General features: G+C 40.6%; 1 long non-coding RNA gene across 2 annotated transcripts; it reads left to right on the top strand.

Annotated features, from left to right (window-relative positions):
• The first annotated feature begins 8,094 nt into the window (after nucleotides 1–8,094).
• LOC108407302 (uncharacterized) lies at nucleotides 8,095–101,652 on the top strand. Of its 2 annotated transcripts, XR_005054189.2 has the most exons (5): nucleotides 8,095–8,300; nucleotides 11,359–11,479; nucleotides 26,558–26,765; nucleotides 96,801–96,861; nucleotides 99,913–101,652. It is a non-coding gene; the product is annotated as an uncharacterized lncRNA (long non-coding RNA). The 2 variants fall into 2 exon arrangements; XR_005054190.2 differs by lacking the exon at nucleotides 26,558–26,765 and having other exon boundaries at nucleotides 8,104–8,300.
• Nucleotides 101,653–118,405: the final 16,753 nt, after the last annotated feature.

The following is a 118,405-nucleotide window of genomic DNA, read 5'->3' as shown; positions in this document are numbered from 1 at the left end:
ATATTTGTGTTTCTCTGCCTGGCTTATTTCACTGAGCATAATACCCACTAGACCCATCCTTGTTGTTGCAAATGGCAAGATTTCCTTTGTTTTATGGCTGAATAACATTCCAGTGTGTATATGTACCACCTCTTCTTTACCCATTCGTCTATTGATGGACACATAGGCTGCTTCCATATCATGGCTGTTACAAATAGTGCACTGTTAAACTTAGGGGTGCATATGTCTTTTTTTTTATTAAGATGTTATTGATATACACTCTTATGAAGGTTTCACATGAAAAAAAATGTGGTTACTACATTTACCCATATTGTCAAGTCCCCACCCATACATACCCCAATGCAGGCACTGTCCATCAGTGTAGTAAGATGCCACAGATTCACTATTTGCCTTCTCTATGCTACACTGCCTTCCCCGTGACCCCTCACCCTATGTGTACTAAACATAATACCCCTCAATCCCCTTCTCCCTCCCTCCCTACCCGCCCTCTAAACCCCTCCCCTTTGGCAACCCCTAGTCCCTTCTTGGAGTCTGTGAGTCTGCTGGTGTTTGGTTCCTTCAGTTTTGCTTTGGTGTTAAACTCCACAAATAAGTGAAATATTTTGGTGTCTGTCTTTATACGCAAGGCTTATTTCACTGAGCATAATACCCTCTAGCTCCATGCATGTTGTTGCAAATGGTAGGATTCGTTTTCTTCTTATGGCTGAATAGTATTCCATTGTGGATATGTCCCATCTCTTCTTTATCCATTCATCTACTGAAGGACAATTAGGTTGCTTCCATATCCTGGCTATTGTAAACAGTGCTGCGAGAAACATAGGGGTGCATATGTCTTTTTCCATCTGAGAACGTGTATTCTTTGGGTATATTCCAAGAAGTAGGATTCCAGGGTCAGATGGTATTTCTATTTTTAGTTTTTTGAGGAACCTCCGCATTACTTTCCACAGTGCTTGAACTATTTCAAATTCCACCAACAGTGTAGGAGTGTTCCCCTTTCTCCACATCCTCAACAACATTTGTTGTTGTTTGTCTTTTGTATGTTGGCCATCCTAACTGATGTGAGGTGATATCTCATCGTGGTTTTAATTTGCATTTCCCTGATGATTACCGATGTGGAGCATCTTTTCATGTGCCTCTTGGCCATGCATATTTCTTCCTTGGAGAAGTCTCTGTCCTCCACCCATTTTTTAAATCGGATTATTTGTTTTTGGGATGTTGAGGTGTATGGGTTCGTTGTATATTTTAGATGTTAACCCATTATTGGATAACTCATTTATGAATATATTCTCCCATAATGTAGGATGCCTTTTTGTTCTACTGATGGTGTCCTATGATGTACAGAAGCTTTTTAGTTTGATGTAGTCCCACTTGTTCATTTTTGTGTTTGTTTCCCTTTCCCGAGGAGATGTGCTCAGGAAAAATTTGCTCATATTATATGCAAGAGATTTTTACCTATGATTTCTTCTAAGAGTTGTATGATTTTGTAACCTACATTCAGGTCTTTTATCCATTCTGAGTTTACTTTTGTGTATGGAGTTAGACAACAAACCAGTTTCACTCTCTTACACGTAGCTGTCCAGTTTTGCCAACAACAGTTGTTAAAGAGGCTGTCTTTTCCCCACTGTATATCCATGGCTCCTTTATCATATATTAATTGGCCATATATGTGTGGGTTTATATCTGGGCTCTATTCTGTCCCATTAATGTATGGTTGTGTTCTTGTGCCAGTTCCAATTTTTTTTGATTACCGTGGCTTTCTAGTGGAGCTTGAAGTCACGGAGCATAATCCCCCAGCTTTGTTCTTTCTCTGGATTGTTTTGGCTATTTGGGGTCTTTTGTGGTTCCATATCAATTTTATAACAATTAGTTCTAGTTTGCTGAAGAACGCTGTCGGTATTTTGACAGGGATTGCATTGAATCTGTAGATTGCTTCAGGCCAGATGGCCATTTTGACAATATTAATTCTTCCTATCCATGAGAACAGGATAGATTTCCATTTATTGTTGTCTTCTTTAACTGTTTGCTTTATCTTTGTTTTTGTGCAGTTTAGATATGATGTGCATAGATGTGGCTTTTTGGTTGTTGTTTTGGTTTTTTGTGTTTGTGTTTGTTTTTGTTTTGTTTTCATTTGGTATTTAGCCTGATTGGTGTTCTATGAACTTCTTGAATCTGTGGTTTGGTGTCTGTCAATAATCAGAGGCTTCTAGGCCATACATATTTCAAATATTTCATTTTCCTGTACTCTCTCTCTTTGGCTTCTGATACTCCAATTACACATAATGTACAGCTTTTTATATTGTACCCATGCTCTTAGATGTTCTGTTCTATTTGTTCTTTTTTCTCTTTGCATTTACACTTGAGAAGGATCCAATATCTCCTGATAAGCCAGTGATAGTTTTCTTAATTTCTGATACTTTTTTGTGTCTAGCATTTACTTTTGATTTTCTTAGCATTTCTAACACTTGACTTATTCTACCCATCTGCATCCATTTTTCAGATTGTCATTTTTTTACCACTACAACCATTAGCTTATTAATCACAGTTATTCTAAATTTCCTTTCAAATAATTCCAACATCTATGTCATATCTAAGTCTGGTTCTGATGCTTGTTTTATTTCTTCAGACTGTCTTTCCTTGTCTTTTGGCATCCCTTTTAATTTTGTGTTGAAAGCTAGACATGTTATATCAGGTAATAGAAACTGAGGTAAACAGGCATTTAGTGTATTTATGTTAATCTTGCTAGGAGTTTGGCTGTGTTTCATGTTTGGTGTAGCTACAGGTACCAGAAATTTCAAAGTGCTCTACTATCCTTGGGTTTTTTTCTCCTCTGGACTTTAATTTTCCCCAAGAGTTCTTCCTCAGAGAGACTCTGTCTTGCAGCTCTTTCAACTCTCATCCACTGTTACTATACTGGAGCCCTGTCAGTAAAGTGGTAAGTTACGGGATTGGGAGCATATTCTACAATATTTTGATTAAATCTCAGTCTTTTAGCAGCCCTGTGTGTCATGGCCTTTGCAAGAGTGTCTTCAGTGATATAGCTTCCCCTCCCTGCCTGAGATCTGTATTCCCTTCCCTGGCTGCATCATCACAGTCTGTTCCTGTGAAGCCCAGAACCTTGTTGACTATGTTTTTTCCCCCTTTCTGTGAGATAGGAATAGCAGAGGAGGCTGGAATGGAATTCCTTTCTCTTAACTGTGATAAGGCTCTGGAAAAGTCTTTTTTCCTCGTAGAATCATTATAGAGAAGGCTCAGAACATATTTCACGATGGTTACTCTTCTCTTTTCCTTGCCAGAGCCATGAGGGGATCTTTTTTGGATTTCACTAGGACAGCCTAGTAAGGTTCCTGGAGATAAAGCCCACAAAAGCATAGAGGCTCTCCTAAGACTGTGGCCCTCCAAGAATTTCCCCACTCACATGCGAATCCATGCCTAGCTTCCAGCTGTTCATCAAAGTTACTATTTACACGTTCATACCAATTTATGATTCCACCAACTTCTTGTCTGGTTAAACAGATCTTGGGTGTGTCTCTCTGGATATATATGCCTGCGTCCTCACATTTTGGGATAGCAATTTGCCCTGTGAGCTTAGTTCTCTGGTGCATCCAAGAGAAGTCATTAATTTTCAATTTGTGCAGCTTACTCTTGTTGGAAAGATGGGAGCAACAAAGTGAAAACATTTCTATGTATAGATTAGGCTACTTATATTCATGAAGCTCAAATAGAGAATATGTAACTTATTCTAGTTTATTCATAGAGTTAATATTCAAAGTTAAAATATTTTTAGGAAGAAAGTTTTATATGCAATGAGAACATACATGGCAAACCTGAAATAAAACTAAGCTTGCATTAAATTGGTGCCAGTATAATTCCATCTGTGTGAATTTGGTTCCCAGCAGATATTGACATTCTTCAGACTACGTGTGAAACATGCCCCACCAATACCCAGATGCACAAGAGTAAAACCGCCCAACTCAGGGAGCTGACATTCCGTTGCAGATAGACTAGTGAATAAAGAATATGACAAATATGGTATAAGGAAATAGGAGCATGATATGGGAAGCATGCAATGATCCTCAATTTGAAATTTCAATTTTAGCGTGAGTTTTCTATATATTCATTTAGATTTCTGTTCTAAGCACTTTGCAATGCACTTGGCAATGAGGTTTGTCCCCAGGAGACCATGTGACTTTGGAGGATACTAGGGACATATGTAATGAGGAGTTCTGCACATAAACTGCATTAGCATCAGTGTTAATCCCCATTTCCCTAATCAGCTTACTGAAAACCATCTCCAATACTGACATTTGTCTATGTTATCTTCTAAGAACTTTATGGTTCCATTTTCACAGGAATACACATATTTAATTCTGAAGAAAAGTATATAGATTGGAGACATCACAGGCTTAAATGGTAGAAAACAAAACCAAAACAGTATTATTGTACCCTTGGAGAACTAAATATAATATATTGTCTCAGAACGTAGAGCTTGGCACTCTACAAAGAATAACAGAGTCACCTGACTAGCACCAGGACATGTGTCACTCTGATTTCCATTGATTAAATCAGCAGGCTCCATGGTATCCAAGGCTTAAGGAAATCTCTGTACTGTGCTGTAAAATCGTTACTAGTTTTTTAAGCTTCTAAAGTTTGTACTCAGTTATGGCCTTTGCTTTTATATTGTCCTCCTGATCTGGACATAGACTGATATGTGAATCTCCTTTGCATCTTGATAATACATACGTACCACTTGCTGACAAAAAAGTGCTATAATTCTGAGCTATCTCTCAGGCCACTTAATGAAACTCATTTTTTCTATGCCTCTATTATTTTAATTTTCCTTTTCTCAGACCCTCACATCACAGACATTATGTGTCTCACAAACTCTATCAGGGGTACTGATTTTTCTTAATAAGCTAATAGTAGTGCCTCAGATTTTATACTCTCTAAAAGGCTAAGGAAAGGAAGACTAGGGCTTAAAAGAAAATACTGAAATGCTTCCGTAATTTAAAGCAGAGTCACATATCTTATTTTTATCCTTTAGGGAACTACCATTTCTTCTTTTTGCTAGACCAAAGAAATAGGACAGACAGGTGTGTGCCCAAGTACATGACTTAACAGAGTCCTTTTCAAGAGAATAGTGGTGGTGTTTTAGACTCAGTGTTTATGTTGTTAAACCCTCCTGATGAATAAGCAGTGTCCCTTCTCTGCCCTCTTTTCGTACATGAAGGCTGTGAAAAATTTTAAAGGACCAAAGGTTTTTATAATTCATGGCACACCGTGTTCCTCTCTGCGTGTGTCTGTAACCTTAAGTGGCCTTTAAAATGTCTCTTTACCGCTGGCCTCCCTGTTTTAAATGCTACAGCATGAAACCTGAATGGCTTCTATGGCAATCCCTTGGCCTTGCCTTGCAAACACTGGCCGGCCAGCCAATCTAGTTACAACAGACCTGATGCTGGCCTTTGTGATAGTCAGTAATCCAAGGTGTCACACCTGAACTCAGTCTCTCTATTGAGCACCACACTGGCTAGAGAAGGAGTCCAAAATGGTGGTATAGGAAGACCCTTCCATGAACACACTGTACCTACGCAAACATCTGGAGCAATCCCTCCTGTAGAAGATCTGAAGGTTGACTGAAAAGCTTCCGCACAACAGAGATTAGAGACACCACATAGGGAACAGCAGGAGAAACGGAGACACGGTAGTGATGCGAACCCCACTCCCAACATGGCGACTTGCAGTAGGAAGGGGTGTCCCTGAGGAGACTGTACACGGATTCACCCACCCTGGGACACAGAGAAAAATAACTGTGTTTTAAAGGCCAACTGGAATATAAGTAAAGGAAACCAAATGGTGGGTGGGGGAAGTGCTGGACTTGTCTCTAGGGTCTGAGGTGCTGGTGAGCGCCATTATGTACATTCCCTCTCCACCTTTAGTGTGATGGGGAGTAGGGTCCAGGCCCTCTAGCTAGATTGCTGCCTCAGTGAGCTCTAGGACACTAGCCTGCAACTCCAGGCCACCCCAACTGCACCCCAAGTTGGCTTCCCTGCCAGCACCTACCCAAGCTTCAAGCTCCAGCCATCCCACCAGGATGGAACCAGTGCAGAGCACACTGGGACACTTCTAGCCCATACCAGCTCCAGTCATAGTGCCAGTGTGCACCCTGCACAGAACACCCAAGCCCCCCCCCACCGAACCATGCCCAATTTGGTCAGCTTCTGCCATCCCACCGGGGTACCTCCTATGCAGAGTGCCCTGGGATCCCCCTAGCCTATGCCTGCTTTGGCTTCAGCTGTCCTGCCAGGGTACCCCCTATGCAGAGCACCCCCAGATCCTCCAGTTCATGCCTATTTTGGCACCAGCCATCTTGCCAGAGATCTCCCTGTATGGAACACCCCTGGACCATTAGCTTAAGCCCATCTTGGCTCTAGCTATCCTGCCAGTGTGCCCCAGGACCCTCTGGCCCATGCCTGCTTTGGCTCCAGCTATCCCACCAGGGCAGCACCAGCACAGAGCACCGTAGACCCCCTAAGGCTGTGCCTGCTACAGTTTCAGCCAGCCAGCCAGTCAAAGCTGCCAGGGACACACAGTCTACACAGGGGATGTTCCTATACAAGGTCACTGCTTGAAAAGTGGGAGAGGTAGCTATTTTGCCCAATTCATAGAAGCTAACACAGAACATCAACACAAAAAACAAAACAAATGTGAGACAGAGAAATATGCTTGCAATGAAAGAACAAGACAAAATTTCGGGAAAAGAGCTATAAGTAATCTACCTGATAAAGAGTTCAAAGCAATGCTTATAAGATGCTCACTTGACTTGAAAGAAGAGTGGATGAACTCAATGAGAACTTGAATATAGGGACAGGAAGTAAAAAAAGAACCAGTCAGAGCTGAAGAGTACAACAGCTGAAAGAAAAAATATACTAGAGGGAATCAACAGATTAGAAGATGCAGAGAATGAATCAGTTATCTGTAAGGCAGGTAGAGGAAAGGAACCATGCTAGACAGCAAATAGGAAAAAAAACATAGTAAGGAGGGTTAACGGATCTCTGTGACAACTGCAAGCATAATAACATTTACATCATACAGGTTCTACAAAAAGAAAGTCAGAGAAAGGGGCAGAAAAGTCATTTGAAGAAATAATAGCTAAAAATCTCTCTAGTCTGGGAAGGACACAGATATCTGGGTCCAGGAAGCACAGAGAGCCGCAAAGAAGATTAAGTCAAGGAGGTGCACACCAAGCCACATGACTAAAATGCCAAAGGTTAAAAATAAAGAGAATATTAAAAGCAGCAAGAGAAAGGCAGACAGTTACATACAAGGGAAATCTCATAAGGCTATTGGCTGATTTCTCAGCAGAAACTTTGCAGGCCAGAGGGAGTGGCATGATATATTCAAAGTTCTTAATGGAAAAGGTTATGACCAAGAATATTCTACTCTGCAAGGTTATCATTCAGAATTGAAGGAGGTAAGGAGTTTCTTAGACAAAAAAATTAAAGGAGTTCATCTCTAGTAAAGCAGCTTTATAATAAATGTGAAAGGGGCTTCTGTAAACAGGCCATAACTAGGAGTAAGAAAATTATGAAAGGTTCTCGGAGAGAGGGCACAGGCCAGCTTGCTCCGGTGTCTCTGGAGGAACACAGTAAGCCCGATCTGGGAGTGCGGAGCAAAAAGCTGGAGACTGGAACCAGTGTCTCGGCCTAGGTGAAGGGCGGTCATCGGGATGGTTTGCTTTGGCCACAAGAGAGCGAACTGGAAGGAGTACCGCCCCCCCACCCCGCCTCCCTGTGCTCCTCCTCCCCTCACCGCCTGCCCCCGTGCCTCCCCCCTCCCTTCTCCCCCCGCCCCTCCCTTCCCCCGGCCTCCCCCGCGCTCCCTTCTCCGCCGCCCCGCCCCCTCCACTCCTCGCCCCACCCCTCCCTTCCCCCTCCCCGCCTCCTCCACACCTCGCCACGCCCCTCCCTTCGCCCCCGCCCCGCATATCCCCGCCCCTCCCTTCTTCCCCGCCCCTCCCTTCTCCCCCGCCGTGCCCCCCGCCCCGCCTCCCCCCTCTCGCCCCGCGCCCGCCTCCACCGGCCCCTCCCTTCGCCCCCAGCCCCGCATACCCCTGCCCCTCCCTTCTGCCCCCGCCGCTCCCTTCTCCCCCACCCCGCCTCCCACCGCCCCTTCCTTCTCCCCCTTGTATCCCCGAGCCTCGGTGCCGAAGCTGGAACCGCCAACAAAGCTGCTCGCTGGAAATGTGGTTTGCGGAGTCGCAGCCATGGCGTCGCAAGGCATCGACATTAAATAGAACGTAGAAGGTGAGTGTGAGACGATATCTCAACATCTGGAACTTAATTGTTGGCACAGAGGATCATAGTGAAAAGGCAGGGTTCTCTCGTCTCCTGCGCTCCCCCCGCCATTAATATATGGGGAACTGTCGATGACGCTTACGGCAGAAGAAACGAGTATTTCTGTGGGAGGTGGAAGTATTTCAAATCCCCGTTTCTGATCCTCAGAGGATCTCTTATACGCCTTTTGGCTTAGCGGATCCTGGCTTCTGTTACCATCGCTGTATTGCGACTGCTCTAAGATCATTCCATAACCCTTCGCTAAACCCAGCGGCTTCTTTTTGACTCTCATCCTAATTTCCTTTGGCAAGTAATATTGTCAGCAATTTCCTCCCTAAAACTCTTTCCAAAGCACATATCCCGTTTTGTTTTTTTCTTCCTAGTGCCATCTTTTCTCAGCTTTCCTTCCGCCTCCCCTCTGCCTACCTGCCAGGGCTTGGTGTTTCTTGGTGTTCTGGCCTAGATTTCTTTCTGTTTTCACGTTTCTTGGGTATCTCAGCCAGTCCTACACTTGAAGCTACAACCTATATATCAACGACTGTCTGTATTGGAAACCCAGACTTCTTCCTTGAAATGTGAAATAGCTCTACTTAAATGACCCATTGTCGTCTCAAACCTAGAATGTCCAAAACAAAACTCATCTTCTCTCCATACGAAACCTCTTCTGCCTCCTGCATTCTCCTTCTTTCATTAATAATATCAACACCTTATTAAATCACCCAAGCTAGAAAACTTGGAGTCATTTTTGATGAATTTCTCTCTCCCTCAGCTCCTGAATGCAATCAGTCATCAAGTCTATTGATTATCCTGTCACTTAAATGCCACTTGATTCTGTGTCAGCCTTTTCATTCCTGCAGGCCCTGCTTAGTTGAGGCTCTCACCATCTCTTGCCCCGACTTAAAATAACCCCCTAACTGGAATTCCTGTCTCCAGTTTCTCTCTTCTCCCAGACATCGTCCATATTATTATCAAAAGTAGTTTTCTGAGAAACAGCTCTGGTCGTGCTGCCCCCCTACTTCTAAAAAAGTCACAGCTGCAATGTTTTGCACTTCCTAGAGAGGAAATTATAAAGTCCCTACCAGCGTTTCGTCATGGCACTGCTTTGGCTTGTATTAGCATTCATCCCTTTGAATTGCACTTACTGTTTTACCTGTCTGCTACCATGCTGGACCTATGAGTTCTCTAAAGGGCAAGAACCTTGTTTCAAACTGTATTTAAACTTAAATACAACTTAGTATTCACAGAATCTGACATAGTGCCTGGAACCTTCTGGAAAGTTAAAAATACATTTATTAAAGGAATGAATAAATGAACTCATTCTTATGTACAACGGGACAATCTCTGCGAACAAGTTGAAACCTCACCCAACTTTTCTCTTCCACTCAAGAGAGTATATTGGAATGCAAGTGAGTGGGAATAACTACTAATTGGCTCATTAAATAAATCATAGATTTTCCTTTCTAGAAATATTATTAAAAAGATACTACTTGCAGCATATCTCAAAATTGATATGTGCCACAGTGATGTGTCCTGGAACATAGTCTCATGGTTGAGAATGGCCCTAAGAAACCGAGGAAGTGCTCTTCCTCTCGGTTTTTCTGAAAAATGTAGATCCAGTGCTTTTTAGGTTTGGGAATTAAACCTTCATGTATACCTTTTGGAGGTTTTTTGTTCCCCCATGCTTTGGTGCTTTGTGCGTACACAAACCCTGAAGCCTCTGATGATGGATGCATTTTAAAAAATCAAATACATATATCACTGCCCTTTCTCGTAAATGCAACCCTCCAGGTCAGCACTAAAGTCCACTGCAAGATGTTTGCAGTATTTTATTTCTTGTAATGCTTGTTCTACGTGCAAACAGCTTTTTTGCACTTCCAGTGTTGTCATTGCAGGTCCCTCAGAACATTATGCAATTTTCCAAAGACATAATGAAAATAGCAAATTGTTTTTAAAGAGAACTTAGCGAAAGGGTTTATAAAGTTTTATATGTACCTAGACTCCAGTGGCCCTCCTAACTCTAAATCCTGTGATTTTATGATTAAATTCTTGCTTTAGGCTAAAGGGAAAGGATCATTTCTTGTTCTGAAAGGAGAAAGTAAGTGAAGTAGAAGTGACATAGGCAGTGCAAAGTCTTTGATTGTGTTCAGTTGCCCGTCTAGAAAGTGAGAATATGACAGCACAACTTCCAATAATTGCCCCTCTTGCACTATTCACAAATAATGTGAACTTTAGTATTTTGTATTCTTACTAAAGTACATTCATGCAGCGGATTTTGAGCCTTGAATACATATTGTTTGCAGGAAGTACCTTCTTTCTTGAAGAGAATTCTATTTTTCGTGTGCCCATCTATGTGTGTAAGAGAGGATTTGGCACATGCAAACTGTCTACGGATTTTTCTGAAGATTTTCCGAAGGCTGTTTTTTAAGGGAAAAAGTAAGAAGCTCAAGGATCTCCACTGAAGTAAACAACATGTAAAGATAATGCACAGAGTCCTTTTCTGAAGGGGGGGCGGGCAGCACACATTAAAGCAATTGTTTTTCCTCCCTGTTTGAAAACTAGAAGATGCCACTGAGTTCAATGGAGTTATTGTATAATAAACCACTCACTGTGCTCCAAAACTGGGAGCTCTTAGGTTAGGTGCAACTCTCCTCCAACAGGAACCGTGCGTGAGCAGGTGAGATTAGGAAGAGTTTTGCTGTGACCGGCCTGAAAAACACTGGGTACCAGACAAATGGTGGTCAGTTAAGTACCATCTAAGGGACCTTGTACCGGAGCTCCCACTGCATTCAGCCCACGAGGAAAGGTCAGGAAAGGTGGGAAAACTACACATCGCACCTGCCACTTGATTATTAGAACTCTACTAAAGGAAGCTTAGAATTTCCCCTGTAGCAGTCTAATAAGGGTATGGCATTTGTGTTACATGATTTTATTTGGTAGTGTGAAGTAACTTAATGGACTCATTATACTGAGAAGATTAAGGCAAATAACTTTGGTTTCGCTATCCTAAAGAATGTACTATTTTTCCTAGCATATTGTGGATACAGTGCAGGCTCTATATTATTGGCACCGGGCACTTACTGCAGCAAGGACAGCTACCCATGGTGGAGGCAGTACCTTGGCATCAGTGAGGCGTGCACGTGTGTATCCAGGTTGGTATTCACCTTCGACAGCTTTCATGAAGGAGCCAGAGAGCTCTTTTCAGTTCTACACATTTTGTAAATGCTCTGCCTTTGAAGAAGCTGATATCCTTAGCCCCTTCATGGCCTTGTATATTGGTGCTTGTGGCGACAATCTCATTTCGAGGACCGAGGGAACAAATTCTCACCAACCGGTGCATCTTTTGACCGTCCTAGACCTACATATGAAATTACTAGATTTCTCGGTACAGAAGAACTGATAAAATTGGAATGGCTTTCTCCCCTAGTTGTGTCCTGTAAAGGGTATGTTGCTTATTTAACACATTAACATTAGATACTGCCCGTGGGAAGAAAAGCAGAGGGAAAGTCGGAATCACGGACCTTCCTCCTCTATAGTGCCTTACTGCAGGGTCAGTATGAAGAGGCTGTGAGATGCAAGAGCCGTCTTTGAATGTCACGGCTCATGGGTTATAGTCTGCCAGTGCATCAGACTCCCTTGCCTTAGAAGTATTTCTTTGGTGCTTCCTGGTTCACAGGACAGAAAGAAGTAGGGATAGTTCATTTTATATATATATATATATATATATATATATATATATATATATATGTATATTTCTTTTTTTTCAATTTTCTTATTTTTCCATTTTTCTCCTACCTCTCTCTTCTTCTGCCCCTCTCAGTGTTCGGCTTTCCTCGTGCCCCCTCCACCTGTGTTCCCACGGAAATGGTTGGCTCCTAAATTTAAATGACTAGTGCTGGGTGGATAAGCAGGTAGATTCTGGGTCATGTGACCTCCACTCCAAGCAACAATAGTTTCAGTGCTTATCCATAGAGTCTTACAACATATCTGAGCTTCTCTGGCCTTCCCAAATCTGTCAGACTAGAAATGCCTGAAGACTGAGCTATCCTGTAAGATGTATGATTCTCCTCGTTTGTAGTCACAGGAACTGCATCTATCTTCTCGTAGATAAGTATTTTCGATTCCTCTGTAGTCTGAAACAAGATGGTACATTTTTTTTTTTTGGTATCATTAATCTACAGTTACATGAGGAACATTATGTTTACTAGACTCCCCCCTTCACCAAGTCCCCCCCACAAACCCCACTAGAGTCACTGTCCATCAGCGTAGTAAAATGCCAGAGTCACTACTTGTCTTCTCTGTGCTACACTGTGTTCACTGTGACCCCCCCGCACACCATGTGTGCCAATCATAATGCTCCTCAGTCCCCTTCTCCTTCCCTCCCCAGCCCCTTTAAAAATTGCTAGTCCCTTCTTGGAGTCTGTGAGTCTGTTGCTGTTTTGTTCTTTCAGTTTTGCTTCGTTGTTATACTCCACAAATGAGGAAACTCATTTGGTAATTGCCGTTCTCCGCCTGGCTTATCTCACTGAGCATAATATCCTCCAACTCCACCCATGTTGTTGCAAATGTACGATTTGTTTCTTTCTTATGGCTGAATAGTATTCCATTGTGTATGTGTACCACATCATCTTTATCCATTCATCCACTGATGGACACTTAGGTTGCTTCCATTTCTTGGCTATTGTAAATAGTGCTGCGATAAACATAGGGATGCATCTGTCTTTTTCAGACCGGGCTGCTGTATTCTTAGGGTAAATTCCTAGAAGCAGAATTCCTGGGTCAAATGGTATTTCTATTTTCAAGATGGTACATTTTTAAAAGAGACAGTGCAGTATAGAGAAAAGGGCATTGGCCTGGAAACCAGTGCTCACTCAGCTACTAACTATTCATGTGAGTTTGGTAACCTTGGATCAGTCACTTACTCTTTGTTGGACTCAGTTCCCTGATGTGAAAAGAAATATCTGCATCAGTCTGGGTAAATTTTAGATTGACATTCAATAAATGCTTTACAGTGTCAGCAATTGATCTTTCCTCTACACAGATTGAATCTGAACTAAAATTAGGTGCCTATCATACAGGATAAATAGAGTACGTATTGGACACAGCCACTGGGCATTCCAGCAGGAAATAGGGTGTGTGTGTGTGTGTGTGTGTGTGTGTGTGTGTGTGTGTGTATGCAAAAGTGCAGGTACAAGTGTGTTATAATGCCTTTAAAAATAATGTTGTTTTCATATTATATGAATAATACATGTTCTGTTTGGTTATTCACTAAATAGCCTGCTTATAAAAAAAACCTCATAAATAAACTGCTTCACAAACTGCCAAAATTTAGTGTTTTCAACAATGGTACTTTATTTTTTATCATCTTTTTGTGAATGACTTGACCTCACATGAATGGTCCTTCTGTTCTATATACTGGGGCTGTAGTCATCTCAGAGCTTGACTGTGTTGGGGAATCTACGATGGCTTCACTCATATGCCTTGGAGGGCCCAGCTGGAAGGCTGTGCTCAGCTACGACACTGGGCTCAGCTAGGATTCTCCTTGTAATCTGGGGTTTCTCTTCTGCCATATTCTCTCTCCACTTAGCGTCTCCATGAGGATAGCCAGACTTATTAAATGGTGGCTCAGGGCTCCCCAAATCACAAAAGTGGACACTTCTAGGCCTTCTTAAGTCTTAGGTTTTGTAACTCACGCATTGTCACTACTGCGTCATTCTTCAGTTCAAGAGAGTAACGGAGGAAGCCAAGATAGAAGCACAGGTATAGTTCATTGGGATCGACTTTGGAGATAAACTGCTTTATGCTAATTTTTTTTTTAATTGGAAAATACAGGAAATTACAAATAGGAAAGTAAGGTAAAAATTATCCAGAAATATCTTAAGCTTTACTATAAGAAAATAGTTACCAAATAACATGCTTCCTATAATGCCATTTTGGGTTAGAAAGGTGTGTGTGTATGTGCATATCAGGTAAAACAAACCTGCAAGGGAAAACAGCAAAGTATTTAAAATAGTTATTTTTGTTTTGTGGAATTACGGATGATCATTGTCTTATTTTTATTTGTCTCTATTTTCTAACATTTTAATAATGCACATGCATTACTTGTATAAAACATTGAATCAATTTAAGTCTCACCCCTCTTAGTGATAACAACTATTAATATTTGGTGAATTTCTTCCTACTCATTAAATATTCCTTGATACTGTGATTTTACTTGTTATATCATGTGTTAGATAGATGTATTATGATGTATCTAATCATTTCCCTACTGTTGCCCATTCAGGTTGTTTATGTATGTATGTGTATACTGTTATTTTAAACAATACGTGAACATTTTGGTACATATTTGACTGTGTCATTTATCGTTTTCTTAAGATAAAGTAATAGAAGTGAAGTTTCCAGGTGAAGAGGTATGAGTTTTCAAATCTTTCAGTAAATGTTGCCAAACTACTTTCTAGAAAGTTATAAAAATGTGTCCTACTTTTTTAGTCAGTGGTAGAAGGCCTAACGTGACTCAGGACCAATAGTTGTAGATTGAAAAAATTAGATGATAATAAAATATATATGTAAACATACATGTATATATGTTTTTTTATTTTTTAAAATTTTTTTAGGAGAACAAGGTACAGGCTTTTATTTCGAAATAAAGTGAGAGGAAAGACCTCCTGGCTCACGCCAGGAAGGGACAAGTGAGCCCCCATGTGTATATGTTTATATGCATATATGTGTGTGTGTGTGTGTGTGTACACACACATACATATATGTATATAGTAGCATTTCATTTTAAGCTAAAACTTATAAATACATGTGTGTTCATTTGCCAGCATTTTGCTGTATGGTGAAGGATTTTTCTTTGAATGTGGTGTCATTTACTCAATATTGCTTTTGTTTAGTGGTAAGATGATAAATGTTTAACAACGAACTTTGTGGAAAAAAATAGCCCTGATTATGGCGTTTGACGATTCCATGGCGTAAATACTCCCACTGCGGCCACTTTTAAGTTATGACTTGACACTGAATGTGGAATTGGGAAGACATGGAACAGCACCATTACACTGTATTTCCACTAGCGAGAGAATGAATATAAATAACCTTAAGAGTATCAATAATTGTAAAATGTAAAATATTTACAAACTGATGAGTCTTCAGGATTTAATAAGTTTGTTTTAAAATACAACTTAATTCTAAGTTTGTATCATTTAATTATTAACCCCGCAGTTGTTCAACAACAGCTCAACAAATTCCCAGAAACTTGATAATTGGCTCCCGTGAGCTAGTACAAGCTGGCTCCAGCACACTGCTCATTTTGTCTTTTTCTGAAACCACAGCATAATGCATCCTCTTTGAGTTCCAGTGTGGGTGTCTTTGAAGTAGAAGGCCGATTTAAAAACACTTGCTATGAAATTTGAGCATAGAGTCCTTCTCTCCAGCTGCTGTTCCCAACCAATACTTTATGGTTGTTTCATCCACAACCAAGTTGACATCTTTTTTTTGGAATTGTGTTTATTGAGTTACAACTTAATTTAATGGAAGTGAATCATTCCTTTTTTTCTTTGTGCTTATACTTTGCCATCACCATTTTATGTAATATATAAAGGAAAGCTGTCATCAGCAAGCTTATGAATAATCACAGCTGGTTCTTAGTAAACCTCTAACTCAATTGGGGGGAGCAGAACTGCCGTGGCATCCACGACCATGAAAGTCTCTTGGCTCTGTGCATTCACATGCCACGGACATGGGCATAAGGTGGGCAAGTACTGTATTTTGTATTCTGTTTCTTTCATCTGAAGGACAGTTTTTAGTAAAATACCTGATACTGAGCTGGATAATGCAGATCTCTACCATATTCTTTCCAGTGGGGATTTATTTTACTGATTCATCCATGCTGTTTCTTCCATGACCAAAAATCGGGGTTTGTGAGACGGCTAGGCAGAGTCATAGGGACGGTATTTCATAGCCAAGTAGTCCAGGAAACAGTCACATGTCTGACCCTGTGCTCTACGGGTCACTAACACTGAATTCTAGCAAAGTGAGCTAATGAGGCTGTTGACATTATGTTTTTCTTGACATTTGTTTGTTCTCCTGCTTTCCATTCCACTCAAGTAGTTATTAAGTCAAACAATGTGAGAGTCAGGGTGCTCCTTACAGGGCGGTGCCAGTGACCTACTTTGATGGAATTTCTCTCAACCTCTGTTCCAGGTCCATGCTTCTGTTATATCCATGTGTATACCTTGGGAGCTTAAAGTTGTAATGCTAGCAAAGAATTTCTTACAGAAGATTGGTAATTTGTGTTAACATATCTGAGGTGCCCCCTCAAATGCGTGGACGGAAAACTGAGGTTTAATAGTTAAGCCACTGGAGAAGACTCCAGTGCTATTTATCGGGACCCTTGCAATCGTATTAGGAAGGTAAACAAGATTGCACTAAGTGAAAATGTCAAGAGATATTTGTGAAACTTTTGAGATTTCCCCTAAGCCTCAAGGTAGCCAAATGACCAAAGGCAGTTTGAAAGTTTAGTGACTGGTTCCTTTGTTGTAAGTAATTGTTGCCAGAAATGCCATTTCCTTCCGGCTTTCTGGCTGGAGGCTTCTCCATAACCTTCTGTAGAAGAGGTTTTAAGAATTCTTGGGACTTGAAACATACTTTTTGTCTCTGTGTTATCCACTTCAGTGACCATTACTGTTTTTCTTTTCCTGCTAATTCTGTCAGGTCGGAGAACTAGTCAAAAAGAGCTTTTCATACGTCGAAGACATTTTAAGAAGTGTTGACTTTAATGATAAGTTTCAACTGTTTCATCTGTTGAAGCTATTAAAATTCATTTTTCTGTAGGATCCGTATTTCAGAATTCGCTCAGTAAGTTTCAACATTTTATCCTTCGACTTTTTTATACACAATTGCAAATTCCAGTCTTATCTTTATTCATGTCATTCTCCCAGCCAGGTAATTTTTTTCCTTATCAGTCATTCTTTTGATTTTGACAGGATCCTTTCAGTGTGAACCTGAAGTAAAAGTAAAGTTTTAGCACAGCTTACAGAGTTAATCTAACTATGCTGTTTAAAGTCAAGATGGGACATAAAAAATGATCAGGGCCCATGAGGTATCTGTGGTGGTAAATGCTTCCTGGTTATAGCCAGGAAGGCTCACAAAGATAGGTGCTCCTTAGGACTGAAAACCTGGGAAAGAGACACCAGTTTGAGATGGCCCAGTTGTGAGTCTCTTGAGACAAATTACATTATATTATTCAATCCTCGTGGCTTTGAGGGTGTCAGAGTCACACACCTACCAAGTCACATAGCTATTAAGAAGCAGTGCCAGGACTCAAACTTAATTCTTTTTTTATTTTTATTTTTATTGATTTTTTATTTTGGTATCATTAATCTACAATTACAGAGAGAACGGTATGTTTACTAGGTTCCCCCCTTCACCAAGTGCCCCCGACATACCCCTTCACAGTCACTGTCCATCTGCATAGTAAGATGCTGTAAAATCACTACTTGTCTTCTCTGTGTTGCGCAGCCCTCCCCGTGTCCCCCACGCACTATACATGCTAATCGTAATGCCCTCTTTCTTTTTCCCCACCCTTATCCCTCCCTTCCCACCCATCGTCCCCAGTCCCTTTCCCTTTGGTAACTCTTAGTCCATTCTTGGGTTCTGTGATTCTGTGCTGTTTTGTTCCTTCAGTTTTCCTTTGTTCTTATACTCCACATATGAGTGAAATCATTTGGTACTTGTCCTTCTCCGCTTGGCTTATTTCACTGAGCATAATACCCTCTAGCTCCATCCATGTTGTTGCGAATGGTAGGATCTGTTTTTTTCTTACGGCTGCGTAATATTCCATTGTGTATATGTACCACCTCTTCTTTATCCATTCATCTACTGATGGACATTTAGGTTGCTTCCATATCTTGGCTATTGTAAACAGTGCAGCGATAAACATAGGGGTGCATCTGTCTTTTTCAAACTGGAGTGCTGCATTCTTAGGGTCAATTCCTAGAAGTGGAATTCCTGGGTCAAATGCTATTTCTATTTTGAGCATTCTGAGGAACCTCCATACTGCTTTCCACAATGGTTGAACTAGTTTACATTCCCACCAGCAGTGTAGGAGGGTTCCCCTTTCTCCACAACCTCGCCAACATTTGTTGTTGTTTGTCTTTTCTATGATGGCTATCCTCACTGGTGTGAGGTGGTATCTCATTGTGGTTTTCATTTGCATTTCTCTGATGAGTAGCGATGTGGAGCATCTTTTCATGTGCCTGTTGGCCATCTGGATTTCTTCTTTAGAGAACTGTCTATTCAGCTCCTCTGCCCATTTTTTAATTGGATTATTTGCTTTTTGTTTGTTGAGGCGTGTGAGCTCTTTATATATTTTGGATGTCAATCCTTTATCGGATCTGTCATTTATGAATATGTTCTCCCATACTGTAGGATACCTTTTTGTTCTATTGATGGTGTCCTTTGCTGTACAGAAGCTTTTTAACTTGATATAGTCCCACTTGTTCATTTTTGCCTTTGTTTCCCTTGCCCAGGGAGATATGTTCATGAAGAAGTCACTCATGTTTATGTCCATGAGATTTTTGCCTATGTTTTTTTCTAAGAGTTTTAAAGGTTTCATGACTTACATTCAGGTCTTTGATCCATTTCGAGTTTACTTTTGTGTATGGGGTTAGACAGTGATCCAGTTTCATTCTCTTACATGTAGCTGTCCAGTTTTGCCAGCACCATCTGTTGAAGAGACTGTCCTTTCCCCATTGTATGTCCATGGCTCCTTTATCAAATATTAATTGGCCATATATGTTTGGGTTAATGTCTGGAGTCTCTATTCTGTTCCACTGGTCTGTGGCTCTGTTCTTGTGCCAGTACCAAATTGTCTTGATTACTGTGGCTTTGTAGTAGAGCTTGAAGTTGGGGAGCGAGATCCCCCCCACTTTATTCTTCCTTCTCCGGATTGCTTTGGCTATTCGGGGACTTTGATGGTTCCATATGTATTTTTGAACTATTTGTTCCAGTTCATTGAAGAATGCTGTTGGTAAGTTGATAGGGATTACATCGAATCTGTATATTGCTTTGGGCAGGATGGCCATTTTGACAATATTAATTCTTCCTAGCCAGGAGCATGGGATGAGTTTCCATTTGTTAGTGACCTCTTTAATTTCTCTTAAGAGTGTCTTGTAGTTTTCAGGGTATAGGTCTTTCACTTCCTTGGTTAGGTTTCCTAGGTATTTTATTCTTTTTGTTAGTATTGTGAATGGAATTGTTTTCTTGATTTCTCTTTCTATTAGTTCATTGTTGGTGTATAGGAAAGCTACAGATTCCTGTGTGTTAATTTTGTATCCTGCAACTTTGCTGAATTCCGATATCAGTTTTAGTAGTTTTGTAGTGGAGTCTTTAGGGTTTTTTATGTACAATATCATGTCATCTGCAAATAGTGACAGTTTGACTTCTTCTTTACCAATCTGGATTCCTTGTATTTCTTTGTTTTGTCTCATTGCCGTGGCTAGGACCTCCACTACCATGTTGAATAACAGTGGGGAGAGTGGGCATCCCTGTCTTGTTCCCGATTTCAGAGGAAAAGCTTTCAGCCTCTCGCTGTTCAGTATGATGTTAGCTGTGGGTTTATCATATATGGCCTTTATTATGTTGAGGTACTTGCCCTCTATGCCCATTTTGTTGAGAGTTTTTACCATGAATGGATGTTGAATTTTGTTGAATGCTCTTTCCGCATCTATGGAGATGATCATGTGGTTTTTGTCCTTCTTTTTGTTGATGTGGTGGATGATGTTGATGGATTTTCGAATGTTGTACCTTCCTTGCATCCCTGGGATGAATCCCACTTGGTCATGGTGTACGATCCTCTTGCTGTATTTTTGAATTTGGTTTGCTAATATTTTGCTGAGTATTTTTGCATCTACATTCATCTGGGATATTGGGCTGTAGTTTTCTTTTTTGGTGGGGTCTTTGCCTGGTTTTGGTATTAGGGTGATGTTGGCTTCCTAGAATGAGTTTGGGAGTATTCCCTCCTCTTCTATTTTTTGGAAAACTTTAAGGAGAATGGGTGTTATGTCTTCTCTGTATGCCTGATAAAATTCCAAGGTAAATCCATGTGACCCGGGGTTTTGTTCTCGGGTAGTTTTTTGATTACCACTTCAATTTCTCTGCTGGTAATAGGTTTGTTTAAATTTTGTGTTTCTTCCTTGGTCAATCTTAGAAGGTTGTATTTTTCTAGGAAGTTGTCCATTTCTTCTAGGTTTTCCAGCTTGTTGGCATATAGGTTATCATAGTATTCTCTAAATTTCTTTGTATTTCTGTGGGGTCTGTTGTGATTTTTCCTTCCTCGTTTCTAATTCTGTTGATGTGTGTTGACTCTCTTTTTCTCTTAATAAGTCTGGCTAGAGGCTTATCTGTTTTGTTTATTTTCTCAAAGAACCAGCTCTTGGTTTCATTGATTTTTTTTCTATTGTTTTATTCTTCTCAATTTTATTTATTTCTTCTCTGATTTTTATTATGTCCCTCCGTCTGCTGACCTTAGGCCTCATTTGTTCTTCTTTTTCTAATTTCGATAATTGCAATGTTAGACTAGTCATTTGGGATTGTTCTTCCTTCTTTAAATATGCCTGGATTGCTATATACTTTCCTCTTAGACTGCTTTTGCTGCCTCCCACGGAAGTTGGGGCTTTGTGTTATTGTTGTCATTTGTTTCCATATATTGCTGGATCTATTTTAATTTGGTCATTGATCCATTGGTTATTTAGGAGCATGTTGTTAAGCCTCCATGTGTTTGTGAGCCTTTTTGCTCTCTTTGTAGAATTTATTTCTAGTTTTATACCTTTGTGGTCTGAAAAGTTGGTTGGTAGGATTTCTATCTTTTGGAATTTACTGAGGTTCTGTTTGTGGCCTAGTGTGTAGTCTATTCTGGAGAATGTTCCATGTGGGCACTTGAGAAGAATGTGTATCCTGTTGCTTTTGGATGTAGAGTTCTATAGATGTCTATTAGGTCCATCTGTTCTAGCATGTTGTTCAGTACCTCTGTGTCTTTACTTATTTTCTGTCTGGTGGATCTGTCCTTTGGGGTGAGTGGTGTGTTAAAGTCTCCCAAAATGAATGCATTGCATTCTATTTCCTCCTTTAATTCTGTTAATATTTGTTTCACATATATTGGTGCTCCTGTATTGGGTGCATATATGTTTATAATGGTTATATCCTCTTGTTGGACTGAGCCCTTTATCATTATGTAATGTCTTTCTTTATCTCTTGTTACTTTCTTTATGTTGAGGTCTATTTTGTCTGATACTAGTATTGCAACACCTGGTTTTTTCTCTCTGTTGTTTGCATGAAATATCTTTCTCCAACACTTGACTTTTAATCTGCGCATGTCTTTGGGTTTGAGGTGAGTCCTTTGTAAGCAGCATATAGGTGGGTCTTGCTTTCTTATCCATTCTATTCCTCTGTGTCTTTTGATTGGTGCATTCAGTCCATTTACATTTGGGGTGATTATTGAAAGATACGTACTTATTGCCATTGCAGGCTTTTGATTTGTGGTTACCAAAGGTTCAAGGTTAGCTTGTTTACTACCTTACTGTCTGACCTCACTCACTTATTGAGCTGTTATAAACACAGTCTGATGATTATTTCTTTCCCTTCTTTTTCCTCCTCCTCCATTCTTCATACGTTGGGTGTTTTGTTCTGTGCTCTTTTTAGGAGTACTCCCATCTAGAGCAGTCCCTCTAAGGTACCCTGTAGAGGTGGTTGGTAGGAGGCAAATTCCCTCAACTTTTGCTTGTCTGGGAATTGTTTAATCCCTCCTTCATATTTAAATGATAATCATGCTGGATACAGTATCTTTGGTTCAAGGCCCTTCTGTTTCATTGCATTAAATGTATCATGCCATTCTCTTCTGGCCTGTAAGGTTTCTGTTGAGATGTCTGATGATAGCCTGATGGGTTTTCCTTTGTAGGTGACCTTTTTACTCTCTCCGGCTGCCTTTAATACTCTGTCCCTGTCCTTGATCTTTGCCATTTTAATTATTATGTGTCTTGCTGTTGACCTCTTTGGATCCTGTCTCTCGGGAGTTCTGTGTGCCTCCGTAGTCTGAGCAACTATTTCCTCCCCCAGTTTGGGGAAGTTCTCAGCAATTATTTCTTCAAAGACACTTTCTATCCCTTTTTCTTTCTCTTCTTCCTCTGGTACCCCTATAATGCAGATACTGATCCTTTTGGATTGGTCACACAGTTCTCTTAATATTGTTTCATTCCTGGAGATCCTTTTATCTCTCTCTGCATCAGCTTCTCTGCGTTCCTGTTCTCTGGTTTCTATTCCATCAGTGGCCTCTTGCATCTCATCCATTCTGCTTATAAATCCTTCCAGAGTTTGTTTCACTTCTGTAATCTCCCTCCGGACACCTGTGGTCGCCCTCCGGATGTGTGTGATCTCCCTCCGGACTTCATCCCTTAGCTCTTGCATATTTCTCTGCAGGTCTGTCTGCATGTTTATGATATTTATTTTGAATTCTTTTTCAGGGAGACTGGTTAGGTCTGCCTCTGCAGATCCTCTCTCAGGTGTAACTATCTTGGTCTGGGCCAGATTTTTTTGCCTTTTCATGGTGATAGCAGTGGCTGTAGGCAGGTTGCGGGTGTGTCAGCTGGGAGAAGAAAGTCCTTTCCTGCTTGCTGGATGCCTTGCCCTTCTCCACTGCCTGTGACGGCTACCTGCACTCCTGGAGTGTCCACCGGGTTAATCTCCTAAGCTGCTGTGGGTGGGGTGTCCGTCAGTGCAGCGCGGTGCCCTGCGGGGAGTGGCAGGCACGCCAGGTGCGCTGCTCCGTGCTAGCGGCAAACCTGCCGGGCAACTGTGTAGCAGCAGCGGCCTTTGGGTCTGGCCCAGGCAGCCGTGCATTGGGCTGGGATTCCGGTTGGCTCCTGGGTGCGCGCCTGCTCCCTCTGTCTCCGCTGCTGGTGCGCGCGGGGCTTTTCCACCCAGGCTTCTACCGGGCTCTGGCTTCACTGCCGCCAGTGCGCGCAAGGTGCGCCTGGGCTGTTCGGTCGCACCGCTGCGGGCTAGCCCTGCAGTGCACGGATCTGCTCTCGGTTCCTTCTAGCGCTTCCATCCCCGGCGCACGCTCCCACTCTCCTGCTACTGGGCCCGTGTGTCGGGGTCCGTGCCGGTTGGAGGAACGACTGGCAGGCTGCCTAGTCCTGTGAGGGGCTTCAGAGCTGCAGTGCCTCCGTTTAGGGCGCCTAAGATTCCCCTGTATTCCCAGCTGCCGGGACACCTTCGTCCAGTTATGGGGTCCGTATCTCTTTTAAGACTTGCAGAAAGCACTCGCTTTTCTTTTTTCTCAGGTGCCCCGGTTGCGGGCACCTGCCCACAGGTTTTGCTTTTCCATTTCTCTAATATCCAGCACCCTGTGCACCTTGTGTCTGCGTTCTGGGAGCGGAATTCTAGAGCTGGTTGTTTAGCACTCCTGGGCTTTCACTCCCTCCCCATTCTGACTCCTTTCTTCCCGCCGGGTTTTGGGGTGGGGGAGCGTTCGGGTCCCTCCTGGCCGCGGCTTGTATCTTACCCCCTTCGTGTGATGCTGAGTTCTCGCAGATGTACATGTATCCTGGCTGTTGTACTGCATCCACTGGTGTCTCTTTTAGGAATAGTTGTATTTATTGTGTTTTCATAAATATATATGTTTTGGGGAGGAGATTTCCTCTGAACTACTCACGCCGCCATCTTCGCATGATCCCTCAAACTTAATTCTTTCAGCTGTCAAATTCATCTTGCGTTCCAATTTACAGTTACTATTGCACTAGTATATAGTAAATGCTGCTTTGTACTGCTTTGATCTGATTGTTTGATTTTGTAAAAGAGGATTTCCAAGTTTTCTTGATAATGACTCAGGCATCCCATTTCAGGGCTAGGCAAGATTGGCACATAGGAATCATAGATCTGTTCTGCCCCATGCACTGAATCTATAGAGGGAAAGAAAAAAGGCACTTCCGGTATCCAGGAACAGGTCTCCCAACATGGTCTCAGGCATGCTACTTTAAGCTGGACTATCACTAACAACTAGGCCTTGTTCTAGAATGCCAACACCAGACAAGGTCACTCTGAGATTGGAATGGGAGGAGAAGATAATAAGCTCACTGTGCAACCCATGCAACACCAAAGGCCTCCCTCTCTCAGCTAAAATGAAAGATTGCTACTCAGTTAACCAAGTTTAGCTTTAACCTTATCTGGCTTGCCCTCCCTCTAGGTAGAATTCATTGAGACACCCAATCATAGAATTGCCTTGCTTCTGGTAGCTCTAATCTAGAGGAATGTCCTTAGACCCTTCTGGGCATCATCAGCTGTAGTTCCACGGCTGGGTCTCTTGAGAGAGGAGAGGCTCCCAGTGGGAAGGTGGGATTACAACACTGGACAGGTTGTCAGAAAACAACAGTTTCTCTATTCTTCTGCATTTTCTCACTTCTGTTTTTATTTTAATTTCCTTGTTTATTTATCAGGACTTTTTCCCCCCCTTTCCCTTTTGGTTTTTCATTAACGAAAGCCAGGCTCCTAAAAGAAAGGACAGGGGTCGAAATAGAAATCTGGAATGGGAGATTTATAGGTTTGTATACAAGAACCCATCATTGCAGTTGTGGTTGGCTTCATGCCAAGAAAGAAATGTATAATAAATCATAAGAGACTAAATGAATGCGAAAGCCTTTGGAAATAATCAGAAAAGATTAAGTTCTCAAAAACTGACAGTAGAAAGTAAGTAGTTACCTCTGAATGATGTTTATAGGGATTAAGAATATTTGGAAGGCATTAATTAGAAGGAAGTCTCTCTTGATTCAGCCTAAATTGCAACTCAGCATTTGGGATGTCATAGCAATTTGAATACATTCGTTCTTTGAAGTGATTTTTGATTATGCAGTCGTAGAAGGCTTTTAAACACTTGTTACCATACATTACATAGGCGCTTCTGTCCTCAGTTTCTTCAGAACAAAATTACATTTCATTTCTCATCTTTTTCATCATACTAAGACTAAAGTACATTTTGTCACATTGTGCATAATGTACAAGTCTATCAGATGATGCATTTGTTAAATAGTTGAACTTTGCCATCTCAACGGATTAGAGCAGTGGCTCCTCAGTTTTTAAGGATGAAGATTTCATGTACCTGTCAAAATAGTTCTGCCCCCTTCACCTTTGCCTCCAAGAAAATAGCTACCATATTCTCTTTTTCTGTTACAGTGTCATGCAGCTTCTTTTAATCCAGTATTATCTTAAGGAGTTTTTCTTTTGTTAATAACTGTAAAAACTTCTGCATATATTAAAAAATATTAGCACATATTGTTCACCACTTAGCAGAGTAGTGTACTTGTGGGTTGACAAACTCTTTGTAAGAACTGATTAGTATCTATGGTACTCAGATTGGGAACTACTGGTTTAGAGCTTGACAAGGCAAAATTTTCACCTCCTTGCTTTTGCTGATTTAATTTCCAGAGTAGTTTACTGGACTCTGCCTGCAAATCTGACTATGTAATTTTAGGTGGTCGGTTAACTAAAATGGCAGTAGTATGGAACAATATTATTGGCCACCCTCCTATTTTTGATGTTTGTTGTGGGAGGTAGGTATGGGAAGGCTGGCCCAGACGGTCACCAATCAATGGGAAATGATGAAGGTCAGGTACTGTGTGTTTTGAGCTGCAGCAGGGCATTTCTTCCCCAAGAGAAAAGGAGTTGAAAAGAGCAGGGTTGGAGAGCCAAGTAAAATGATGTGGATGGTCAGTTGGAGTTTAAACATTGACAAAAGCGCAAACAGATCCCAAGGTCGAGTCAATGGCAGGATTGCTGGGACAAATGTTCAAGAGTTGAGTTTGCAAAGGATTGGGGTAGAAGCAGGAGCAGGTATGATACTGCTTTTCATTCATCTGCTTTTTAAGTCGATCCGGATTTGGTTGTTTGTTTTTAATGATTGGCAAAAGCCTGATTGGCTTACTGTGAAATGTTTTCCATTTGCTTTCCCAAAGTATACTTCTCAACTCTGATTAGAAACTAGGTTAGTTTGTTTTCCTTTTTATAAGTGAAAGCCGTAACACTGGTTTGATCCTGTCAGAGGAAGCAGGATAATAGGCGTTTGGACTGGAAAATCCATCTCCTGATCCCCAATTCTCAAACCTACACTTTACACAATTTTTCTAATACAAATTAAATAGTTTATCTTTTCTTACACCCTCTCCTATGGGTTTTCTTTCCCACAGGAAAACAATCTGTTTTCTAGCTACATGCTGTTCAAACATCTGCATGTAGTGGTCGTGCGGATATGTGATGGTGGACTTCAGGGGATTCTTTGTAAATCTGCGATCACTACTCTGATCCTTCTTTTCTGGTGTGGAAGCTGAGACTGGTTCAGATGAGTTCACTGGGCTGGATCAGGAATGAGGACCATTTCTCTCCCACAACTGTGAGGTATTGTGCCAATAGATGAATATCAAACCATCTGAATGTCAAAGGGCAAACCTAGAGGAGTGTGAGTGTAAGTGGGACGTTAGAGCAAGAAGGCCTACGTTAAGTGATGTTAAATCGAATTCTACACTGCATTCCTATGATAATGTCAGGTGTGACTCTTCTGGATGGGGATAGGTTATGCCCTCTTTTCCAGACTTATTTGATCATTAACACAGAGCACAGTTCCACGGAAGATGATACGGAGAATGCTGCCATAACACAAATAAAATGTAAAACATAAGTTCCACTAGCAGGGCAGTCATGTTATTTTTTAATGTGGAGAAGTAGAATTGCTTTGAAATGAGCAGAGCAAAAATTATATAATTTAATTTGTTAATGTCTGTGAGGTGATATGGCACATCAATATAACATACTAAAACTGAGATGGTTGGATTTTGCACCGTTTCAGTAAATTTCAGATAATAGGGAACTGGTGTGGTGGCCACAGTTGAAACGGAGACACACTTTGGCCACCCTGGACATCATGACGTGGTCCCTATTCGTGTAAATAGAAACTCAAATCTAATTTCAAGCAAAGCCTTAGTAATAGTGGTGAGAGTCCAGTAAAATTCACTTCTTAGATTCAAATTAGTTCCTTCCTCGAAGTACAACAAAACATTATTTTAAATGCCCAAAGTGTTCTTTTTTGTACTCAAATATCTCTCAGTGATTGTGTTTTTCTAGCACAAAGACAAATGTGTTTACATTGAAACATACTGCTTGAAAGTCCTATTTACATCACTCACACCAGTAGGTCTGGACGCACTTTTCCCTATGAGAACGTACAAATGTCACAGTCTTCTTTACTTCTCTCTAGTCATCTTTCAAGGACAAAATTCCTCTTAATTAAGATTTTAACTTGTGAAGTGGAATGTTTCATGATCCGAATTAATGTCAGTCAGTATGCGTTAGTATGCTGAGACATCTGTTCAGAACAAAGGTCACCCTCCTGTCCAGTGAATTTACACTGCTAGGTATGTATGGCTTCTACTTTCTCTTTCTCATGAAATCATAGTTACCTGCAGGCAACCTTACCAGTGGAGAGTACCAGTTTGCGTCTTTCCGCATTGTTTTCTTTTTTTTAAAAAAAATTCTATTAAGGTATTACTGATGTACCCTCTTACGAAGGTTTCACATGAAAGAACAATGTGGTTACTACATTCACCCATATTATCAAGTCCCCACCCATACCCCGATACAGTCACTGTCCATCAGTGTAGTAAGGTGCCACAGATTCACTGTTTGCCTTCTCTGTGCTACACTGTTTTCCCGGTGACCCCCCACACCATGTGTACTAAACATAATATCCCTCAATCCCCATGTCCCTCCCTCCCGACCCGCCCTCCCACACCCCTCCCCTTTGGTAACCACTAGTCCCTTCTTGGAGTCTCTGAGTCCGCTGCTGTTTTGTTCCTTCAGTTTTGTTTCATTGTTATACTCCACAAATGAGGGAAATCATTTGGCACTTGTCTTTCTTCGCCTGGCTTATTTCACTGAGCTTAATATCCTCCAGCTCCATCCATGTTACTGCAAATGGTAAGATTTGTTTCTTTCTCATGGCTGAATGGTATTCCATTGTGTATGTGTACCACACCTTCTTTATCCATTCATCTGCTGATGGACACTTAGGTTGCTTCCATTTCTTGACTATTGTACACAGTGCTGCGATAAACATAGGGGTGCATATGTCTTTTTGAATCTGAGAAGTTGTATTCTTTGGGTAAATTCCAAGGAGTGGGATTACCTCTACTCAGATGGTATTTCCATTTTTAGTTTTTTGAGGATCCTCCCTATTGCTTTCCACAATGGTTGAACTAGCTTACATTCCCACCAGCAGTGTAGGAGGATTCCCCTTTCTCCGCATCCTGGCCAGCATTTGTTGTTCTTAGTCTTTTTGATGCTGGCCATCCTTAGTGGTGTGAGGTGATATCTCATTGTGGTTTTAATTTGCATTTCCCTGATGATTAGTGATGTGGAGCATCTTTTCCTGTGTCTGTTGGCCATCTGAATTTCTTCTTTGGAGAACTGTCTCTTCATATCCTCTGCCATTTTTTGATCGGGTTATTTGCTTTTTGGGTGTTGAGGTGTGTGAGTTCTTTATGTATTTTGGATGTTAACCCTTTGTTGGATATGTCATTTACAAATATAGTCTCCCATACTGTAGAATGCCTTTTTGTTCTGTTGATGGTATCCTTGGTGGTACAGGAACTTTTTATTTTTATTTTGATGTAGTCCATGAGTGCATTTTTGCCTTTGTTTCCCTTGCCCAGGGAGATATGTTCATGAAGAAGTCACTCATGTTTATGTCCATGAGATTTTTGCCTATGTTTTTTTCTTAGAGTTTTATGGTGTCATGACTTACATTCAGGTCTTTGATCCGTTTTGAGTTTTCTTTTGTGTATGGGGTTAAACAATAATCCAGTTTCATTCTCTTGCACGTAGCTGTCCAGTTTTGCCAACACCAGCTTTAGAAGAGGCTGTCATTTCCCCATTGTATGTCCATGGCTCCTTTATCATATATTAATTGACCATATATGCTTGGGTTTATATCAGGGCTCTCTAGTCTGTACCACTGGTCAATGGGTCTGTTCTTGTGCCAGTACCAAATTGTCTTGATTACTGTGGCTTTGTAGTAGAGCTTGAAGTTGGGGAGCAAAATCCCCCCAGCTTTATTCTTCCTTCTCAGGCAGGATTGCTTTGGCTCTTCAGGGTCTTTTGTGAGTCCATATGAATTTTAGAACGATTTTCTCTAGTTCGTTGAAGAATGCTGTTGGTATTTTGACAGGAATTGCATTGAATCTGTAGATTGCTTTAAGCAGGATGGCCATTTTGACAATATTAATTCTTCCTATCCATGAGCACGGGATGTTTCCACTTATTGGTATCTTCTTTAACTTCTCTCATGAGTGTCTTGGAGTTTTCAGAGTATAGGTCTTTCACTTCCTTGGTTCGGTTTATTCCTAGGTATTTTATTCTTTTTGATGCAACCGTGAATGGAATTGTTCTCCTGATTTCTCTTCCTGCTAGCTCATTGTTAGTGTATAGAAATAGCACAGATTTCTGCATATTAATTTTGTATCCTGCAAGTTTGCTGAATTCAGATATTAGATCTAGTAGTTTTGGAGTGGATTCCTTAGGGTTTTTTATGTACAATATCATGTCATCTGCAAACAGGGACAGTTTAACGTCTTTCTTGCCAATCTGGATGCCTTTTATTTCTTTGTATTGTCTGATTGCTGTGGCCAGGACCACCAGTACTATTTTGCATAAAACTGGGGAGAGTGGGCATCCTTGTCTTGTTCCCGATCTTAAAGGAAAAGCTTTCAGTTTCTCGCTGTTCAGTATGATGTTGGCTGTGGGTTTGTCACATATGGCCTTTATTATGTTGAGGTACTTGCCCTCTCTGCCCATTTTGTTGAGAGTTTTTATCACGAATGGATGTTGAATTTTGTCAAATGCTTTTTCAGCGTCTATGGAGATGATCATGTGGTTTTGTTCCTTCTTTTTTTTTATGTGGTGGATGATGTTGATGGATTTTCGAATGTTGTATAATCCTTGCGTCCCTGGAACAAATCGTATTTGATCATGATGGATGGTCTTTTTGATGTATTTTTGAATTTGGTTTGCTAATATTTTCTTGAGTATTTTTGCATCTATGTCCCATCAGGGATATTGGTCTGTAACTTTCATTTTTTATGGTGTCTTTGCCTGGTTTTTGTATTTGAGTGATGCTGGCCTCATAGAATGAGTTTGGAAGTGTTCCCTCTTCTTCTACTCTTTGGAAAACTTTAAGGAGGATGGATATTAGGTCTTACCTAAATGTTTGATAAAATTCAACAGTGAAGCCATCTCGACCAGGGGGGGTTTTGTTCTTAGGTAGTTTTTTGATTACCAGTTCAGTTTTGTCACTGGTAATTGGTATGTTCAGATTTACTGTTTTTTCCTGGGTCATCCTTGGATGGTTGTATTTTTCTAGAAAGTTGTCCATTTCTTCTAGGTTATCCAGTTTGTTAGCATATAGTTTTTCATAGTATTCTCTAATACTTCTTTGTATTTCTGTGGTGTCCATAGTGATTTTTCCTTTCTCATTTCTGATTCTGTTTGTGTGAGTAGACTCTTTTTCTTGCTAAGTCTGGCTAGGGCTTTATCTATTTTGTTTATTTTCTCAAAGAACCAGCTTTTGCTTTCATTGATTCTTTCTATTGTTTTATTCCTCTCAATTTTATTTATTTCTGCTCTATTCTTTATTACATCGCTCTTTCTACTGACTTTGGGCCTCATTTGTTCTTTTTCAAGTTTCGTTAATTGAGAGTTCAGACTGCTCATATGGGATCGTACTTCTTTTCTGAAGTAGGCCTACATTGCAATATACTTTCCTCTTAGCACGGCCTTCTCTGTGTCCCACAGATTTTGCGGTGTTGAATTATTTTTGTCATTTGTCTGCCTATATTATTGCTGGTTCTCTGTTTTTATTTGGTCATTGATCCATTGGTTATTTAGGAGCAGGTTGTGAAGCCTCCATGTGTTTGTGGGCTTTTTCGTTTTCTTTGGGTAATTTATTTTTAGTTTTATACCTTTGTGGTCTTGAGAAACGGGTTGGTACAGTTTCAGTGTTTTTGAATTTACTGAGGCTCTTTTTGTGGCCTAGTATATGATCTGTTCTTGAAAATGCTCCATGTGCACTTGAGAAGAATGTGTATTCTGCTGCTTCTGGGTGTAGAGTTCTGTAGATGTCTGTTAGGTCCAGCTGTTCTAATGTGTTGTACTGTGCCTCTGTGTCCTTAGGTATTTTCTGTCTGGTGGATCTGTCCTTCAGAGAGAGTGGCGTGTTGAAGTCTAGAATGAAAACATTGCATTCTATTTCCCCTTTTAATTCAGTTAGTATTTGTTTCACATGTGTAGGTGCTCCTGTGTTGGGAAGCATAGATATTTATAATGGTTATATCTTCTTGTTGGATTGATCCTTTTATTGCTATATAATGTCCTTCTTTGTCTCTTGTGACTTTCTTTGTTTTGAAGTCTATTTTGTCTGATATAAGCACTGCAACTCCTGCTTTTTTCTCCCTATTGTTTGCATGAAGTATCTTTTTCCATCCCTTCACTTTTAGTCTGTGTGTGTCTTTGGGTTTAAAGTGAGTCTCTTTTAGGTAGCATGTAGATGGGTCTTGTTTTTTTATTCATCTGCATTGTTTTCTTAGTTTTTTGCAGAATGGAAGAAGAGCTAGCAAGTACAAATAGCTCAGTATTAATGAACTTTCTTTGAACAGGTCCGTTATCTGGGGGTCTATGGCCAGCCTCACAAGAAGGTCGAAGATCTGCTGCAAACCCAGTTTGATTTGAGGTGTTGCTGATAAGGGGCTGTACCTATTCCTTCCAGTGCTCAGCACAGTACCAGCAGTTCGTCTGTTGTGCAGTTTATTCCTTTGGCTCTTGAAAATTTCAATCTCTCAAAAGATCTTTACTAAAATGGAAATACACCATGCAGGGGGTATGTGGTAAGGTTTCTTATCATCTAATAATTTAAATTATTTGGGCTTGACTCTCTTTGCAAGTAGGGTCCAGAGCAGGGATGCATCCCGGTATTGTGGGACCTTAATTTACACAGTTTAGAGGAGGGCTCTTTAAGAAAAAGAGTAAACATTTACCAATACAAATTAGGTAAAGGGTCTTGGAAGGGATTCAGGCACGTTGGGAGCCCTAAAGCTTCATTACTCTCATGGAACATCCACCTCTGCTCTAGAGTAGTGATTATGAAACTTCAGGGTACAGTAGAAGCATGTGAGTGGTTCCTTCTAAGTATAACTTCACGATTCACTTTCAGTAGATCTGAGTTGGAGCCCTGGAACCTTGTAGCCCAGGAGAGTCTAATGTATATACTATATGCCATACATTGAGAAACATTGTCCAGAAAAGTAGAACACAGAGTAGGCACTTGAGGGAAGGAGTAGGACCTCGCTGTCCAGGGAAGTGAGAAAGTAAGAAGAAACCCAAATGAAGCCCTACATAAGACGGTGGTAATTACAGCTGTCAGGCTCCAGAGTCACCTCCACCGTCACCATCACCACATATGTCCCCTTCATGTCTTGATCTCCTCTGAACTCTATATACAGATTCCCTTAGATAGCCACAGAAGTGAATGTAAGCCAGAAAACGTCTCAATTTAGTGAATTTACTTACTGCATTTATTTATTTATTTTGAGTATCTAGGAAAAGTAATGAGAAATGTAAGTTTTCCTCAATAAAAAGTGTTTTTATTATAGTAACGAGGACCTGTATGCTGTTATATGGTATATGCTTTCCTTGGAAGGTTTCAGGAAGGGTAGATGAAGGCTCTGACTTTACTCTCTGCAGTGAGACAGCACATGGGCAATGTGCCTGACTTGTGGCCCAAGATACTCTCCCATTCTTGGAAAACTGAATCAACTGGGCTCTTAGGAAAGTTTCCCTAACATTTGGGGATAGCAGGAGTTTTATAGTTCTTTGCCCTGGATTAAAACTACTAAAAGTAAGATGGATATATGGGTGGGCATATGTTAAAACAATGTAAGAAGATGTAAATTGTAGACTGTAGGTGGCTATATGGGCAATTAAAAAAAGTTGGAGCATGCCTTCTAAACAGTAAATACTTCATATGCATTATCTTATTTATGTGCTATAGGTATTAATAGTCTCATGTTACAGATGTGGAAATTAAACCTCAGAGAAACCTTCCTAAATCCAGATAGCTAGAACATAGTTGAACTATGATGGGAACTCAAGTTTGTCTTAACTCCCCAAGTTCACCATAGGTGAAAGTGCTTGCTCCTGTTGCCGTTTTTATACCCCCAGGACCTGAACTTCTCACAGTTGGAGAATGATAAGGATAAGCTGATCATTTGTTTGACTGGGTTTATAGTGAGAGCCACATATGATAAGAAACATTGTAGTGCCTGGACTCTTACTATCATATATTACTCTTTTTTTTTTTGTAGATAATTATTTTTTATTGAAGGGTAGTTGACACACAGTATTACATTAGTTTCAGGTGTACAACACAGTGATTCAGCATTTATATACATGATAATTCTAGCTACCAGCTCATATATTACTCTTATACACAAATCTGAGCTGCATGCTGCATGCCAAAGACTCATTATAATTAGCCAGGGTTCTCCAGAGAAACAACCAAAAGGGTGAGTGTGTGTGTGTGTGTGTGTGTGTGTGTGTGTGTGTGTGTGTGTGAAGATTTACTATAAGGTATTGGCTCACGTGCTTATGGAGGCTGGCAGGTCTAAATTCAACAGTGTGGGCTGGCAGGCTGTTGATCCATGAGAGCTGATGATGCAGAAAAAGTCCAAAAGCAATCTTCTGGAGAATTCCCTCTTGCTCAGGGAGGCTGGTCTTTTGTTCTGTTCAGGCCTTCAAGTGATTGGATAAGGCCCTCTCTGGTTATGGAGGACAATTTACTCAGAATTCACTGATTTAAATGTTAATGTCATCCAAAAGCACCCTCCACATTGGCATAAAATTAGACCAGCTGTGGGTGGGGCAGCAGGCCTCCCAAAGCATCCATTGGAGTCAGGTCCCTGGCATATAAAAGCTTTCTACAGTTGGCAGAGACCATCTGCTCCTGGTTCTGGACATTGAGAAACCACCCAGCAAAAGTAGGTCCCAAACTCCTGAGTGATTTTTTTGTCCCTGAGGTCACTATAGTAAGCACTGGCATGCTTCCCAGCAGTCACAGTGCTGAGGTACTCATACTTTTTCCTAACTCCTGTTTTTCTCCCTACCCAAGTATGATTTATCCTGCCTATCCATAGAATATCATTTTGTTTTCACATTTGTTGTGTCGTTTATCACACTGTATGCTCTAATGCAGGTGGTTGGTTCTAAGCATATTATCCTCCTTTCCCTCCCCCACCATCCCCATGAGCCACTGATTTATAAGCCACTTGAGAGCAGGTTTATGTGTTACTTTTCTCTTTGTCCCTCACTGTATCTAGCCATGGGCTATACTCATAGTCGGTGCTCAAAGGACATTGGTTAGAATTACTTGGAACATATTTGTGGGGCTCCAACACAATGCTGACCATTGCCTACTCGAAACAAATTGGAAAGGAAAGATAGGCTTAGCAGTGAACCACATCTGGCTTTTTCTATCTTGTTCCTGTAGCTCCCCCTAGTGGGAAGGTAGCAAAATCTCTTGGCTACAGGATTAGTTGTACCATCACAGCCAGAAACAGCAGAAACCATCAAAGGAAACACAAACCTTTTGCAGGAATGAGATATTTTTAATTTTTTTTTTTTTTTTTACTATTGTTAGCTTTATACCTGGGCCGTAAGGTTCTAGGAGGTCTATTCAGCGTCTGTGAGAAGCATCTTGGACTATTTGCAGGGGGAGATTTAATCAGAGAATATTGTTATAGACCATGGCATTCCTTACAGGCTGGGAGCCAGGCATAGTGGTAAGAAAAGAGCTATTTGGCTACTTCTTAGAACTTAAGTGGGATGAGCAACAAACATTTTTCCCCATGTGTCTGAGCTCCATCCTGCATTGCAGCCCAGCTGGGGAACAACGAAGTTGCGGCGGTACGCCTCTGGCCCTGCACGTCTCCCGCCTTTCCCCGCAGGCCTCGGCAGTACCTTCTGCTTTGGTCCTGACAGGTAGAGGTCAGTTTGTTGCAGTCTGCCTGACTGATTTATGCTGCTTAAAAACCCTTTAAGCTTATGCTTCTGGTAGTCTATACTTCAGATGAAAGACAGTATTTTTGATTTTTACATTTCTCTGTAGAAGTCATAGCCTCTTTTCTTTAATCCCAATGTTTTGAGTGGCTGTCTGGGTGTTCTGTATGCATGTTTAATGACGCCTACTCCTAGGATTTTGAATTTGTTCTTAACTGAGCTATATCTGTTCTTTTATGGAATTTTAGAAATATTAAAAATAATGTAATAAGCCTTTGGGATGCCTGCTTCGAAGAGGTTGATCGTAACAGTTCCTTTGTTTTTTAACCGACTGATGCACAGAACTGCACATTCCCCAAACCTACTATATATAGAGTAAAAATCTTCAAATGGAAAAATTTTTCTTCACTGTGAGGAAAATAATTTGACCACTGACCCATACCAGTGAATGTGATGCCCCTTAGCTTTCCTGAGGTTATGTATACCTGTTGTCTATCCAGCTTCATAAACTGTGGAATAGGCTTCCTGGAGGCAAAAATGGGAGAGTGAACTTTACAGCGTGAATTGGCCCGAGCTACAAATTTGATGTAGTGTTTGCTGGAATTGACAGCAAAAGGCAACATTAATCCACAGACTAGTGCAGTAGTGGTTTGATTTCATCCCTTTGCAACTACGTGACTTGGAATATATTTGTGTTTCCATCTTATTTCAGTGCCTTTGAGCAGACAACATGGCACCTTTTGAGACATGACGTAGGTTTGAAGCGATTACAATCTATACCTACCTGTGCAGTGTTGTTCATGAGAGAAGCAGTTCAAGGTTAGGATTTTAGTTTCAGTACCTGAAAGCAAAACACAGTATCATGTGGTAGGGACAAAGGCTTGCCATGTATGCTTGGCCCAGTTAACCAGGACTTTGGTGTTTGTTTCCTCTAGTTGTGTTCTAGTTGTCAGGGGCTCTTCTGTGCTCTTGGACAAGCTATGCGATTTAATTTTGTACTCCTAGATTAATGATGTGGGAGTTGACTGCACATTGCTAAATGTACCTGGGAGTTAAATATGTGTTCTCCTTTTCATTTAATCTAGTGATTTCACATTTGGTTGCCATGACATAATTAGAAATGGAATTTCTCTGGTTGGCGGTGAGCACAACCAACAGTTTAAAAATTTTGTTCCAGATTATTACACCCATGTATTTATTGGAGAAAAACAATACAAAAATGGAAGTGGTAACTTTTTTTTCACGAAAAACCCCACAATTGGCTAAATCTTTGATCCTGAAGCTTTTTTTGAGAACCATGGAGGAGTAAGGAGTACTTACTCTTTGCTCCTCTATGCACATATCATTGGTTCCAGTGCCCGTCTGTGATAAACACTTGACATTTTTCTTGTGTGTACACTTTTCAGCATGTTGACAACTGGTTTTAGGAAAGAATACATAGGAGCCTATGTACAGTTCTTAGTTTGTGTTAACGACTAAGCTATCACCACACCGTTATTTTGTCAAGTTGTGTTTGAGGGGCCCGCTGAGTTCTCTTGCATTAGACGGGGGTGGGGGCGGGTGCTTTCTGGCCTGATGTCAATTAGTACCTGTCAGAGAAGACAAGTCTGTTGGCCTGGATACTTACTCCATGTTTGGACGAGTGGTACGTTAGTCTTTGTCTAATTGACAGCTGTCTACAGCACATAGCCTATAGGTGACAGAGTAAATTGAAGACTGAAAAATGCTACCTGAAAACTAATAGCTAATACGAAGTGATAGTGTAGGGGAAACAATAAATTTTCCTTCTACCCTGCTACGTTCTTGGCTCAGAGCCCCTGTTATTATAGGGCAGATTAACCCGGAAAATGTGAACGAAGTTTAATAACATGTATGCCTCCCATGTATATGGGAGATGCCCAGGAAAACTGAGTAAGTCCCCCAGATGCCTCAAGTTACCACCTTAGATACCATCTCCAGCTAAAGACAAAAGATGCTGGGAATGGGGAGCCGGGTGTGGAAGGTTACCAGGAAAAGCACAGTAAACAAGGGTAGGGTTGTTACACAGATTGAAGCCAGTGCCTCCTCCACTGATAAGAGTTTCTAAAGATTGGTCCATCTTCCTCTTCCTGCAGCTGAGAGGGAAACACCTTTACAAGTGGAGATTTTCCGTGTAAACGTAAATGTCCCTCACAAGAGGGTAACTTCTACTTAGTTTTCAGAGCTTCTCCCGTGTCTGCTGCTGCTTAAAAATAATGGGCTCGGTATAATCCTTATGCCAAAAAGACACATTTTGGGATGGCCTATTCTGCTCCCCTTTAGCAGATAGAGTCATAGTGCTTGTCTTGTCTGTATGGCTGTTGGGGGGTGGGGTAGGAGGATGATTCCTTTTGATACAGACTTTAAGGGACGATGATTGCTCTGGGAGGAGTTTGGGCAGGTCTGGATCACGGTCGGTGTAGGGGAGCATCGGACTGCATGCTAATTAAATACCTCTGTTTATCTCAGCTAAGGTCCTTAAATTTTGGACGAGCAAGGAATTATCCTTAGAAATGTGTCTTAACTTGATTCCTCTTCCTGGATCTTCTGAAAAGAATTGCCTGGCTTTTTCCTCACTTCCAGATGTTTCCTCGTATGTCACTCTTACACTGAGTCTCTGGAGAGCATGCTGTTTCAGTTTTTAACTTGCCCCACCCCTGACACACACACACTTTTCATATTCCTTTCCCTGCTTTATTTTTGTCTTCTTAGCACTGACAAATCTAAAACTCTAGAGAATGAGAGATCTCTGATAGCAAACGAACTTACTATGTTTTTACAGATGCTAGCCAGATAAAGACTGAGTACTGGGACAGGAAGTTTCTACTTCAGCAGCAGCAAGGCCAGTTCACAGAAACAATCTGTCCACCAGGCTCAAGAAACAGGGCACAATTATAAGGAATCTCAAGGAAAGAAAGTTGTCTGAATTTACATTGGCTGCAAATAAGGAAGGTGGGCTAATGTGAAGTAGGGAAAGTCCAGGGACAGGTGTTTAGTCCGCAGAGGAGGCTCATAGATTGGTTGTTGATTCTGGTTAGACACTGTTCACTCACGAGGGAGATGTGGTGGTTCTGTGGACCTTCTGGATGATTGTTAAAATGACTTCATCCAGGAATGTGGAGTTCCTGGTTAGCTAGGGTACTAGGGTACGCGGCTGTTGACTGATGACCTTCTCTTGCCTCTCTCCCTCATTCATTCTCTGGCTATTATGTCACTTGCTTTAGGACATTTCAGTAGTTCCCTTTATTAGTATGTACCACTGCGTAGAATATAAGGTATTTTGTTTGTTTGTTTGTTTGTTTGTTTGTGTATTAGCTGTATCCCCAACTAGAATGTAAGTTGTGTGAGAGTAAGGACTTTGGTCTGTCCCGTTCGTTCATTGTTGTAGTCCTGGTACCTTGAATGGCACATTAACCATGTAAAAGTTGTTGAGTGGATAAATGGGCAAAACAGGAAGAAGGCACTAGGAAGGCACTGATGCCAGGGTCCAGAGGTTATTTTTGCTTTCAAAATTTGACCCAAATGCCTCAGTCATTACTTTTCATTAGGATAGAGGTGATTTAAGGAATATCATACCTCCTCTTGAATGGAAAGGACCACCCACAGTCAAAGAGAGCTGTCTACCTTTAGATGGAGGGGGCTTCGGTCAGTTGGGTTAGCAAAGAAGGAGAAAGGATGTAATAAATCATTAGGGATGCCAAAGAGCATGTTGGTTGGGGGTATTATGTAATATCCCAGTCACTGAGTTAGAAGTGGAGGCAGGAAAAAGGGTTAGCATGGCAATGAGGGAGGGGAGGAAGATGGAAGGGAAAGAGGTATAAAATACACAGTAAATCAATTTGGTCATAAAAACAAGGTTTTTCAAGTAAATTGATTTTCATATTTTTAACCATTCGTTCTGTTACTGGGAGATGTTAAAAGACTTACTTTAAATCTCAACACAGTTCAGGAACTCCTGTGCTTGCAATGAATTTTATTACTGGCCAGGGTGCTGTAAATGAAAATTAAGTTACGCTGGATTTTACCAATCAAACGATAAGTCGTTCCTAGCCAAGGATCTGTTTCTGTTTTATTTATTTTACTTTTTTGGAAATGACCGCAAGTACCACACTTAATAAACTAAGATGATAGATCCATACAGGAGAGCAGCGTATGCCACCCCAAATATGCCTTTTTGGCATAAGAATGATTTTGAGGTGATTATTTTGAGGAACAGCAGACTTAGGAGAATTCTGAAAACAGAATAACTTACCCTTCTGTAAGGGAACTTTACATTTATAAAGGAAATTTGTATTTGTAAAGGTGTCTCTTTTTCTGTACCAGGAAAAGGATGACCACAAATCTCTAGAAATCTCTAGAAACTCTGTCTATGGAGAAGACATCCCTTTAAATCTGCATAACAAACTTCCCTCGTGTTTGCTTACCTTACTTTTCCTTGTCACCTTCCCTTAACTTGCCTCCCCCCCACATCCTTTTTCCTCTGTTTTAGCAGGACACGGTATATAAATTAAAATTCTGAACCACTTCTTTGAGTTATTCACTGTCCCTGTTTTTGTCCAATGTACATCTGAGATACACAAGTTAATAAACTTGTGTTTGTTTTTCACTTGTAATTTGTCTTTTGTGACAAGGGCCCCAGCTCAGACGTGGAGCAGTAAAGGGAAGATTTTTTTTTTTTTTCTCTCCTACATCTACATGCTACAAAGATTTTCAAAGTATATGGAAGGGCCAGAAAAAGTTTCCTTTCCTCTAGATTCTTTGGCTGGTCAAATAATTAAGTTGATGTAAGACAGATTAACAGAAAAATGCATTTTTTACAAACATAGTCTCATGAAAATACGTGACCCAAAGGCCAACCAAGTAATTGAGGCTTATATAACATCCCGAGCTAAGGAAAAGGGTAGGGGGGGTCCGGTGATAGAAAAAGAAGGAAGGCCATTGGCAGGGAGGTGAAGTTGATGTTTGGAAAATAAAGATTGCCCTGTTATGCAGGTAAGTTTCTTAGGTAAAAAAGTATCTCTAGTAACAGCTCTTCTCCCCATACAGGCCCCCTTTCCAGTGTATATGTAAGTAGTTGAAGGGGAGGTGAAGAGCTTCTTCTGAATCTGCAGCTTCTTCAAAACACACTAAAAGTAAACCTATGCCAAAGAGGCATGTTTTGGGGTGACAGGTTCTGCTCCTCTTCAGTACGTAAATTGGTTAGTCAGGATAATAGAGAAAATTGTGCTTTAGTAATACAATTATAGTTCTTAGCTTACTTTCATAATTCCCATTTCATTTTCACAGAAAAACAAATTAGAACTGGAAATAATACCTTCATTAGAATAGGCTCATTCTGATTTCTGTCCTTCCTGCGGAGATTTTCCCAGGCATTTTTTTTTTTCACATGTTAATAACAGCTTTATTCAAACACTGAACAGCCCAGATATCCATCCATTTTTTTTTTTTTTGAGAGGGCATCTCTCATATTTATTGATCAAATGGTTGTTAACAACAATAAAATTCAGTATAGGGGGGTCAATGCTCAATGTAAAATCATTAATCCATCTCAAGTCTAATTCTCGTCAGTCTCCAATCTTCTGAAGCATAACGAACAAGTTCTTACATGGTGAACGAATTCTTACATAGTGAATAAATTCTTACATGGTGAACAGTACAAGGGCATTCATCACAGAAACTTTCAGTTTTGATTACGCATTATGACCTATAAACAATCAGGTCAAATTTGAATATTCGTTTGATTTTTCTACTTGATTTATATGTTGATCCCACATTTCTCCCTTTATTATTATTATTATTATTATTATTTTTATTTTTAATAAAATGCTGAAGTGGTAGGTAGATGCAAGATAAAGGTAGAAAACATAGTTTAGTGCTGTAAGAGGGCAAATGTAGATGATCAGATGATCAGGTGTGTGCCTATGGACTAAGTATTAATCCAGGCTAGACAAGGGCAGCAAAACTTATCCATGGATGCAGAAGATTTCTCTCAAAGCAGGGGGTTGAGGTTCTGAGCCTCACCTCTGTTGATCCCCAAATTCTCACCTGATGGCCCCCCTGCTACTGTGTCTGTCTTAGGTTGTTCCTCCCTTGAGGAATCTTACCCGTCTCTGGCTAACCAGTCATCTTCCAGGGCCATACAGGGAAATGTAAAGTGGTAAGTGAGAGAGAAGCCATATTGTTTGAAAAGGTTAGCTTTTTACTTCTTTGCAGATTTATGCCCTGTGGCTTCTATGCCCAGCACTTGTCTCGAGGTAGCTTTACCACCTGGAGGAATTATGATACTCGGTAAATTCGATATGAGGCACGAATTCGATTTAAGGGTTGTAATTAGGAAGAAAGAAGAAAAGCTACAGATGTAGCATATGGAAGGCAACATGGGAGGATTGATTATTTCTTTGACATATCTTCTTGTAGAGTACCTTAAGTATGTATAGGTTTTAAACTACTAACTAATTTGCACACATATATTAACATAATAGGAATACGGTGACATAAACAAAGCAAATCTATAATTACCATCCATCTCCAGTGAAGCCAAGAAAACCATTTAGGCACCCTAGGCATTTGTGAAAATTTGTCTATGATATGATGGATATTGTCCAACTGTACTTGAACAGTCTGAGAGAAATCAGACAAATTAAAGCAGCCCATTTCTGGGATCTGTTCACATCCCATATGTTCTTTTAACCGTAGATAGTCTATAGTCATAAGATTTTGGAGTGCTACGCCTTGCACCCCTCCCAACTCCTGGTTGAGTTCCAACAGTACAGATCCGGTAAAATTCGTTGTCTCACTGTATGCACATGCCAGCCTAGACCCCAGGCATTTTTAAGGAGTGTTTTGTGGGGTCCGTAGGGCCACTTGATGACATCTTACGAAACGATCGTGGAGGTATCTGCTTTTTTTGCTAATGCAAGTTGCCATGTAGCAAACAATTTCTCACCCCTTCTGCTGCCTTCAGACAAAAAGGCTGAGTCGAGCTGCCATCTCATCAGTACCAGATGTTTCATTCATATCCTGATGCTATGTAAGGGCAGACCTTAAGAGCAAACCTTGATTTGCACTGAAATTTTCATCCTTTGATCTCTTCTCACCGTCAAAAGGCCTCAAAGCCTTGCTTTCGCCAAACTTAAATGTACCCAGGGCTGAGTTTGATCCCTAATGCATAGAACAAACTTCCATCTCAGGCCCAGGTTCTTCATGTTGTCATTGAGTGGTAGATTACAACTGTCACTAGAGTACTGTTTTTCCTTTTGAGAAACAATTTTAAGGTTTGAATACAATAATGTAATAACACATTTTAGGTGACAAGTGTGCCATAACTTCTTTATTCAAATGAGTATTTTCCTTAAAAATAATCACATTGGGCCAAAATAAACATTTAAAATGCTATTGCTATAGTTCAGACATTTAAGTACACACAATTAAAGTGCTTTCAGAGATAATTTACTGGCAACACAAAAATGCAGTAGGAACAGTCTCATGACTTCATTTTAACAGGATTCGTCTTTTGGTCCCTCATCCTTTCTCCTCGTCTTATTATTATTCCCTTGTATTGCTTATCCTTTCAAAAGTCAATATGTATCAACCATATGTTAGGTTCCGGGGACGCCATGGTGAATAAGCCTCTCCTATGTTGTGTAGTATGGAGAGAGGAGGAGTGGGCCCCTCTGGAAGCTGACTAAGTACTGCTGGGTTATGAGGCAAGGAGATGTACGTTGCTTGCTGCTCTCTCTGTAGCTTCTAGCACAGCGACTGGCATATAGTAGGCACTCAATCAATATTTGATAAATTGGTTAGTGGCCTGTTAGTTTTAAGTGCCGTAAGTTAATAATATGGGAAAAGTTGAAGGATAATTGGAAATTGATATTCTTTGATTTGAGGACTGCCAACATAATAATAATAAGTGTTGTTCATTATAGACGTTGTTGTTAGGAACCTTGCTACTGGTAGAAATGAAAAAGGTAATGTTATACGCTTCACGATCTCAGAAAAGATATCCAGTGATCTCCTTCTTTCTTGTGTTCAAGTATGGTGTGATACGATTCTTGAAACAGACCGTGTTTGTGGATGGTTCCGTGAGCGTGTGCTCCCTGCTTCTCTTCCTTTTTCTGACAAAGCCAAGATTTTGTCCATCCTTCTCGATAAGGCGGACCCCATTGCAGCCCACAGGAGGTGTGTCCTAATTGATCTAAGATAGTCTTGGCAGTCCTATTATCCTTGCCAAAGACTGATTGGTCTAGGCACAAATACATGGCGTAGTTCTGGAAAGGCTTCCGGAAAGCGTTACTTTATTCTGCCTCTCAGAACTGTTGCTAGCAATCACGCTACATGCCTGAGGGGGAAGTCCACAGACAGAGAAGGGTAGAGAACAGGGAACCACAGAGGAGAGACAGAGCTGATGTAACATACTATAGCATCTGCACTACCGGCGGACTTGTTAAAATGTGAGATTTAAACATCATCCTGTTAACGTCTGTTTGGTGCAGGGCTCTCTGATTACTTGCAGCCAAAGGCAATCTAACTGATATAGCTCCTGTGTCTCTTGACTCACGTTGGGGGTGTCCCTCCTTCTCCAACAGATGGCATTACCACAGTGATGAAGAGGCTGTACACCATGACTGGTGGTTAGTTACTCTCCTATGCGTAGGTGTGTTTTTGGAAACTGCAGGCTGCAAGGAACAGCAGCCATCTCAATTTTCCCCTAAGTCACTGTGGCATTGTGAAGGTAAGTGAGAAAATAAGGAAACAAAATAAACCACATCAGGGCTCAGACAGTCCATCCTCACAGCTGACTAAAAGATCATACTGAGAATTCTTTACAACCCTAGTGTACCAAAAGTAACTTTAGTAGTAAACCGTTCTCATGATTCAGGTTCTGTCTTCTGTTTCTACTTCTTCCCTACCATGATTCTGCCTATTTCTGTGGCTGTCAAATACTCTCAGCTGTCAGGCATGGCTTTCCACTGCCTTGTGGGTTGTGCTGACTGCCTTTTTGTTATGTGCCTTTCAGCTTCTGTCACCACTCTACTGTCTGTCTCTTGGCCCTTTCTGTGGTGGTTGGAGTTTTAAATCCCTAGGTAAGTTAATATCCTTATCTCCGGTCTGAACTTGTCTCGATATTTGGGATGGCACCATCTTCTGACACAAAACTACCCTGACGGGCCAAGCCCTTTTTCCACTTCCAATGAGCAGGTGTTCTCCCCTCACGTCCAGCTGCTTTTGGGTCAGGTGCCTAGCTTGTTCCATCGGTGCGTCCAAGGTTGCAGTGTCACATAGTACAAAGCATGGAGGTTTGCTAATGGGAAACTTCTTCTAGATGTTTCATTCAGAAGATGACTACATGTAGTAGTTAGATACCTTAGAATATCAGGGTGTCGTGGCTTATTTCGCACACTGGGAGATGAGGAAATACGAATCAGAAGAATCTGCCCTCCCTTTAAGTTACTCACACTTGAAATGATGTCACGATTTCTTCTTCTCCTACTATTTCTTTGTCTTCCATTTTCCAAACATTTTCTCTTGGCCAACTAGCCCTGCACAAGTGTAGCAGCCTTCTTGCCCAGATCCTCCTTCTTATATACTACCATAATTAGCTACCACAGCATGCTTCTCATTGTCTCTACCCTGAACATAACCACCTTGTATTCTCTTGGTCAAAACATGGCAAATGGAGATATGTGGTCAACCACTGGAAATTTGTATAGGTGCACTAGTAGTAGGTGGAGGAGGAACTAACATTTACCCAGTAACTACCATGTACTAGCTGTTGTACCAAGTGCTTTGGTAGGAAAATAGCGAGATTGTAGGCAGCTGTCATGTCTATCCAGTATGTTGTGAAAACGTGGCCACACTAGACATTTAAAAATGATTTTTGATGATTAAGTACTTTTGTTATTGTTTGTGTTTTTAGTGCTAAATTGTAAGGGGATTCATTTTCCTCAAAAGCAGTCCAAATGTATTTTGGGGGGATACTATTAACATTATATTGTGTTTTTAGCCCCTTTCTTCCTCACTTTGGACACTGAACTTTTTCATTCTTCTTTTAAAAAGGAAGGAAGATTAAAAATAAGTCAAGGTGGATATCCTTAGCATAGTTATTTTCTTTGCTTCCTTCTCTGATTGTTTAGTTTCTCTTTGCATTCTGAATAGACCAGGTGCCGAAATGAACATGCACCTTCTAGAGGAGTTATATTTTGGAGTAATGAAGACATCGAATCTTGCAATTTTAGGAAGTTGTTTGTAGTGCTCTAAGGACTCATTTCCAGACATAGAATTAGTTGAAGAAAATTTACTTCTAGAAAATACAAAAGCTCCAACCCAGGGAGCAGACAGGTGTTCTCATGCTGATTTGTTAGACCACAAAAAGGGGATAGAGATAAGACCACTTGTAAGTGAGGCCATACCTGTCTCAAGGCTATTCTTCAGTAAGCACACAATTCATTTGTAGGTTTGTTTCTGTCTGTTTTCCTTTCTACTATATCATGGTGCCTGTCAGTAAGGCATAGATGTAAGCCTGGAATTGCACTATTGAAGTTGCTTTCTCAATTACCTTTCTAAGATAATTACCTTTGTACTAGAGAGTTTTAGAAATCAATAAAGTGTCCTTGGCAATATCTTTGTAACAGTTAATTAGTATTACAGCTCGTGTTAACAAACAGTTATTCTGCTTAGTAAAAATAGCCATACTTTAATGTCTCCAACCAGTACGAAAAGTGTCTGGGTAAAGTATATTTATGGAACAATATAATGTAAACTAACTGCCCATTTCTGGTAGAGTTGAGAGCAGACTCCACAAACACCAAGGACTTCAACTGAAGGTAACGATGAATGAACTTGTCATTAATTATTTTAATATCAGAGGCTCCTCTGAATATTCTAACGTGTCTTTGGTCTGTGCAGAGGCTCGATTTCTTTTTTAGTTTGTCTGCCGTTGTATTCTTGGAGGACTAGGAATCCTGTTATTACCTGATAGAATTGGAAGTAATTTAATATACCAATTCTAATGATATAAGTAGCTATTTCAGCCCTTCTGATATTGATCAGTACGTGTTAATGATTGTTTTCCAGTGAATGGTCAAAAATTCTCGCTACCTATAATTGGTCTCAAAGTTTTCATCCTTAGACTAGGGATAGATAGACACTGGAGTCCTTCCTCAGTTGGATTGATAGGTGGAATAACCAATACAAGTGAAGTGCTAAGAAGTTTGCAAATCTGAAAGTTCTATAATAGATATTAGTAATCATTTTGGATAGACACTTGTAATTGTAACTTTGGGTGCATATTTCATGGGTTGACTCCTCCTTTACATTAGAGTTTGCTCACATCTTTTCAAGATAGCTCCTTGTTCATTGACATCTTTAACTCTTTTTGACAGAAAGAGTCAAAACCTTTCCTTCAACAGAATGTTCAGTAACCTTCACCAAATAACCATTAATCAAGCAATTAAAGTGAGTTTGAAGAAAACAGAATTTTGAAAGAAAAGAACTATCTCAAAAGATAGTTTAAAAATAGTTTTATAGAACTTCAGTCATTATTGACCAAAAACTTCCTAGGGGATATTAACAGTGCATTTGATAGTTGCCAAGGCAACCGTCACCTTTCCTGAGAATGTCTGCCCTGCTGCATCGCACCTGATTGTCAGCATAACTTCAGCAACTGATTGGAACTGAGCCATTTTCAACATCAAGCTTTTTCTTGTCAAACCTTTTTGGAAGTATAAACTTGAGGGTTCAGGATATCTTGCTCTGGATCTGTATTTATGTTTCTGAGGGTTTGTTCTTCAAATATGAAGGTTTATTTTTATTTTTATTATTGTTTCCAATTTCCCCAATCAGTGGTTGCCATCATGTGTGACAAGTCAGTCCTAATTTGGGAACTCAGGAAACTTGAGGCATCCAATATTTTTATTGTGTGAGAATGTTGCTGTCATAAAGCTTACTGGCTTCCTTTGTTCGGAATATTTCTTAGTCCATTCAGGCTACTATAAAAAAATACCACGACTGGGAGTCTCATGAACCAGCAACGTTTATTTGTCACAGCTCTGGAGGTGAGAAGTCTGAGATCATGGGGCCAGCATGGTCAGGCAGAGAGCCCTCTTCCCTGCCACAGACTTCTCATTTGTATCCTCCTCTGGCAGAGGGGCAAGGGAACTCTCTCTGGCTCCTTTTGTAAGGACAGGAATCTGGTTCATGAAGGCTCTACCCTCACGACGATATCAACATGGGAATTCTTGTGGGACACAAACATTCAAACAATAGCAGAACACGGCAAGTAGTCAAATACCTAGCACTACATAGAAAGGAGTCTTTTTTTTTTTTTTTTTTTTTAAGTGGCACTACTTTCAAAAAAAAGTCTGTGTTTTCATGTGTCAATGAACCAGGACCATGAACGTCTGAGGTAGTGGAAAAAACACCAGCCAGGCAGTCAGGGGACCTGATTATACCATTTAGCAGTGTGTGACCTTGGCCAAGGTAACTGATCTCTCAGTTTTCTCCTCCATTAAATGGCAGCAGTATTATCCATCTCAGAGGGATGTTGGGAGAATTAAATGACATGGTGTATGCAGAGCACCTAACTTGGTTAACAACCTAAGCATTCGAAATGTCAAAATTATTATTATTGCTGTCATATGAATACATACTCTGTATTCTGAGTACTGACTTGAGGATTATGATCTATAAAAATATATTACACTGTTAGGAGAACAACATAGCTGATATTGGTACCATACTGGAGATTCCAAAACACATGGACATCATAGGCATAATATAATACTACATGAGGAGGGTGGGAAGGGAACTACTTGCTTATGTATTAGTGTGCCAGACATTATGCTAAGTATTTTCCATTCTGTTATCCCATTAAGTTCTTATGACCTAATGAGATAGGTGTCGTTATTATCTCCACATATGTAACATCAGTAGCTTTAAAATAAAAAAGGAAGGGAGCACAAGTGTAATCTTTGGAGGAAACTGGCAGAGTGATTTTCCTTTGTAATACAGCAAATTATATCCATGCAAATTTTGCTAATCGCCGGTGCAAGTCCACAGATGAGCTAGACATCAATGGAAGAGAGATGGTGAGGAGTGATATAGTAAGTAGGTCACTGCTCTCTTTAGAAGATCTGAAATGAGATGAAAGCCACAACATTCTAGATCGAAAATTGTTTCCACTTTTTCATATTGCTTTCTTTAATATTGTTAAGACAAATAGTGAATTACTCGTGTGTATGAAAATTCAAGCAAAACCAAACATAAAACAAAACAAGACCCACGCACATCAAACGCTTGTCCTTAGGTTATCCAGGTCTCTGGGTTTTATTTTCTGTCTTCTTTACTTTATTTGTCATTGAGCCTGCTATAAAAAAAGATACCTGTATGCACTTACAGACATCCATGTAAATACAAACATGCTGATAAAAGCATGGCTAATGTTATGAAAAGAACCAAGAAAATGCGCACTTTCCCCACCTTCCTTCATGTCACGTGTTGTGTAGATTTAGCGTTCTTTTCCCAGAGTCCTATGAGTCTAAGATCATTTTTTACTGTGGTAAAATGTGTGTAGTAAAATTAACTCTTTTAACAATTTTAACTGTTAATTTTTAACAATTCAGTGGTGCTAAGTACATTGACATTGTTGTGCAACCATCACTATTATCTGTTTGCAGAATTTTTTTTTAATCATCCCAAACATGAAACAAAAACTTGCATTTAAACAATACCCCTCACACCTGTTTCCGTCCAGTCCCAGGAATATTCTGCTTTCTATCCCTATGAATTTTATATTTAGGTACCACGTATAAGTGGAATCATACAATACTTGTTCTTTTGTTTCTGGCTTATTTCACTTAGCATGTTTTGAAGATTCATCCAGCTTGTAGCATGTATTAGAATTTAAGTCCTCTTCAAGACTGAATGATATTACGTTTATGTGCGTACCATATTTTGTTTGTCCATTCATCCATCAGTGAACATTTGGATTGTTGTTACCTTTTGGTTATTGTGAATAATGCTGCTAGGAATAACGGTGTACAAATATCAGTTTGAGGTTTGGCTTTTGATTCTTTTGGATTTCTACCCAGAAGTAAAATTGCTGGATCATATGGTAATTCTATATTTACGTTTTTTGAGGAACTGCTGTACTGTTTTTCATAGCATCTGCATCATTATACATTCCTACCAGCAATGCACAAGGATTTCAGTTTCTCTACATCTTCACTAATACTTGTTATTTTCTGTTTTATTTCTCTTTTACTAATAGCGTGCTAATAGGTGTCATTATAATAAAGGGAATGTCATTGTGGTTTTGATTTCCATTTCCATAGTGTTTACTGATGAACATCATTTCATATCCTTATTGGCCATTTGTATGTATGTCTTTGGGAAAATGTCTGTTCAAGTCCTTTGCCCATTTTTCAATTGAGTTGTTTTTTGTTGTTGAGTTGCAGGAGTTCTTTACATATTCTGAATATTAATCCTTTATCAGATACATGATTTTAAAATGTTTTCTCCCATTCTGTGGGGTGCCTTTTCACTCTCTTCGGAGGCTTTTATATCAAACTTTTAAATTTTGATGAACGCCGTTCATCTATATGTTTTCTTTGGTTGCCTGTATTTATGGTATCATATTCAAGAAATCATTGCCAAATACAGTGTCATGTAACTTTTCCCCTCTGCTTTCTGCTAGGAATTTTTAGTGTTAACTCTTACATTTAGGTAAATTACATTGGTCTGTTACCTTGAATGACTTTCGTGTGCTGAAACTGTTGGGGGAGCATTGTGTATTTTCCTCGATCCTTGTCCCCACCGCAACAAAGAATTAAAGGGCTGAGACACAGTAGTGAAGCAGAGTAAGCTTTCTTTAAAGTTACTTAAAGAGAGAAGAAGTGGAGCAGGCAACCTCAACAAGGAGAGGCATCCCCAAAGGGTGGAGAGAGAAAGTTTAAGATGAAAAGGTTATGCACTTAGAAAGTTATGCACTTAGAGAGAGGAGCATCCCCTGAAAGGGCGAAAAGAGAGAGTTTAAAGTTAAAGGTTACACACGTAGTGCGGGCAACCTCAGAGAGAGGAGCGCCCCAGAAGGTTGGGGGTTTTGGGGGTGCCCCTTTTAAGGATTCTTTAGGAATGTGACTATGGGCTGGGGGTGCGGACTTGTTAAGTGGTCTTTGAATACTTAGAATTAACACCAGGAAGTTCCTGCTCTGATTTCTCCCTGGGATACTGGGGTCTTGGTCTGGGAGCAGATCAAACCAAGGTGGGCTGAGCTATTGTCTGTATGCTAATGAGTAAGTTAAGAATCTTCCATTTTTAACTTCCTGGGTATTAAAATAAAATCTTAAAGATGCAATCCTTCCTGCCTTTTACTATGTTGTCTCCAGCTGGGCCTGCATGCTAAATTAGTTGCCTAGTGTAAGGCTGGAGGTACCGGAGGGAGGAAAAGCGAGGATAGTGCAGGCGGAGCAGAGACAGCACCAAGTAGCTCTGTGCTGTATGGGGAAGGAATGAGCACTTCTTCCTGGTCTGCATCTGGGGTTTGACGTGCCGACAAACCCCAGATGCAGACCCCTTCCATCCAGAAGGAGGAGACCTCTGGCTGTCCATCACCTGACGCTGAGCTAATAAAAATATCCCCACACACCCCTGGCATGGCCTACTTCCCCCTCCCTCCCCTGTTCTCTTAAAAACTCCCCACCTCCCCTGCTGGGAGTGACTTCTCCAGCCTGCGTTCCTGCAGTCTGGTGAACCTCGCCCAGGATTGCGCTCAAATAAACTGCCTGGCCCTTTGTCACCTCTCGTCGCCTGCTTATTTCAGTTAGAATTTATCTTACATTTGGTGCCGAAACCCGGGAAGGAGTGTGAGTGCGTGACCCCGACCGGCCACCGGTGGCCCTGTCCCCTCCTTCCCCGACCCGGGACCTCAGCCTGCTCTCCGCTGCGTGGACTATTTTCCGGTGAGTCCTTCAGTTTCCCCTGGTCTGTTTCCCTTCCTAACTCCGTTTCACCTGGTTGGTTCAAAATCGTAGTTACATCCAGGTTGGGGCATCCTGCCCCTAGACATCTGGTCCACCCTCTGCAGGCATCTGACCTGCCCCTGTCCCTGCGGTGCGGGAGACATCCCTAACCCAGGCCCCAGGACGTCTGCGGGCATCTGGCCCGCCCCTGGCCCTGTGGTATGGGAGACGTCCCTACCCCAGGCCCCAGGATGTCTGCGGGCATCCGGCCCACCCCTGGCCTTGCGGTGTGGGAGACGTCCCTACCCCAGGCTCCCAGGATGTCTCCCCTGACTTGGCACACTTGGGACGCTGAGCGCTCCTCTCAACGGGATTAGTTGGGGGGATGACACAGACATGGGGAACCAGCCCTCAAAAGCAGAGGCTCAGAACCCGTTGTGGTGTCTCACTTCTAATTTGGCTACCCTATATTTGTCCCGGGAAGTTCGCAAATGGAAGCTAGTCTTCCTTTGCTCTCAGGCCTGGACTCAGTATCCCTTGGACAACCAATGTCGCCGGCCCCCGGAGGGAACTTTTGATGTTGGCCTCCTCACCAACTTGACTAATTATTGCCGCCAGAGCGGAAAGTGGAGTGAAATCCCATATGTGCAGGCTTTTTGGACTTTGCGTGCCCTCCCAGATCTATGTGTTAAGTGTACTCCTTCCCATGTTTTGTTAGCCCAGGCCTCCGCCAAGGACCGCCAGTCTCTACCACTCCTGTTACTGGGAGGCTCTTCTCTGATGGACTCGGCTGAGGATCTCAGCTACCCCTCTTCCTGCTCCTCCGGACCCACCACGGGGGCCAGCTTCCTTCCTCAGTGTTCATGTCCTCACCCCTCCTCCTCTCTCTCTCTCTCTCTCCACCATCTTGTTCTCCTTCTCTTCCGGTCTCTCCACCGCCTTGTTCCCCTTCTCTTCTGGTCTCTCCACCATCTTGTCTCTTTCTACTGGCCTGGACCGTGGGCTTTACACAGCTTGAGCTTTCTGCTGCTTCCTCCTTTGCAAGGAGGTCGTAGAGGCAGCAACATGCTGAGTAGAGAGCCTCCCCAAAGTAGCTGGGAGGGGAGGGGCCCCCTCATTGGCCAACAGCCAGATCTGCCTTGGTGAGACTACAGCAAATTCAGAATTGGAGGAAAATGCAGAGTTGGAAATAAGTCTACCATCCTTAAGGCAATAAACAAGTCTCACCTGGTTTCTAAACAGTCTTTTAGAAACAAGTCTCCAACCTATTATCCGATTCCTGGTTCAAAGGTTAAAATTCTTAACTGTTTGTTCTCTGCCTAAGGTGCAGTTAGTATGTTTAAGACCCTGTCACTTTACTACTTACTCAGTTATAGAGGATTCACATACAAAAATGTGGCCAAGGAAGGTCATTTGGTCCCTCATAGTACTTTTAGGTTTTTTTTTTAAATTTATTTTTATTTTTTATTTTTTAGTTTGCTATCATTAATCTACAATTACATGAAGGACATTATGTTTACTAGGCTCCCCCCTTCACCAAGTCCCCCCGACATACCCCTTCACAGTCACTGTCCATCAGCATAGTAAGATGCTGTAAAATCACTACTTGTCTTCTCTGTGTTGCACAGCCCTTCCCGTGCTCCCCCCCACACTATACATGCTTATCATAATACCCCCTTTCTTTTTCCCCACCCTTATCCCTCCCTTCTCCCCCATCCTCCCCAGTCGCTTTCCCTTTGGTAACTGTTAGTCCATCCTTGGGTTCTGTGATTCTGCTGCTGTTTTGTTCCTTCAGTTTTCCTTTGTTCTTATACTCCACATATGAGTGAAATCATTAGGTACTTGTCTTTCTCCACCTGGCTTATTTCACTGAGCATAATACCGTCTAGCTCCATCCATGTTGTTGCAAATGGTAGGATCTGTTTTTTTCTCATGGCTGAGTAATATTCCATTGTGTATATGTACCACATCTTTTTTATCCATTCATCTACTGATGGACATTTAGGTTGCTTCCATATCTTGGCTATTGTAAATAGTGCAGCGATAAACATAGTGGTGCATCTGTCTTTTTCAAACTGGAGTGCTGCATTCTTAGGGTAAATTCCCAGAAGTGGAATTCCTGGGTCAAATGGTATTTCTATTTGGAGCATTTTGTGTTTCCTTGAACTGCTTTTGTGGGTAGTTGATTTTATTTTTTGCCTTTAGTTAGTATTTGTTTGGTCTGCTTTCTTTGCTGCGATTTTATTTACTCTGGTGACATCTATTTAGTCTTAGGAATGCTCCCATCTAGAGCAGTCCCTCTAAAATACCCTATAGAGGTGGTTTGTGGGAGGCAAATTCCCTCAACTTTTGCTTGTCTGGGAATTGTTTAATCCCTCCTTCATATTTAAATGATAATCATGCTGGATTCAGTAGTCTTGGTTCAAGGTCCTTCTGTTTCATTGCATTAAATATATCATGCCATTCTTTTCTGGCCTGTAAGGTTTCTGTTGAGAAGTCTGATGATGATAACCTGATGGGTTTTCCTTTGTAGGTGACCTTATTTCTCTCTCTGGCTGCCTTTAATACTCTGTCCTTGTGTTTGATCTTTGCCATTTTAATTATTATGTGTCTCGTTGTTGTCCTCCTTGGGTCCCTTTTGTTGGGAGTTCTTTGTGCTTCTGTGGACTGAGAGGCCATTTCCTCCCCCAGTTTGGGGAATTTTTCAGCAATTATTTCTTCAGATACACTTTTTATCCCTTTTTCTCTCTCTTCTTCTTCTGGTACTCCTATAATGCAGATATTGTTCCACTTTGATTGGTCACACAGTTCTCTTAATATTCTTTCATTCCTGGATATCCTTTTATCTCCCTCTGTGTCAGCTTCTCAGCATTCCTGTTCTCTTGTTTCTATTCCATTAATGGCCTCTTGCATCTCGTCCATTTTGCTTTTAAGTCCTTCCAGAGATTTCTTTTTTTCTGTATTCTCCCTCCTTAGCTTTTGCATAATTCTCTGCAAGTCCATCAGCATGGTTATGACCTTCATTTTGAATTCTTTTTCAGGAAGATTGGTTAAATCTGTCTCCCCAGATTCTTTCTCAGGGAGGATGTCTGAGTTAGTCTGGTCTGTATCAAATTCTTCTGCCTTTTCATGGCAATAGAGTTAGTCATAAGTAGTTGGTGGGTTTGTCAGGTGGGGGAACCAAGTCCCTTTCCACTTGCTCCTGGCCTTTCTTTCCTGGGAGAACGGCGACCCCTAGTGGCTTGTGCTGGGCAGTTGCATGCAGACGGAGTCTCTGATTCTTGCTCGGCCTCTGTGGAATAAGCTCGCGGTTGCTGTGGCCATGTCCACTTTCAGGCTGCTGCTCTGCTATGGTGGGGGCTGCGCTGGAGGGTGAACGGGCGGGAGGCTGTTTATCACTGTGAGGGGCCTCCAAGCCGCGCTGCTCCCCAGGGGGTTAGGGCGCTCGGAGTTCCCCGGGATTCCCAGCTGCTGGGATGAGTGTGCCTGGACGCTTCCATCCTGCTGTGAGGCTCCTGTCCCTTTAAGTCTTTCAAGAGAGCACTCCCTTTTCTTTTGTTCCAGGGGCACCGCTCACAGGTTTTACTTTTCCATTTTCCTAGTATCCAGCACCCTACACACTGTGTGTCTGCGCTCTGGTGTGGATGGCTAGGGCTGGCTATTTAGCAGTCCTGGGCTTCCTTTCCTTCCCCGCTCCAACTCCTCACCTCCGACCAGGAGCTGGGGTGAGGGGGCGCTCGGGTCCCGCCAGGCTGTGGCTTGTGTCTTATCCCCTTCGTGAGGCGCGGGTTTCTCGTAGATGTAGATGTAGTCTGGCTGTTGTCCTGTGTCTTCTGGTCTCTCTTTTAGGAATAGTTGTATTTGTTATATTTTCAAAAATGTATATGGGTTGGGAGTAGATTTCTGCTGCTCTACTCACGCCACCATCTTCCAAATCCGCTTCATCAGTAACCTTTTAAAAGATGAATTTCTTCCAAGCTGAAATAGTGTGCCCAACTGAATTATCAAATATGAGGGAAAAGGTATTTTAGAATGTGGATGGTCACTCTCTAGTGGATAAGGAAAGTTACTGGAGGACGTACGTGTTCCACCAAAAGTTAGAAAGTAGTTGATAAAAAGAAGAAGACATGGCATGTAGGAACTAGAGGGAAGACACAGGTGTGTGGTTACTGAAATTCGGAGGCTGATGCCAAAGGGAAGTTCCAAGAATACAGCTGTCAGCAAGCTGAAAGCATTACCAGTCCAGATTGGAGAAGGAGGTAAAGTTTAAGGAGAGGCAAATTCAAGAAATTGGTGAAACTGATAGGATGGATTTGAATACTTGTTTGAAGGTTTAAAGTTCCATTGAAAAGACTGGAGAAGAGTTAATAGGGAGATATTTAAGTAAACGTAATTGTGTTACACCGAGGCAGATCTTATAATCAAATTCTGCACTAAATGCTTTGGAATTTATAGGTGAAAATATTTCTGCCTGTGGAAATATCTGAAACAAGATGTGACCATTCATTCAATCATGCATTCAATAAATGCTGGTTGGCGTCTACTAGTATGTATCAGGCATTACTCTAGGTGCGAGGGATGTACAGCAGGGAAGAACGCAGACAAAAATCCGGTAGTCCTTATGGAGCTACAGTCCTGTGGGGGAGAAGAAAGAAAATTAGCAAACTGAATACATGAAGTCATGCTACATGGTGATAAATCCTAAGAAGAAAACTAAAGCATCATTTTGGATCAGGGACTGCTAAAAGGGTGAAGCAAGGGAAAGGGGTACGGGACTCAGTGGAGAAGCCACTGGTGTGGTAAGAGAGCCTGCAGGCTGAAAAGGAAACTCACTGTTTCAGAAGAGTCTGCCAAATGCAGAACTATCAATTATGCTGTTCCCTGGATAATTCAAGCCACTTGCTCAGAGATCTGAGAAAGCCTAGTTAGTCCTGTAACTAGGGCTATAATAAATATATATATGATATATATGTAATGTATTATATACACTAGTATACAGTCTTGTAACTGGGTCTATCATAATTCAATGGCAGTCTTTTCATCATCCCATCTGATCAATAAGCATCAACTATAGACATTTATTTGACTGTTTCTTAGAAAACAGGCCTTTTGGGTAGTTGTGAGACCATGGAATCAGCTTGAATAATTTTGGTTGAAGCGTTATCTTGAATTAGTCATAGTTTGGTATAAAGATTTTTCAAATATACTTTGTAGTCAACAGTTAGGAATTTTAAATTCAAGCTGTGACGCTTACTCTTTCAGTGATCTTGGACAAGGGTTGTGAGTTGGATTCGACAGGTTGTGGAATCTGACATGCAGTTTGGCAGGTGGAATGCTTAGTAAGGAGTCCCCTGGGGATCAGCACCCCACGAACAGACAGAAAAGTCAAGCTTCAGTACAGTCTCAGAGGAGACCCTGACCGTCCCTACAGGGAGCTTGGGCACTGGGAAAACCCTTCAAAAATGTCCCGAAGTGGGCCAAGTTTGGTGCTTTTGTACACAATCTCTCTCATTTATTTCAAAAGAGATTCATTGAGTATAGAAAATCCATTCGATGCTTTGAAAGAATAAGGATTATGTTAACATGTAGATTCAACTTACTGGCATGGTTAGAACTATTCTGAAGTGTTCTGAATGACACAAAGTTCACAAAAAAAAGGAAATAACCTTTTACAGAAGGGAAGATTTTCCACCTGGGAATTTTATACCATACCAGGATGGGAAACTTAGGCATGGATAGCACTTACAGGCTACCCTGAGTGCATTCAGATATTTGAAACTATTTTTAGGCCTCATTGTCTCCCTGACAATGCTTTTCTATTTTGAGGTCATAAGAAAATTGCAAACCATCCTGTATAGCAATTGCATTTTAACTTGCATCTTATAAAATGCCCATTTCCAGATGAAAACAAGGCTTTGTAATCAACATTCAGTTTTAAAATATAGCTTTGTTTTTAGAGAAAGACATGTTGTGACTACCATTAATCATTTAGTCCACCAAATTATAAAAATAAAATAATTAAAAAAATATTTTTTCTATGACTGTGAAGAAAAAATAAGACCAATATTTAAAAGAAATAAAATGTAATTGGCAACTGTAGTTCTTGTAGATTTACAGAAATGGAAATTCCTCACTCCATATATCAAGAATAGACAAAATTAATTAATCTATATACTGACAAGATTATTGATGAGCTCCTACATGTTCTACACTGTCCTGAGCATTGTGATGAAGTTCACCTTAAATATAACATATAGTCTCTCCCCTTATTTTGCATATTACCTAGTTATTCAAGAACTAAAGAATCTGAAAAGGGTGTGATTAAAAACTGATATGTATCTGTCAGGGTTCTGTATTGCAAACTGACACTGACATTGGCTTGTTTAAGCAGAAAATAAATGTATGGCAAGGGTGTCTGTCAGCTCACAGAACTGACAGCATGTCTAGAGGAGCAGGCACAGAAAATGGAAAGACAGGGATGCTTGTATAAGAACAAAATGATACAAGGTTTTTTCACTGCTGCTGAACCCAGCCCTTTGTGCCAGATGCTGCCATAGCTGTGCATCAGATTTTCCCTTTCTTTGTCTTTGTGACACTCTCTCAAGATTCAGATTCCCTAATCGCCAAGTTAAATCGTGTTGAGTTGGTTGCCAGCAGCAGAGAAAGAGAAATTCTCCTTTTTTGGTCTTTTCGGGGAGTGTGGGCCCTGTCATCTACAAAGATTCCCATTAGGAAGGATTCCTCCAAATCAAAGAGGAGAATTGGGTGCTGGGAAGTCAAAAAATGGCAAATGTGAGCATTTTAAAGTTTATTGGGGTGCAGTGTATAGAGACACATAAAGATGGAGTAGCCAGAGGAGGGCTGTGTGGGGAGGGAATGAACTAAGATGCATTGGCCCGGTGGTAGCCCGTGGGGTCAGTCGACTGAAGAAAGGCTGAGGAGAGGCTCTACAACTCCCCGAGAAGCTCCAGCCCTCTTAGTTCTCCCACTCTGAGTGAGTATGTACCCCCAAATCATGATGGGGCTTCTGCAACCTTGTCTAAAAAACACGGTGCTTGTGAGCTTGACTGGACCGTGGAGATCACCTAGGTTGAAAAAGGTCCCTTACTTTACAGAAGCCAGATCTGAGGCCCAGAGAGGGAGGATTACTTACTCAAAACTGACCAGTCAGCAGCGGCATCACAATCAGAACTTGGTTCCAAGGCTGGTGTGTAGTCCGCTAAATTTGTTAGGCCTGCCGCATCCTCGCTGAACCAAAGGGCACTGCTTTGTTGGGATCCTCGTTTGGACTTTTGCCTTGGCTTCCTGAACTGTCTGCTCCTCTTGCGTCATTGCAGCTTTCTACTGATTTAAGATTTATATTTCAAAGTGGAAGAACTGACCATGCTTTAACCTGCAGTGGTTTCTCACGTGAATGAAGTTCAGATCCCTGAGCCGAATTCCAGGCCCTGCTGCCCCCTGTGCCTTATCACCTACAACTCCCTACCTTTCACCCTGAGAGTTAAATCCTTCTCAAACTCCTTCCACAGTTTGTAGCTGCATGTGCTTTGCCCTCTCCCTGTAACTCCCCCATTCCGTGTTCTCCTGTGAACTCATTTACATTTCAAAAATCAACCCAACTAAAAAATTACTGGAGATGTTGCTGAGTATCTCAGAAAAACATTGGCCTGGCCTTTCCCATAGCATCCTCACCCACACAGCCATTGCAGTCCCAACTGGAAATCTAGTATATGCATCTTCTGGCCTCACACCCAGTCAATTTTTGGAAAATACCAGGCATTCACTGAGTACCTCTAAGAAATTGAATCAACCCACCTTGCATAACTTCTGAGAACTTCTGTGGACCCTGGAACATAGACTTGGGAAGCATCTTGTGCTTTGACCTCAATTTCTCCTGCAGTAATTAAAGAGCATATTTACACTTTGGAGTTCTAACCCAGCTGTAACAGCTTCAGCCTCTTACAAATCAAAGAGTAAATGTTTCCACAAATATACCTTTGTCATTATTTTCCCTTGGAGAATGGACTCAGTTGTGTCCATTTTTATGAAAAGATGATTCCCCAAACTGAATTGATGCAGTAATCAGTTAAGAGTCTGAGTCATGTCATGAGAAGCAGGTTTAAAATAAAACCTAACTAACTCACTAGTGTAAGAATTTGAGAGTTTTATTTAAATTCTAGAGGCTTGGAACACCGTTTAAATTCTAACATGCCAGTGTTCTTTGTGCACACCAAGTTTTACATGGTAATTCTTCAGCAGAGCTGTCAGTAAGAATGATAAGATACTATTTTATCTTCCCTCTTCCTTTCTTTACTTCCTAACAGTAACATAAAGAAGTAGGAGATAAGGAAGAAAGGTAGACGAAGAGGAAAGAGCAGTGGGAAATGCCTGTGGCAAAGTGAGCATCAGGGATCGTTTTAGTGTCTCCACCAGAGTTACCCACATTTCAGAAGTGAATGGATCTGGAAAATAAAGATTTTACAGGAGAAGTACCCAGATTCTTGAAGACTAGAACTAAACTCTTCTTTTCCATTCTAGTAATGAGGGGCATGTGTCGCCCCATCAGACTCTGGACATACGAAATGACTAAGACCAGTTAGAACACTAAATGCCACAATGGCAAGAAAACCACATTGACAGGTTTATGAGAGCTCTTAAAGGACAGCTGTGCCCCCCTGCTGCCTTTCCAAGGAATGCAAATGAATAGAAAATGGCATTTCGGCATTGCACTCTAGTGAATATTAAATATCAACTGCTTCCCAATGCTGTCAGGAAGCGGGTCACATTGATTTCTTGCCCCTGACTCTACTGCCATCCTGTTAATGAAGCCTGCCTCTGTGGACTTTTACTGTATATGCTAATATGCACCATGGGAAGAACGCATCATATCACAACCCCTAACCCTGTGAGACCAGTTGTGGATAAAGAACATTTGCTTTTAGAACCACGGCCCATATTAAAATACCTGACTTGGGAAAGTATCGAGCCTGCCACAAGTGTATATCTTAGCAAAGTGAATTTGCATCTTTGGAGGTCTACAGTATGTCAGATGTCTGTCCACTAGAGAGGCATAAACTACTGGAATAAAAGATAATAAAGAGATAATCCTCAAGAAGGTTGCAAAGGATTGTGTAAAGCCCCTGTTTTTAAATCTGGCTGCACACTGGAATCACCTGGGGAGTTTATAAAACTATGGCTGACTGGGCCCAATGCCCTGGAATTCTGATTTAATGGTGTGGACTGTAGCTTTAGCATCCAAATTCTTAACTGCTTTCTGAGTGATTCTAATGGGCAGTCCAGGTTGAATGCTACCTGTGTAAAGAACAAGGGCTGTAGTTCAGGCTTTGGAGAAGGCATTTCTTCCACTGAGGTGGTCACTGAGTATGATCATCTTTGTTTCTCTCCTGGCTTACACTCAAGTTCACATGCTTGATATGCTCACCCTGCTTCCAGCAGTGATTGTGTGTGTGTGTGTGTGTGTGTGTGTGATGAGAGGCGTGCACTACCAGAATTTGGAGCATTTTGCTTTGTTCATACTTAACTTACTGATATTTTTCCAGAAACCTAAAATGAACCAAGAATTTTTCAGAAAATATTGACAATAGGTGGTCATCTTTTTAGACTATGTATTGTCCTAAAACCAAAATTGATTGTCAGGTTGAACAAGGAATTTGGCTATTTAAAATAAATGGTTTGGGCTTGCATGAAGGGATTTGTCTACTTCTTGGAATTCACAGTCTGGGTGCTCTGCAGACCACAGAGGGAGAAGGCCTAGAAGGGTGGAGAGACGCTTCCTACCTATTTCCGTCCTGTCTGGCCTGCTTTTCCCAGGATCAAGATACATGTTAGCCCAGGAGAAGTTGTAAGAGGGTCACAACTGGATCAGATGACTGTGCCCAAACCAAACAGATTGGGGTGGAGCGTGGGTGGGGAAGGAATGCAGCAGTCTAGCAACACTCCCGGTCCTGCACACAGAGGCAGGCCACACTGCCTGGGTCACTGTGAGCCATGGGGGAACGATGGGCGTGGAGGGATTGGGTCCTCCCTGGATACCCCGGAGGCTCCCTCCAGCACATACAGGATCCTTCTTGATGCTGCTCACCTGCTCATTCCAGCTCCTTTCCCAGTCTTCTCATGCAGCACGTGGGTTTCTGCGCTTCCTCTTGTCCCAGTCTTCCAGGCTGTCACCTCTGCCTAAAGAAATCAACTTGTTCCTTAAAACTTGCAAATGTGGCACATAGATTTTAATGAATGTAAATGTAATTTTATCTGGTTCTCACCTGAAGGATAGTGGTAAGGGATTTCCTTTGGTCCCAAGAGTGGGGAATGGAACAGTAAAAGACTTTCATTCTGTTTCTTTTTCCTTAAAGTATGTCTGAAATTATCACATCTCAACTTGCAGGAGGCAATTTCCTTCCAAATATTCCCAACTGGGCTGCAGAAGAAATTCTTCTTCCTTATCTACTTTTTGACTTTGACTTCATTTCTAACTAAATAGTATCTTCTTATATGAAGAGAGTTTTTACCCTTTCTCTGATGTGATGATATTATAAACTTTCTTGAATTGACTACTAATGAAGGGCATCACGCCCAGATTGCTTCACTTTGATCCCTAACTCCAGTGCATCTAAGAGAAGCAAAGGAACCTCAGTTCGCCCCAGCACACTCCATTATCAGCACAGGCCACATTCCTACCGATGTCTACTTAAAGGTGTGGCGTTCAGGCAGAGAAAGACAGGATAATGAAGTACAGCTGCCCTGTACTATTCAAAACAAGTATTATCTACCCAATGATTGTAAGTACAAAAGGTTAAAGATGACTTGCAATTTTAACAGGAACAATAGGTTCCACAATTACCTCACTACCTATGCTTTTATAGCTAATGATGACAAATCTCTCTCGCTGCTCTTTTGTAGGAAATGAAAAGCCAACAATTAATCTGTCATCATACACACAGGCACAATAATGGGGTTATCACTTAGCATAAGGTCCTGTGTAGAACAGACATTCAAGAAATACTTGTTGCATGTATGAAAATCAGAGTATTCTGTTAGAGTGATTATGACCTTAGGTTTGTTCACAGTCCTACAAGTGTTAGGGGGAGCGTTGTGTATTTTCCTCAGTCCTTGTCCCCGCTACAACAAAGAATTGAAGGGCAGAGACACAGTAGTGAGGCAGAGTAAAAGTTCTATTTAAAGTTACTTAAAGAGAGAAAAAGTGCGGAACTCAGGGAGCAGAGGCTCCCTGAAAGGTTTAAGAGAGAAAGTTTAAGGCTACACACTTACAAAGTGCGGGCGACCTCAGAGAGAGGTGCGCACTGAAAGGTTTAGGGTCTGGGGTTTTATAGGCGGTTGAAGATTTTCAGGAAAGCGACAAAGGGCCAGGTGTGGATCTGCCAAATTGTCGCAGAATGTTCATCTTTGTTAAGACATTACGTTTCTTTTTTTTTTTTTTTTTAATTAACACAGGAAACATACTGCTTTGATTCCTTTCCAGGATATCAGCTTCTGTCTGGAAGCATATCAATCAAGACTGTCTGCCCTGCCTCCAAGGTGGGCTGAGCCACCTTCTGTTGGATTAAATGCAGTCTTAGCTTTAAGACAGAATTCTTCTTGAATAAGCGGGGCCTTTTAGCAGGTGCTAAAGTAAATCTTACAATGGTGTGTGCTAATTGACACAATGAAAGCATAGGCTATGCTGAGATACTTTTCTTTATCTGGGGAGTATTCAAACTTGTAGGTCAAGTTGCTCCTGGACTTCTGAGCTTTCTATTTTTAACTGGTTAACTATTTCAGTCCCTTCTAATGGGCTTTACTGGCCTTACTCTCTTTCCACCCTGCTCCTGTCTATTTTCCTGCCTAACATAAGTGCTATATCCATTGATTGGAGTCAGCTAGTGAGCATGCTGACAAGTTGAAGATATTCGTGACTCACCTTCATTTGATTAAATCACCAAGTGACTTGCTTAGAATTTTATGTGTGTAGAATGTGAAAAGTGGAGAAAATACTGTATGGAGTCAACCTGTTCAAAGCCAAAGATATGAATAATCTTTCCAAAAATGGACAAATTATGAGGAAAGCCCATTCACTTCAAAGAAGGCAGTTGTCATTTTCTTAGCTCTATTACACGCAATATATACTAAAACCTTCTGTTTGGAAAAAGAAATGGATGTAAGACTATTACTGATCTTGTGGGATTAGTAAACAATGAAAAGAATTAGGAAAGAGTCATATACTGGGTCATTCATATATACGTGACCAAGAAATCCGAATTGGCAATTCAGACTTAAGGAAAAGAGAGCCTTGCTGAGATTGCCCCTTCTCCAAATGACTCAGGGAACAGGTGGTTCTGTATCCAAACATCTGTTACCACAACCCCTGCTTTCTATGTTATTTACAATACATAGCCATATACAACCATTTTTTAAAGTGTTTGAGTTTACCTCTGTTGAGATTATGGAAATTGCTAAAAGGAAATCCATCTCATTTGTGAATTGCTACAACTCATCACATCAACATAAACCACACCCCCCCAACGCATACAGAATTTAGGCCAAACTATTGGTAAAATTTATTAAGGATGCCGTCTTACTCCTTTTGGACTCGTATAACAAAAAATCGTATAGACTGCATGGCTTATAAACAACAGAAATTTATTTCTCACAGTTCTAAAGCCTAGTCCAAGATCAAAGTGCCAGCATATTCAGTGTCAGGGGAGGGCCTGCTTCGTGGTTCATAGATGGCTGACTTCTCACTGTACCCTCACATGTTGGAAGGGGCCAAGGAATTTTCTGGGCTGTCTTTTATAAGGGTACTAATCTCATTCACGAGGGTTCCACCCTTATGTCCTAATCGCCTCTTAAATGCTATACCTCTAAATACCATCACATTGGGCTTTAGGATTTAATATATGAATTTTGGGTGGACACAAACATTTAGTCTATAGAGGATGCCCTGGCGTAGATTCTTGGTCATTAAGAATTGCTGGTTTTCATCTCGTGTCCTACTCTAGGAGTTAGTTCCAATAAATGGCATTGGATCTCAGAGTTGGCTTCAATCAGATTTATCTCGTCTCAGTTGAGAAGTTATGTCATAAAAAGATAGTTCTCAGAAAATAAGGCTTAATTTATCTTCTTCACTCAGTTATCACCAGAATTAAATCTTCAGGAACCACCCATCCAGATAAGGTGGTTCCTAACCCATTAATTTTTAAGCTGCAGGGAATATATGGAGAAAGGAGTATATCTGGGGCCTCACTGTGCCTAGGGTGATGTTGCAAAGGGCTGTTATGAATGTGTCAAACTAAATGGACAGATGAAGTGTACATGGAGAAAAATCAACAAAAGTGATGACAAAATGAAAAAATGAGTTTGTTAAACAGGAGAAGTGAAAAAGGAAAAAAGCAGAGTTAGGAGAGAGGTAGGATCAGATAAAAAAAAAAACTACTTTTTTCATTTGTTCTTTGAACTACTGCTCTGTGTCAAGCTTTGTATTCGCTGTTCAGCAAAGTTGATGGCCAAGAAAGTCATGGTCTCTGTCCACAAAATGTTGGGTGAATCTTTGATTCCTCTCTGTAGGTCATCTCTGCAATGCCACATCTGGTAGTGGATTAGGGTCACAAGACCTGTTCCTTTCAAAACACAAGGTACCTGTAGGTCCACGGGCAAGCATTTCTCTAAAGGTGACTTGACAACAGCAATCCCATTAATTACATCTTTTCTGGAGTCATTAGACTTCTTTTCTACTGAACTTGTAGCGATTTTATTTTTACACCCCTTGAGGACTCATCAGCTAAGAAAATAGAGGGAAACATTTTCCTCTAGTACAGTACAGCATCTAGTGGGAATTCCACTGATAGAATCCTCAGACAGCCTTGCAAAAGGAATTTCTTTAGTTGGAAAAAAATATTATACCAAATAAGAGAAGAGATATACCATATACATTCTACGATCCTTTCATGGTCCCACTGTTCCTGACTTTGATAATTCTAGGAAGCAAGAATGCTAGTCAGAGACACACACTGAAAAACATACTGCATTTTAAAGTCTCTTTGTTGCATTCTTTTCATTTCTTTTCTTCTTTAGGGTGAATCAGAACAGTGCTCTGCTTGAAAATAAATCCCCATGTTGAAGAGTAGATCTTGGAAAAGTTCAGGAAATCCAGAGAATTAGTGGTGTTATCTGGGCAATTGGCCAGTCACCCTTATGTTATGTAGACTTACACTGCATATGGTGATAACACCAGATGGTGTGTTTTCCCATCTGTCCAGAGCCACTCCAATTCCTTCCAAAGAGAAGCACTTAGGGATTCCCAAGCTTCATATGCCAAAAGAGAGAATGTAAAAAGCAAGTGGAAAATAGGAAAAATGAAAGTTCCTTTAAGGCTACATTTGTTTTTTTTGAGAGCGCATCTCTCATATTTATTGATCAAATGGTTGTTAACAACAATAAAATTCAGTATAGGGGAGTCAATGCTCAATGTACAATCATTAATCCATCTCAAGCCTAATTCTCGTCAGTCTCCAATCTTCTGAAGCATAATGAACAAGTACTTACATGGTGAACGAATTCTTACATAGTGAATAAATTCTTACATGGTGAACAGTACAAGGGCATTCATCACAGAAACTTTCGGTTTTGATCACGCATTATGACCTATAAACAATCAGGTCAAATATGAATATTCGTTTGATTTTTGTACTTGATTTATATGTTGATCCCACATTTCTCCCTCTATTATTATTATTATTATTTTTATTTTTAATAAAATGCTGAAGTGGTAGGTAGATGCAAGATAAAGGTAGAAAATATAGTTTAGTGCTGTAAGAGGGCAAATGTAGATGATCAGATGATCAGGTGTGTGCCTATGGACTAAGTATTAATCCAGGCTAGACAAGGGCAGCAAGACATCCACGGATGCAGAAGATTTCTCTCAAAGCAGGGGGGGGTGAGGTTCTGAGCCTCACCTCTGTTGATCCCCAAATTCTCACCTGATGGCCCCCATGCGACTGTGCCTGTCTTAGGTTGTTCCTCCCTTGAGGAATCTTACCCGTCTCTGGCTAACCAGTCATCTTCCGGGGCCATACAGGGAAATGTAAAGTTGGTAAGTGAGAGAGAAGCCATATTGTTTGAAAAGGTTAGCTTTTTACTTCTTTGCCGATTTATGCCCTGTGGCTTCTATGCCCAGCACTTGTCTCGAGGTATCTTTACCACCTGGAGGAATTATGATACTCAGTAAATTCGATATGAGGCACGAATTCTATTTAAGGGTTGTAATTAGGAAGGGAGAAGAAAAGCTATAGAGGTAGCATATGGAAGGAAACATGGGAGGATTGATTATTTCTTTGACATATCTTCTTGTAGAGTACCTTAAGCATGTATAAGTTTTAAACTACTAACTAATTTGCACACACATATTAACATAATAGGAATACGGTGACATAAACAAAGCAAATCTATAATTACCATCCATCTACAGTGAAGCCAAGAAAACCATTTAGGCACCCTAGGCATTTGCGAAAATTTATCTATGATATGATGGATATTGTCCAACTGTACTTGAACAATCAGACAAATTAAAGCACCCCATTTCTGGGATCTGTTCACATCCCATATGTTCTTTTAACCGTAGATAGTCTATAGTCATGAGATTTTGGAGTGCTACAACTTGCACCCCTCCCAACTCCTGGTTGAGTTCCAACAGTACAGATCCGGTCAAATTCGTTGTCTCACTGTATGCACATGCCAGCCTAGACATCTCCCTCCTCATTCCAATGGCAAGTCCAGGAGACGGTGGGCTGGATGCAGCCACAACCGCAGCATCGTCCGGATCCCTGTGGAGGCTTTTTGATGATCATCCCCCTGGCACAAGTCCTCCAGAGAGTGCTGATGCCGGAAGCTCCTCCTCATATCTTATCTTAGTTCATTTTCTGGGTATCCAAGCTAGGCCTTGATCTTCTGCGTAGAAACAAACAGACCCTTTGCCCACACTTTGACATGCCCTCTATACCACTGTGCAGAACTCATTGGAGGTCAGCACACAGTAACTGCTTTTTTTTTTTTTTTATTTACAGAAAAGAATATTATCAGAAAAGAGTACCTCCATAGCTGATCATCTGACACCCTTTAAGTGATCAACATTAAGGATATTTAAAGCATGCGTTGATCTTTGATTTACCAATAGTTTTATCCTATCAAGGAGTAATCCCCCTTTTCTTTCTTTCTTTCTTTCTTTCTTTTTTTTTTTAATTTTTAATCTACACTTACATGAAGAATACTATGTTTACTATGCTCTCCCCTATATCAGGTCCCCCCTAACAACCACATTACGGTTACTGTCCATCAGCTTAGCAAAATGTTGTAGAGTCACTACTTGTCCTCTCTGTGTTGTGCAGCCCACCCTCCCCTTTCTCAATCCCCCCCATGCATGCTAATCTTAACACCCCCCTTCTTCTTCCCCCCCCTTATCCCTCCCTGCCCACCCATCCTCCCCAGTTCCTTTCCCTTTGGTACCTGTTAGTCCATTTTTGGGTTCTGTAATTCCGCTGCTGTTTTGTTCCTTCAGTTTTTCCTTTGTTCCTATACTCCTCAGATGAGTGATATCATTTGGTATTTCTCTTTCTCCGCTTGGCTTATTTCACTGAGCATAATACTCTCCAGCTCCATCCATGTTGCTGCAAATGTTTGGATTTTTCCACTTCTTATGGCTGAGTAGTATTCCATTGTGTATATGTACCACATCTTCTTTATCCATTCATCTACCGATAGACATTTAGGTTGCTTCTAATTCTTGGCTGTTGTAAATAGTGCTGCGATAAACATAGGGGTGCATCTGTCTTTCTCAAACTTGATTGCTACTTTCTTAGGGTAAATTCCTAGGAGTGGTATTCCTGGGTCAAATGGTAGGTCTGTTTTGAGCATTTTGATGCACCTCCATACTGCTTTCCACAATGGTTGAACTAATTTCCATTCCCACCAGCAGTGGAGGAGGGTTCCCCTTTCTCCACAGCCTCGCCAACATTTGTTGTTGTTTGTCTTTTGGATGGCAGCTATCCTTACTGGTGTGAGGTGATACCTCATTGTAGTTTTAATTTGCATTTCTCTGATAATTAGCGATGTGGAGCATCTTTTCATGTGTCTGTTGGCCATCTGTATTTCTTTTCTAGAGAACTGTCTGTTCAGTTCCTCTGCCCATTTTTTAATTGGGTTATTTGTTTTTTGTTTGTTGAGGCGTGTGAGCTCTTTATATATTCTGGACGTCAAGCCTTTATCGGATGTGTCATTTTCAAATATATTCTCCCATACTGTAGGGTTCCTTTTTGTTCTATTGATGGTGTCTTTCGCTGTACAGAAGCTTTTCAGCTTAATGTAGTCCCACTTGCTCATTTTTGCTGTTGTTTTCCTTGCCTGGGGAGATATGTTCAAGAAGAGGTCACTCATGTTTATGTCTAAGAGGTTTTTGCCTATGTTTTTTTCCAAGAGTTTAATGGTTTCATGACTTACATTGAGGTCTTTGATCTATTTTGAGTTTACCTTTGGATATGGGGTTAGACAGAGGTCCAGTTTCATTCTCCTACATGTAGCTGTCCAGTTTTGCCAGCACCATCTGTTGAAGAGACTGTCATTTTGCCATTGTATGTCCATGGCTCCTTTATCAAATATTAATTGACCATATATGTTTGGGTTAATTTCTGGAGTCTCTAATCTGTTCCACTGGTCTGTGGCTCTGTTCTTGTGCCAGTACCAAATTGTCTTGATTACTATGGCTTTGTAGTAGAGCTTGAAGTTGGGGAGTGAGATCCCCCCTACTTTATTCTTCTTTTTCAGGATTGCTTTGGCTATTCGGGGTCTTTGGTGTTTCCATATGAATTTTTGAATTATTTGTTCCAATTCATTGAAGAATGTTGCTGGTAATTTGAGAGGGATTGCATCAAATGTGTATATTGCTTTGGGCAGGATGGCCATTTTGACGATATTAATTCTTCCTAGCCATGAGCATGGGATGAGTTTCCATTTGTTAGTGTCCTCTTTAATTTCTCTTAAGAGTGTGTTATAGTTTTCAGGGTATAGGTCTTTCACTTCCTTGGTTAGGTTTATTCCTAGGTATTTTATTCTTTTTGATACAATTGTGAATGGAATTGTTTTCCTGATTTCTCTTTCTGCTAGCTCATCATTAGTGTACAGGAAAGCAACAGATTTCTGTGTATTAATTTTGTATCCTACAACTTTGCTGAATTCAGATATTAGTTCTAGTAGTTTTGGAGTGGAGTCTTTAGGGTTTTTTATGTACAGTATCATATCATCTGCAAATAGTGACAGTTTAACTTCTCTTTTACCAATCTGGATTCCTTGTATTTCTTTGTTTTCTCTAATTACCGTGGCTAGGATCTCCAGTACTATGTTAAATAACAGTGGGGAGAGTGGGCATCCCTGTCTGGTTCCCGATCTCAGAGGAAATGCTTTCAGCTTCTCGCTGTTCAGTATAATGCTGGCTGTGGGTTTATCATATATGGCCTTTATTATATTGAGGTACATGCCCTCTATTCCCATTTTGCTGAGAGTTTTTATCATGAATGGATGTTGAATTTTGTCAAATGCTTTTTCAGCATCTATGGAGATGATCATGTGGTTTTTGTCTTTCTTTTTGTTGATGTGGTGGATGATGTTGATGGATTTTCGAATGTTGTACCATCCTTGCATCCCTGGGATGAACCCCACTTGGTCATGGTTTATGATCCTTTTGATATACTGTTGAATTCTGTTTGCTAATATTTTATTTAGTATTTTTGCATCTACATTCATCAGGGATATTGGTCTGTAATTTTCTTTTTTGGTGGGGTCTTTGCCTGGTTTTGGTATTAGGGTGATGTTGGCTTCATAGAATGAGTTTGGGAGTATTCCCTCTTCTTCTATTTTGTGGAACACTTTAAGGAGAATGGGTATTATGTTTTCTCTGTGTGTCTGATAAAATTCCGAGGTAAATCCGTCCGGCCCTGGGGTTTTGTTCTTGGGTAGTTTTTTGATTACTGTTTCACTTTCTTTGCTCGTAATTGGTTTGTTTAACTTTTGTGTTTCTTCCTTGGTCAGTCTTGGGAGGTTGTATTTTTCTAGGAAGTTGTCCATTTCTTCTAGGTTTTCCAGCTTGTTGGCATATAGGTTTTCATAGTAGTCTTTAATAATTCTTTGTATTTCTGTGGAGTCTGTCGTGATTTTTCCATTCTCATTTCTGATTATGTTGATTTGTGTTGATTCTCTTTTTCTCTTAATAAGTTGGGCTAGAGGCTTATCTATTTTGTTTATTTTCTCAAAGAACCAGCTCTTGGTTTCGTTGATTTTTGCTATTGTTTTATTCTTCTCAATTTTGTGTATTTCTTCTCTGATCTTTATTATGTCCTTCCTTCTGCTGACTTTAGGCCTCATTTGTTCTTCTTTTTCCAATTTTGATAATTGTGATGTTAGACTACTCTTTTGGGATTGTTCTTCCTTCTTCAAGTGTGCCTGGATTGCTATATACTTTCCTCTTAAGACTGCTTTCGCTGCGTCCCACAGAAGCTGGGGCTTAGTGTTGTTGTTGTCATTTGTTTCTATATATTCCTTGATCTCTATTTTGATTTGTTCATTGATCCATTGATTATTTAGTAGCATGTTGTTAAGCCTCCATGTGTTTGTGAGCCTTTTTGTTTTCTTTGTAGAATTTATTTCTAGTTTTATACCTTTGTGGTCTGAAAAATTGGTTGGTAGAATTTCAATATTTTGGAATTTACTGAGGCTCTTTTTGTGAGCTAGTATGTGGTCTATTCTGGAGAATGTTCCATGTGCACTTGAGAAGAATGTATATCCTGTTGCTTTTGGATGTAGAGTTCTATAGATGTCTGTTAGGTCCATCTGTTCTAGTGTGTTGTTCAGTGCCTGTGTGTCCTTACTTATTTTCTGCCCGGTGGATCTATCCTTTGGGGTGAGTGGTGTGTTGAAGTCTCCTACAATGAATGCATTGCAGTCTATTTCCCTCTTTAGTTCTGTTAGTATTTGCTTCACATATGCTGGTGCTCCTGTATTGGGTGCATATATATTTAAAATGGTTATATCCTCTTGTTGGACTGAGCCCTTTATCATTATGTAGTATCCTTGTTTATCTCTTGCTACTTTCTGTGTTTTGAAGTCTATTTTGTGTGATATTAGTACTGCAACCCCTGCTTTCTTCTCGCTGTTGTTTGCCTGAAATATGTTTTTCCATCCCTTGACTTTTAGTCTATGCTTATCTTTGGGTTTAAGGTGAGTTTCTTGTAAGCAGCATATAGATGGGTCCTGCTTTTTTATCCATTGTATTACTCTATGTCTTTTGATTGGTGCATTAAGTCCATTTACATTTAGGGTGACTATTGAGAGATATGTACTTATTGCCATTGCAGGCTTTAGATTCGTGGTTACAAAAGGTTCAAGTTTAGCTTCTTTTGTATCTTACTGCCTAACTTAGCTCACTTATTGAGCTGTTATATACACTGTCTGGAGATTCTTTTCTTCTCTCCCTTCTTATTCCTCCTCCTCCCTTCTTCATATGTTGAGTGTTTTGTTCTGTGCTCTTTTTAGGGGTGCTCCCATCTAGAGCTGTCCCTGTAGGATGCCCTGTAGAGGTGATTTGTGGGAAGGAAATTCCCTCAGCTTTTCCTTGTCTGGAAATTGTTTAATCCCGCCATCATATTTAAATGATAGTCGTGCTGGATACAGTATCCTTGGTTCAAGGCCCTTCTGTTTCATTGCATTAAGTATATCATGCCATTCTCTTCTGGCCTGTAGGGTTTCTGTCGAGAAGTCTGATGTTAGCCTGATGCGTTTTCCTTTATAGGTGACCTTTTTCTCTCTAGCTGCCTTTAAAACTCTTTCCTTGTCCTTGATCCTTGCCATTTTAATTACTATGTGTCTTGGTGTTGTCCTCCTTGGATCCTTTCTGTTGGGGGTTCTGTGTAATTCCATGGTCTGTTCGATTATTTCCTCCCCCAGTTTGGGGAAGTTTTCAGCAATTATTTCTTCAAAGACACTTTCTATCCCTTTTCCTCTTTCTTCTTCTTCTGGTATCCCTGTAATATGAATATTATTCCTTTTGGCTTGGTGACATATTTCTCTTAGTGTTGTTTCATTCCTGGAGATCCTTTTATCTCTCTCTATGTCAGCTTCTATACGTTCCTGTTCTCTGGCTTCTATTCCTTCAATGGCCTCTTGCATCTTATCCATTCTGCTTATAAATCCTTCCAGGGATTGTTTCACTTCTGTGATCTCCTTCCTGACCTCTGTGATCTCTTTCCGGACTTCATCCCACTGCTCTTGCATTTTTCTCTGCATCTCTGTCAGCATGTTCATGATTTTTATTTTGAATTCTTTTTCAGGAGGACTGGTTAGGTCTGTCTCCTTCTCAGGTGTTGTCTCTGTGATCTTTGTCTGCCTGTAGTTTTGCCTTTTCATGGTGATAGAGATAGTTTGCAGAGCTGGTACAAGTGACAGCTGGGAGAGCTTTCCTCCTTGTTGGTTTGTGGCCTCCCTCTCCTGGGAGAATAGCGACCTCTAGTGGCTTGTGCTGTGCAGCTGTGTGCAGACAGGGCTTCTGCTTCCTGCCCAGTTGCTATGGGGTTTATCTCTGCTGTTGCTGTGGGCGTGGCCTGGCTGGGGCTGCTCCCCCAAAATGGTGGAGCCCCGTTGGAGGGGGAGCGGCCGGGAGGCTATTTATCTCCGTAAGGGGCCTCTGTGCTTCCTGCTGCCCAGAGGTTTAGAGTGCCCACAGATCCCCAGATTCCCTGCCTCTGGTCTAAGTGACCTGTCCTGCCCCTTTAAGACTTCCAAAAAGCACTCTCCAAACCAAAACAACAACAGCAACAATGAGAGAGGGAACAGGAAAAAAAAAAAAAAAGGAAAAAACACGCGATTTTTTTTTTGTCCTCAGGTGCCAGTCCCAGGCACCCGTTCACCAGGCCCGCCGCCCTGCCTCCCTAGCACCGGGGTTCCTGTCCCTTTAAGGCTTCCAAAAAGCACTCGCCAAAAAGAGAAAAAAAAAGGGGGAAAAACGCGCGATTTCCTCTGTCCTCAGGCGCCCGTCTCAGGCACCCGCCCACTGGTCCTGCAGGGAAAAATGCGGGATATTCTTTGTCCTCAGGCGCCGGTCCCAGGCACCCGCTCACCGGTCCCGCCGCCCTGCCTCCCTAGCAACAGGGGCCCTGTCCCTTTAAGGCTTTCAAAAAGCACTCGCCAAAAAAAACCCGCTGCGGTTTCTTTCCACCCGCCGGGAGCCGGGGGGAGGGGCGCTCGGGTCCCGCCAGGCCGGGGCTTGTATCTTACCCCCTTCGCAAGGCGCTGGGTTCTTGCAGGTGTGGATGTGGTCTGGATGTTGTCCTGTGTCCTGTGGTCTCTATTTTAGGAAGATTTTTCTTTGTTATTGTTATATTTTCATAGCTCTATGTGTTTTTGGGAGGTGATTTCCACTGCCCTACTCACACCACCATCCTGGCTCCAACCTACATTTTTTTTAAGTCACAAAAAATTATTGGGAGTTTGCATTGTAATTAAATTTCCAGTATCCATTTGGGCTACCAGGAATCCTGAACAATCATTGATCTATTCACTGTGTGCTCCTCAGTTTAATAGGAAGGTCCATTGCCATCTTACCAGAGCTTCACTCAGCTGCTCGCACTGAGATTGCCTAAATTGTAGGCTCAGTCACATCTAGTTTGTGATCTTCACTAGATCTTGACCAAGGATGGTAGCATATTAGCCTCATACCCAGATCTGTCCAACATCTTACGTCTCTAATCCTTGCATCTGAAATGCCAGGGGTTCGCCAAGGTACAAGTTCCCTAATTTTGAGTTTTATAGACAAGAGGTGGTGGCTTGTGCTCTGGTTTCCTAGGTTGCATGCTAATTTGCTTGCCTTTTCTGAGCTAAGCCCCAATGGCCTCAACTCTAATCCTTCCCAGAGAGCTGTTTGGCCCCCTCCTCTTCACAGCCTGATGATCTCAGTCACCAGGAAGCAACACTGAGGCTCAGGAAGGGATGCCCAGGTCATTCTGACTCCAGAAGTCTTCTGCAATGCCCCACGGGGTGACAGCTTACACACCCCCTCCAGCACACTTTCGATGGGCGATCTGAAGAAGCAGTAATGCAGAAGCACCTCACGAAACAGCCAAATGAAAGGACAGCCCCTTTAGAGCCCCCTCCCGTGTCGACAAAGTGTACCGGGGCAGTACGTGGGATTGCAGATTTTCTCCATTGCACACACTATACCTCATTTCCCTTCTTGCCACTTCTTTGTTCCTGTCTCTGCTTAACTCTTTAAGGATGAATTCTAGGATTTTACCCCCAGACTTCTACACCAGTCTGATTTCCCAATTTTGGATCATTTCTTCTAGTACAGGACTTGGTGGAATGAAAACTTCAAGTAGTGACACCTCAGTTGGCGTGCAGCAAGCCCTGACTACTTCCTCCTCTTATTTGTATCCTCAAAAGCAGCTTCGTTCACAGGTAGCCCTGGTCAGCAATCTGTGAGTAGAGAGACAAATTCAGTGGGTTGAAAAAATTGACACTGATTGGGACAAGCGAAATTGGGAATCTGTAAAAATTAATGGTTGAACTACACTACTGTTAATTTTTCCAGACTATTCTAGAGTCTGTAATTCCGTTGATAGAACTTTACTCTTAAAAGAAATGGATGAAGGTGGTTTCTGGTAAAAGAAAAAAATTGAGACCTGTACCCATAAATTTGTGGTGATTTATCCAAAGATTGTTAGGTTTAAAAGGGGGACCTCATTCAAAGGGACTAACAAAAACAGAATTTTCAGAGTAAAAAAATAAAGAGAGGAAAGGGCAAAAAAAGGTTACTGACACTGAATTGTAGGTAGAAATGTTAAAGGTTAGTTATAAATTTATATCCAACCCTGGGATGCTCTTGGCTTTCTGTAACAACACAAACTATCAAAAATGGAAAGTTAAAGTTCACATCCCATTATGCTGTGGTTTAGAGAAAGCCATTCAAGACTTGGCCAAAGACTTGGCATGACTGGCACTGCCACAGACAGCATGGCTAGACTTGGCCATGTTAGTGTAGACGGGGCTCTGAATTTCCTCCCTTTGCTTGAAACTTTTCCTACTAAACAAATGTATGTACTGTGTTCTCTCTGTGGCAGTTATTTGTGAATATTTCAAAGCCTACATTCCACTAACGATAGCTCTATTTGCATAGCTTATACTATTTCCTGATAAGAACCTTTGGATAAATGAGAATATCAGACAGTCTCACAGAAGTAGAGAAAAGCCTCTCCCAAACGGTGAAATTGAACACAATTTAATGAATGCACACTTCTCATAGGCTTGGGCAGGCTTAATGAACCATAAAAATGATAAAGTCGCCAAAGACTGACTTGAGTTGGGAGACATTACCACTCATGCCTGAGGTGGCACAGAGAAGAAATGGTATTCGAAGAGTCTGGAAAGACCTGGCATGCAGACTAGAGGCTGCTGGAAATGAGCTGTGGTCTTAGAGGGATGCAGCTGCTACCAAACTCTGGTGAGGTAGAGAAGGATGTGGAATGGGAAAGAAAACTCTACTCCCTTCCCTTCCTTTGATCTCCTGCTGGTTCCTCCCACTGGTCAAAAACAATACTGGACAAGGGAGCTTCCAAGACACAGTCCATGGAGGTCAGCCTGTGAGGGCACAGAGCAGCATCAAAAGGGAGAAGAAGTAGAGTCCATGCATTTTTTTTTAAATCAGTCTTGACTTCCCTCATCCTATTCACACTAGTGCTTTGAGATTTCAGTAAATATCTGTTAACTGGTTAGAACCCATCATCATTCTTTTTTCTATTCCCATTACTATTTCTCTATTTCAGGCTCTTACTACTTCTTCATCGGACAATTATCTGATTTACTTACCTCGTTAACTGCCTCTGGCCCAGTTCTGATCATGCCACTCCCTTAATGTGAGTGTGTCCCCATTGCCTACTATCTAATGACCCAGATCAATGTAGACTTTCTACAAACTGTATGTTATGTCCTTGTATCTAGGGTCTGTGTATCTAGAGACAATGTTTTATTGACAATGTTTATCTGTGCATATTACAGTCCTTTAGTGAGAGAGTCCTATTTTCTGTGGAAAGAAATTTCTTCTGAATAAAGCTCAATAGCTTTCCAGTGGCATAAAATAATTGGGAGCACTTCTCAAGTCTGTGGCTCCATAGATCAGTGGGAAATATATTCTGGTTTGAACCACTCACTCATTCACCCATTTGTTTATTCATTCAGTAAAGATTCATCCAGTACCCACTATTTGTCAGACTTTGCCAAGTGCTATGGTTATAAAATGCATACCAAGTAGCTTAGCCTGTAGCATGTAATACAGCTGTGTGAATGAATCGATGACTACCTTGTAGGGTACTGGGTGCTAAAGAAGGCTTATGCCCCCGATGAGCACTAGCATGTGAGGGGAACAGCTGTTCCACTTGGGAAGGGGAAGGCATAGAGATATGGAGATGCCTAAGCTCATATTTAAAGAATAAGTGCCGAAAATCAAAGTACAGAAGAAAGACCAGGATAATGTACAGGATTTGGGGTGGCAGAGCATGCCACAGGTGGTTCAGGATGGGTACAGAGTGCAAAGGCCATATATGACAAGCCCACAGCTAACATACTCAATGGTAAAAATCTGAAAGCTTTTCTTCTAAGATTAGGAACAAGACAAGGAAGACCACTCTCGCCACTTTCAATAAGTAGTTTTTGACTGGTTAAAATCCATCTTCACTTTTTTCTATTCCCATTGCGTTACTATTATTGTTATTGTCATCATTCTTTAATTAAAAACTTAAAATACGTAAAATATTAACTGATTATGGATAGTGGAGTGATGAGGCTATAGGTACATCCTTCAAATCTGTTTTTGCTCTTCTAGCTTATCTAAATTCCCTAATACTATTGTCTATATAATCATACAAATTCAGTAAGAGTTATTTTTCTAAGATACTGACAATTGTGAGGAGTAACTCATGAAAAGGTGAGCCCCTCTTGGACCCAAGCAGAGTTGGGTCTGTGATAACACCTAAAAGAGTCTGAATGATCACTTTTAAAGTATTTAATATTTGAATAATTTCCCCATTGTGGAATGTGTGGAACAGCACGAAGAGAAACCCATAGACAGACACCATGACGGCCTGTTGGCATACAGTCGCAGGAGGCGCTGTGAGCAACGTGTGCTGGGTTAAGGGTGGTGGTGACACGACGGAGGCAGTGCTGCCACTTCGGGACTGTCCCAGCCCCACTCCCTGCATTATGTCATGCAAGACTTTGCCAGCAATGCGCGTGGTGGGCTCTTCAGGCCAAAGAGGGAATGCCTTCATGCGGCGCCTCTCTCACTCGTCTCTTTTCCCAGTCAACTTTTCCTAATTCCTCTTCCTCTTTCTCTTTTTTACTTTCTTCCCTTTCCTCCCAATCAAGGCTAAAGGCATAAGAACCAATTACTAAGTAAGTGAGCCTTCCCTCGGGGCATTCTTTAAATTTGAAAAATGTTAATGCAACATAGCATATACTGGTGTGTGTGTGTGTGTGTGTGTGTGTGTGTGTGTGTGTGTGTGTGTGTAAACTCATCTCAGGGAATTTTAGGGAAACTACTGTTTTATGCTTGGAAAGACTGTAGAAAGAATCGAGAAGATTGATGCTGCTCTAGTACAAATTTCCCAGTTCAGATACTTTGAAAAAATCATCCTCTATTGCAATGAATTAAAATCCTGCCATCCCCGTGTTGGACTTTAAAATACTTAAAAAAACATATTGGTAGAAGGGGTTAAGTTGTTGCAGATAAAGTCAGAGAATATACTGTATATGCTATGCTATGTACACATCATACATAATACACTATCTAATGTTAGTATGTATATTAGTATATAATATGTCATTAGTATATATACCAGTATATAATATATCATTAGTATATATACCTAATATGCTATACTTCCAATGAACCTCTGGAGGGTGTCTTGCTCACTCTGAAGCCAGAGTCATAGTTTCTCTTTACCAGCAATAAAGTGTGTGTAATAAGATTACACATTTATAAAGGGAAAGAAGGGAAAATGCATTAGCACTGTGCTGTTTCAAAGGGCAGAAAAGGCATTTGATCAGGTGATTGATTCCCATCTGTCACAAAAAGCTTTCTTATAAAGAAAAAAAGAATGTCACTGTGTTTCTAAAAGTAAAATGTGTTTCTCATTTCCTGCCTAATGAATTATTTACATACACCATTGAAGGCAATTTATGCTCCATCTAGATTTAGGTAATGTTCCAGAAGGTGGCGCAGTCATTTAGAAGAGAATCTCCTCAATATATTCTCTACATTCACTCTGTGAAAATGTTGGTGTGCTCCACTTCAGATTGGTGAATGAAGATCCATGTTATGATACATCTGCTCTTCTGTGATCACAGAGCAACGGGTGAAATGAATTTTGGCAAGGAGGCCATTATTCAATCAATGGAAATAGAATAGATCATTTCTGAACGAGAAAGAGCCATTGTAACTCGAAGGCATGGGCCAGCCCTTTACTCAGAATACTTTGAGGTCCTGTTGCCATTTCCTAACTCTCCTGCCACATTCTTAGTCTCTGACTGGCTCCTCCGGGCGCCAGCACTGCCTGATGCGGCAGATGTTTGGGGGAAATTGGAGGCAATGGCAGCCTTTAAAGTGAGGATGGTGTTTTAAATATTTTGGGAAACCTTCCAAGTGACAAACTGGTCATTATTGTTAGGCTTCCTTCTTCCCAAGGCACGTGTTGACAGTACGTAGCTCGTTCCTAAAGAGAATGGCAGGTTTTCTCCTCACAGAAAAGCCCTGTTCTCGCCCCACGTGGTGTACAGGAAGAAAGATTTGCCTTGAAGGCCCTGCCGGCTGCTCGGGACCTCTGCCCTCGTTACACACATAGACTGGGGGCCTTACAATAACAATATTAGTGCAGGGTGGTCCTCAGCCAGAGGTCCCGTGCAATAAGGGTAAATACAAATCAAATGGAGATCAGGTACCCCTCAAAATGCTCAAAGTGCATTGTGCTTCTTAGTTCATGGGGCTGGCAATGTTAATTTACCCATTAACACATCAGCTGGGGTAACTGATTGTGATGACTCCTGATTGTACAGCAACATGTCACTTCCAGTTAGCAATTTGAAAGACATTGCCACAAGGAATTCTAGGTGTGACTCATTAAAATTTGCTACAAGATGCTTTTCCTGAGTGGCGAATTTGGCCATATTTTAATGTGGCTGGGAATGGCTGCAATCTCCTGAGGAGTTCATCAGAATATTTAGCATTTTGTTGTAAAAAAAAAAAAAAGAGAGAGAGAGACCTTTAAATTACTAATCTAGTGGCTTTATATTGCTAAATATTTTCTGAATTTAATAGTCCAGGTATCAAGACCGTGGCTATAAAGCTTTGTTTTTTTAATCCATAAATTTAAAAGTTACAAAATTCTTATTTTGGAGCCTCATGGGATTTATAAGATATCCTTAAAAGTAAATTGTGTTAATTATTTTATTTTTAGATTATCATGCCATAAAATTGACTTTCTGTTGTACAGTTCTACGAATTTTCACACACGTGTAGATTTCTATAACTATCATCACAGTCAGGACCAGAAACAGTCCTATTACCGCAGAAAACTCCAGGCAGCCTTTTGGAGTCAAACGGTGCTCCACCCAAACCCCTGGCAACCACTGATCTGCTCTCCATTCCTATAGCTTTGCCTTTTACTGATTTGCGTATGTTATATGGAAACATAGGTGTATATTTTTGTTAGGGTCCAGGCTTCCGAGGCTTCCCCAGAGAACAAACTACACAGGCATAGAGATGTAAATTCAAGCAAAGTCTTTATTCAGCTAGCTAGCTGAGGTCCAAGTCAACCCGATGCAGCGGGTCTCAACAAGGACCTCGAGCACTCAGAGCCAAGGGTTTATATAGCAATTTCAAAGCACTTAACTCATAGCAATTTTCTATAACTATACATTATTATTGCAAGACATATATCCTGGGGTTAAGCAAGGGCAGGGTAAGACTACTCCTCAATGGTTAGGGAGGTTCTGCACGATAAGCTTGGTATGTAAGATTTACTGACCAAGGTTAGCTGACCAAGGGTCCCAGCTGCCCACCACCCGGTGCTCATGATTAACTTGTTTTTCAAGGCCTTACCCAGGCCCAGGGTTTGTTTTTTTGTTTGTTTTTTTTTCCTCTGAGTCACACTCTCAGAAAATGGTTTCTAGGTTTCTAAGATGGCTATGCTTATGCTAATTTACTAACCTTACTAATGCTTAGATTCTACATTTCCCCACTTTCCTTTGACCATTCCAATCATGGAATGTTTGTTTCTTCCTGCTGTGTGAGTGAATGATACTGCGGTCTCAGCATTAGCACCTGAACAGCACTCACTCTTTCCCTAACAAAGGCTATTAGCCGGTTTAAGATACAGGGACCTAAAGTGAGAAGCAGTATAAAAATAAGCAAGGGCCCTGCCAGGGTGGATATCAGGGTTGTAAACCATGGGGATTTAGTAAACTAGGATTCAAATAGCCCTTGGCTGGCCTCTCGCTCTCTCTTCCTTTGATCTGGTCTCTCTCTAAGTTTAGACATTGAATCTCTTACTATTCCGGAATGGTCTGCTGTTAAGGTTTAGCTAAGTTTTATTAGTTCTTTTTCCTGACTCTTAATGCTCTCTGCACTCCTTTACAATTTTATGATTTTGAATTGTTTATTTATTGTATAAAAGCGTGCACAGTGTATGATTACATATGGTATATATTGCATGATGATATATATGCACACAAAAACCATATAATATATAACCCTTTTGAGACTGGCTTTTTCCACTCAGCCCTTACCCAAGTTGTTACACACCTCAGTAGTTCTCCCACTTATTGCTGAGTAGTAAGCTTGTTGTATGTACTGCACTGCCGTCTATTCATTCTCCTGTGGGTAGACATTTGAGTTGTTTACAGGTTTTGTTGCTATAACAAATGAAGCTGCTGTGGTAGACGGACTGACACAATGACTCCTAATGATTCTCAGCCTTGTATAATGCCCAGGCCTTTAGCATGGGAGCAACTTGGGAATATGACGAGATACTCAATCTGTGATTGGGTTGTCTTATGTGGCATGGTTCTTTCTAAGAAAAGGAGATTATTCCTGGTGCATATATCAGTCTACTCAGGCTGCCTTAACAGAATACCACCGACTGGGTGACTTACCAGAAATTTCTTTTTTCACGGTTCTGGAAGGTGGAAATCTAAGGTCAGTGTGCCACAGGGTTGATTTCTATTGAGGTGTCTCTTGCTGGCAGATGATGGCCTTCTCACTGTGTGCTCACAGGGTCTTTTCCTCAGAGCACACACTCTTCTGGCATTCCTTCCTCTTTTTATAAGGACATCCATCAATCCTTTTGGATTAGCACTCCACCCTTATGAATCATTTAACCTTAATTACCTCCTTAAAGGTCCTGTCTTCAAATATAGTGACATTGGGGGTTAGGGCCTCAACGCAGGAATTTGGTGGGCATAATGAAGTTCATACCAGTGGGTATAATTTAATCAGCTGAACCCTTACAAGGGATAGGGCTTTTCCTGGTAAGAGGTTTAAAGAGTGAGAGGAATTTGACGCAAGGGAGGTTGTTCATTGGTGGCTCTGAAGATGGAGGGGACATACAAGCAAGGAATGTAGACAGCTCCCATGAGCTGAGGCGGCCACCAGCTGACAGCCAGCAAGGAAACAGGGTCCCAATCCTAAACTGCAAGGAACTGAATTTCACCACAACCTCATAAGCTTAGATGATGACCCTGAACTCTGGATAAGAACACAGCCTGACTGACGTCTTGATTTTAGCTTTGTATGACCCTGAGCAGAGAACCCAGCCATGCTTTGCGTGGACTTAATACCTATAGACCGTGAGCTAACAAATGGATGTGATTTTAAGCTGCTAAGTCTGTGATGACTTATTATGCAGAAATCGAAAACTAATACATGTTTTGGTACCTGGAAATGTCCTTTGTGTCATGCTTTCGCCAGTAACGCATTGCCTTGGTTACTACAGCTTTATGTGGTCATCATAAAAATGGCTAATGTGAGTCCTTCAACTTTGTTATTTCTTTTCAGAAGTTTTTTGGCTATTCCAGTAATTTTGTCTTCTCATGTAACTTTCAGAATCAGTTTGTGGATTCTTTTTTTCACAAAAGAAACATACTGAGGTTTTTATTGGGATAGCATTAAGATCTTTAGATGACATTATTAAGAATTGACATTTTCACCATATTGAGTCTTCCAGTCCGTGAGCCAGATTGGAATTATCTGTATCTCTAATTACTTGTGTCTTCTTTGGTTTCTCTTATCAGTGTTTTCCAGTTTTCACGTAGAGACCATGCACATATTTTGTTAGATTTATACCCAAACATTTTATTTTTTGGTGCTGTTATGAAAAGTACAGATTTCTTAATTGAAAATTAAAATTGTTCATTGCTGGGATAGAGGGAAGCAATTAACTATCGTACATTGACCTTGTTTCTGAAACTTTGCTGTATTTGCTTATAGTTCCAGGCATTGTTTTGTTTTGTTTTTCGTGTTTTCCATATCATGGCATCTACAAATAGAAATATTTTTATTTCTTTCTTTCCAAACTACTTATGTTTTTATTTCTTTTTCTTGCCATATTGAATGAGTTAGGGTTTACAGAACAGTGTTGAATAGAAGTAGTTTTATTTTTAATCCATAAACTCCAAATTAAACCAGCAACATTCTTGAAAAGTCCCTTCCTCCTGATTAGCAAATATTCCTTGTCCCCTTTTTTCACATATCAAGTGCTTACATATGAGTTGGTCTGTTTCTATGTTCTCTAGTCTATCCTATTTGGTGTATTTTCTATTCAAGCACCGACCCCACACATTAAGGATTATCATAGCTTTATAATAAACGTCAGTATCTAGTCTGGCAACTTCTGTACCTTGTTTTTCTCTGGGAGCGTCTTGACTCTCCTTACCACTTCTCTCCTCCACACCAATTTCAGAACCAGCTTTTCATATTTCACAAAAACACGTTTGGATTTCAACTGGGATTCCATGGACTCTATAAAACAATTTGGGCAGAATTGATATATTGACAATATGGAGTTTTTCATTCATGAAAATGTATATCTCTCCATCTGTTGGGTTTAAATTTCTTACCTTAAGGCTTTATTCGAGAGGCAAGGACCAGTAATACAGTGTTGGATAGCCGTGTATACAGCACGGAAGTGCTCCTTTTCCCTGTTCTCTGGAAAAGTGTGTGTGAGATTAGAATAATTGGTTTTGAACATGAAGTCATTTTTTGCTCATCTTCCAGGTTCCTTGCAGTTCTGAGGGTACATACGGCAGAGTCATTTTTAACCCTAGTTTTCTCTTACCCTTCCGGGATGGCTGGCCCTTATCATATGCCACATTTCCGAGGGGAAGATTCCTTTCAGCCTCAAGCCCCTGGTAGGCCTGCGTTTTGCCCTTTGTTTGCTAAATCAAGATTTTGAAAACTTAAAGTCAAATTCAATAAATGCCTTCAGGGCTAAATTTGCTTCCAGGCTCAGATTAATTATCTGGTTGCAGTCTTCGCTTAAATTTGGCTTGATTGTTTATTCCTGTTTTATCAGCTCAGCAATGTTTTTCAGAAAGTGACTTTTTATATTTCATCTGGCAGTTTGGGTTGTTTTTGGCAAGAGCCTCAGTCTGAACACCTGGCCAGCTCTGATACCAAAAGAGAAGTTAGATTTGCACTTAGATTTCCATAAACTCTGGGCAGTTTTTCCTTACTAGAAAAGGAGTTCGTTTTGGATAAAGAGGAATTTCAGTTCGCTTCAGTCCCTCTCACATGCCAGCCACCATGTTAGAATGTGGATGATACATTTATGAGTAAGACCTTCAGAAATTTCCATTCTAACAAATGTAACAAACATTAAGGACTAACAAGAAATTCTTGTATTTATATTGCTCTTTTAAGACTTTTTTTTTTAGAGCAGTTTCGTGAAGGGTCAAGTTTGTTCTCGTTTCTTGTCCCTGCTGAAACAAAGAATTGAAAGGGAGAGACACAATAAGGAAGCAGAGTGAAAGCTTTATTTGAACTCACTCCAAGGGAGAAGTGGGCCAGAGTGAAGACAAAGACCACAGTCTTTTAAGGGAGGGTCTGTTTGTTGTGTCCTAGCTGGGAGGTCCCGCTTTGATTGCCAGGGTGAGGTCATTTGATTGACAGTTGGTTATACACCAGTTCCTCCCAGTGCATGTGTCTTTTCCCAGAATGCTCACAGAAAAGCCCAAGGGGTGGAGGGGGGGGGGGAACAAAACAATTTTATTATAATAAGGTTATGGTGAGGGGTGGTTTGGACGGTTCTTAGTTTTGTTGGATTATGTCTGTGTTGTGATCAGGTTGGGACCTGTTTGGCCTGGTCCTGATGGACAAGGAAGTTAGCTCCCTGCAAAGGCTTTGTTGTCTTCATATGGGACCCCGACCTGGGCGGTTTTTTTCCTTGAACCTTATCTTCCCCTTCCCTAGCTGCTCATGTCTATCTTTCTACCTACCAGTTCTAGGTTTATAGTAAAATTGAAAGGAAGGTACCTTGTACAGAATATCCTTGCCAGCGTCTGCTGTTGTCAGTGTTCTGGATTTTGGCTTTCTAATAGGTGTGTAGTGGTATCTCATTGCTCTAGTTTGCATTTCCCTGATGACATACGATACGGAGCATCTTTTCATATTTTCTTTGCTATCTGTGTATCTTCTTTGGTGAGATATCTATTAAGGTCTTTGACGCATTTTTTTTAAAGGTTGTTTGTTTTTTTCCCGTTGAGCTTCAAGAGTTCTTTGTAATTTAATCAGATATATTTTTTGCAAATACTTTCTCCCAGGCTGTGGCTTCCTGAGTCTCTTGATTTTGCGTTTCACAGAGCAGAAGTTTTAAATTTCAATGAAATCTTACCTTACCAATTTATATTACGTTTGTATTTAGACCTCATGTGTATTTCCATTTCTTCATTTCATTCTTCACAATTTATTTGCTGTAGGTGATTCCAGTGTTATCCCCTACTCCTGGGTGCAAGAGTCAGACTCAGATCCTCATTTCTGATTCAAAGTGATTAGCCTGAATTTTGCTTTTACCACAGAAGTAAACAGAGGGGTGCTTTATAACCAGAGAGTACAGGAAGATATGAGGAGAATATCCACAGCAATGCTGTGCAGAACTGTCAGGAGTGTGATAGTGTTCAGACCAGTTTGAATCTTGGGTAATGAAGGGTTCGGAGGTGTGAATGTTTCAGGGTGAACTCCTCCCTGGTGAAATGTATTCTGAACACTGTCTTGTAGCAAGAAAGAGAGGTGTCAGACTGACTGTAATGTACCTCTCAAGCTCCAGAACTGCAGGGGAAGTCCACAGAGGTGGGATTTGGGGAAAAGCCAAAAAGCACCCCTTTGTAAAAAGGGTCTTTCTGTACTGTATAAACAAAGAATTTAAAATATAAGCTTGTGTGGAACTGAGCTGAGTCCCTACAGGTTGGTGAATTCCTACTGACAATTGGGAGAGGGCAAATTCCTTTAAAGTTTCTCAAATTTTCTGTCTTCAAAAGGGCCAGATTTTAGTTTCCTACCGCTAAAATAAACTAGTCTCTATTGACTTGCAATAATCAGTCTTTTATGAGTTTTGAAGGCAGTGGGATGTTTATCTTTCCATTTCCTTCAGTTTGTGATTGAACATATCCAAGTAATATAAATATTAGTCTATAATGATCTATCAACATATCATATATTTTTGGCAGCTGTTTATACAAAAAAATTTCAAAAACTGATTCCGAATTAGTTATATATTCTTATGGGGTATTTTCTAGCTTTGAGCAAATAAAAGCTTATATCTGTAAAGTTTAAAAGGATTTTCTTGTCTACCAACTTTATATTCAGCAAGGATTGGAAGCACAAACCCAAATGTATCCCTTTTATCAAGCTTGCTAAAGTCAATACTGTAGTATTTTTAAATGGGGACTCATTTTGAAATTCTTGCTTATATTTGAGGAAATAAAAATCTAAAATCAGGGTTCTGTTAACCAGAAATGTTAAGTGAGGTAAGTAAGCCAATTTGACGTCTGGAAACTTGAGGAACTAGTCATTCCTCCGTACTGAAGAAAGGAGTCGTGATCCTCAACCCAGCTTTGGGCTTCGGAACTTCCTGGGTGTAGGGAAATTGACCTCAGAATGGGTCAACTGACCTTCAGAATGGAGGTTCCAGTTCTGTAGATCTGAGAACTGAGCAGCTGAGAAGGGGTGAGGGAACATTTCCCTTTCTGTCCCTCCTGAAATGGCACATTGTTTTCCATAAGCAAATACGTAACTGTAAAGTGAGGCTGATGAAAGCCCGCTTCCGGAGTTTTTACTCTGTATGAGGCACATTGTCTACATTAGTTGTAACCTTTGCCACAAGCAGGAAAAATAGACACCATTATGACTCCCATTTTATAGATAAACAATCCGAGTCACATGTTGTCCAGAGTTACATAATCAGTAATGGTAAAACTAGAACCTGATATTATTTATTTCTGACTCCAAATGTTGAATAATTTCTACCACACTGTCAGCTTAATGTTTAATGCTGTGATCAAAGAAAATGTGCCTACGTCGACACGTATTTAAAGCTGCATATGAGTCACACAAGTAACCCTGCTTCGTATGGTTTTGCATGAACTGTATTTCCAGTGGTGCTTCTTTCTCTGATATCTGTGCATTCCAGTACTGAACATTTTATCTTCTTTTTGACAATAAATATTGAAAGTTGAAAGTCTTAGGTCCTACTTGATGTCCTTTGTCTAAGTCCTTTGCTTCTTGCTCTCTTCTGAATAGGCACCGTTAGAAATAAATGCCTTCACGTGCTAATGTTGAGAATAAAGTATTGGACTGAAACTTCTCACTGTAGTCATTTTATAAACAAGTATAAATAACATCATTTGGTCTTTGTTACACAGAAGGAGGAGAAATGGAAAAGTATTCAGGAGAAAAAGAAGATAGAAAGGTGATGCAAACAATGTCAAGAGAAAATATAATGACTTCCCTTTTGGATCCCAATGCTCACACATGGCTGGATGGGATTTGGACATTTCCGGTGACATGAGTTTACTGCTTATTTGGAAATTCTCGCGGGTGTAATTTTAACTGATGTGGAGAGATTTCTGGACTAGCAATTCTAAACAGGCTTGATTAAACAAAAGAATGGACTTGATTAAGTGTGATAATGTATGTAACAATCCAACAGAGACCCAGTAAACAAATATTCCTAATTCTTTCTCTCCCTTCTTTATTTTTAAAGATTATTTTCTCTAGAAGCTCTGATCTCACACAGAAAGCACTTTTTGGGATATTCCATAGAATTGTCTCCATACCCTGATTCTGCCTCCTCATAACTATACAATACAGTGGGAGACACTTAAATTCTCTCAGCCTCAGCTTACTCATCTGAAAAATGGGTTGTTATGAGGCTCTCACATGACACTATGTATTTAAGGAAAAATGCATACTAAAATGTCTCTGACTGCATTACAGTTATTCAGTGGTACACCTGTTAGTAGGGAAAAAGATTCCCAAAGAACCAATTTACATTGTCTCATTTATTTAGGTCTCTATGAGATTACAGGTAAGAGTCAGGATCCTGTGAGAGACCTGCAGCCAGCCAGGACTCCCCAGCTAAGCCCCTCTCAAATTCCTGACCCACAGACACTGTGAGAGAACAAACGCTTGTTACTTTAAGTTACTCTATTTTGAGGTAATTTTTTATACAGCAGTGTATAACTAATATGAATGTCTTAAAGGATGTGAGGAACATTTCTGAATGTAATTTACTACAGTTCATGTAAATGGTAAAGTTCTCAGTGAAAGAAAGAAAGGCCTAGATACCTGATAAAGGGATGAGGCATGAGGAATGGGATGATAATTCGAGAACATAAGCGAGACTATATTCAAGGATGTAGGTTAACCCCTCTTGCTTTTGTTTGTGTGTCTTATTTCAATAGCATTTCAAAGTAAGGGTGCTCTCGTGACTAATGGGAGTATCTTTTGACAAAGATGCAGTTTATGCTGCATGAATGATATTTTTGATGGTCAAAAGGAAGAGCCAGAGCTCAGTAGTCAAAGGGCCAGCAAACCCACCTGCTGCCAAAATTGGGCTTATTAACTAGACTGCAGCAAAGGAGAGCAGACCCCACATGGAACCTTGGAGCATCCAGGAATGCAGATTTAAGAGGAAGTGTTTATTAGTATGGGTTTGTGCTTGATTTTCCCAAGGGAGATTATGGAATCCTGTGTTGGATTGCATCTCGTCAAGAAGGAGCAGTTTAGCAATTAGATTCTCAGTAATCTTCTTTCCCGAGAGATAACGCTGGCCTGGGGACAGCACTGATAGGAAAGCAAAAAATCACTCAGAAAGACGCATAATTAGTCCTATTTCCAGCGGTGGTGTGTGGCCTCGTGTATAAATAGTGTTTATATGACCTTGTCCATGCTGCATTGGAAACACTCTTTCACCAGGACCTGATTTCCACTTTCTCAAAAGAATATTATGACACAACCATGAAGTGGAGAATTTTAAGAGCCAGCACAGGTCCACTGGGTTGGTGCATGTTTTTACGTGACTTTTGGTCGGTTAAGCAGGACAAGACCTTAGAAAGTGTCATTTTGTGGTGGGGGAGCCCAGAGTTTAGGAAAATGGTGATTAGCTCAGGATCACTCAGGCGGTTTGCGTCAGAGGGAGGATTAGAACCTAGATCTCAGACAGTTAGCCCAGGACCCTTCACGTGAGAGCAGTCCACCCTTGTACGCACAGTGACTAGAGCATGAGGGTCAGATGTGGAGTGTTTGCAGGTGACTTGTTACTGCTCAGAGTTAAAATACGGACATGGTGCTCTATCACTGTTTTCACATTGTAAAAATTTCAAACAAACCATTGAAATAAAATTATCTCTTGACTTCTCTTCAGTCCCCTCTTACCTACCCTACCACCATATACGAGTTCATTCTTTGTGGATATAAATGTGCGTCTGTTACATAACATAGTAGCACACATTGTTCTGCAGTTTACTTCCCCCACCCCCAATTACTAACACATCTTGGAGACTGTTCCGTATCAGTGTGCATAAAGTCTGGATAGCATTATTTTATTATTATACAGAGTGAAGATGTCCTTGATCATACTCTATGTATTTTCTATACCTCCAGACTTTATGTACACTCTATAAATAGACCTGCATTTTTATCTTATATTAAAAAACGTAAATAGCTAACAAACCACTTAATTAAAACACTTGCAAGTATTTTCATTAAACAATTATCTTGAGTAGTACAGGTATTGAGACACATAATCAATGTGCTAGGTTTTGCTCGTAGTAATTTGTAGAGTATTTGTCCCATGGGTCATGGGAAATACAAGAAAAAAATAGTTTGAATACTGCTTGTTTTAGTCCGTTTGGGCTGCTAAAACAAAATACCACAAACTGGGTAGCTTATAAACAGCAGAAATTTATTTTTCACAGTTCTGAAGGCTGGGACGTCCAAGGTCAAGGGGCCAGCACATCTGGGTAGGACCTTCTTCCCAACTGCAGACTTCTGATTGTGTCCTCACATGGTGCAAGGGACCGGGGACCTCTGTGGGGTCTCTTCTGTAATGCACTAATCCCATTTCTAAGGGCTCCACCCTCATGGCCTAATTACCTCTCCAAAGCCCCACTCCTAATACCAGCCCATCAGGCATTAGGATCTCAACATGTGAATTAGAGGGAATACAGACATTCAGACCATAGAACAGCTGTATTTTAATCTGTCTGTCTTGAAAGAACTTATCTCTGCATTTCCAATTCCTGATCCTCAAGGTGCAGCTCACAAAATCCTGCTGATTATAAAGAACTATGATGATAAAATATCAAGTAGCAGATTGAGAAAGACACACAATACATGATGTCCTTATCTTGACCTCCAAAGACTTAAATGCTCCAATATTGAACTCAGGACTAGTGAGGGATTTTCCATTTGTCTCTTGAGAGCTTGTTATGTCATCGCTATGCTGTATTTGGATGAAGCAGTTCCTTAACCTAATCCAACTTCCTGTGGAATTGGTTTACAGCCCTCTAGGCTTATTTTATCTTATTTACATTCTTTTTCTGAACCTGGAAACAAGAGTACAGCCAGCCTGCAGAACCAAGTCTCTACCTTTGGAATCCAGCCTTTATGTCATTTTTCTTTGTTCACCCACATGCATTTTGTTATTAACCCAAAATAGTTTGTCTTTCCGTACGTGTCTCTCTTTCTTATAAGAGTTATGGGCTTCACAGAAAAAGATTCCTTATGCAGTATGTGGAATTAATTCCACCATGGGATTTTAATACTTTCTTCTTCATTTGCTCCCATATTTGGCTCTGCATTATGCTCATTATAAAGCAATCAAGCTTTCAAATGGATAAAATACAGAAGTAGATAGTGTAGCATTACTTCATTTAATTTAAGGTGTTTGAATGGCACATTAAACACATGCAATTCACAGTGGCCATGATAGATGTTAAGTAAAAAAAGTGAAATAGGAATTTGTTTGGTAAATAAAACAAGTGAACTTATAATCACAGCTACTGTTAATTGTTTACTGTTCTATGAAATTATAACATGGGAACTGTCACTGGAAACCTCTGTTAAGAACAGTAAATTAAGAGTATTAAATTAGTTTTTCGTGGTTACTGAGATTAAGATAAAAAGTCAAAAGCGCATACTGCTCACATAGCTTTTTAACTAAGATGTCTACAATTATTGTGTGTCATAAAATGGCATGTTACATGCTTTGTTCCATTTTCCCATGCCACTGTACATAAAAGAAGTTACCATCATATTTGCTTTCACTAGGCAAACTCTATCCTCTGTCCAGCATTTTTAAATAGCATCTTCTAGAGCAGCAGACAGGTCACTGAATGTTAGTTTACAAAGGCTGTGCATCCATTCAGAAGTTGTTTACCTAAACTGACCATCAGTTGCTGATAAAATGACCAGTAAATAATTGGTTAGTACCAAACTATCTGACTGAGTTGACTGGTTTCTCCTGGAATTAAAATGCATTTATTACATCAAAATGATAGACTGATGGACTGTAGACTAACATAGGATTATTAGTTCACTGAATTTTAGAGATAGATAAGACCTTAGGTCAAAGTTTCTCCATCTCAGCACTCTTGATATTTGGGGCCAGATAGTTTTTTGTAGGGGGCTGTCCAGGGCGTTGGTAGGTGGGTTGGCAGCATCCCTGGCTTCTCCCACTAGAACCACCAGCCGCACTCCTCCTCACGTGTCACAACCCAGAACATCTCCAGATTTCTCCCGAAATCGCCTCCTTGTAAGATCCTCTGCTTAGAGAATATCTGGTCCAATACACCCGTTTGTCAAAGGACAAGAAAGCCAGGGAGGTAAAATTACTTGGCGAAGATCACTAAAAGAATTACCTGAACATTATTCTAATTGAATAATCATTTAACATTACTACTTTCAATTCCACATCCATAAGATATTTTACAAAGCTCACGTAATCAGCATATATTTACTCGATTTGGGGGTTACTACCTAGATTGAGAATTGAAATAAACACTTCTCACAATGCAGATGTACGATGTGATGTTCTCCCAGATGAAACAAGGTTTCGAGGTGCATGTGTTTTATTAAGGATTTGTTCCCAGGAAGAGACTATTAAGGGGGTGAAGGAGGCAAGAAAAGGGGAAAAAGCCGAGTAAGTGTGTAATTTCAGGTGAAGTGTCAGACTCAGCCTAATCCTACAGGGAGCTCTGGAACATAAAGTACACCTCAAACGTGTTTTGGCCTTGAGGCAAAGAAACTGTTCTGTTCATTGGCTGACCACTCTGGCATTAGATGTAAAATTCCTGTGCACTTCCAATTCTCTGTACTGGAAAGGAGGCCATGGATTGTCTGCAGATTTGGAAGGGATGGGAGGGATAGAAAATTACTAGAGGTTTTTCTGAGTGAGTGTGAGCAAACAGACTCTAACGCCAAAGGTAATCCTCTGAGGGTTAAAGGTGTGACTCCTCAGCATAAAGCATGCAGAAGCTTGGAAAGGGACACACAAAGCTGGCGGGAAGGTATCTGAGGGTATCTAGGCCAGGCACTAACAGTGTCTACTGCAGCGGTATTGTTGAAAAACCAGGGACTTTAGAGACAGAGAAGTATATATTCAAGTTCTGCCCTTGCCACTTACTGCATGACCTTGAACAAATTACTTGGATTTACAGACCCACAGTTTCTTTATCTTTAAACTTGAGGCAATAACACCTAACCTATCTGATACGATATTGTGAGGGTTAAAATATATGATAAATCCAAGATGGAGACCACATAACAATATTGTTACTGTGCTTTTCAATTCATGACAAAGCATATCTTCCCATTTGTTTAGGTCTTTTAAAATTTCCTTCGTTAAGGCTACAAAAATACCTTTGTAAAGGTCACATGCATGTTGTTTTAGATGCATTCCAAGGTACTTGACACCCTTAATCCTTTTGCAGATAGTCTTAATTTTATTTCAGCTTTTTTTCCTGATAGACAGAAATACAATCGATTTCATCATAAGTAAGCACTATCCAGAAAACTTATTATTTCACAAACATTATTCACAATCATATCATTTAAAAATAATGACAATTTTGTTCCATCCTGTACAATTCCAGCGTATTTTGTTTGCACTGTCTGCCTTTGTGTGGAGGTGAGGATGTGCAATACAATGTTGAATAGCCATGTAGAACATCATTGTCTCAAATGAAAATCTTTCAATATGTCACCAATGACTGATAATCTTTAGCAGATTGAAGATGGTCTTTCTTTTACTAGGCTGCACAGAGGATTTTTCCCCTTAAAATAAATCCTGCGTGCATGTTCAGATTTATCAGATGCTGTTTTTCATTTAATTGATTATATGAATTTTCTTTCATACAATAAAGGAAATTTACATTAACTGATTTTCTAATGATAACTTACTTTGCTGAGAGTGTATCATTCTTTTTACATACTGCAGATGGAGTGAACTATTGTCATGTCTGGGATTTTTGCATCTATGTTCATGATGGAGATTGACCCATAAGGTAGCTTTCTCGTCCTTTTCTCCTCAGTTTCTGTGTCAGGGTCTGCTAACATGAAACTGAGATGGGAAGTGCTCCTTTTCCCTGTCCTCTGGGAAAGAGTAGAAGCTTCTGTTCTGGATCATCTGAGAGCACTCCGAAGCCACTTTAGCTCATCCAGAGCAGTGCCCCCTTGTGGTTCCTGAGGGTAGGTACAGTACAGGCAGCCTTACCTCTGGTTCTTCCTTAGGACTGACAAGATTTAGCAAATGAAACTGTAAGGCACCTAGTTAAATTTGAATTATTTTAATTTTGCTAGTTTTCTAGTGCTACCATAACAAAGTGCCACCGACTGGATGGCTTAAACACAAATTTATTTCTTACCATTTTAGAAGCCAAAAGTCCAAGGTCTAGGTATTGGCAAGGGCTGGTTTCTTCTGAGGCCTCTCTCTTGGGCCTGTAGTTGGCCACCCTCTTCTCCCTGTGTCTTCACATTGTCTTCCCTGTGTGAATGGGTGTCCTAATCTCTTCTTCTAAGGACCCAGTTATTCTAAATGAAGGCCCACTCTGATGATCTCATTTTAACTTAATTGGCTCTTTAAAGACCTTACTTATCTCCAGATACAGTCACATTCTGAGGTACTGGGGGTTAGGATGTCAACATATGAGTTCTGAGGAAACACAATTCAGCCCATAACATTTTCTATGCATATCCACATTGAAATAAAAAGAAAAAAAATATTTCATGGGATATACTTATAATAAAGCATTACTTGTTATTTATCTGAATTAAATTATAAATATCTAAATTGTATACCTCTTTCTTTAGTTGTATTCCCCTGCTGGTTTACCTCTCCTTAACAATTTCCTGTTTTGCAGAATTTGCTTATACAATTCCTTGCAGTTTCAGTCTTCCATTTACACTGTAGCAGCATAGCTTTTACAGTGGGCACTTTGAACCTATTTCATTGTTTTGTCCTTTGAAAATTCATTAATGAGAACATATATTCAACATTAGCTGTGTGGGCTGATATGTTGAATATGTACCAGCATAGTTAACAATTCTGGGAACCACTCTTCAAATGTGCTTTGTTGACTCATGTAATGCCGTCTTCCATGGCACAGTTCACATTTTCATGGTTCAGGATCGTGTTGCATCTCTAAACATTTTTTTTAAATGTCCATTGACAAAAAAGGAGCAGTATCATCACTTGTTATCCTCTCCGTCTCTTGCCATGCTGAAAGAATACTCAGTAATATCCGTATGACTAAATCAAACCCTTCAAGTGACGAAATCCATTCCAAATGATAATCTTGATGAATCCCATACTAATCATCCACTTCAAGTCAGAAATTTTCTTCTGTTTCATAAGCCATGTTGTTCATTTAAAAAACAACCTTGACACATAAAGGGGAACATTTTCCATTAATTCTTTCTCTAACACGTTCAACAAATTCCTTTAATCAGTGGAGTTCTTTAATAATACTGTTTGCTCTTCTTTCGATGCACATAAGCCTATTGCTAGAGAAATAGTGAAAACTATGAATAAGGAGCAGACTTTGCTCAGTAGCTTATTTAAAAAGTCAACAAGAATTTTGGGGGCCTTTCCTTCAGAAGTAAAATATTTTATCAGTGCTTCAAACAAACTAAAGAGTCTTTCAACTGTATTTCTTAAGAAGAGCCAATGAATTTTTGAATGAGAATTGAAGCATTCTAAATGCTAACAAAATCACCCAAATCCCTTAATAACAGAGTGCAAAGACTATAAATGAGGCACAAGAATCGTTTTACGACTTTTACTTCTATTTCAACAGGAAGGACATCAGATACTGTTTGAGTTGCGTCACTCAGAATATGGGCAGTGCATCAGTCTACCACAGAATCGTGTACTTTCTGTCACCTTTAACTTGTTTAATTCATGAACTCCTAAATAAAAACAAAAAAGGAAGTCTCTGCAAACATTTGCTGTTGTGTCTGAAGTTTCATGTGAAAAGGACTTTGCTCATAGTAGCCCTATTTAAAAGCCTTTTATTGAGGAGAAAACTATTTCACAAGGCTTTAAAGGAAAAATGTATTCTGTTTTGTCATTACATGCATCTGTGGTCATGACATAAAAAACTGAGGCATTTAGATCTTTGATAATCTCTGTAGTGGTAAATGGAGCTATTGTGTTTTGATTAGTGCAGTAGATTTGGTCCCAGAACTTGAAAATTTGCTTCCAACTTGTGGTGATATAACTTCTGCTGTGATTATTTTGTCTTCTTAATCTGAATCTCTCAAAAAAAAAAGTATTTTTTTGTCATTGGTATTAGTCGAGGAAATCATCTCTCATGTCTGCCTGTTAACGTATAGTGGTTTATATCTGACTTTCCACCCTTTTCTATGGGGAATGAACAACTGCATACTGCACAAAAAGCTTTAAAAAGGAATTGTTCCTCATTTAATAAAAGTCCACTGTTCATAAAATTCATCCCAACATTTATGCTTATGTTGGGCATTCCGAAGTTCAAATATATGCAAAAGAAAATAGATGAAAGCAACCACTGCAAGAATTAAAAAGACTGAATTTGAAAATCTCATGGCCACGTCAGTTAGCGTGCCTGTCATTCGCAAATCCAAGCAAGTCTGGAAACAGAGACTGAATGGTTGAAAGTTGTGAACTTGAGAATTAAGAATATTTGATGCCAAAAGGTGAACTTCCCGTTTGCTGAAAGGGAGAACTGTCCTTGAAAGGTACAGTCTTCCTGAACAAAGCCAGAGCTGGCTATACGGTTTTGGTTAGCTTGGGGATTGGACAGTCAGAAGTGGGAGTGCTTGGGGACGGCCGGCCTTTAGCTGCGTTCCTGTGGTCACTAGAGTAAGGTTGCTATGGACCCGCTGCCTTTCACGAGTATGGCCCCGGGATAAAACTTGTTGATTGGATGCTGTCTAGAAATGTGAGCTGTCGCTGATTGGCTGACTTTCAGCACAGGTGTGGGTGGAGGGAGGGAGAGAGGAAGATATCACTGATTGGCTGATTTTCAGAAGCCTGGAGGTATCGTTGACTTGCTGATTTTCAGAAGTTTAATTACTGGAGAGAGGCAGTCATTGACAGTCTCATGCTGATCGGATGTTACATGTGATTGATGGTGGTTACTTGTTCAAGACTTGGGACTGTGCCCCAAAAACAGGCATTTCCTCTCTTTAATATTTCCTTAATTTAATTCTAATTCTCCCCTTTTGATCTTCCCTCAGCCAGACCTCTGGAGACACCAGATCTTTATTTGTGGAGATACGGTTTTCAGCTAGTGTTGCTGTAAGTGATTTAATCGCTAATTGCTATGATTGAAAACTAGCTCTAACTGCTGAAATGTTTGTAACTTACTGAACAAAGCTGAATATAGGACATTTAGGTTGTGCTGACAAAGTGCAGGACAAAATCACATGGGAGGCATGTCCTGTGTGTTCAGGATGGCTGGCACTGCTAGATGAAGTCCATGCCTGAGGCAGGGTCTTGTAGCACCCAGCGTTCTCAGCAGTGCTCAGAGGGCACCCTAGAGTTCTGTGCCTGCCCAGAGCCCATGGACCAAGGGGGAGGAAGGGGCTGAGTGGACAGGACTCTGGGCCTGCAGTCCCCACTTTACCCAGACTGCTGGGCCTTCCTTATGTTCCTGGACTGGGGAAATTTTCAGTTGGAATAAGTAGTCTTATGCCTAAAATTTTGACACTCACTGTCCCCTAGTTAGATAAAGGATGTGTCATCAAGTTCCAGTCTCCAGGGACCTGGGCTCAGGATTGCTTCCAGCCCCTTGCTCTGTATGTCATGAGAAACTTGAATTACTGCAGGGCTGTCAGCTGCCTAGAACAGACACGTTAGTTAGAGTGGACGAGTGTCTATGTACTGTGGTTGTCAGCTCAGCCTCGAACAGAGGCCATCAAGAGTAGAGTCCTAAAAGGGACCTGAGATAGCATATCTGAGGCTGAAAAATGATGATGTATAACTTAACATATGCTATAAGCCGCAAGTTTACAGGCATAGGCAATGCCTAGGCAAACGTACAGATATATGATTAAAACAGAGAGATTAAGGCAACACAGGAAAACTTCCTCTGATTGGTGAATTTCTGGTTGAGTACTTTCTCCCTCTGAACTCTTCCCTGGACTTATTAAGGTTTGCGTAATCTTGGTTTCCAATAGTGTTTGCAGAGAAGGAGACAGACTATGTAGGCTGCTATATGCATGCTTGATTTTACCTACGCCAACGGCCTCACATGACCTCTCCCGATGCAGCCAAACCTAAATCTGCAGCCTGGTTCCCTCTCCTGATAGTCTGACCTGTGTTTTCTGCTCCTTACTGGACACCTCCACTTGGACAGCCAGTAGAACCTTATCATCTACATGGTCCATACTGTCCTTATCCACCACACCCTTCGTAATCTCTGCCTCTAATTTAAAATCGCCAACTCTTCTTTCTTTATCCTCAATCTCAGCTAAGAGGAGCAGCTTCTGTCTAGTCAGCCCATCTTCAGAGCCCAGAATCACCATAGGCTGTCCCCCACCCTTTCACATAATCCCTAACTTCCTAAGAATCAAACCTGTGAGGGGTCCTCGCCATCCTCACTTCCATAGCCTGAGTCAAGTCAAACCTCACCCTTTCCCTTTGTTCTGTTTAGTGTTTGCCCTCAGCATATATTCAGTGCATGCTTGCTGGATAAATGAATGAATAAATCAAGGTATGAGAGGTAACATTCACTGTTTCAAAATGATCCCTGGTAGAGTCTTCTGCCTCCATGGAAGAAACCTCAATTATTACAATGCTTACCCAACTTGAGAATCCCCATGGGAAAGTGTCGCTGAGAATGTGATCATAACTGTGTCCTTCCCAGGCCCTAACACCCTCATGTTGGAGGTGGAAATGCTGGTAGCAGGACAGGGCATCATGCTTCCCTCACAGAATCCCACACATCTCCATCATCCGCTGTCAGTTTTACAAGGAAGTGGGCCATCTCCGTCAGCTCACCATACACTGCGCAAGTGTCTGCTCCTTGGCCCAATTCCTTACCCCAGGCAATACCTGCTGGCAACACGGGCCAGCAGACATAGTCCTGCAAACCTCTGGTGTGTCAAAAATTCTGGAAGCATGAGAAAGCATTCTGAGTTAGGGGCACCATCTGGATTGCTTTTCAAAGCATGTCACCGAGTTAATGAGCCCGTAAGAAGGCATCCCCCTTCCAATTTCCCTCTCCGTGCACTACATGGCCCCTTCCACTACTCTTGTTACTTCTGGCCTGTCTCGACTATCTGTCATCATTCACTAACCCCACCCGTTCACATAGCCCCAACCTCAGTGGAGGGGGTCCACTGTATACAAGGTAAGAAATAGCCCTCTCCAAGAGACATAATGATAGCTCCCAGCCCAGGTATGTTGGCAAGGGTACACTGGGCCCCCAGGGTCCTCAAGAGATGTTGCTCTACCAGAATCCATTAATAACATATACCATCACCAGGTAATGCAGAGGAGCCAGCCATACTCTGCCTGAGAATACATAGAGGAGATTCTAAGGTAGGGCATGTAATGTCCGAGATGGTTTGCCTTTTTTCATCCAGGAGACCTGCACACTTAGATCACTCAATTCTAACCAAATCTTTGTTTCTCAGTGTAAGACGAAAATGTGATGTGGACATCAGAATTTTAAAGCTTGTTCAGAGGAGCCCTGTGACTCAGAACATCACTGCAGAAATCCGACTTTATATGGGCAAGAGATTAAGTTAATTTTCTGCTCAACCTATATAGAAAACAGGGGAGTACAAATTAATATAACTGTGATACTTGATTTTTTAATATGTAAGTTTGGACAAAAGTTAAAGGATTGAAAAAACAAAATGTGAGAGTATGTGGTATTTACATACATTAACTTGTAATGTTTTGTGTTGATGATATGGGATGATATTTATAAAAATTCACATTTTTAAACCCTCTCCACTTTATCCCAATTTCTGTTTGCTATGTCTTTTCTGTGCACATTTGACCAAAATGATGTCCAAATATGTTGACTTCAGTTCTTAACCAGAGAAACTGAAGGGAACTACTTATGTGTCCATCAGGAGGAGAATAGCTAAGTTAATTATAGAACATACTTACTTTAAAATCCTACGGAGTAGTTAAAATAATGAGGTGGATTTATATGTGTTGTCTTGGAATGGTGTTGCATTCATTTTATTATGTGACAAAGGCAAGTGGAAGAACAGTATATACATCACTACTCATTATGTTGAAAAAATCAGTATATTTTTATAGCACATCTATGTATTAAAAAGCTTAAAATGATCTTTAAAATACTATACACCATATTTGTTTTTATTGTAGTTACCTCTGAGGAGAAAGCTGAATTTTGGAGGAACGCTGTAAAGTGGCGGGAGCCATGACATTCAAGCTGTGTAGCAAAGCTCAGGCTGGAAGAAGACCCCCACAAAGCAAGGACCTTTGCAGCTGCCTCCCCCTATCACCCACCTTGATTTTGTTATTCTCCATTATACTGTTGGCTTTCTTTTGCTTGCATTTTTGCCAAGGGTGAAGCTAACCTTTGCTAAGCAGTATGGATAAGTTGAGAACATACGTTTCCCAGAAGCTTTTCAGGCCAGTGCTCCTAAAGAATGGAACACGCAGGGGCCAGATGGCTATCTTGGCATGAAATACCGAAACCTACTGTTAGTTAGTCAAACATTGACCGCCCCATCTCCACTAGGTGGGAATGCCCCCCTTTTGTATTACAATGCTAGTGAAACTAGTGATGGAGAGTCTTATAGAATGATTAGAGAAACAGAGTTATGAGGGAATATTGAATAGAATAACCCTTTCTGATACTTAATCCATCTTCTCATGTCTTCTTCTATTTGCTACTTCTATAGCGTCTCTTCTTCCTTCTCAATTACAGCCCTTTACTAGAATTTGTGCCTCATACGTTAAATTACCAAAAACCATAATTCTTCCAAGTAGTAAAGATACCTCAAGACGAGTGCTGGGCCTGGAAGCCATAGGGCATAAATCTGCAAAGAAGTAAAAAGCTAACCTTTTCAAAGAATATTGCTTCTGTCTCACTTCCCAGCTTTACATCTCCCTGTATGGCCTCAGAAGATGGCTGTTTAGCCAGAGACGGGTAAGATGCCTCACGGGAGGAACAACCTAAGACAGGCACAGTTGCAGGGGGGCCATCAGGTGAGAAAATGGGGGCCAACAGAGGTGAGGTTCAGAACCTCACCCGCCCCCCCCACGCCCCCAGTTTTGAGAGAAATTGTCTACACCCATGGATGTTTCGTTGCCCTCGTCTAGCTTGGATCAATACGTGGTCTGTAGGCACAGACCTGAGCATCTACACCTGCCTTCTTACACTACTAAATTATGCTTTCTATCTTTATCTTGCATCTACCTATAAATGAATAATCATATCTGACCTGAGTGTTTATAGTTCATGATTCGTGATCAAAACAGAAATAGTTTCTATGATATGCATGCCCTTGCATTGTTCACCATGTAAAAACTTGTTTAGTCCCTACGGTAGTAGAGCCATGGAAACCTGCATGTTATATATCAAAGAAATTTTAGTATTCACCCAGAAGAAAGAGAAGTATAGATAAGAAAGGGAAATTTATTTTGCTGCCTACTGTGCCCTATGAAGGGGTGTATAATGAAGATATGAGTTTATGATTTTAGGTTGATTATAAATTTATTAAAACTTTTAGGATATTTTTGTGGAAAAGAATCCTAGCTAACTGTGGCAGTAGGTGACCTGTATTTCACCCTGAGCTGATAGACTCCATAGTCACTGCTACATACTGCACGCTCCTGCAGTCACATGCGCTACTTAGAAACTGCATTGCATAGAAACGTAAAACGCGATAGAGTACATGGTGCTAGGAAAATGTTAGGTCAAGAAACAGAGAAAAGATCACCTAACACTTGACTAAGCATGTATAGATTAGAAAGAAATAGAAAGAAAAAAGCTTGCCCATACCTATTAATGAACAGAACAATAAAACGTAATCATATCCTGGTGCAAAATGGTATTAATAAAGCTGTCATTGGCACTTTGTCAAGAGACCACCTCCATCTGACTCTGTGTGCTCCTGTCTCTCTGTGCACCAACTCCTCATCGTTTCGGGCAACAGCCCCCCCACCCCCCACCCCCCCCACACGGGAGCTGGACTCCGGCAGTAAAGAAAGGGAGTAGATGGTCTCCAGGGGTGACTTCCTGTGTCTGTCATTTTGGTTCTGGTTCATGCACAAGCCCGTGACAGGAGCGCCGAAAGAGGCTGTTTCTCTGCCGGTTCTTCCACTCGGAGTAGAGGACTTATTCGAGCTTGAGACGTGCCTTTGTGTCTTGTGGGAGCCTTGATGTCCTTCTGCAACTTCATGTAAGGGAGACTTGCGGTTTCTGACTGGGCTGCAGAGGTCTCGTGCCTGGTGTTTTCCGGCCTCTCTCCAGGCGGCGTCTCACAAGGCCTTGTTAACTGCGGCATGATAATGGCAGAGGCAGGAGCTCAGAATAATCCCAACCAGCACGTAGTGACTTTTGAAGATGTGTGCGTATACTTCTCCCCAGAGGAATGGGAGCTACTTGATGTTGTTCAGCAATGCCTATGCTATGCTGTGATGTGGGAGACCTTTGAACTGGTGGCCTCACAGGGACTTGCATTTTCCAGATACCACCTAATTTCCCAGCCTGAGCCACCAAGAGTCCCCCAAGCTCCTGGCATGATAGACATAGGTCCAACCGTGGCAGAGATAATCCCGGAGAGCCCTGGTGCTGGCGGTTGTCATAAAGTGGAGGATAAAGATGCATCTTCTGAGCAAGGTGTTAATGTGAAGAGTGTCACAGGTGAGAACTCTCAGGGCAGGTTCTTCCATCCAAAAGAGCCACCCATGTGACCCACTCTCGAAGGACATCTTCCATCTGACTGGGCAGCAGGGAACATGCCCTGAGCAGCAACCATACCCACGTAAGTCATGCGGGAGAACCTTCTGGGTCACTGAAAACCTTGCCCAGAGCCGGAGGCAGCAGAATGGAGAGACATTATCTCGAACGGAAAAGGGCCAGGCCTCCTCCGGGAAGAGCGGCCCAAGCCACATGTCAAAGGAGGCCTGCACTCGCCAGGAGGATGCGGAGGACTTGGCCAGCTCTGGACTTGGCCCGCATCGCGCCACTCACAATGGGAAGAAGCCACGCAGGAACACTGAGTGTGATGAGGCCTTTCACACTGCACAAGGGGATTACGAGTGCAGTCAATGTGGGGAAGCTTTCAGCGACAAGGACAAACGTGTTCAGCACCAGAAAGTACACACAGAAGAAAAGTCTTGTAAGTGCAGTGAATGTGGGTAATTATTTAGCCACAGCTCCGACTTTTTGTTACATGAGAAAACCCACGGCAAACCAACACCTTCTGAGTCCAGTAACCACGGGGAATGTTTTAGCTTTGACTCCAGCCCCAGAATACAGCAGGCCTCTCACATGGGATTAAGGCCTAATGAGTGTGCTGAATATGGGAAATCTCCTAGCACAAAAATACAGCCTTGTTCAGCACCAGACAAGTCATACCAGAGCCAAACCTTATGAGTGCAGTGAAGGTGGGAAAGCTTTTGGCCGCAGGAGTACACTGACTCAGCACCAGGAAATGCACAGTGGAGAAAGGCCTTTCGTGTGCAGCACCTGTGGGAGGGCCTTTCTCCGTAAAATTGCTCTTACTCAGCACAAGAAAACCCACACTGGAGAAAAGCCTTATCGGTGTGATGCATGCGGGAAAACCTTTAGCCGCAGTTCATCCATGAAAATACATAAGAGAATAAAGCAGGGGGGATTATGCTCCCTGACTTGAAGCTCTACTACAAAGCCACAGTAATCAAGACAATTTGGTTCTGGCATAACAACAGACCCACAGACCAGTGAAACAGACTAGAGAGTCCAGATAAACTCAAGCATATATGGTCAATTAATATACGACAAAGGAGGCATGGACATACAATGGGGAAATGACAGCCTCTTCAACAGTTGGTGTTGGCAAAACTGGACAGCTCCAAGCAAGAGAATGAAACTGGATTATTGTCTAACCCCATACACAAAAGTAAAGTCAAAAGGGATCAAAGAGCTGAATGCAAGTCATGAAACCATAAATCTCTTAGAAGAGAACATCGGCAAAAATCTCTTGAGTATAAACATGAGCAACTTTTTCTGAAAGCATCTCCCCAGGCAAGGGAAACAAAATAAAAAATAAATAAATGGGACTACATAATGCTAAACAGCTTCTATACAGCCAAGGACACCATCAGCAGGACAAAAAGGCATCCAATGGCATGGGAGAATTTATCTGCAAATGACATACCTGCAAGGGGTTAACATCCAAAATATACAAAGAACTCACATGTCTCCACACCCCAAAAGCAACTAACTGTATTAAAAAATGGGCAGAGGATATGAAGAGACACTTCTACACAGAAGAAATTCAGATGGCCAACAGGCACATGAAAAGATGCTCCACATTGCTAATAATCAGGGAAATGCAAATTAAAATCACAATGAGATGTCACCTCACACTAGTTAGGATGGCCAACATAGAAAAGACTAGGAACAACAAATGCTGGCGAGGCTGTGGAGAAAGGGGAACCCTCTTACACTGCCGGTGGGAATGTAAATTAGTTTAACCATTATGGAAAGCAGTGTGGAGGTTCCCCAAAAATCTCAAAATAAAAATACCATTTGACCCCAAATCCCACTCCTTGGAATATACCCAAAGAATACAAGTTCTCAGATTCAAAAAGACATATGCACCCCTATGTTTATCGCAGCACTATTGACAATAGCCAAGAAGAGGAAGCAACCTAAGTGTCCATCAGTAGATGAATGGATAAAGAAGATGTGGTATATACACAATGGAATATTATTCAGCCGTAAGAAGAACACAAATCCTACCATTTGCAACAACTTGGATGGAGCTAGAGGGTATTACGCTCAGTGAAGTAAGCCAGGCAGAGAAAGACGCTTACCAAATGATTTCACTCATCTGTGGAGCATAAGAAAGCAAAAACTGAAGGAACAAAACAGCAGCAGACTCACAGAACCCAAGAATGGACTAACAGTCGCCAAAGGGAAAGGGACTGGGGAGGATGGGTGGGAAGGGAGGGAGAAGGGGAAAAGGGGGCATTAGGATTAGCACACATAATATGGGGGAGGCATGGGGAAGACACTATCTATAGCACAGGGAAGACAGTGACTCTGTAGCATCTTAATACACTGATGGACAGTGACTGTAATGGGGTATGTGGTGGGGTATTGATAATGGGGGAGACCTGGTAACCACAGTGTTGCTCGTGTCATTGTATATTAATGATACCTAAATAAATAAAATAAAGAAATTGATTTTTTCCTTAAAAAATACGTAGATATTTTTCAGAAAATACACAATACAGGTCCAGAGTTGTGACCCAACATGTGTATTTTGTTACTCATTTTGAATTAAATCTTATTTGTGCTTAAAAATATTTTTCAAAAGATTCATCTCCATCTTAAAATGATTTAAAGTAAACTATTATTTCTCATTGGAAAAAAAGAAAAAAAATTCAATTTACAGAAGAAAGTAACCATTAAACCAAGGGAATCAATTGTATTTTAGAAACGACATGAAGTTGTATGCAAGAGAAATAACTAAAAGTCATACAGATTGGAAAGGAAGAAATAAAACTGCCTTTATTTACAGATGAGGTGAGTGTCTACTGAGAAAAGACCAAAGAACCTACAGGAAACTTCTGAACTAATATGCAAGCTTAGGAAGGGCACAGGATGCAACATCAGCATTAATATGCAAAGTCAATACCTTGTCCATATACCAGCAAGGAACAAGTGGAATTTGATATACACACACACACATGCACACATACACACACACCATTTATAATAACACACAAAAAAATGAAGTACTTCGGTATAAAATTAACTAAGTAAGGGAGCACTTATAAAACAAAGGTTTTGGACATGTTAAGGGACACAGGAGCTAACTGAAAGTGCTCCCAACGGCCAAAATGGAAAAACTTGAGCAAGAAAAGAAATCCAGTAGTACTGGATTATAACCTTAAGTATAGAATACATTTGTGTAAGTCCCCACTGGTACAAGTAAGTGATCAAATAGATAAATAAATGGGAGGGAACAAACAAATCTCCCACGCAGAAGCATTCCAGATAATTTAATTTGAGGGATGAGAGAGTTAGTCCTACAAGTCTCTGAGGAAGAGTGTGCCACAGGCAGAGGGAAGCACCGACGCAAGGGCCTGAGGCAGGAGTGTGCCTAGTATATTTAGAGAGCAACAAGGTCAACTGTAAATGCAGCACAGGGAGCAAGGGGTTGGGAAGTAGAGGAGTTAAGAGAAATGGCCAAAAAGGTATTGGTAGTGGAGGAGAAGATGATGGAGTAGTACATTGTAGTCCACTGTGGGACGTTGGCTTTTGAGTGTAATGCTGCGGCATTGTTGAGTTTTGAGCAGAGGAAACGCATCATGCAACCTAAGGTATCCCTCTGATTGTGGAACAGAAGAAGACATTAGTGAAAAAACTGGTGAATCTGAATAAAGTCTGAAAATGACAGTTAATTAATAGAAATGCACCTATGTTAATTTAGTGTTTATAAATGCAATATGGATGGTCATGTAAGATGTTAACATTAGAGAAACAGTGAAAGATATGTGGGCACTGTCTGAACTATCTTTGCAACTTTTCTGTAAATCTGAAATTATTCCCAAAGAAGAAAGGTTTATTAAGAAAATTACCTGCATACAAAGAGACCAGATACCGTGTTAAGTGTTCTTACCACCAAAAAGGGGAGGCGGGGGGATGCATGACAGGTTCTGGAGGTGATGGGTATGTCTATTACCCTGACTGTGGTGTAGGCATATGCCCAAACTCATCAAATTGTATATATTAAATATGTGTGACTTTTTGCACATCAATTATACCTCAATAAAGCCATTACAATAATAAACTATATGGCAATCTTTGAAGAAAAAAAGAAACTGCATTATAGTGAGGAAGGAGAGATCGATAATTCCAACCAGAGGCTTGGACCCACCACATACCAATCTTTAACACAGCAAAATCAAGTTTTCATTTCACGCAGGATAGCCAGAGATCCAGTCTAATACTTCCCTTGTGATCAACAGTGGAGGGGGATCTCTTCTGAGACTCAGACTGGGAGCAGAGATTCTGAATACACAGCAGGAGAAGGGAGGTTGGAATTGTGTAGGTCATAAGTAAGCAAACTTCAAAAGATTATTTGAAAGAGGACTGAGAACATACATGTACAGAACTCCTGGTATGTGTCCAGTAGAACATTAGGATCTTCCAGTGGGGAGGCAGTGTTTGCCCACGGAAGGGAATCCTTAAATGCCCCTTAGCTGACAACTATACTGCGTTTCTCCAGCTACAGTCCTCCACTGAATTCACATGCTCTCTAAACTTCAAAGGGATGATTTCTTCATCACTTTACACTCCACTACTTAATTTGCAGCCGTGGGACTCGAACTGCATCTTAGTTTAGATAATTTGCCTTATCTTTAATACTGGCATAATGCCATGATACCTCATGGTCAAAACGCAGGGATTTAAAATGGATGGCTATTGACAGTTCTTACAGAGCTTCATCTCCTCGCATCTACAGCGTACAATTAAATTGTCACTTGCTTGAGGTTAAAGCTTTTCTGCAGTTACTCTGGTCGCTTTTAGGAAATCCGTTTGGAAATCCTCTTGGAATCCCTTCTTTCTATGTTGCATTGGTCAAACTTCTTATTACTTGTAATTCAGCAATAACCAAATAATGGCATTTGCATTAATGTATAAATGATACCTATTTGTAGAGGGTGAGGAGGAAGACTTTTTAATCAGAGAAAAGAAAATGGATCTTTTCTGTTGAGCTTCAATGTCATCCTCATTCCTAGCAGTGAAAAACCTTTCCTGAGAAGGTAACTCATCCCAAGGAACGCACACTCATGTGTGGTACCCTGCATAAGGGCAACTGGTCACTGTTGCTTTTTCTTTTTCTTCACACCATCTCCCTAGTAACCTTCCCTCGGGACAAAAATGACACATTCTGACTTACAAAGTGATGAATTACTTATTGAAAACTGCATGAATTATTTTCTCTTTTTTTTCTGTGTGAAAAAGGGATACTTCCTTAGAATTGGTTGCGTTTATCCCCAGCAACTCCAAAGGCTCTAAAAACCATGAATGAGTTTCATCAGGGTCAGTATGTTTTTTACAAAACCATCTATTCATTATTCAGAGTATGCTTGGGATGTTTCAGAGACACAGCCCAGTATTAAATAGATCCTTCTAGATATCTTCTATGGTTGTTTAGTATTTATGCTGCTCCTGCAGTGAGTTCTCACCTTTATAAAATGCAATGACCCTAGATCTCTTCTTCTATGGCATGTCACCTGCCTTGCAATAAATAAATGGGTATAAAAGCTGGGCCAACTAAGGTTTAGATCATCCAGTTTGTCTTTTATAAGATTAACATCTTAAAGCAACATGTAGACTAGAGAAAAAGGTAGACTCACCTAGTGTTAATAAAAATAGGACCTTATATTTTAAACACCTTTTCATAAATTGACTTGTTTGAGCCTTACAATAACGCTGAGACACCATTAAAATAGACATGTTGTCTCCATTTTATAGATGGGGCAATTGAAATTCAGAAAATGATCATAACCCAAAAGTATATACATTAAACAGGAGAATGGAAATTTAAAAAAAAACAACTAGTCTTTGATATTTGATCCAATGATCAATGTCAGGCTACAGAACTTGAATGGAGTTACCTATACTAGTGTGTGAACATTGTATTACCCTGTCTTCTCCTTTCCCAGAAGAAATTGGAACAGAATTTAAGAACTTGATTTTGTGATCATGTATCTTTCTGTCTATATATTAGACATTATTTGCAAGTATACTTACTTGGTTTCACATCGCTGTTTACAAAGAAGTATAAACTGATGGAACTCACTGTGACAGTTGACACTACCTTAAATGATGGACAGCTGTCTCCCCAAATTAATGTGTTTGGAAGAAATTCTACCCACCTCCCAGATATTCATCTTCTAAGTCCGTAGATGTCCAGCAGGTGCTCTAAGACTAATATTCCTGGAGATTGTGGTGTAATCTGTGTATGCTAAAGAGGTGACTTACCCTGATAAATACTCTAAAGGTGAGGATGGAAGACTGGAGGGGACAGTGAGGTTCTCACAATGGCCACATTTTCCAGGTAGGGTGATATACGGATAATAGAAATAGAGGATAATAAGAGGAAGATCAGGATTAATACAGCGCAGAGTCTTTTGGTTACGTTTCTATAACTACTTCGCTAATCAACTTTCATCCCTCACTGTTCAATTTAACCCAGGTTTTGCTCCAAGTTGGAGTAGAAAATAGTGTTCACCCTACCTCCTGTACATACATTCGCTTCCTAATATTTTGATTAGTTCAAATCACTCACTGTTTAGTTAGAGAGGCCTAACTTGCAACAAATGATAGCATTTCCTAGGAAGTGAACTTAAAATGCCTTGCCATGAGCTCTAAGTACTTCTTTTGAAATAAACAGACAGATCTTTATTGCTCATCTATTATGTACGAAGACTCGTCCTTCACACAATAATAATTATCATTGTTGTTGGTTTTTAACAGTAGAATCTATAAATTCCTGATTATTATATCAAAGTTTATAACTAGCTAAACGAAGATAAAATTAAGTTTTATCATCTAACCTTAGAATCTGCTGAATCTTAATTTTTCCCATGATATTTGATATGGCTTTAATTTGTAACTATGAAGCAGGGAAAATTTACTTTTTATCAGCAAATAATTACAGGAAAACAATAACCTGTTTTTTGCAATAGGGGGATCAGTGCAAATTTTGTAGTCCAACACATGAGCCAGTGGGAGTTTTATTTCATTGTCAGTAGTTAGAATTGCATTAAAGAAAATAGTGGTGGAAGAATCCATTCTGTGAATTTTTCATGTTAAACTCCCAGTACATTTTTTTAAATCTTAGAAATAAATGTGTGATATAAGAAGGTGTAAACTTCTTTTCCTGAAGTTAAATAAGTTAAGGGACATAATATTTCTTAGTAACAGGTATGCTAAAGATAGATTTTAGAGGCGTCAACAATATTGATTGTCCTTGTAGAAAACCAGTCTGTTTATACCTATCCTAGAGAGTATTATTCAGAGCTCTTCTCTGTCCATAACTGTGAAAAATTTTGTCACTTTTGTAGAGATTGATGTATTAAGCTATCTTAATGTAGGTGTGATATTTCTCTTTCATCACTGTTTTTTCAGCCCTTTCAGGATTGCTTTTAACAATGCCATCAAGGTTTGCCACCTGAATATCATGTATGACTCACTGCTTTGTCAGCTCTCTAAGGATCTCCCAAACATACTCATTCTTTAGCATTCCCTTGATGATAGGTAACCCCCACTCAATTTCTCTTCCTCATCACAGAAAATCTTCTTGGAAAAATTTTGGACTGTTTCCCTACTACTCCGCAGGAACTCAACTGCCAAAGGAAGATGACTTCACTGTTGCTAAATCCAACATTCACATCTCTATTGGTTTTAATGTATTTCTCAGCAGTAGTCAATATTATTGACCAACCCCTCCTTCTTGAAATACTTTCCTTCCCTTTCCTTCAGTCAATTACACTTCCTCCTGCCCTATGGGCCATTCTAACACACTCTGTTTTCTTGGTTTCTCCGCACGGTCTCCAAGACTCAGCCAGCAACCCTCTGGTTTTCTGTATCTACCCAGTCACATCTTGGAGCTTTTAATACCATTATGTACTTTCAGCTTCCAAAATCACCTGCCTGTGCCTAAGACCTCCCTGGTATAACAGACTCTGCCAACTTGATATAGCCACTTGGAAACTGGCTTGGGAATGCACGTCACACAACTTCCCAAAAGAGAACTCTTGATTTCACTCTCTACTAGATCTGCTTGTCCCCAACACTTCCCAGTCTTAATAAATGAATTTATGTTGCAGGAAAGGGGAGAGATTATGGTATCAAAGTACTTAACTAGGCAGAAAGAAATCAAATTTAGTGCACAAGTGGAAGTGTTCACCTTTGCTAGGAGAACAGTCACTTCATAGTGTCCGTAAAGAAAGCAGGGTGTACGTGCAGGGAGTGGTGGTTGGAGTTTGTGGAAATGATCTTCATTCATGTTAACTAAAATGGGAAGCAAAGCCTTGAGCTGAGAGCCATTGTGGAGGAGGAGCTGAGCGTGGCACCAAAATCACATCAAGCTCCAAGACAAACCAGTGGACTTCCTGTGCAATGGTGGGGCATCCTTTCCATAAATGAGACATGCGTCCACCACTGCTAACTGCCAGCTGGAATATTTTTATAAACTTTACCAAGCATTTTTATACACTTAAACAAACTACTCTTTGAAGGCTAAAATCTTTCAGTGATTTGTCCTTGAAAGAGTGCTAGTCCACCAATACATATATATATTTCATATATAGATATGAAAAAGTTTGTTGCAACCAGGTTCAATGAATTTCAAACATATTCCTTTAGGAGATCAATGCCAAGAATCTAGCTAAATAACTGCTTGAGGACATCTGTTTGGAGGACAAAGAAAACCCGTAGGAAAGCACCGTGGCAGATTATGAGGAGCACAGAAAGGTGCTGTATGAAGAATATATTCTCAGGGAGCAGAATATTAAGACATGCAGTATTTTCGTTGAGCAAAGAAAAGGCTGTGCTGTCTAAAAGATAAAGACACTAATGGGCAAGCAGTAGGAATATACAGATATACATCTTAGCCACGAATCAGAAGATGGAATGTCTTGACTTGGCTTAAAATAAAGGTCCAGTATATTACTCTTAGCTTGTGAACTAATTATTACTGACTGATCATAAACTTACCTCAGCAGTATCACAGACTCATAATAATAAGATAGAAAGTTCTCAAAGGTCACTTAGAACATCCTCTCAACCTAGGCAGTATCACTTTTAACGGATCCCCATGGAGATTGTGTAAGAATATTTTTTGTCATGGGGACTGTATCTGGAGAGGTAGAGTAGCTTAGTGCTTAAAGCATGTTTTCCGGAGTTAGACTGAATTCAAACTGTGATGCTACTACTTGTTAGCTGCCTGCCCTTTGAGCAAGTCACTTAAACTTTCTATGCCTCGGTTTTCTCATGTATGAAAGCAATAATAATAGTATCAACAAGGAGGATTGTTGTGATAATTTTTGGTTAATACAAGGCTTACCTCAGTGTAAAATCTCTGTAAAACTGACTGATAAAATCATCAGAAAGATATTTATTATACCGTTTCTGAAAATAACGTCTTCTTCCTTTAACCCATTGTCCCTAGTTATGAAATCTGAAGCAACCTACAATGTTTCAATATTTCCTTCCTCACATGATCTCCTATCACTTTACAAGGCTGTTTTTGCTTCGATTTACACAATTATAACAGGGATTATAATTACTTGGAGTATTTCTTGAAAAGGGCACCCCCTTCTTATTCATAATAGCTCCCTTCAGGGACTCATACTCAATACCTGATGTAGGCTATTTGCTCAAGGACTGTATGCTGAATGACTGGCAACTCTTCTAATTCTTTTTTTTAGGTGTCATTAATCTTCAGTTACATAAACAACATTGTGATTACTAGACTCCCCCCATCACCAAGTCCCCCCCACATACCCCATTACAGTCACTGCCCATCAGCACAGTAAGATGCTATAGAATCACTACTTGTCTTCCGTGTTGTACAGCCCTCACTGTGCTCCCCCCTACATTATGTCTGCTAATTGTAATGCCTCCTTTTCCCCCTTATCCCTCCCTTCCCACCCACCCTCCCCAGTCCCTTTTCCTTCAGTAACTGTTAGTCCATTCTTGGGTTCTGTGAGTTTGCTGCTGTTTTGTTCCTTCAGTTTTTGCTTTTTTCTTATACTCCACACATGAGTGAAATTATTTGGTACTTGTCGTTCTCCACCTGGCTTATTTCACTGAGCATAATACCCTCTAGCTCCATCCATGTTGTTGCAAGTGGGAGGATTTGTTTTCTTCTTCTGGCTGAATAATATTCCATTGTGTATACGTACCACATCTTCTTTATCCATTCATCTACTGATGGACACTTAGGTCGCTTCCATTTCTTGGCTATTGTAAATAGTGCTGCGATAAACATAGGGGTGCATATGTCTTTTTCAAACTGGGCTCCTGCATTCTTAGGGTAAATTCCTAGGAGTGGAATTCCTGGGTCAAATGGTATTTCTATTTTGAGTTTTTTGAGGAACCTCCATACTGCTTTCCACAATGGTTGAACTAATTTACATTCCCACCAGCAGTGTAGGACGGTTCCCCATTCTCCACATCCTTGCCAACATTTGTTTTTTGTTTGTCTTTTGGATGGTGGCTATCCGTACTGGTGTGAAGTGATATCTCATTGTGGTTTTAGTTTGCGTTTCTCTGATGATTAGCAATGCAGAGCATCTTTTCATGTGTCTGTGGGCCATCTGAATTTCTTCTTTGGAGAAGTGTCTGTTCAGATCCTCTGCCCATATTTTAATTGGATTATTTGATTTTTGTTTGTTGAGGTGTGTGAGCTCTTTATACATTTTGGATATCAACCCTTTATCGGGTATGTCATTTATGAATATATTCTTCCATACTGTAGGATGTCTTTTTGTTCTATTGATAGTGTCCTTTGCTGTACAGAAGCTTTTCAGCTTGATACAGTCCCACTTTTTCATTTTTGCTTTTGTTTCTCTTGCCCGGGGAGATACATTCATGAAGAAGTCGCTCATGTTTATGTCCAAGAGATTTTTTGCCTATGTTTTTTCTAAGAGTTTTATGGTTTCACAACTTACATTCAGGTCTTTGATTCATTTTGAGTTTACTTTTGTGTATGGGGTTAGACAATGATCCATTTTCATTCTCTTACATGTAGCTGTTCAGTTTTGCCAACACCAACTGTTAAAGAGGCTGTCATTTCCCCATTGTATATCCTTGGCTCCTTTATCATATATTAATTGACCATATACGTTTGGGTTAATATCTGGACTCTCTATTCTGTTCCACTGGTCTGCGGATCTGTTCTTGTGGCAGTACCAAATTGTCTTGAATACTGTGGCTTTGTAGTAGAGCTTGAAGTTGGGAAGCGAGATCCCCCCTGCTTTATTCTTCCTTCTCAGGATTGCTTTGGCTATTCAGGGTCTTTTGTGGTTCCATATGAATTTTAGAACTATTTGTTCCAGTTCATTGAAGAATGCTGTTGGTATTTTGATAGGCATTGCATTGACTCTGTAGAGTGCTTTAGGCAGGATGGCCATTTTGACAATATTAATTCTTCCTAGCCAAGAGCATGGGATGAGTTTCCATTTGTTAGTGTCCTCTTTAATTTCTCTTAAGAGTGTGTTATAGTTTTCAGGGTATAGGTCTTTCACTTCCTTGGGTAGGTTTATTCCTAGGTATTTTATTCTTTTTGATGCAATTGTGAATGGAATTGTTTTCCTGATTTCTCTTTCTGCTAGCTCATCATTAGTGTACAGGAAAGCAACAGATTTCTATGTATTAATTTTGTATCCTACAACTTTGCTGAATTCAGATATTAGTTCTAGTAGTTTTGAAGTGGAGTCTTTAGGGTTTTTTATGTACAATATCATGTCATCTGCAAAGAGTGACAGTTTAACTTCTTCTTTACCAATCTGGATTCCTTGTATTTCTTTGTTTTGTCTAATTGCCATGGCTAGGACCTACAGTACTATGTTGAATAACAGTGGGGAGAGTGGGCATCCCTGTCTTGTTCCCAATGTCAGAGGAAAAGCTTTCAGCATCTCACTGTTCAGTATGAAGCTGGCTGTGGGTTCATCACATATGGACTTTATTATGTTGAGGTACTTGCCCTTTATGCCCATTTTGGTGAAAGTTTCCATTTTAACCTTAATCAGGGAAAATGTAGAACTATAAGGAGGAATTGAAAGTGACAAACAGGTAACATATATCTCAAAAACCATCGATTCAAAGAATTGGATAAAGGATTTAAATAACCCAACATCAGCTTTAAGCCAATACATCTATTATATATGCACCCAGATGAGGGAACAAAAATTATTTTCAAGCACTTGCAGAAATTTACACAAACATGAATAAAAACAGAAACAGTTTCAAGTTTCCCCAAAACTACCATAGAAACATCACGAACAAAATATGGTAAAATAATATTAGAAAAATCAATGACCAAAAGGTAACATCCACAGCACACTAATCGAGATGTTTAAAAAAACAAATGCACAATTTTGAATAATTTATAGATAAAAGTGGAACTCAAAACAGTAATTACAGATATTTGTAATAATAAATAAACCACATTACATCTTAAACCTGAGTGTTTCAGCTAATGCAATAATAAAAGGAAGATATGGAGTCCCAATGGCATTTACTAGAACACTAAAAGGCCTGAAAATAAATGAATTAAAATTTCACTGCAAGAAGGTAGAAAAAGAACAAGAAAATAAAACACTTTAAATTGAAGAAAATAATTATTAAACCGAATAATGAAACAAAACCAAAGTATAGATTCAATCCACAGATACATAAGTTTTTTTACTAGAAAAATAAAAAAAGACAATACTTTGTCTAGTGTGATTTTATTTTTAAACACAAGGTAGGTGTGAATAAATCATACCAGAAATGAAAAATGGGTAACTAGTTATTAAGTAATCTATTACTTAGCATTAAATACCACATGATCCAGCAATCCCTTTTCTGGATATGTATCTGAAAGAAATGAAATCAGTATCTTGAAGAGATTTCTGCACTCCCATGTTCATTGGAACACTATTCATAATAGCCAACATAAAGAAGCAACCTAAATGTCAATGGATAAAAAAAATGTGGAGATATATATATATAAAATATCATCAGCCATTAAAAAAAATTCCTGCCATTTGTGACAAATCTACATAAACCTGGAGGACCTTATGTTAAATGAAACAAGCCAGACATAGAAAGACAAATACTGTACATACCCACTGATATGTAGACTCTTTAAAAAAAAAGTTAAGCTCACAGAGACAAAGAGGAAAACGGTGGTTACCAGGGGACAGATGGTGGGAGAAGTAGGAAGATATTGATCAAAGAGTCCAGCTTTCAGTTAAAAAATGAATAAGTTCTTGGGATCTAATGTACAGCCTTGTGACTGACTGTTAATACTACCATATTGTAAACTTAAAATTTGCTAAAAGACCAGATCTTAAGCGTTGTGACCATGCACATAAACAAACAAAGTAACTATTTAAGGTGAAGGATGTGCTAATTAAATGATGGTGATAATCATTCAACAATATATACATAAATCATCACATTGTGTACTTTAAGCCTACGCAACTTTATTTTATTTGTCAATTATACCTCAATAAAGCTGACAAAAGAGTAAATAAAGGTAAAAATAACATAATGCAATGAGCAATATTCTAGGAATACATAGGAACATTTAGATAACATGAATAAAATTCTAGGAAAATATAAATCAGCAAAGTGGCCCATCAAGAAGAAAATCAAGTCAAGGAAAGAGTAGTTGAATTTCTTCAATCACAAAGATATGAGACCTACTGAACTTTTTTTAAGCTAATTTCAATTGTATAAAAACTGTTCCAATATACAGAAGAGAAAATAGATCATTACTTATTTTCTGAGTTTAGCAATGACTGTGGTCCCCAAAACAGAAAAGTACAAGCAAGTAAAAATGCACATTAATCACATTTAGAAACACAGAAGCAAAAATTCTAAATAGAATATCAGCAAATCACAATCAACAGTTCATTATAATAATGACATCCTGGTGAACAGTTTAATCTCAAAACTGCAAGGATAGCACAATTTTAAAAAATCGACCAACAAAGTTAATTTGCTAAAATTATCTAAATGAGAAAAGATATATGGTCAAGTGAATATGTGTCAATATATCATTGAATGATACCCAGCTATCATCATGATTTTTTCAAATCTTGGCAAACAGTTTCCACAAATGTTCCTACCAGATAGAAAAATATATGTACAGTATAAGATGAAAAGTCTAGAATAATTTACATTAAGCTCAGAATTTTTTTATAATGTCATCTTTTATCGCCACTGCTAATCAACATTATTCTAAAGGTTCTAGCCACTGCAGTAAGATGAGGGAAAAAAATAACAATATTAAGGGGAAAATGGACAGTACAACTTGGAAAGTACAAAATAAAATATTATTTATAGAGGATATGATTACCTATATAGCCAATCCAAGAAAATCAAGTGACAATTAAAACTAAAGAGAGAATTCAACAGTGCCTAAAACAAGATAAACCCAATAAAAAAAGAAAAAGATTATAACTACCCTGTCTAGCAAGAATGAGATGGATAAAAGAAATTCATGATATTAGCACTTAGTATCAACTGCACGTGAGGCTGAACACGGGACTATGAAATTAAGAACGGAGACATTTGCGTGGAGTTAAATGAAGCTGAAAACTACGAACTTTGAGGTTTCCTCAAGTCATCTTCGCCAACCAAAGTCTCCCGTCCTCTGTCCAATCAAGGGAAACCTGCTACTCCTCTTTAAGAAAAACATCTTTAAGACGGCCTCCAGGGGTGACTTCCGGTCTCTGTTACTTTGGTTCCGGTTCACGCCCGAGCCCGGGAAGACGGGAGTTCCGGCAGAGGCTGTTTCCTGCCGGTTCTAGCCCGTGACGGGAGCGCCGAGAGAGGCTATTTCTCCGCGGGTTCTTCCACACGGAGTGGAGGACTTTGTCGAGCTTGAGACCTGCCTTTGTGTCTTGTGGGAGCCTTGATGTCCTTCTGCAGCTTCATGTAAGGGAGACTTGCGGTTTCTGACTGGGCTGCAGAGGTCTCGTGCCTGGTGTTTTCCGGCCTCTCTCCAGGCGGCGTCTCACAAGGCCTTGTTAACTGCGGCGCGATAATGGCAGAGGCAGGAGCTCAGAATGACGCCAACCAGCACGTAGTGACTTTTGAAGATGTGCGCGTATACTTCTCCCCAGAGGAATGGGAGCTACTTGATGTTGCTCAGAAACGCCTGTACTATGCTGTGATGCGGGAGAACTTTAAACTGGTGGCCTCACAGGGGCTTGCAGTTTCCAGATACCACCTAATTCCCAGGCCTGAGCCACCGAGAGTCCCCCAAGCTCCTGGCATGGTAGACATAGCTCCAACCGTGGCAGAGATAATCCCGGAGAGCCCTGGCCCTGGTGGTTGTCATAAAGTGGAGGATAAAGATGCATCTTCTGAGCAAGGTGTTTCTGGGAGAGTGTCACAGGTGAGAACTCTCAAGGCAGGTTCTTCCATCCAAAAGAGCCACCCATGTGACCCACTCTCGAAGGACATCTTCCATCGGACTGGGCAGCAGGGAACATGCCCTGAGCAGCAACCATACTCACGTAAATCATGCGGGAGAACCTTCTGGGTCACTGAAAACCTTGCCCAGAGCCGGAGGCAGCAGAATGGAGAGACATTATCTCGAACGGAAAAGGGCCAGGCCTCCTCCGGGAAGAGCGGCCCAAGCCACATGTCAAAGGAGGCCTGCACTCGCCAGGAGGATGCGGAGGACGTGGCCAGCTCTGGACTTGGCCCGCACTGTGCCACTCACAATGGGAAGAAGCCACGCAGGAGCACTGAGTGTGATGAGGCCTTTCACACTGCACAAGGGGATTACAAGTGCAGTCAATGTGGGGAAGCTTTCAGCGACAAGGACAAACGTGTTCAGCACCAGAAAGTACACACAGAAGGAAAGTCATGTAAGTGCAATGAATGTGGGGA

The sequence above is a fragment of the Manis javanica genome, chromosome X, assembly GCF_040802235.1.
Source record: "Manis javanica isolate MJ-LG chromosome X, MJ_LKY, whole genome shotgun sequence".
In the NCBI taxonomy this organism is placed as follows: Eukaryota; Metazoa; Chordata; class Mammalia; order Pholidota; family Manidae; genus Manis; species Manis javanica.
Note: the sequence above shows the minus strand (reverse complement) of the source record. Positions and strands in the feature narration are given on the sequence as shown.